We start from the raw sequence: 137,867 nt of genomic DNA, 5'->3' as shown, positions 1-137,867 counted from the left end.
AATTTAAATTAAAAAGCTTAGAGCTGCCTCCACCACAGGGGGGCTCGCTCGACCCACCAGCGGACAGGCACCAGTATTGGGAGAGGGGGGCTGGCCATCAGGGTTCACCGCGGCTCTGGCACAAACCCGGCGACACGGAGGTGGCACGGGCAGGAGCGGACTGGCCGTGTCGGCTTCTCACTTTTTGGATTTTAGAAGGGCATGACATGCCTATATCTGTGTCTCCCCCTCCTTTTACTCCTCCACCTCTTTTATTTTCACATGACTATATGTACTTGTCACTTTTCCATGTGTTAGTTGTGTCTTCTGAGCAGTTTGTCAGCTTTTGGACACCTTTGAAGGTGTTTTCTATGTGTTTCTATGTGTTTTTGTTTGCCTGCCATTGGTTTTAACGGTGTTCGAAGGTGTTCGACGAACAGTTCGACGAACAGTTCGGCGAACACACGGGTGTTCGACGAACCGAACCGAACTCGAACACTACGGGGGTGGCTCAACACTATTTATTACATCTCATAAACCGCTCATAACATAGTCCATCTCAGTGGCTCGCCGACATGTTACACATAATATCCCAAAGTCTTTCTAGTGACAGACATGCCCACTTGGCTCCAGATACAGCCTTCAGCAAGGTAACAATATCAATGTCCACATCAAGCAGCGTTTTTACCTTTGCCGGGTCGTAGCTGCTTCAGTCAGCTCGATTCTTTCACTACAGCCAACGTACCAGATGGAGACACAATCAGGAGTGTTCAAATTTTAAAAAAATTAAGGCCTAAGACCACCATTTCCATTGCCAACAGATTGGAGATGGTGGAATTCAACCTCTTATCTTTGTCATGTGTAGAGGAAACAATCTTTTACGTGACCTTAACTGGGGACCGAGGGCTGGCTGCAGTGCTGAGAGAGGGTGGAATACGGTGAACCGGACAAACTGCTGGATCGTGAGGGAGGTGCAAGCAGAGATGTTATGGTGGATTGAGAAAGATGTGGTGTGCTCGGTGAAACAAACACAGCAGGCATGTCCGCTTCCGTTAAAGCTGATGGGCTCTCACTCAGCCTAACTGAAGCGGGTATACAACCATAGGTTCTGCGGTCGGAGACCTGCGTGACAATACTTGGCACAGTAACAGAGGAGGAGGAAGAAGCAGCAGATGCGGTTGATGGGGCGGCTGATGGTTGTTGAGGTCCGCTGGTCCGCATTTCATCGCAGTGAGATTGCCAGTGTAGCGCATGTTGATTGCGCATGTGAAGGTTCTTGCATGTAGTAGTCAAATTATTGCACTTTTCCCCTCTACTGAGTTTTTTCTTGCAAAGTTTCCAGATAACATGGGTTGACTCATCCTTTGCAGTGTCAAAAAAGGCCCTGGCTAGACAACCCTTGCCTCCCCTGCGCTGCAGCCAACCCAGCAAATGAAGACCCAGTCAGGAGTCTTCATATTTCCAAAAATTTGTGAAAGACACTAGCGAAGAGGCATCAATTTCACTACAGTAGAAATAGCATAATTAGGATCGACACTTCCTTCAATACAGCCAACCCAGTAGATGGAGACCCAATCAGGAGTGTTCACATTTCCTAAATTAGCGCCAAACACCAACGAAGTGGCATCAATTTCACTAGAGTAGAAGTAGTATAATGGGTACTGACACCTCTTCAACTACAGCCAACCCAGCAAATGGAGACCCAATCAGGAGTCTCCACATTTACAAAAATTAGTGGCAGACACCAGCAAAGAGGCATCAATTTCACTACAATAGAAATAGCATAATTAGGACCGAAACCTCTTCCACTACAGGCCAACCCAGCAGATGGAGATCCCATCAGGAGCGTTCACATTTAAAAAAATTAGGGCCTAACACCAACGAAGTGGCATAATTTTCACTAGAGTAGAAGTAGTATAATGGGGACTGACACCTCTTCCACTGCAGCCGACCCAGCAGATGGAGACCCAGTCAGGAGTCTTCACATTTCCAAAAATTAGTGAAAGACACCAGCGAAGTGGCATCAATTTCACTACAGTAGAAATAGTATAATTATACCGACACCTCTTCCACTACAGCCAACCCAGTAGATGGAGACCCAATCAGGAGTGTTCACTTTTCCCTAAATTAGGGCCTAACACCAACAAAGTGGCATCAATTTCATTAGAGTAGAAGTAGTATAATGGGGACTGTCGTGGTAACCATTCCAAGAAGAGCTAATTTGGATTGAGATAAATTATCTCTAAATCTGTCTGCCATTTTTGGTTCTAATTAGATAAATAGAATCAATACGATGCATCGGAGAAAATAAAATAACACTCAGTCAGTGTCTAAGTGTACAATTCTTGTCTGCCCTCAGAACTCAAGCAACAAGTATTTTATTACACCCTGTAATGCAGCGGCTTGCGGCATTACTGGAATGTCCAGGGGGTGTTCTGGCTGACCATTTACCTCCCCCTCAGGTGACTGATCACGTGACTGTGACATCATCACAAGTGCTGTGTGCACAAAAGGATATATAAACCCTGGTAGTTTTGAAACAGGGAGAGAAAGAGTGGCCTGGTGAGGCCTAGAAAGAGAGGCCTGGTGAAGCCTGGAAGGCAGAGGCTGTATTCCCCTGTGTTTAGGATACCAGTAGCCTTGGAGGGCGAGAGGCCTGGTCCCTGTGTGGGACTCCATTAGCCTGGAAGGCAGAGGCTGGATCCCCCCCTGTGTTTGAAATACCAGTAGCCTCTGAAGGTACGTGGCCCTCAGGCCCCATCTGGGAAGCCTTAAAGCCACAGCTGAGCCGAGATCAAGGAGCTCAAGGAGACGCTCCAAGCCAATTTGAAGCAAGAGAAGCTTGAGAGAGTGTTAAAAGGAGATAAGTGTGAAAAGGAAGTGGTCAAGACGAGAATTCTTGAATTCATAGCTGTGAGTCATAGCATACAGGGTGAAGAAGCTGAAAGTCTGTTGTCCCTGAAACCTGAGCCAGATGATCATTTGGAGACCACTGGTGAGACAGAAATGTTTCGGTACAAATGTCTCATAGATGTACCCGAAGATTTGAGAGAAGAATGCACCAGAGAGTCAGTGCATGAAGAGTTTAAGAAGGCCGTGGGAGCCTGTAAGGTGTACTCGACCTTAGAAGCTAAACAGCTGGTGGTCCTGTCCACAACCGAAGTCACAGTGAAAGAGGGTGGCGATCCTAAGTGACATGCACTGGCGATGTATTCGCACGAAGCGGTTTGTCCGGTTGAAGATGGAACATGTTCAGGCAACCCATGTTGATATTGGGTCATGAGGTTATTCTTCTTCAGATACTCTAGTATAGCATCTCTTAGGAAACCCTCCAGGATTTTACCCACAGTAGAGGTTAAGCTTACTGGCCTATAATTTCCAGGTGCAGTTTTTGTCCCCTTTTTGAATATTGGCACCACATTTGCTATACGCCAGTCCTGTGGTATGGACCCTGTTATTATGGAATGCTTAAAGATTAAAAATAATGGTCTATCTATGACTATACTTAATTCCTGCAGTACTCACGGGTGTATCCCATTCGGGCTAGGGGATTTGTCAACTTTAGTGATTTTTAGACGCCGTCGTACTTCCTGCTGGGTTAACCCAAGTGACCCCCAACTCGTATATTTGATATGCAGTCTGGCCTGTTGGTTAATGTTAGGTCCAGCAGTGCCCCCCTTCTTGTTGGGACCTGAACCAGTTGTGAAAGGTAATTGTCTCTCATAGTTTTCAAAAACCTATTACCTGTGCTGGAACTACAGGTTTCTGTTCCCCAATGTATTTCAGGGTAGTTAAAGTCCCCCATAATAATAACTTTTCCTTGAGTCGCTGCTTCATCTATTTGCTTTATGAGGATATTCTCCGCTGCTTCCATTATTTTTGGAGACTTAAAACAAACCCCTATCAATAAATTATTATTTTTTCCCCCTCCCCTTATCTCCACCCACAGGGACTCTACATTTTCATTAGCTTCACATATATTCTCACACAAGATGGGTTTTAAGGATGATTTTACATGTAAACACCCCCCCCCTCACTTGTTTGTACGGTCATTTCTGAAAAGACTATAGCCCTGTAAATTAACTGCCCAGTCATGGCTCTCTTCCAGCCAAGTCTCAGATATCCCCACCATGTCATAATTATTTTCCAACAAAATGAATTCTAATTCCTCCATTTTGTTGGTGAGGCTTCTGGCATTAGTGTACATGCATTTTATGTATCTCTCTGTACCTTTATTCCTTCTTACTACAGTATATTGACTGTTCTAACCCCACCCCCAATTTCTTTATTTGTGCCCAGGTCACTATCTGCACTATCTTCACCATCTATAAAATGAATACCCTCCCCCAAATCCCTAGTTTAAACACTCCTCCAACCTTCTAGCCATTTTCTCACCATTTCCTTCCTATTGAGGTGCAGCCCGTCCCTAGCATAGAAACTGTACCCAACTGAGAAGGCGGCCCAGTTCTCCAGGAACCCAAACCCCTCCTTCCTACACCAATTTCTGAGCCTCTTATTTATTTCCCTAATCTCCCGTTGCCTCTCTGGCATGGCACGTGGTACAGTCAGTATTTCAGAGAATACCATCTTGGAGGTCCTTGCTTTAAGCTTGCAGCCTATTTCCCTGAAATCATCTTTTAGGACCTTCCACCTACCTCTAACTTTGTCATTTGTGCCAATGTGCACCATGACCACTGGGTCCTCACCAGCCCCTCCCAGTAATCTGTCAACCCGATCAGCGATGTGCCGGACTCGAGCGCTAGGTAGGCAGCACACTGTTCGATGATCCCTGTCTTTGTGACAGATTGCCCTATCTGTTCCCCTAATAATTGAGTCCCCCACTACCAGCACCTGCCTGGCCTGCCCTGCTCTCCTATTTCCCCCCTTAGTGGAGCTGACACTCCTCCGGCTTTCACAGGACCTGCCTTGCTGCAGCAGTGCTACCCCTGTATTGACACCCCCCCGATCTGCCAACTTTGCAAACTTATTGGGTTGTGCCAGATCAGGACTAGCCTCTCTGGCACTCTTCCCTCTACCCCCCCCTTCTAACTGTCACCCAGCTAGCTGCCTCACTGTCCTGCAGCTCTATACTACCACCTTCCCCCACATCTACCCCAGTGAGCAGACTCCTTTCCATATTGTCTACGGATCTCAGTGTTGCCAGCTGCTCATTTAGATCCAGTACCTGGGCTTCCAAACGCACAATGGGAACACATCTTGCACAGCAGTATGCACCTACGACTGGCTGTTCAAGGATTGCATACATGTGGCAATATGTACACTAGATAGCATTGTCAATAATGGAGCTCATTTCCTAATGGGGATTGCACTAGACAAAAATGTTAGGTAAAAAAGAAATGTAAAGAATTAATAAAATGCAGATAGCAATTCAGTCCAAATTCCTCCCTTCCAAACTCCCTGAATCCAAAGTCACTGAATCACAAGTCACACACTTACTTCCGGTTGCACTTACGCTCCGGTCACACTCAGCTCGTTCACACTCGCTAAGGAAGAAGATTTAAAGAGTTTTTTTCTCCCTTTAGCAGCAATCCAACCTACAGCTCAATACACTTCCAAATGACAGTTGTGGCTAAGGATGCAGTGCTCCTTGTGCTTGCATCACTCTGTGTCAGCACTTTTGGGGCGAAATGTAACCTCCTCGTCTTCATCCTCCTCCACCTCCTGAGATGTGTTACTCAGCTGTGTGCCTCTGGGTTCACACCAAGTGGGATCTACAACCTCGTCATGATCCAATGTGTTATCCCATTCCTTGCCCTGAGAGTCACCCTTCTCCTTTTCTTGCCCTGATAGCACCGTACAGTCCACATGAGCCTCAGGTATCTGAATCTCATCAGGATCACCCCACCCCCCACAGGGGTTAACGTCTGGTGACGAGGGTCAGGAAGCTGCTTGGACCCAATTTTTTTTTCTCCTGGAGAATATCAGCACCAAAGAATTAAAAGATGAAATGTAGCCTGCTTTATTTACCACGGTAGTAAGAAAACCAATTTCGATTTTATCACTATAAAATCGACCACTTTATTGTACCACTGTGAGAACAATATTTGCCCCAAAGAATTTTGAGCTGAGATGTGGCCAGCTTTATATACCAATTTTGAGTTTATCATGTCTGTGTACCCCTGTGTGGAGAATAGAGATGAGCGAATGTTTCAATATTCGGGTCGGATTACCATATCGGTATTTGCAATATTAGCCAATTTATTCATCGAATATTCGTCGAACGTTACCGAATGCCATAGGATTCAATGGTGGGCAAAAAACCCCGCATACACAACACCTTCAAATGAGCCGAAAAGCTGCCAAAACACATCAAATTAGGGGTAGACACATGGAAGGTGCCATCAATTGACCCAGAGTACAAGTACTATAATTATTATTACTATTACAGCCACATTTATTCTGTGAAAAGGGGATGGGTGAGGATACAGTAGGTCAGGGTACAACTAGTCGTGCATCGGTATGCTGGAGCGAGGGTTACTGCAGATTGTATGCTTGTCACAAGAATTGGGTCTTCAGCTTCCTTTTCAAGGTTTGCACGATAGGCGAGAGTCTGATGTGTTGGGGTACTGAGTTACTCAGTAGCGGAGATGCATGGGACAAATCATGTATGCGATTGTGACAAGAAGAGATAAGAGTGAAGTAGAGAAGGAGATCTTGGAAGGATGGGAGGTTGAGTGCAGGTAACAAGTACAGGGAGACTAGGTCACACATGTATGCAGGAGACAGGTTTTTGTTGGCTTGGTATGCAAAAGTTAGGTTTTTCAGCTGGAGTCCCTGGGCAACAGGGAGCCAGCGCAGGGATTGACAGAGGGGAGAAGTCTGGGAATAGTGGGGTGGCAGGTGGATTAATTGGCCAGCACAGTTTAGGATAGATTGGAGGGGTGCGAGAGTGGTAGAAGGGAGGAAACAGAGGAGGAGCTTGTAGTAGTCAAGGGGGGAGATGATGAGGGCATGCACTGGTCTTTTTCTAGAATCATGATCGAGGAATGTGCGGATCCCCGAGATACTTTAGAGTTGGAGTCAGCAGCAAGTGGAAAGGGCTTGGATCTTACTTTTGAAGGACAGATCAGAGTCAAGCTTGCGGGACTGGGGAGAGTGCACAGCCATTCACTTTGATGGATAGGTCAGTTGGGGGGGAGAGGTGAATGAGATGGTGGAAAGATGATGCATTCTATTTTATCTATGTTAATTTTTACAAATCTAGCAGAGAAAAACATGAAATACATGACACCTATTGTGGGATTCTGGTTAGTAAAGAGGTAATATCAGGTCTAGAGAGGCAGATCTGTGTGTCATCAGCATAGAGGTAATACTGAAAACCGTGAGACCGTGAGCTGTCCCAGGCCAAAGGTGTAGATGGTGAAGAGCCTGGGTCCTACAACTGAACCTTAGGGGACACCAACACATAGGGGGTGAGATGAGGAGGTGGCGTGTGAGTGGGAGACACTGAATGTCCTATCGGTTAGGTATGAAAAGATCCAAGACAGGGCCAAGTCTGTAATGCCGAGAGATGAGAGTCTGTAGCAAGAGGGTATGGTCTACTGTGTTGAAGGCAGATGAAAGATCTAGAAGGAGGAAGACAGAGTAGTCTGGCTTGGATTTGGCAGTTAGTAGGTCGTTGGTGACTTTAGACAGGGCAGTTTCAGTGGAATGGTAAGGTTGGAAGCCTGATTGTAAGTGATCAAAGAGAGAGCATGAGGAGAGGTGGTAGAACAGTTCAAAATAGACGTGTTTATCCAGTAGTTTGGAGGCATAGGGGAGAAGTAAGATGGGGCGATAGCTAAACATAGGATGGGTCAAGGGAGGGCTTTTGGAGGATGGGTGTGATCGAGGTATGTTTGAATCATTAGAGGAAGACGCAAGTTGTTAGTGACTGTGGTACGGTTTGGAATGAGGTGGGTGGGATGGTATTAGGTCAAGTTCACAGGTGGTGAGAAGCTGGTTTTGGAGGAGATTTGAGTCGTTATGAGAAGGGGCTGTTGGGACTTTAAGCAAAAGCTTTGCCCTATTTTGTCAATCTTCTGCTTGAAGAATGAGGCTAAGTCTTCAGCTGAGATGAGAGGAGAAGGAGGAGGAGCTGGCGGACAGAGAAGGGACTTGAAAGTACTGAATAGCTGTTTAGGGTTGTGAGACACGTATGATATGAGAGATGAGAAGTAGGTTTGTTTTGCTACAGTGAGCAATTGTGAAGCATTTTGAAAACTTCTGTTTATGGACTCCACTCCCTTTCTTTGGCAGTTGCACATCGGTACGCCTTGTAGATGAGGGGCAAGAAGAACATGTGCTCCAGTGCTCCAGTAAATGACAAGCTCTGCATCAAGTGGCCTCTGCTCCTCTTCCTCCACCTTAACATCACACACAGTACAGTCCTCAGAGGTGCCACCCCAATAACCCTTGTTTTCACCCACATCACAACTCTCCAACTGGCCAACTGGCTATAGGGAAGCAGAGATGGGCACGTCTGCAGAGCTCTTCACACATTCTATTCTGGGGCATCAGAGGTCTGATCCAAAGCTTCACAGACTCAAGAGGGGGAAAGCATATGTAGCGATGCCCAAAATTTTTTTCAGTTGATCCAGTCCCGAACGTAGTAGGGTCCGAGAAGAATCCAAACCCTCTTCACCAGACGTTAACCCCTGGGGGTGGGCATGGATGGGTTGGAGAATGAAATGAATACACACCAGAACATGGAGAACTAAACTAATAGAAAACATGGGTTGGAGAACTAAACTAATAAGATAACAGGGGTTGGAGAACTAAACTACTAAACAGTAGTGAGGAGCGAACGTGCTCGCCACTTCTCGGTACTCGCCCGAGCATCACTGTGCTCGACAAGTTCGGCGCTCGGCAAATATTTCCGGATTGCTCGGGCGGGAACTTGGATCCCCTCCCTGCATGTTTGGCGCTCTTTAGTGAGCCAATGAACATGCAGAGATTGCCTGCCATGCACTGTAATGCCATAGCCATGTTGGTTGTGGGCATTACAGTGATTGGCTGTCCGCACAGCATCATCAGGTCTATATAAGACCTGGCGCCGCCATGCTCTTCACAGTCTACCCCGGAATCAGGCAGGGTAGGGAGAGCTGCTGCTGGGTCAGGGAGAGATTTGCTTGTTTATAGTTAGTATAGGTATTCCACAGCATAAATCTATATCCATCTGAACGAACAGTCCTTCTGAGGACTAATCCAGCAGCATATATTCAGTGGTGATATCAGTGCTAGGCAGGCAGGCAGTGTATGTGGCAGACTGCAGTGTATGATAAAGCACAAGAGGGTCTATTGAACGTCCTGTCTGCTGCTGCAGTAATAATTACAAATATTTCTAGACATAGCCCCAGATATCAGGGGCCAGGGCAAATTTTATTTTATCTTAATCCTGGCTATTTGCTTAAAAAGCAATCCAGAGTACACCATTTTTCTGCACCAATTGCTTGTTCTCACTGCAGAATAAAGCCAGATCTGTTCCATAATTCAACGATAAAAATCCAGAAATTTGAACTGAACGTGGAAAATATTGGCCTCCTTTTCCATTCTGTTGAAGTGTGTCGGTGAATCTATTCACACTAGGTCTCTGTGTAGAATAATATTACTAAATTACAGGCTTGCTGCTTAAAACCATGGTTCTCTGTCAGACATATCACCTATAAGACTGTTCAAAAATGATACATTTCTTCCATTTTCATTCCGTTGCAGTGTGTCGGTGAAGCTATTCACACTGGGTCTCTGTGTAGAATAATTTTAGTAAATTACAGGCCTACTATTTAAAACCGTGGTTTTCTGTCAGACATATCACCTATAAGACTGTTCAAAAACCATACATTTCTTCCATTCTCATTCCGTTGTAGTGTGTCGGTGAAGCTATTCACACTAGGTCTCTGTGTAGAATAATATTAGTAAACTACAGGCCTGCTATTTAAAACCGTGGTTTTCTGTCAGACATATCACCTATAAGACTGTTCAAAAATCATACATTTCTTCCATTTTCATTCCGTTGCAGTGTGTCGGTGAAGCTAGTCACACTGGATCTCTGTGTAGAATAATTTTAGTAAATTAGAGGTCTACTATTTAAAACCATGGTTTTCTGTCAGACATATCACCTATAAGACTGTTAAAAAATCATACATTTCTTCCATGTTCATTCTGTTGCAGTGTGTCGGTGAAGCTATTCACACTAGGTCTCTGTGTAGAATAATATTAGCAAATTACAGGCCTGCTATTTAAAACCGTGGTTCTCTGTCAGACGTATCACATATAACTGCATTACAAAATCAGCCATTTCTCGTGAACGTGGAAAATATTGTCCTCCAGTTAAAATGGGCAAGGTGCATGGCAAGGGACGGGGAAGTGGACGTGATGGTGATAGTGTATGGAGAGGCCGAGGATGTGGCCGTGGGCAAGGTGAAATTGTGCCACAACAAATACCCACATCCTGTCTCTCAACCTTCCTGTCGCAATTACTAGGGGACCGCAGAACACCACTATTGAATACAGAGCAGTGTCAAAAGGTTGTTGGTTGGATATCAGTAGCAGATAATGCTTCCAGTCACTTTGCCACCACCACCTCCACCCTGTCTTTCACACGGTCAAGTCTCAGTAGCCGTGATTATGGACCGCATATTCCTCACCCTGATACTCCTTCCTCCCACCATGCCGAGTGCCCGGAGACAACTGATCCCACACGTGGACACTCTGAAGAGCTGTCCACTTTTCCATTTGTAGATTCGGGCCTCTTGCGCGGTCAGCTTCAAGCGAGTCAAGAGGAGAACACGTGTAGCGATGCTCAAATATTGGAGCAGCCACGGTCACACGAAGGCCATGGTGGTAAAGTGAAATTACTGTCGCGAGAGCTGGATGATGATGAGACACAATTGCCAGAAAGTCAGGAGGAGGACCAGGGTGCGGAAGAGGAAGACAAGGTGGTGGATGATATAGTAACTGATCCAACCTGGCAGGGGGACATACAAAGCGAAGAGAGTAGCACACAGGGGGAGGGAGACATAGCACCACAACTGGCAGGAAGAAGCAGTGTGGTTGCCACAGACATAAGGAGGGGAAAGCGTTCCTCGTAACGCAAACACAACGGAAGTTGCCAGTACAACTGTTAGGTGTTCCCGAGTTTGGTTATCTTTTAAAGAGAAATGACCTGGCACTCAGGAGACTAATGAAATCTTTTTTATATTTTTAATAAAGTGCAAAAAATTAACAGACGTTTGGGTCATATTAGACCCTCATCGGTGTACAGGTTGTGAGAAGGGATGTAAACTAAGTATGAGCCTATATAGCACCTCCTGACAAACGGTGGACACCGTGTCCAGCTATCACACTGCTACGGAACCTAATAGGCTCATACTTAGTTTACATACCTTCTCACAACCTGTACACCGATGAAGGTCTAATATGACCGAAACGTCTGTTAATTTTTTGCACTTTATTAAAAATATAAAAAAGATTTCATGAGTCTCCTGAGTGCTAGGTCATTTCTTTATATGCCTACGGGCTTGTAACCCTACCTGAGCACTACCTCTACTCCAGGAAGTGCGGTAGTTCCTATCTACTTGGTTATCTTTTAAAGACTCTGCAGATAACCCCAAAAAGGCCATTTGCACCACCTGCTAGGCCAGCATCAGCAGGGATAGTAAAACTAGCAGCCTGACCACCACCAACATGATCAGGCACATGTCAGCAAAGCAAGTGGGCAGAACCCCAGGGTCCAGGAACAATGTCTGCGGGTGACACTACTGCTTCTTCTGCTGTTGTGCGTGCATGCCAATTCCCTGTCCATGGCGCATGCCAAGATGCCTTCCGCCCTGCATCTGTCGCTGCACACTCTCAAGTAGCACCATCAGCAAGCACGTCCACCTCCTTGTCCCAGCGCAGCGTTCAGGTGTCCCTACCACACTCCTTGGAAAGCAATCGCAAATATGCAGCCAACGCCCCACAGGCCATACTACTAAATTCACACATTTCGCAAATGCTTGCGCTTGAAATGTTGCCTTTTAGGCTCGTGGAGATGGAAGCTTTCCGCAACCTGATGGCAGGGGCCGTCCCTCGATACTCAGTCCCCAGTCACCACTATTTCTACTGGTGTGCTGTCCCAGCATTACACGAGAACGTGTCCCTCAATATTAGACGTGCCCTCAACAAAGCAGTTACTGGGAAAGTCCACCTAACCACGGACACGTGTACAAGTGCTTGTGGGCAGGGACAGTACATCTCGCTGACAGCACACTGGGTTAATATAGTGGAAGCCGGGACCCAGGCGGACTTTGGGCCGAAACACGTCCTCCCGACACCAAGGTTTGCGAACTCTGGGTCAAACAGGGTTGCCCCCACATTATACAGCTCCTGCACCTCCTCCTTCTTTTCTGCATCCATCTCCAAAATGACCACATCAGTTGCAAGCTGGAATCACTGCAGCACTGCCTCGGCCAAGTGGCAACAGGCTGTGCTGAAGCTAATATGCTTAGGTGACAAACCACACAACGCTGAAGAGTTGTGGACAGCTCTGAAAGAGCAGGCAGATCTGTGGCTGACATTACTGACCCTTCAGCCAGGCATGGTTGTGTGTGTCAATGGGTTTAACCTGGTGGCGGAGAAATGACAGCTGGAGTAGATACGGTTTACCTCTATACCAGTCCTTTCACCGAGCTAAAGAATATGGCTGTGGTGAAATACAACTCTCACTGAGAAGCAGTTTCAGACAAACATTGGGCCCACCAGAGGATTTGATTCTGAGGGAACCTTTCTCCTCCACTCAAGAGCCCCATAGCAGCTGTAAAGTTTGCACTATCATGAACTCTCCTGATGGAGAAGCCAGGGTCCACACGAGGATTCTCTGGTGGGACCGTCCAACCCTGCCAAGAAGCAGTCCTGACTAAGAAAATTGTTTGGGAAGGTTCCCGGACACTCTATGGCTGCTTTTTTACTGAGTTGGAAACCCACGCAAACACGGAGAGAACATACAAAATCCTTGCATATGTTTTCCTTGCTGGGATTTGAACCGAAGCAAGGCTTCAGTGCTAACCACTGAGCCAATGTGCTGCTGTTCACCCTCTGATATCTAACAGGCTGGAGAAACTTTCACCTACTGCCACTCTATCTTCAGCTCCTTTGTGAGAAACTAATGTATTTGGGCAGCCACTCAGTCTACCAAATAAAATTCCTGAGAAGGAAATTGGGGATGGCTTTGCTACTGGTACCGGAGGCAGTCATACCATAGTTTACTGGAAATATTCCAGGCTAGTAGGAGTCAAGCAGATTCCCACAGAAAAGTACCAGCTGTAATGTTTAGGGACCCATGCTTGTGGAAGGCGGAGACGACACCAGGAGAAATAGTGGTGGCTGGGGACCGAGTATGGACACCCGGCAGACCCATAGATTTGAATGGGTCTGCGTATGTCAGTGTCTCCGGGATGTAGAAAGAGAAACTACCGCACTCCTGGAGTGAGGAAGGTGCCCAGGTAGGGTTTCAAGCCCGTAGTAATACCAATAAACAACCTGGCACTCAATTGACTCGTTGATTCTTTTTATGAATTATATGTAATAATTTTATAGTACAATAAGCAGACGGTTCGGTCGCAAAGGACCTTCATCAGTGTACTACAGAAATGACAAATGAACAAAAATAAGTATCACGTAGATCGCTGCATATACAAGATACAGTAAGAGTAAAAAGAGATCAAAATTAAACTAAATCGTCATGAAAATAAACATTGTATGTACAACATGGGAAATGAATGGGAAGGAGGTAAAAGCGGTTGGTAAGGGAAATACAAAAGGTGGAATCGGCGATCTCTTCACAGGACCTGACGATCATCACTATGACGCCACTTCCGGTCGCGCAGGTCCTACGCCACTAGTTCTACTGCTCTCTTTCACTCCACTGCCACCAATGATTGGCCAACCTGTTAATACAACATCCACCCACCACCTACTTATACCTTCACCGTCCCACCCTCTCTCAGACTACCTTGAACAAATGGTGGAAACATTTGGCCTCTATAGCTTACAGGTATATATCTCCACTCCTACTTGGATCCTCTGGCACCTTCTAGGAAGTTCACACTTACACTTTCCATTTTTCCTACAGCTACCACATCAACCAGGCTTTTGCCTTATACATACCTCCATCTAGAATCTGGTAGGTTCCACCTTTTGTACTTCCCTAACCAACCCCTTTTTCCTCCTTCCCATTCATTTCCCATGTTGTACATACAATGTTTATTTTCATGACGATTTGGTTTAATTTTGATCTCGTTTTACTGTATCTTGTATATGCAGTGATCTACGTGATACTTATTTTTGTTTATTTGTCATTTCTGTAGTACACCGATGAAGGTCCTTTGCAACCGAAATGTCTGCTTATTGTACTATAAAATTATTAAATATAATTCATGAAAAGAATCAACGGGTCAATTGAGTGCCAGGTTATTTATTAGTGTCTCCGATATGTACTGATGTGTGAAAGAGCCCTTATACAACCGGACACCTTTTTAACGCTATTTATCTGCAGAAGAACCCTACATCTGCAGATTATATCATTATACGACCTGACAGGTTCCTTTTAAATTTTTATCACATAAAAAAATAGTTACAGACTTTCAGTTCCGGTGCATGCATGGAATGAGGCGAGTGAAGGCAACTCTGTACACCACCTTCTCCCCACGGGGTTCCCGGGACCATAAAACCCTCACAACAAGGCAAAACACACACCAGTGAGACCTAAAACAAGTCTCCACCGCTGCATGGAGAAATTCCTAACCAGGAAAGGGTCCCTGAGAAGATACTCACCGCAATTGCAGGAGGACACATGTGGCAAGATGGCGCCGGACACGCTGAAAGCAAAGAAAGGTAGTAAATCTTCCACGCTGGTAGCATCGCCGCAACAAGTGATAGAAGAGGGAGAGGAGGAAAACCTGACGGAACTTAATTTACCATATAAAGTGCAGGCTGCAGAGGTGGCTAAAATCCTAGCGCCAGCGATAAATAAATCACTGGAACAGACTATATCTAAATCATTGCAGCAAACACAGACACCCATCTCACAGCAGTCAAACAGGTTGGACGCTGCGGAAAACAGGATTACCACTACAGAAGATATGGTGGGGAATATGCAGTCAATATTGAGAAGAACAATAAAACTAAATCAACAGCTCTCTGATAAAGTATAGTGGTGGCCAAAAGTATTGGCACCCCTGCAATTCTGTCAGATAATACTCAGTTTCTTCCTGAAAATTATTGCAATCACAAATTCTTTGGTATTATTCTCTTCATTTAATTTGTCTTCAAGGAAAAAAAATCAAAAAGAATTGTCCTAAAGCCAAATTGGATACAATTCCACACCAAACCTAAAAAAGGGGGTGGACAAAAGTATTGGCACTGTTTGAAAAATCATGTGATGCTTCTCTAATTCGTGTAATTAACAGCACCTGTAACTTACCTGTGGCACCTAACAGGTGTTGGCAATAACGAAATCACACTTGCAGCCAGTTAACATGGATTAAAGTTGACTCAACCTCTGTCCTGTGTCCTTGTGTGTACCACATTAAGCATGGAGAAAAGAAAGAAGACCAAAGAACTGTCTGAGGACTTGAGAAACCAAATTGTGAGGAAGCATGAGCAATCTCAAGGCTACAAGTCCATCTCCAAAGACCTGAATGTTCCTGTGTCTTCCGAGCGCAGTGTCATCAAGAAGTTTAAAGCCCATGGCACTGTGGCTAACCTCCCTAGATGTGGACGGAAAAGAAAAATTGACGAGAGATTTCAACGCAAGATTGTGCGGATGGTGGATAAAGAACCTCGACTAACATCCAAACAAGTTCAAGCTGCCCTGCAGTCCGAGGGTACAACAGTGTCAACCTGTACTATCTGTCGGCGTCTGAATGAAAAGGGACTGTATGGTAGGATACCCAGGAAGACCCCACTTCTTACCCTGAGACATAAAAAAACCAGGCTGGAGTTTGCCAAAACTTACCTGAGAAAGCCTAAAACGTTTTGGAAGAATGTTCTCTGGTCGGATGAGACAAACGTAAAGCTTTTTGGGAAAAAGCATCAACATAGAGTGTACAGGAAAAAAAAGAGGCATTAAAAGAAAAGAACACGCTCCCTACAGTCAAACATGGCGCAGGTTCCCTGATGTTTTGGGGTTGCTTTGCTGCCTCTGGCACTGGACTGCTTGACCGTGTGCATGGCATTATGAAGTCTGAAGACTACCAACAAATTTTGCAGCATAATGTAGGGCCCAGTGTGAGAAAGCTGGGTCTCCCTCAGAGGTCATGGGTCTTCCAGCAGGACAAGGACCCAAAATACACTTCCAAAAGCACTATAAAATGGTTTCAGAGAAAGCACTGGAGACTTCTAAGGTGGCTAGCATTGAGTCCAGACCTGAATCCCATAGAACACCTGTGGAGAGATCTCAAAATGGCAGTTTGGAGAAGGCACCCTTCAAATATCAAGGACCTGGAGCAGTTTGCCAAAGAAGAATGGTCTACAATTCCAGCAGGGCATTGTAAGAAACTCATTGATGGTTACCGGAAGCGGTTGTTCGCAGTTATTTTGGCTAAAGGTTGTGCAACCAAGTATTAGGCTGAGAGTGCCAATACTTTTGTCTGGCCCATTTTTGGAGTTTTGTGTGAAATGATCAATGATTTGATTTTTGCTTCATTCTCTTTTGTGTTTTTTCCTTGCAAGCAAATTAAATGAAGATAATAATACCAAAGAATTTGTGATTGCAATCATTTTCAGGAAGAAACTGAGTATTATCTGACAGAATTGCAGGGGTGCCAATACTTTTGACCACCACTGTAGATGATCTAGAGAACAGATCTAGGAGGAATGATTTAAGAATAATGGGATTGCCTTAATCTATTTCACCCAATCAATTAATGGGGATATGTAGAGAGGAATTACCTACGGCCTTAGGTATCAAAGGCAACTTAAAGGTGGAAAGGGCTCACAGAGTTAGTTGGCCCTCCAATACAACAGGGCCAAGGTAACACTACTAACAGACCAAGACCTGTAATTGTTAAATATTTGGATTTTGTGGACAAAACAAACATATTACAACAATACAGGAAGAAAACCTCCTCTACTATGATCAGAGGCAACAAAGTTCTACTATTCAGTGACTACTCAATAGAGGTCACAAAAAAAGAGAAGGGCCTTCAGTGATATATGCACAGAACTGATCAGAAAGAAAATCAGATTTGCCCTACAATTTCCTGTGATTCTAAAGATATTCCCCCTAATGGTGGCACAGAATCTATTTTATGGGAATACAGAGTTTCCATTATTACATGCGAGGAAAAAAATGAAGTCTAAAAGAGGGGAATGTAAAATCTCTGTTAAAGGTTAAAGCGCACAAAGAGAGACTTAATAGGTGACGAGTTGTTGGGTTAATAATTTAGTAAGTTTAAAAGTTGGGGAGCGGGAGGGATTGTTAACTACGTTGATAGTATTGATATAAGAGTATTATAACTTTGTTACTGTAACAAAATCAAAATATTAACAAGGAATGTAAAAGGTCTTCAGCCACCACACAAAAGAATGATGATACTTAGTCACCTTAAAAAAATCAAAGCAGATATCGCTTTATTACAAGAGGCGCATCTAAAAGAACAAGATTTTAGTAGAATGAATAAGTTATGGGTAGGTGAAGACTATGGGTCCCTGGCGATAAACAAAAAAGCAGCAGTATTGATATTAAAAATAAACATGCAAACTGCAACGTAATTACACATGATAGGGACAATGAAGGGAGGTTAATTAGCCTATTAATAGATAGCCCAATAGGGAGATTTAGGTTATATAATGTATATGCCCCAAATGATAATAACAATCCCTTTTTCAAAGAACTAGAGAAGCTTATTCTAGAAGATGGAGAAAGACGAGTGATTCTAGGAGGAGATCTAAATACAGTTCTGAATGTGATGGAGGATAGATCAGGTTCAAAAAAGAAAAATAGTAGAGAGACAACACATGACAAAATATTACTCCCTTTCATAGAGTCTACCAATCAATTGGATACATGGCGAAATGCACACCCATTAGATAGAGAATTCACTCATTTTTCACACGAACACAACACTTGGTCAATAATAGACTGTCTCTTAGTTTCACACAAGTTGCTGAATAGAGTTGAGAAAGCAATGATTCATGACCTAATCATATCAGATCATGCGCCGGTCTCTCTTTCTCTTCATGATAATTACCCAAAAGGAACAGACATTTTGTGGAGATTTCCAAACTATCTAGCCAGTGATAAAAATTTTCAGAAAATCATAAAGGAATGGTGGTTGAATTTAGCATTGATAACAAGCAACATGAAGAATCAGAACATCAATATTGAGATACCACAAAGGTAGTATTACGGGGAAGTATCATAGGTTATGTATGGTCATTAAAGAAGAAAACATTAATAGCATATAACGAAGCAAGTAAAACCACGAGAAATAATTATATCAATTATTTGAAATGTCCGAATGTAGACAATAGGGAGAGGTGGCTGAAAGCCAAATCTGATTTTGACCTCTGGTTGGACAGGGTGGAAAGATTAAAAGGCCAAAAAAGTGCAGCGGAATTCTTCAGATATGGGAACAAATCAGGCTCACTCTTGGCAAAAATGGCAAGAGGGAAAAGACCCATGACATTCATAAACAATTTAAAAGATTCGTATGGTCATTTACAAAATAACCCAAAAATAATAAATTAAATATTGGGAAAATATTACACGGCTTTATATGAGCAGGGAATGTCAGATGATGAGGAAGGAGTACGTTTCCTCAACTTTGTAAAGCTTCCCAGGATAAGTGACTCAGACGGATTCATTAAATGGCCCAATTAGAGAAGAAGAAATCATCAAAACAATAAAAGGTTTAAAGAATAATAAAGCCCCTGGACCGGATGGTATGATAGGAGAATTTTATAAGATATTAACTCTCAATTGTTGAGGTGGGGTTTGCCACACCCCAGGAAATTTTTGCTCGGCTGCCATTCTTTGAAAAATGCTGGTATGAGGATACGTGTCTGACTAGCTTCCATCCATTTGTGGGTGTCAAAAATTTGTTATACTCATGTGTAATCAATCGCCAATAAGAAAACGATTAAAACAAACGTGATCTTTGCATTTTCTGTAACAATAAGAGATTTCTAAACACTGGGGTATAGGAAACCCCACATCATCAGTTGCGTGACAAAAAAAACACCTCACCAGTTGAGGGTTAAGCAGTGAAATTTCCCCAACACTAGCAAAAGTATTTAATCTCACATTGCAAAATAAAATACTCTTAAAGTCAGGAGATATGGCTTATATTAAACTTCTTCATAAACAAGGGAAAGATGAAAAAGACCCAGGTTCTTACAGGCCCATATCTTTAATAAATCAAGACATAAACATTATGTCAAAAATACTCGCAGATCGATTAGCAGAAATTCTAACCAATATTATAGGGAATCATCAGGTAGGATTTATAAAAAATAGAGCAGCAGTCTTTAATATCAGGACAGTCCTGTCACTACAAGATGGACTGAGAAGGGGTGGATGCGTAAGTGGACAACCAGCCCTATTGGCATTGGATGTAGAGAAGGCTTTCGACAATATACAGTGGAAATGGTTGGAAAATGTATTAGACAAATTCGGAATAAGAGGCACGTTTAGGAATTATTTAAAGGCATTATATGCTAATCCACAAGCTAAAATCTTTCCACCTCGCTTTTTATCAGATAGAATAAAGTTACAAAAAGGGACAAGACAAGGTGGCCCACTCTCGCCTTTATTGTTCGATCTGGCTATAGAACCCCTGGCCCAATATTTGATAAAATCAGAATGTTTCACAGGCATCAAAGTAGGAGATAAGGAGGTAAAATTAATCTGCTTCACTGATGATTTGTTACTCTTCTTGTCCAATTCAGAGGAGCATTTACAACAAATAATGGATAAACTACATTATTTCAAACCTTTCTTGGGATACAAAATTAATGGCAGTAAATGCCAACTCCTATACTTGACCGGATCAGGCAACAGATCAAATAGAAATATTAATGTATCAATAGCCTCACAATACATAACCTATTTAGGCACTAAAATAGGCAGAGATTCTGGATCCCTTTACAGACTAAATTACCTTCCCCTAATAGAGACATTAGGAAACTACAGTCAGCATTTGTGAAATTCATCTGGCAGGGAAAGAGACCAAGAATATCTTATAATAAATTAGCTTCAAGAAAAGAAGGAGGAACCCAGGCACCCCTAATCACAATATACAATTTGGCAGCTCTAATCAGACATATAAAAGACTGGATACACGGGACATCACATTTTTCTAATATAAAACTGGAGAGAGAATTAGCAAGCCCGTTAGATCTTAGAGCAATTTTACACATGAACTGGGGAAGTCTGCCGCCATAAATTAAAGCGAGCAGCCTATTGAGAGACACGGTGGGAGCCTGGAGAGTAATAAGAAGATTATATAAACTACCATTTAAAATATCTAAATATACTCAGGGAAAACGAAACAAATAATTTGGAAAATGGAGGGAGAAAGAAATTAACTATCTGGGAGATATATTAAAGATAGAAGAAGGGAGATTCTTACGTTGGTCGGAATTGTCATCCAAATACAATTTGGAAAGTAAACAATATTTGCAATTCCTCCAATCATTAAAATTTGTGTATAACAAATCTGGGGAAAGTGGAAAAGACAAATAATTTTGACAAATTGATAGGGGACAAAACAAGCCATGGAGAAAAAATAATAATTTTAACCCTGACATAGTACATCTGATTTTGTTGGTAAAAAAAAAAATGCATTCTTAGACATTGGTTGGAAAAACAAACTCCTAGAATAACAGAAATAACTGATACATTGAAATCACTATTATTGTTTGATAAAATAGACACAGAAAGACAAAAAGAAAAAAACACAGGAATTTTTTTTAATAAAATGGAGAACATTTATTGAGAACAATTACACCCAATCAGAAATATCAAAACTGATGGTTACGTTTAAGGGCACATCATGGTACAATTTTGAAGCCTTGGGAGGAAATTTGGGAAAACTGAAAGTTCAATGTTAATACTCTAAGATCGGTTATTGGAGAATTGTGAAATATTTATTGCAAGTTTATCTAATTAAGGTATTGTTGAGATATTCTAAATATTGTAAAACTGATGAGACAAAAATGATAATGCTTCTTTACCTTTGAAATGTATGTTTTTGATTTTCTCATCAAATAAAAAATTGGTTAAAAAAATAAAAAAATAGTTACAGCACTAGTTAGTTGGTTAGTTTTAAACGTCAGGTTTTCTTACATCTCCTTTAGGCTATGTGCCCACGATGCAGAAATCGTCCGGATTTTTCCTGAGCGTTTCTGCATCTCCCTGGCCAAAAAAATACATGCGGATTGTACATGCGGATTGTACATGCGGATTGTACATGCGGATTGTACATGCGGATTGTACATGCAGATTGTACATGTGGATTGTACATGCGGATTGTACATGCGGATTGTACATGCGTTTTCCTGCCAGGGACATGCGGATGTGAAGCGTTCTTCATATGCATTTCCGCATATGAATCCATGCAAACGGCATGAATTTATATACTATGACCTTAAAGAATGGTAAAAAATAAAAAAAATAAATCTATACTTACCTTCCGATGGCCCCGCAGTCTGGCTTCGCTCCGTCCTGACTTGCCAGCAGCTCGCGGTACACTACACTGAAGGACCTGCCGTCACATGACTGTGATGTCAGCGCAGGTCCTTCAGTCCACCGCGATCTGCCGGCAAGCGAAGATAAGGAGACCGGGGGCCATCAGAAGGTAAGTATAATATTTATATTTTATTTTATTCTTTTTTTTACAGGTACTATGGTATCCGGGTCCGGAGGAGAGTCTCCTGTCCTCTGGACCCGGGTACCATCCGCACATTGAAACGCATGGAATCCGCCTGTACAGATCCAGTGATGCGGATGACATGCGTTCCAATGCAAGTCAATGGCGGCGAAAATGCAGCACTTCCGCAAAATAATTGGTAGTGCTGCGTTTTTTTCCGCAATGATAACCTGCACAGCACATGCGGATTATCATTGGGGAACATGGCAGATCTTCTACCAAGCATTTTTTAAGCGTTTCTGTAGCGGAATTGCCGCTGCAGAAACGCTTAAAAAACGCATCGTGGGCACACAGCCTTACTCCTGTCTCGTCTGTTTTCTTCTTTTTCTTGTTGCCACCCTACCTCTCCTTTTCTCCTTTGAAGTTCCCTCTTTCCTTCTCACCCGCTGCTTTTCATCCACTTTATAATTGTCCCCTCCTCCCCTCTTCTATTCTCTTTCTCTTATTTCTCTAGGTGCATCCCTCTTACATACAGTAGACTATATGACTCCTATATATTGAAGTATTAGTGACTGCATTGCTTGCAGTCAGTAATAGAGGATATGCACATATTTCATTCTTTTCACTTATGTTACCCATTTTTCTCAACTAGATGACTTGCTTGCTTGTCCTGGTCTGCTATATGTTTTGGCTAGCAGAGATTCCTGAGCTGGCTTTCAGCAGAGCTGTTGGTAAACCACATTTGCTTCTAGGGATGAGTTGGCAGAAAATAGATATGCAGCATTCTCCTTTTACGCTTCTTTTGGAAAGCCTAAATAAGTTGAAGCTATAAAAGAGTTTCTATCACTGGCTGAGTGCAAGTGCCACAAGGTCAAGTAACATAAGGAAGGACATGGGATTATAGGTAGTGTTGAGCGAATTTGTTCGGCATTTCAAATTCGGGTTCGTGTTCGGGGTTCCGGCTTTTTCACACCAAAAAATCGGCTCCGCCCATAAACACCCCTGATTTGCCACGCTGTCACGCAGATAACACGAATCCAAATTTGAAATGCCGAACAAATTCTCTCAGCACTAATTATAGGTACTCCAGGTGGTCCAAGGGAAATACAAACTGGATCTCAGCAGTGCATAGTGTTCTTGTTCCGCATGAGCTAAGAAGGAAGGAGAATGAGGTCTGGGAATCTGTGGATAGCACTTGTATTGCCATCTGCTTATGCTCACATCGGAAGAACCGACGTACAGAGCTAATTAGGTGGCATGAGGAGAACCTACACAATATTAGGAAGCTGGTTTTCACATTATGGGTGATTGGAGTTGACACTTCTTGCTATAAATTTCCATGACATAACCAGAGATCACAAATGACACATGGTAAGATTTAATTATAGATACAGAAACATTTAGCCATTGGTAATATGAGGTAATAAAACTATGATAGCAGAAGAGTAAAGGTTCTGAGTTATACAATCATACAAAAGTCTAAAGGTTTACTGCACCGTGAGTACTTCTACGTCTTAAGAATTACATGTTATCTTTTATATTATAAATGTGTATATATATATATATATATATATATATATATATATATATACTTTTGAGGATGTTTTATTTCCTAGTATTGGTATATTATTATTATTCTTCATGTTGTCTAATTAGAATGTCTGCAGAAATGTGGTTACAAGGAGTACAAATGGAAGTTAAGTTAATTTTCAGACTGTTATTTTTCTGAGTATTTGTCCCAAGTATTGTTTTCTTTGATGTGAATGTAGAGATGCATTTTGTTTCTCGTGTTCATATAGCTAAAAGTCAAGAAGTCAGTATGGGCATGATACATTGCATTGATCTGTGTAGAGGAACAGATTCCTCATAGGCTGCCGTGTGTATATGTGAAGAAATATTCCCTTCTCCAGCCATTGATTTGGAGTTATGGCCAGGCATTTGGGATTGCTTGAGTGTTACTTTAAGTTATTGTAAGACTGACATAGTGTATAGCCAAATGTAAGGCACAGTGGGGGAATTGCAGCATTCTGATGATGCTGCATTATAATACACAACACATTGCTTATGGTTTGCCTTTAAACAATAAAAAAGAGGACTTATTAATCCAGAGAAAGGTTAAAAGAAGCCCCTTGAAGCATGAGCTGATCTACCATAAAGGGAACCTGTTATTAAATTCAGCATGAATTAGAGCCTGGTTGCATGATTGCAGCCAGGTATGTTTAACTCTGAAATGCTGCAAGCATTGTTTGCCACTGTGGTGTTTCAGAGAAAATATAAATTGAAAAGTCAGCTGGGGACTATAGGGAGGGTCCTGACTAGTGATGAGCGAGCACTAAGATGCTCGGGTACTCGTTGTTCGAGTCGAGCAATTTGGAATGCTCGAGTGCTTGGTCCGAGTAACGAGCCCAATGTAAGTCTATGGGAAACTCAAGCATTTTTTCGGCGCCCCCCCAGCCCCCGGAGTTCTGCGGAGGGCCTAAAAATTGCCCAAATCGAAGGGAACAGTGCTCAAATGACATGGGAGCAGCATCGGGAAGACCCCTGGAAGCATTTCTGACTCCCAAGTCAATGCTGTCAATAATGTTGTCAGGTGTACTACACCACTTTTACGTACTCACAATAAAACATACAAAAACAAAACCAATATGGATTTTCCTGGGAAATATGTTAAGGAACATCTTTTCCAGGGTAATGACTTGTATATAAGGCAAAATAAATATACAAAAACAAAAATGATCCTTCACACCTTGGGCTATGTTCACACGTAGCGTTTTTGATGCGTTTTTGCACTTTTACAGTGCTTTCAACCAAGACAAATGCATTCACCAGGAAATGTCATTTTAACATTTTACAACCTTATCTGGCCATGTGGTGTGTGACACATCATCAGACACATCCTGTTTCATTTATGATGGAGGGACTCTGAAAGTCACAAAGCCAATTTTTATAGGGCCATCAGGTGGCCCTTACTATTCTTAAAGGGCCAGCAGTTGGCCCTCACTATTGTTAGAGAGCCATCAGCCAGCTATGCTTTGTTGTTCCCATTATTAACGAGTGGATCTCGTATACTGTTATTGCGGATGCAGTGACTGCAAGGGCTGCCAAAAATTTGGACGCAACCCAATACCCCTTTGAAGAGACATAGAGGAGGGTTTCAGTAAAAAAAAATGTTCCCATTATAATGGAGCGGGTCTCCTTTAGTGGTAATGCCCATGCTGTGACTGCAAGGGCTGCCAAAATTTGGGAAAAGCCCCACTAACAATTTAAAGACACATAGAGCTGGGCAACAGTAATGACATATTCCCATTAGAAAGGAGAGGGTCTGCTATACAGTAATATGGTATGCAGTGAGTGGAACAGCTGCCAAAATTCAGGAAAAAAAACACTAACAATTTAAAGACAGATAGAGCAGGGCCAGAGTAACGAGTACGAAATGTTCCCATTAGAAAGGAGAGAGTCTGCTATTCAGTTATAGGGTATGCAGTGAGTCCAACGGCTGCTAAAATTTAGGAAAAACTCCACTAACAATTTAAAGACACATAGAGCTGGGCCACAGTAACGACAAATTCCCATTAGAAAGGAGAGGGTCTGCTATACAGTTATAGGGTATGCAGTGAGTCCAACGGCTGCTAAAATTTAGGAAAAACTCCACTAACAATTTAAAGACACATAGAGTTGGGCCACAGTAAGGCTATGTGCCCACGTTGCGGAAATGGAGCATATTTTTTACGCTTCTCTCTGTCAGGAAAATGCATGCGGATTTTACATGCATTTTTCCCGCCAGGTAGAAGCGTTTGTGAAGTGTCTTTGCATGCATTTCCACATGCGGATTGACAATCGCTTTCCAGGCGATTTTAGCATCACTCGGAAAGTGCTTGTCAACCAGGTGACACTTTATAAATCCATGCAAACGGCATGGATTTATATAGTGTGACCGAAAGATTGTTTAAAAATAAAAAAATAAACCTTTACTTACCCTCCGATGGCCCGGCTTGTGTTGCTGCTCTCGTTCCTGGCTGCCAGCTGATCGTGGGACACTGCACTGAAGGGCCTGCGGTCACATGACTGTGACGTCAGCGCAGGTCCTTCAGTCCTGCCTGCAAGCACAGAGGAGGAGACCGGGGGCCGTCGGAAGGTGAATATAATATTTTTTTTTTATTTTAATCTTTTTTTAACAGGTACAATGGTACCCAGGTCTGGATGAGAGTCTCCTCTCCTCCAGAACTGGGTACCATCCGCACATTGAAATGCATGTAATCCGTAAGTACAAATGTACTGACACGGATTATATGCGTCTCAATGAAAGTCAATAGCGGCGATTACGCCGCGCTTCCGCAAAATTAATGGACATGCTGCGGATTTTTGAGCGCAGCATAAACGCTGCGTAAAAATCCGCAGCATGGGCATAGAACTTGCAGAATCCCCTTGGGGACCATGGGGGGCGGATTACCTAGCGTTTCACAAGCATTTACGCTGCGGAAATTCCGCAGCATATATGCTTGAAAAACGCTACGTGGGCACATAGCCTAACGAGGACATGTTCCCATTAAAAAGTTGAGGGTCTGCTTTTCAGTTATAGGGTATGCAGTGAGTCCAACGGCTGCCAAAATTTAGGAAAAACCCCACTAACAATTTAAAGACACATAGAGGTGGGCCACAGTAATGAGTACGAAATGTTCCCATTAGAAAGGAGAGGGTCTGCTATTCAGTTATAGGGTATGCAGTGAGTCCAACGGCTGCCAAAATTTAGGAAAAACCCCACTAGCAATTTAAAGAAACATAGAGGTGGGCCTCAGTAATGACATATTCCCATTAGAAAGGAGAGGGTCTAACATACTATTTGCCTATGCAGTGACTGCAATGGCTGTCAAAAATTTGGAGGCACTCCAATGCCCCTTGCAAGAGACTTAGAGGTCAGAGGGCCTGCTGAAAACAATGTTCCAATTATTAGGAAGTGGGTGTCCCATACTGTTTGCATATGCAGTGAAGCAATGGCTGAGAAAAATTTGGAGGAACTCCAATGTCCCTTGCAAGAGACATAGATATGTTAATATAGTACATATGGTGGTGATATGGCGGTGGAGGATGAGGATGCAGAGAAGGAGCAGGACAAGAGCAAATAGACAAAATCAGCCCTTGTTCATTTTTATAAGAGTCAGCCTGTCAGCATTTTCAGTTAACAGGCGGATGCGCCTATCGGTTATAATTCCACCAGCAGCACTAAAAGCCCGCTCTGACAAAACGCTAGCGGCAGGGCAGGCCAGGACCTCCAAGGCATAGAGAGTCAGTCCATGCCATGTGTCCAGCTTGGATACTCAATAATTATAAGGCACAGAGGAATCACGGAGGATGTTGGTAAGCTCGGCAAGGTACTTTCTCACAATCTACCGAAACTTTTCCCTCCTATGGAGAGTACCCCGTGCCTCAGGGCCTGAGCGATTTGAGGGTCTGAGAAAACTGTCCCAGAACTTTAAGAGTGTTCCCCTGCCTCTGCTGGATTGCATTTGTGTCTCTCTCGCCTGTACTCCTTGGTTGTCCAACGAACTGTGACCTCTGCCGCCAGCATTTTCAGATGGGAATTTTTTTAATAATTCCACAACAAGGGCATTCTGGTACTGCCCCATTTTATTAGGCCTGCCCAGCATGGGAAAAATAAATAGTACGTTTTCCTTGTAGCGTGGGTCTAGAAGTGTGACCAACCAGTAATGACTGTCACCCAAAATTTGGACAACGCGAGGGTCACGGGAAAGGCAGCGTAACATAAACTCAGTCATGTGTGCCAAACTGCAAAGAGGCAAGACTTCTGTGTCCTCACCAAGAGGACGACTGACCATGCTCTCCTCCTCATTCTCCTCCTCTTCCTCCTCCTCCCTGTCCTCAGGCCATCCACGCTGAACAGACGGTATGACAGTTATGCAGGTAGTACCGTCTATAGCGCAGGAAACTAGCTCCTGTTCTTCCTCTTCCTCCTCCTCCTCTGGCTCATTGTCACCCAATCCACATTGGGATGAGATGAGGCTGGGCTGTGTGGAATCACCCTGTATGTTTCCTTGCTCCATCTCATCGTGTTCTGCCTGCAATGCATCCTTTTTATTTGTGAGCAGAGAGCTTTTCAGAAGACAGAAAAGTGGGATGGTGACGCTAATTATGGCGTCATCGCCGCTCACCATCATGGTGGAGTCCTCAAAGTTTTGGAGGATGGTACATATGTCTGACATCCATGTCCACTCCTGAGGTCTTATGTGTGGAGTCTGAACTGAATACCGACGGCCTTGTTGATGCTGGTAGTCAACAACTGCCCTCTTCTGCTCACAAATCCTTCTCAACATCTGCAATGTAGAGTTCCAATGCATGGGGACATCGCAGATCAGTCGGCGAGCTGGAAGCTGCAAATGCTGCAGAAGCATGGCAAGGGCGGCGGAAGCTGTAGCTGTCTTTCTAAAATGGGCACACAGGCGGCGTACTTTGACAAGCAAATCTGGCAGATCCGGGTAGGGTTTCAAAAACCTCTGAACCATGAGGTTAAGCACATGGGCCAGGCATGGTACGCGTGTGAGCTCGCCTCGCCTCAGAGCTGCCACCAGGTTCCAGCCATTGTCACACATGACCATGCATGGCTGTAAGGCCAGCGGTGTCAGCTCAGATCTGCCTGCTCTTCCAGAGCTGTCCACAACTCTTCAGCGTTGTGCGATTTGTCACCTAAGCATATTAGATTCAGCACAGCCTGTTGCCGCTTGGCCGAGGCAGTGCTGCAGTGCTTCCAGCTTGCGACTGATGTGGTCATTTCGGAGATGGAGGCTGAAGAGGAGGAGGTGCAGGAGCTGTAGAATGTGGGGGCAACCCATATTGACCCAGGGCCCGCAATCCTCGGCGTCGGGAGGACGTGTTCCGTCCCAAGGTCCGACTGGATCCTGGCTTCCACTATATTAACCCAGTGTACCATCAGCGAGATGTACCATCCCTGCCCAAAAGCACTTGTCCACGTGTCCTTGGTTAGGTGGACTTTCCCAGTAACTGCGTTGTTGAGGGCACGTCTAATGTTGTGGGACGCATGTTCGTGTAATGCTGGGATGGCACACCGGGAGAAATAGTGGCGGCTGGGGACCGAGTACCGAAGGACGGCCGCCGCCATCAGGTTGTGGAAAGCTTTCATCTCCACGAGCCTAAAAGGCAACATTTCGAGCGCAAGCATTCGTGAAATGTGTGAATTTAGTAGTATGGCCTGTGGAGCATTGTCTGCGTATTTGCGCTTGCGTTTCAAGGACAGGCGTAAGGACAACTGAACGCTGCGCTGAGACAAGGACATGGATGTGCTTGCTGATGGTGCTAGTTGAACCCCAACGACAGGTGCAGGGCAGGAGGCATCTTGGCATGCGCCATGGACACGGGATTGTTGTGCACGCACAACAGGGGAACAAGCAGTGGTGTCACCCGCAGACACTGTTGCTGGACCCTGGGGTTCGGCCTACTTAGTCGGGTGCTTTGCTGCCATGTGCCTGATCATGCTGGTGGTGGTCAGGCAGCTAGTTTTACTACCCCTGCTGATGCTGGCCTGGCAGGTGGTGCAAATGGCCTTTTTGGGGTTATCTGCAGAGTCTTTAAAAAATAACCAGACTTGGGAAGACCTAACAGTTGTACTGGCAACTTCCGTCGTGTTGGCATTATGGAGAATGCTTTCCTGCCTTTTGTCTGCGGCCACCACACTGCTTCTTCCTGCCTGTTGTGGTGCTACGCTTCCCTCACCCTGTGTGCTGCTGTCCATGCTCTGTATGTCCCCCTGCCAGTTTGGGTCAGTTACTATATCATCCACATCCTCATCTTCCACTTCCGCACCCTGGTCCTCCTCCTGTCTTTCTGGCAATTGTGTCTTATCATAGTCATCATCATCATCCACCTCTTGGGACAGTAATTGCACTTTCCCATGGCCGCCTTCGTGTGACCATGGCTGCTCCAATATTTGGGCATCGCTACACGCGTTCTACTCTTGACTCGCTTGAATCTGGTCTGGCGAGAGGCCAGAATCTACAAATGGAAAAGTGAACAGCTCTTCTGAGTGTCCAAGTGTGGGATCAGTTGTCTCCGGTCACTCAGCATGGTGAGAGGAAGGAGGATCAGGGTGAGAAATATGCGGTCCAGACTCATAGCTACTGAGACTTGACCGTGTGGCAGACAGGGTGGTAGTGGCAAAGTGACTGCAAGCATTATCTGCTATCCAACCAACAACCTTTTGACATTGCTCTGCGTTCAATAGTGGTGTGATGGGTCCCCTAGCAATTGGGACAGGAAAGTCGGGCGACAAGATGTGGGTGTTTATTGTGGCACAATTTCATCTTGCCCATGGCCACGGCCTCGGCCTCTGCATGCACCATCACCATCAAGTCCACTTCCCCGTCCCTTGCCGCGCACCTTGCCCATTTTAAATGGAGGACATTATGTTCCACGTTCACTCGAAATGTCTGATTTTGGAACACAGTTATATGTGATATGTCTGACAGAGAACCACGGTTTTAAATAGCAGGCCTGTAATTTACTAATATTATTCTACACAGAGACCTAGTATGAATAGCTTGACCAACACACTGTGACGGAATGGAAATGGAAGAAATGTCTGATTTTGGAACAGTCTTATAGGTGATATGTCGGACAGAGAACCACGGTTTAAAATAGCAGGCCTGTAATTTACTAATACTATTCTTCACAGACACCTAGTATGAATAACTTGACCGACACACTGCAATGAAATGGAAGGCAGAAATGGCTGATTTTGGAACACTGTTATATGTGATATGTCTGACAGAGAACCATGGTTTTAAATAGCAGGACTGTAATTTACTAATACTATTCTTTACAGACAACTAGTGTGAATAGCTTGACCGACACACTGCAACGGAATGAAAATGGAAGAAATGTCTGATTTTGGAACAGTCTTATATGTAATATGTCTGACAGAGAACCACGGTTTTAAATAGCAGGCCTGTAATTTACTAATACTATTCCTCAAAGACACCTAGTGTGAATAGCTTGACCGACAAACTGCAACAGAATGGAAAAGGAGGCCAATATTTTCCACGCTCAGTTCAAATTTCTGGATTTTTATCACTGAAATATGGAATAGATCTGTCTTTATTGTGCAGTGAGAACAAGCAAATGGGGCAGAAAATGGCATACTCTGGATTGCTTTTTAAGCAAATAAACAGGATTAAGAACAAAAAAAATTTGCCCTGAACCCTGATATCTGGGGCTATGTCTACAAATACCTGTAATTATTACAGCAGCAGCAGACAGGACGTTCAATTGACCCTCTTGTGCCTCATCATACACTGCTGTATGCCACATACACTGCCTGCCTAGCACTGATTATAGGCATCTGGATTAGTCCTCAGAAAGACTGTTAGTTCAGATGTATATATAGAGTATAGACCAAAAATTTGGACACACCTTATCATTTAAAGATTTTTCTGTATTTTCATGACTATGAAAATTGTACATTCACACTGAAGGCATCAAAACTATGAATTAACACATGTGGAATTATATACTTAACAAAAAAGTGTGAAACAACTGAAAATATGTCTTATATTCTAGGTTCTTCAAAGTAGCCACCTTTTGCTTTGATGAATGCTTTGCACACTCTTGGCATTCTCTTGATGAGCTTCAAGAGGTAGTCACTGGAAATGGTCTTCCAACAATCTTGAAGGAGTTCCCAGAGATGCTTAGCACTTGTTGGCCCTTTTGTCTTCACTCTGCGGTCAAGTTCACCCAAACCATCTCGATTGGGTTCAGGTATGGTGACTGTGGAGGCCAGGTCATCTGGCGTAGCACCCCATCACTCTCCTTCTTGGTCAAATAGCCCTTACACAGCCTGGAGGTGTGTTTGGGGTCATTGTCCTGTTGAAAAATAAATGATGGTCAAACTAAACGCAAACCGGATGGAATAGCATGCCTCTGCAAGATGCTGTGGTAGCCATGCTGGTTCAGTATGCCTTCAATTTTGAATAAATCCCCAACAGTGTCACCAGCAAAGCACCCCCACACCATCACACCTCCTCATCCATGCTTCACAGTGGGAACCAGGCATGTAGAGTCCATCCGTTCACCTTTTCTGCTTCGCACAAAGACACGGTGGTTGGAACCAAAGTTCTCAAATTTGGACTCATCAGACCAAAGCACAGATTTCCACTGGTCTAATGTCTATTCCTTGTGTTCTTTAGCCCAAACAAGTCTCTTCTGCTTGTTGCCTGTCCTTAGCAGTGGTTTCCTAGCAGCTATTTTACCATGAAGGCCTGCTGCACAAAGTCTCCTCTTAACAGTTGTTGAAGAGATGTGTCTGCTGCTAGAACTCTGTGTGGCTCTAATCTGAGCTGCTGTTAACCTGCGATTTCTGAGGCTGGTGACTCGGATAAACTTATCCTCAGAAGCAGAGGTGACTCTTGGTCTTCCTTTCCTGGGGTGGTCCTCATGTGAGCCAGTTTCTTTGTAGCGCTTGATGGTTTTTGCAACTGCACTTGGGGACACTTTCAAAGTTTGCCCAATTTTTCAGACTGACTGACCTTCATTTCTTAAAGTAATGATGGCCACTCGTTTTTCTTTACTTAGCTGCTTTTTTCTTGCCATAATACAAATTCTAACAGTCTATTCAGTAGGACTATCAGCTGTGTATCCACCTGATTTCTGCACAACACAACTGATGGTCCCAACCCCATTTATAAGGCAAGAAATCCCACTTATTAAACCTGACAGGGCACACCTGTGAAGTGAAAACCATTTCCAGTGACTACCTCTTGAAGCTCATCAAGAGAATGCCAAGAGTGTGCAAAGCAGTCATCAAAGCAAAAGGTGGCTACTTTGAAGAACCTAGAATATAAGACATATTTTCAGTTATTTCACACTTTTTTGTTAAGTACATAATTCTACATGTGTTAATTCATAGTTTTGATGCCTTCAGTGTGAATGTACAATTTTCATAGTCATGAAAATACATAAAAATCTTTAAATGAGAAGGTGTGTCCAAACTTTTGGTCTGTACTGTTTATATGTTGTGGAATACCTATACTAACTATAAACAAGCAAGTCTCTCCCTGACACAGCAGCACCTTTCTCTACTCTGCCTGATTCCGGGGTAGACTGTGACGAGCATGGCGGCGCCCGGTCTTATATTGACCTGATGATGCTGTGCAGCCAGCCAATCACTGTAATGCCCACAACCAACATGGCTACGGCATTACAATGCGTGGCAGGCAATCCCTGCTTATTCATTGGCTCTCTAAAGAGCGTCAAACATGCAAGGAGGGGACCTGAGTTCCCACCCGAGCAACCCGGAAATACTCTCAGAGCGCCGAGCTTGTCGAGCACAGTGATGCTCGGGCGAGTACCGAGCAGTGGCGAGCACGTTCGCTCATCACTAGTTCTGACTAATCTGATGCTGAACCTGGACAGCTTCTTTCTGCCCACTCCAATTCATTGACAGGTCTCCTTCAATGTACACATAAGGGCCAAGCTTGATTTGACAGATGTCTCCCAATAATCCCCAGCCGACATTTCAAACAATGTTGTCTCTGAAACACGACAACATTTCAGAGTAAAGAATACCTTGTTGTAATTGCAGAACAAGACTCTGATTCATGCTGCCTGTGGTTCGGGAAGCATGAATCTAGTCAGAGGTTCTCCTTAAAAAAGTAAAAATTCACTGATTACAAAGTGTCGATCAGACTACATGATCATTAGAAAATTTGAATAGGCGTTGGAGCTTTGATTCATACTTTTTTAAACATTCATTTAAGCCAACTGACGTAACCAGCTCTTGAGGTAGATTGACCCAAAATAGGCACAGTTACTATGATAAAGAAGGCTTGTTGCCACCTTTGTCAATTAAACCAATCACCCTTGCCTTTTCAAGAGCTTTTACATGGAGTAACTTTGCACCATAGTTTTTGTAAGGGCCATTTATACACTTGGACAAATAAATTATTTCTCCAATTTTATCTCAATTTATTTATGTTTCTAGTCTTTTCTCATAAGTAGTGTTGAGCATTCCGATACTGAAATATCGGGTATCGGCCGATATTCGCGGTATCGGAATTCCGATACTTAATTCCGATACTATTGCAATATCGTATACCGGAATCGGAAGTTCCCATAATGCAATGAGACATTTTCATTTTATTCAGCCAATGAGGATCCTAAGAAGTGTGGGCACATCCTGTTAGGCATGTAGGCATCTTAACTAATGGCATGGCTGTGATTGGCTGCTGAAATGATGTCATGATGCACTATAAAAGCCACCGCCGCCATTTTGAGCTCACTCTGCTGTGAATTCAGTTAGGGATAGGACGCTGTTGTTCTGAGGGACAGTTTTAGCTACCTATTTGCTCTATACTGCTTTACCCAAGCTACTTTCTAAATCACTGTGCCTTGCAGTGCTAGTGCACAGTTCCCTGTGCTGTTCACCGCTATCTGCAAGGTCTGTGTGTGTGAGTGCAGCTCACCCTGTAGTGTGTGCTTCAGCCAAGTCTGGTTGTAGTGCACTCAGTGTGTGTCACTGCCTCATACATTGTCCTTTTTTGCCAATTCATAATTTTTCCTGATATCTCCTATTAGTGTGGTGGTTCCATCTGTATTCAGCTAAATTGGTTCCAAACACACTATATAGGAGTAGATAGAGAAATTTTTTTCCGTCTTGCAGCACTAGTGCACAGTGCTCTGCATCTGTACTGTTCACCGCTGTCTGCAAGGTCTGGTGTGTGAGTGCAGCTCACCCTGTAGTGTGTGCTTCAACCCCGTCTGGTTGTAGTGCACTCAGTGTGTGTCACTGCCTCATACATTGTCCTTTATTGCCAATTCATAATTTTTCCTGATATCTCCTATTAGTGTGGTGGTTCCATCTGTATTCAGCTAAATTGGTTCCAAACACACTATATAGGAGTAGATAGAGAAATTTTTTTCCGTCTTGCAGCACTAGTGCACAGTGCTCTGCATCTGTACTGTTCACCGCTGTCTGCAAGGTCTGGTGTGTGAGTGCAGCTCACCCTGTAGTGTGTGCTTCAACCCCGTCTGGTTGTAGTGCACTCAGTGTGTGTCACTGCCTCATACATTGTCCTTTATTGCCAATTCATAATTTTTCCTGATATCTCCTATTAGTGTGGTGGTTCCATCTGTATTCAGCTAAATTGGTTCCAAACACACTATATAGGAGTAGATAGAGAATTTTTTTTCCGTCTTGCAGCACTAGTGCACAGTGCTCTGCATCTGTACTGTTCACCGCTGTCTGCAAGGTCTGGTGTGTGAGTGCAGCTCACCCTGTAGTGTGTGCTTCAACCCCGTCTGGTTGTAGTGCACTCAGTGTGTGTCACTGCCTCATACATTGTCCTTTATTGCCAATTCATAATTTTTCCTGATATCTCCTATTAGTGTGGTGGTTCCATCCATATTCAGCTAAATTGATTCCAAACACACTATATAGGAGTAGATAGAGGAGCCTTTCTGCAGCATTGGGCCCTGCAGCCCCAGCCAGATTAGTATTAGCCTATTTTTTGCAGCCTCATCTATTGCATTGTAGGTTACCTTCCTACATTGTAATAGCTACAAAAAGTTTGTGATACTATCGTTATTACATCTTTAGGCACATCCAGTGTCTTTTTGTGACAAAAAAAACCTAAATAAAGTTCACCAAACACTCCACTTTACAGTTGTGTAGGCCACATTAGCTCATATTAAAGTCTAGTCCACACTTTATAAAATTAGTGTTTCTTATACCTGTTAGCAGCTGTTCAGGAATAAGCACACTAAGCCCTTAGTACTTTTCTGCCTATCTTTATCAGTCTACCAAGATGAAGAAGGCAGGGAGTAAGGCATGTGGTCGTGGTCGTGGGCGTGGGCGTGGAGTTTCTGCAGGGAGAGGACGTGAGGATTCTGTGCCTGCAGGGAGAGGACGTGGGGATTCTGTGCCTGCTGCGGGCACCAGTGACTCAGCATCCCCCAGTTTTACCAGGGAACAGTCCTTTATGCGCAGCTTTGTAGGAGCTAGCCGTACCCCACTGCTGCGCGAGGACCAAATTGAAGCCGTTGTCGGATGGATGGCAGCTAACGCATCGACTTCAATTAGTTCCAGATCCTCTCAGGTCCTGAGCACTGAAGAGCACCCATCTGTCTCTTCACCACCTGCCAAATTGCCCAGGCAGTCAGAGAGCCCTGGACAGGAGCCATCTCTACTTCTGTTCTCTGAATCTCTTGGCTTGGAAAGAGGGGGCCAGCCAAGCAGAATTCGAGAATTTGAAGAAGAGGTAGTATGCAGTGATGCGCAACCGTTTTGTCTCTCTGAATCTGAAGAGGCGGGTGGGCCAGTGCCTATGGTCAGCAGCACACCTCAGTACGCATCTGATGATGAGACTCAGGTGCCACTTTCTGGTGCGTACTGTGCTGTCGAGACTACCCAGGAGAAGCAGTTGTTTGAAGAGGGTGGTGTAGATGATGAGGTCCTTGACCCATCATGGCGTGAGGGACAGGAAGGTGGTGGGAGCAGCTCTGAGGAAGAGATTCCCCGAACGGCCCAAAAAGGAGGGAGAGGGAGGGGGCAGACTTGGTTGCCTGTAGCCTCCACTTCGGCACCCATTAGGAGCATGGCTCTTCCAAAATCCAAAGCGGGCGCTCCCAAGACTTGCAGTGCCTGGTCCTTTTTTGACACAGTTGCAGATGACATTTGCTTTGTCAAATGCAAGCTGTGTAATCAGAAGGTGAAAAGAGGGAAAAGTGTCAGCAACCTCAATACCACAAATATGTGGAAACATGTGCGGACCAAGCACATGGTGGAGTTACACAAACACACTGAAGACCTAGGCCAACCTACAGCGCCACCTACCACCTCTTCAGCTCGTGTTGTAGCCTCTTCCTCCAGCTCACACACAGCTGGTTCGGCTTCCTCACAGGATCGCCATGGAAGAATCTCTGGCACTGTTGTACAGAGACACAGTGTAATTCCACCCACAGCACCACTTTCCCAGTCATCCTCACACTCCCAGGCCAGTCTACAGCCATCGTTAGCACAGGCATGGGAGAAAAGGCGCCCATACTCGGCAAACCACCCCCGAGCACAGGCTCTGAATGCTGGCATTGCTAAACTACTGGCCCTTGAAATGCTATCATTCAGGCTGGTGGAGACTGACACATTCCGTAACTTTATGGCATTGGCAGTCCCACAATACAACGTGCCCAGCCGCTTTTATTTCAGCAGGCAAGCCGTCCCTGCCCTGCAACATCATGTGGAGGGAAAAATTAAACATGCGCTACAAAACGCCGTCAGTAGCAAGGTCCACCTGACCACTGATGCGTGGACCAGTAAGCATGGACAGGGACGATACCTTTCCCTCACTGCCCATTGGGTAAATGTTGTGGAGCCGGGTACAGATCTTGAGAGTGGCGCTGTACGTGTTCTGCCAACTCCAAGGATTGCAGGAATCCAGTCTGTACACATTGACTCCTCCTCATACTCCAGTTCCTCTGAATCAGCGCTGCAGGAGCCGTCACGGTCTACCTCCACATCGACCCGTGAACGGTTACCTGTTATGATGACCGATATGAGCACAGCCGTGGCCAAACGTCAACAGGCCGTATTAAAATTAATTTCTTTGGGGAATCGAAGCCACACAGCGCAGGAGCTCTGGAATGCCATCAAGCAGCAGAGTGACGTGTGGTTTGTGCCAGCGAATCTCCAGCCAGGCATGGTAGTGTGTGACAATGGCCGAAATCTGGTGGCAGCTCTGGGCCTAGGCAACCTCACTCACATCCCATGTCTGGCACATGTGCTCAACTTGGTCGTGCAGAGTTTTTTGAGGGACTATCCGGATCTTGATGCACTGCTTCACAAGGTCCGCATAGAGTGCGCTCACTTGCGGCGTTCCAGCAATGCAAGATCACGCATTGCAGCTCTGCAGCGCCGATTATGTCTTCCGGAACATCGCATCATATGTGACCTACCCACCAGGTGGAATTCAACGTTACATATGTTGGAGAGGTTGTGTGAGCAGCAGGCAGCAGTAATGGAGTACCAGCTGCAGCAGGCGCAAACAAGTCGCAGTGCGCGCCGTTCACACTTCACCACCACTGAGTGGGCCTCTATGAAGGACATTTGCCACGTTTTGCGTGCCTTCGATTATTCCACGCGGATGGCGAGTGCAGATGATGCACTAGTCAGCATGACTATCCCCCTTATCTGCCTGCTTGAAAAAACACTGCAAGCACTAAGGGACGAGGTTTTGGAAGAGGTGGAGGATGAGGAGTCACAAATGCCATCTGCTTCTCTACAGTCTGCGCAACGTGGTTCCTCACAAAGGCCTAGGCAGGGGACACTTTGTGAGGAGGATGAGGAGGAGTCAATGGATGAGGAAGACATCTGTCCAGAGGAGGGAGGTACACAATGCTCTAGTAGTCAGTATCTAGAGCGAGGGTGGGGTGATGCAGAGCAGGCAGAGATCACGCCTCAAGCAGGGGACAGCGTTTCTTGGCCAGTTGGCAGTCTGCAGCACATGGTTGATTTCATGCTGCAGTGCCTCAGAAACGACCGCCGCATCGCCCACATTCTCAACACGGCTGATTATTGGGTGTCCACCCTCCTAGATCCTCGCTACCGGGACAACTTACAAAGCCTCATAACACCATTGAACCGGGAGCGTAAAATGCGGGAGTACCAAGACGCACTGGTGCATTCCATCATGTTCTCCATTCCAACCGAGAGCAGTGCTGCTAGTGCTTTACAAAGCAGCTCAGTGCGTCGAGGCAGTGGAGGAAGCTCTGCACAAAGAGGGAGCAGAAGCAGCGCCTCAGCACAAGGCAAGACCAGTATGGCCGAAATGTGGCAAAGTTTTGTGTCCCCGCCGCCACAAATGTCTACACCATCACAGACAGCTCCAGTCAGCAGGAGGCAACGTTTCCGTCAGATGGTGACAGACTACATGTCTTGCCCTCTTAGTGTACTCCCAGACGGCTCTTCTCCCTTCAAGTTTTGGGTCTGTAAGCTGGATACATGGCCAGAGCTTAGTCAGTATGCACTGGAGGTGCTAGCTTGCCCTGCTGCTAGTGTATTATCGGAACGCGTCTTTAGTGCCGCAGGTGGTGTACTAACAGACCGTCGCATGCGACTATCCTCCGATAACGTTGACCGGCTTACTTTTCTCAAAATGAACAAGGCCTGGATCTCTCATGAATTTGCCAGTCCTCTTCCAGAATAAATAATTGGTTGGCAACAGTATCCAGGTCTCCTGTTCTGTTCATGTTTCTACCACCTGAACTGTAATCCCTGAGCTCCAACACCGCCAGTTGGCGCTCGGAAGTGCCGTCTGCACAGTCAACACTTGCTGCCGTGTTATTGGGGTTCAGTAACGTCAGCTGTTCTCCTGCTGTGCGGACGGCAATTTCTCCTGATTTGTCCACATCCACTGTACTACACATTTTAAAGTTGCTCCAATTACTCCTCTGGCTCCTCTGTTTTCATTCTTATCCCTGGGCTCCAGCACCGCCAGTTGGCGCTCGGAAGTGCTGTCTGCACAGTCAACACTTGCTACCATGTTATTGGGGTTCAGTAACGTCAGCTGTTCCCCTGCTGTGCGGACGGCAATTTCTCCTGCTCTGTCCACATTCTCACTACTACAGATTTTAAAGTTGCTCCAATTACACCTCTGGCTCCTCTGTTTTCAGTATTATCCCTGAGCTCCAACACCGCCAGTTGGCGCACGGAAGTGCCGTCTGCACAGTCAACACTTGCTGCCGTGTTATTGGGGTTCAGTAACGTCAGCTGTTCTCCTGCTGTGCGGACGGCAATTTCTCCTGCTTTGTCCAAATCCACTGTACTACACATTTTAAAGTTGCTCGAATTACACCTCTGGCTCCTCTGTTTTCATTCTTATCCCTGGGCTCCAGCACCGCCAGTTGGCGCTCGGAAGTGCCGTCTGCACAGTCAACACTTGCTGCCGTGTTATTGGGGTTCAGTAACGTCAGCTGTTCTCCTGCTGTGCGGACGGCAATTTCTCCTGCTTTGTCCACATCCACTGTACTACACATTTTAAAGTTGCTCGAATTACACCTCTGGCTCCTCTGTTTTCATTCTTATCCCTGGGCTCCAGCACCGCCAGTTGGCGCTCGGAAGTGCCGTCTGCACAGTCAACACTTGCTACCATGTTATTGGGGTTCAGTAACGTCAGCTGTTCCCCTGCTGTGTTCACGGCAATTTCTCCTGCTCTGTCCATATTCACTGTGCTACTTATTTAAAACTTGCTCCAATTACACCTCTGGCTCCTCCGTTTTTAGTATTTACCCTGGGCTCCAACACCGCCAGTTGGCGCTCGGAAGTGCTGTCTGCACAGTCAACACTTGCTGCCGTGTTATTGGGGTTCAGTAACGTCAGCTGTTCCCCTGCTGTGCGGACGGCAATTTCTCCTGCTCTGTCCACATTCTCACTACTACAGATTTTAAAGTTGCTCCAATTACACCTCTGGCTCCTCTGTTTTCATTCTTATCCCTGGGCTCCAGCACCGCCAGTTGGCGCTCGGAAGTGCTGTCTGCACAGTCAACACTTGCTACCATGTTATTGGGGTTCAGTAACGTCAGCTGTTCCCCTGCTGTGCGGACGGCAATTTCTCCTGCTCTGTCCACATTCTCACTACTACAGATTTTAAAGTTGCTCCAATTACACCTCTGGCTCCTCTGTTTTCATTCTTATCCCTGGGCTCCAGCACCGCCAGTTGGCGCTCGGAAGTGCCGTCTGCACAGTCAACACTTGCTGCCGTGTTATTGGGGTTCAGTAACGTCAGCTGTTCTCCTGCTGTGCGGACGGCAATTTCTCCTGATTTGTCCACATCCACTGTACTACACATTTTAAAGTTGCTCCAATTACTCCTCTGGCTCCTCTGTTTTCATTCTTATCCCTGGGCTCCAGCACCGCCAGTTGGCGCTCGGAAGTGCTGTCTGCACAGTCAACACTTGCTACCATGTTATTGGGGTTCAGTAACGTCAGCTGTTCCCCTGCTGTGCGGACGGCAATTTCTCCTGCTCTGTCCACATTCTCACTACTACAGATTTTAAAGTTGCTCCAATTACACCTCTGGCTCCTCTGTTTTCAGTATTATCCCTGAGCTCCAACACCGCCAGTTGGCGCACGGAAGTGCCGTCTGCACAGTCAACACTTGCTGCCGTGTTATTGGGGTTCAGTAACGTCAGCTGTTCTCCTGCTGTGCGGACGGCAATTTCTCCTGCTTTGTCCAAATCCACTGTACTACACATTTTAAAGTTGCTCGAATTACACCTCTGGCTCCTCTGTTTTCATTCTTATCCCTGGGCTCCAGCACCGCCAGTTGGCGCTCGGAAGTGCCGTCTGCACAGTCAACACTTGCTACCATGTTATTGGGGTTCAGTAACGTCAGCTGTTCCCCTGCTGTGTTCACGGCAATTTCTCCTGCTCTGTCCATATTCACTGTGCTACTTATTTAAAACTTGCTCCAATTACACCTCTGGCTCCTCCGTTTTTAGTATTTACCCTGGGCTCCAACACCGCCAGTTGGCGCTCGGAAGTGCTGTCTGCACAGTCAACACTTGCTGCCGTGTTATTGGGGTTCAGTAACGTCAGCTGTTCCCCTGCTGTGCGGACGGCAATTTCTCCTGCTCTGTCCACATTCTCACTACTACAGATTTTAAAGTTGCTCGAATTACACCTCTGGCTCCTCTGTTTTCATTCTTATCCCTGGGCTCCAGCACCGCCAGTTGGCGCTCGGAAGTGCTGTCTGCACAGTCAACACTTGCTACCATGTTATTGGGGTTCAGTAACGTCAGCTGTTCCCCTGCTGTGCGGACGGCAATTTCTCCTGCTCTGTCCACATTCTCACTACTACAGATTTTAAAGTTGCTCCAATTACACCTCTGGCTCCTCTGTTTTCATTCTTATCCCTGGGCTCCAGCACCGCCAGTTGGCGCTCGGAAGTGCCGTCTGCACAGTCAACACTTGCTGCGGTGTTATTGGGGTTCGGTAACGTCAGCTGTTCCCCTGCTGTGTTCACGGCAATTTCTCCTGCTCTGTCCATATTCACTGTGCTACTTATTTAAAACTTGCTCCAATTACACCTCTGGCTCCTCCGTTTTTAGTATTTACCCTGGGCTCCAATACCGCTAGTTGCTGCTCAGAAGTGCCGTCTGCACAGTCAACGCTTGCTCCAGTGTTATTGGGATTCAGTAACGTCAGCTGATCCCCAGCTGTGTGTCCGGCAAATTCTCCTGCTTTGTCCACATCCACTGTAGTACGGATTTAAAACCTCCTCCAAATACACCTCTGGCTCTTCTGTTTTTAGTATTTACCCTGGGCTCCAGCACCGCCAGCTGGTTCTCGGCAGTTCCATTGGCTCTTGTACCTTCTGCTACCCATCCGGGTTCCAGTACCGTCAGCTGGTTCTCGGCAGTGTCTTTGGCACGGGTACTCCCTCCTGCCCAGCCTGGTTCCAGCACGCCAGCTGTTTCCGGGTAGTGTCAACGTCACTTTGCCTCCAATGCGTTGTCCTGTCGTGTTGCGGTCGGGTTAGCCGACTCTATGGTGCCTGCAGTTTAGGTGACTCCTATGTGGGCTGCGGGATCTGGCAATGAAGGCTGGTTCCATAGTGCCAATAGGACAAGCACCCTCTGTAGGACTGTGGGTTTTGGTAACTGCGGCCGGCTCGCGGCCTTGAACTTTTTTTTTACATGGGTACCTTCTGCTACCCAACCGGGTTCCAGTACCGTCAGCTGGTTCTCGGCAGTGCCTTTGGATTAGGTGCCTCCTTCTCGGTATCCAAGTTCCACCAACGTCTGCTGGTCCTTGGTAGTGCTTTCTGGCACAGGTACCTCCTGCTTAGTAACCGAGTTCCAGTAACATCAGCTGGTCCTCGGTAGTTCCATTGGCTCTTGTACCTTCTGCTACCCATCCGGGTTCCAGTACCGTCAGCTGGTCCTCGGTAGTTCCATTTGCTCTTGTATCTTCTGCTACCCATCCGGGTTCCAGTACCGTCAGCTGGTTCTCGGCAGTGTCTTTGGCACGGGTACTCCCTCCTGCCCAGCCTGGTTCCAGCACGCCAGCTGTTTCCGGGTAGTGTCAACGTCACTTTGCCTCCAATGCGTTGTCCTGTCGTGTTGCGGTCGGGTTAGCCGACTCTATGGTGCCTGCAGTTTAGGTGACTCCTATGTGGGCTGCGGGATCTGGCAATGAAGGCTGGTTCCATAGTGCCAATAGGACAAGCACCCTCTGTAGGACTGTGGGTTTTGGTAACTGCGGCCGGCTCGCGGCCTTGAACTTTTTTTTTACATGGGTACCTTCTGCTACCCATCCGGGTTCCAGTACCGTCAGCTGGTTCTCGGCAGTGCCTTTGGATTAGGTGCCTCCTTCTCGGTATCCAAGTTCCACCAACGTCTGCTGGTCCTTGGTAGTGCTTTCTGGCACAGGTACCTCCTGCTTAGTAACCGAGTTCCAGTAACATCAGCTGGTCCTCGGTAGTTCCATTGGCTCTTGTACCTTCTGCTACCCATCCGGGTTCCAGTACCGTCAGCTGGTCCTCGGTAGTTCCATTTGCTCTTGTATCTTCTGCTACCCATCCGGGTTCCAGTACCGTCAGCTGGTTCTCGGCAGTGTCTTTGGCACGGGTACTCCCTCCTGCCCAGCCTGGTTCCAGCACGCCAGCTGTTTCCGGGTAGTGTCAACGTCACTTTGCCTCCAATGCGTTGTCCTGTCGTGTTGCGGTCGGGTTAGCCGACTCTATGGTGCCTGCAGTTTAGGTGACTCCTATGTGGGCTGCGGGATCTGGCAATGAAGGCTGGTTCCATAGTGCCAATAGGACAAGCACCCTCTGTAGGACTGTGGGTTTTGGTAACTGCGGCCGGCTCGCGGCCTTGAACTTTTTTTTTACATGGGTACCTTCTGCTACCCATCCGGGTTCCAGTACCGTCAGCTGGTTCTCGGCAGTGCCTTTGGATTAGGTGCCTCCTTCTCGGTATCCAAGTTCCACCAACGTCTGCTGGTCCTTGGTAGTGCTTTCTGGCACAGGTACCTCCTGCTTAGTAACCGAGTTCCAGTAACATCAGCTGGTCCTCGGTAGTTCCATTGGCTCTTGTACCTTCTGCTATCCATCCGGGTTCCAGTACCGTCAGCTGGTCCTCGGTAGTTCCTCAGCTTTCTTGTACCTTCTGCTACATTTCCAAGTTCAAGCTTTTTGAAATGGTTCTTGGTAATCACTCTGGATCTCCCTGACGAGGACCCTGAAGACGAGGACCCTGAAGACCAACCCTAAGAAGACGAGGACCCCGAAGACAATGACCCTGAAGACGAGGACCCTGAAGACCACCCCGAAGAAGACGAGGACCCTGAAGACCACCCCGAAGAAGACGAGGACCCTGAAGACCACCCCGAAGAAGACGAGGACCCCGAAGACGAGGACCCAGAAGACCAACCCGAAGAAGACGAGGACCCCGAAGACGAGGACCCCCGAAGACGACGACCCTGAAGACCACCCCGAAGAAGACCAAGAAGATGACCCTGAAGAAGTTGACCAAGAAGACAAAGAAGAGAAGACAAGCACCAAGATACAGAAAAACAAGAGACAGAAAACCAAGAAGCAGAAATACAAGAAGCTGCAGAACAAAAAGCGGAAGAACATTAAGCATAAGACTAAAAATCAGAGCAAAAGATAATATCTAAATTATAAGCAGAAGATGACTAAGCAGTGTATGGGGGTGAGTCCGTTCCTCCTCGTGGTGCCCCTGGAAAAGACCTGCTGCTGCAGGCCAAACTGAACGCGGACAAATCCTGTTGTAAATCTTTTGTGACGGGCAGAACGAAAGGTGTAATGTCCAACCTTTTATAGATAACAACTACAGGAATGCCTGTCACAAATAAGAATATGATGAAGAAGAAGAATATGAAGAAGATGAAGAAGTAGAATATGAAGAATGTAAAAAAAAGAATAATACGAAGAAGGTGAAGAAGAAGAAGGTGAAGAAGAAGTGGATGAAAAAGATGCTGAGGATGATGAAGGAGAAAGTGTGGGAGAAGTAAAAAAGAAGGTGAAGAGCATGGAAGTAGTGAAACATAAATATCTGACAAAATATAAAAATACTTAACATAGTTAATATTTCCGTAACTCAGAACATAATAAAAAAATATTAATTCCTGCTATTCCATTTGACTGGGCTAAACCTCTATGCCTTTATTGTCTCCCCCACCTCCCCCAATACATTCTACATTATTCTTAGTTGTTTTCCTTCATGTAGAAATAACCTACAAGGAAAGAAAGGGTTTATTTTAATTCCGATATTTATGTCCCATTGACTTGCATTGGTTTCCGGTATCGGAATCGGCGATATCCGATACTTTTTCGGTATCGGTCCGATCCAATCCGATCCGATATTTCCCGATATCGGAAGGTATCGCTCAACACTACTCATAAGTAATATCTTTATGCTCATTATTAGTGAAGCAGTTCTACGTTGTTCAGTACTTTGTCCAACTCCAGGACTTCCATATTCCATAAACAGGTTCCCAGAACTGAAGTGCATATTGCAGGTGAGGTCACATTAGTGCTTTGTGAAACAGGATTATCATATCCATGTCCTCTAAGGTATTGCCTCTTTTACTACATGCATATTGTTACGGATCCGGGTGGTGGAACCTCTGTGCTGCGGTGCAAGGAGGGACCCAGAGGGGCGTAACTAAGTATCAACTCGGACCGACCTAGGTCGTACGGCAGCTAACGACTCCGTGACCAGGGAGGGACCGAGCAGAGGGACCAGGTGCTATTCTGGGGATGATCTTGTAAGAGAGCAGGTGACTCCCACGGGTCAGATGGCTGAGACTGACCGATACTGCAGATGGGCACAGCAGGCAGGCTGACGAGGGATCCGGGTAGATGAACGGGCAGAGACAGCAGGAGACAGGCGGGAGCCTCTAGGTAGGCTGTCAGGTGGTCACGGCAAGTGACGGGAGGGAGCCTCCAGGTAGATTGACAGGTGGTCACGGCAAGTGACAGGCAGGAGCCTCTAGGTAGGCTGTCAGGGGGTCATGGCAAGTGACAGGCGGGAGCCTCTAGGTAGGCTGTCAGGTGCTCTCGGCAAGTGACAGGCGGAAGCCTCTAGGTAGGCTGTCAGGTGGTCATGACAAGTGACGGGCAGGAGCCTCCAGGTAGGCAGACAGGTGGTCACGGCAAGTGACGGGCAGGAGCCTCCAGGTAGGCTGACAGGTAACAGGCAGGTGCTTCCAGGTAAGCAGGCGGGCAAAGCCCATAGACAGACTGGCGGACTGAATGGAGAACAGACTGTCGGGCTGGGGAGTAGTCAGGCTGGCGGACTGGACTGATAGTCAGGCTGGCGGGCAGGACTAGTAGTCAGGCTAGCAGCGGGACCTGAGGGCTGAAGCAGAGGTAAGTACAACGTGCATCAACTATTGCTCGGGCACCTCCATATTGAAGGAGGTGCTTTATATATGGAAGGACCTCTGTCAATTGGCCGGGGACTCCTTAGGGCGGCGCGCGCGGCCCCTTTAAGAGGGGGGGAGCGCGCGCCCTAAGCACAGTGCCCGGGAAGCTGCGCGCGCCGGCAGAAGCAGGAAGAGGAGTGCTGGAGGACGCCGGGCAGGGAGAGCAGCGGTGAGAGGGACGGCGTCTCTGCCTGGCAGGGGGCAGAGACGCCGATGCTACAGTACCCCCCCACCTTTACGCCCCCTCTTTTTTAGGCCAGAAATAAATTTTTCAAGGAGAAGCGGGGCATGAATGTTCTCCCTGGTTTCCCAAGTTCTCTCCTCTGGGCCAAACCCCTTCCAATCCACCAGAAAAAAGGTTTTTCCTCTTACCCTTTTGGTGGCCAGAATGTTCTCTACCTCAAAAACGTCCTCAGTGGAAACCGGAGCAGGGGGAGTACCTGGATTGCTGGAAAAATAATTAAACACAACTGGTTTGAGGAGAGATACGTGGAAGGAGTTGGGAATCCGTAAGGTGGCCAGGAGTTTTAACTTGTAGGTCACCGGGTTGATTTGTTTGAGGACTTCAAATGGACCAATGAACCGAGGACCCAACTTGTAGGAGGGTATTTTGAGCCGAACATGTTTGGAGGAGAGCCAAACCTTGTCTCCCGGATGGAATTGAGGCGGATCCAGACGTCTCTTGTCAGCATATCTCTTCATCCGCTCGGAGCACTGAAGAAGTGCGGACCTAGTTTTTTCCCAAATGGTGGAAAATTCGCTGACCAGAGACTCCACGGCAGGGTTGTCCACAGAAGCGGAGACGGGAAATGGAATCCGGGGATGTTGACCATAGACTACAAAGAACGGGGACTTGGAAGTCGATTCGCTCTCATGGCTGTTGTAGGAGAATTCGGCCCATGGTAGGAGGTCCACCCAATCGGTATGGTGAGCATTAACAAAGTGCCAGAGGTTACTGGTAAGGATCTGGTTGATACGCTCCACTTGGCCATTGGACTGTGGATGGTAAGCGGAGGAGAAATCCAGGGTGACATCCAGCAGCTTACACGTAGCTCTCCAGAAGCGTGAGGTGAACTGAACCTCTCGATCCGACACAATGTGGAGGGGTAGGCCATGGAGACGGAAAATGTGAAGGAAGAAGTCCTTAGCCAGCTCAGATGCAGACCAGGCAGAGGGATGAAGTGGGCCATTTTAGAAAAGTGGTCGAAGACCACCCAAATGACTGTACAGCCGGCAGAAACAGGGAGATCTGTAATAAAGTCCATAGCAATGTGTTGCCAAGGGACAGCAGGTATGGGAAGAGGCAGGAGGTGACCGGCTGGAAGATGTCTGGGAACTTTGTTGCGGGCACAAGACGAACAGGCCGAGATGAAGTCTATCACATCCTTGAGCAGGGTGGGCCACCAGTAATGCCGGGTAATGAGCAGGAAGGTTTTCTTCTGACCGGCAAGTTTAGATGAATGACCCCAGTGAAGAATCTTCTCCCGATCTGGAACTGCTACAAACATCTTACCGGGTGGGAGACGAGTCAGATCTAAGGGGGCCATACTCATCACTTTGGAAGGGTCAATGATGTGCATAGGCTCCTCTAGATCGGAGTACAGGAAGGATCGGGACAAGGCGTCAGCTTTAACATTCTTGTCCTCCGGACAGAAATGTAAGATAAAGTCAAAGCGAGCGAAGAACAAAGACCACCGGGCCTGACGCGGATTGAGTCTTTGGGCATTCTGGAGATATGCCAGGTTTTTGTGATCAGTATAGATGATCACTGGGTATAGAGTCCCTTCAAGCAGGTAACGCCACTCCTCCAGTGCCAATTTGATGGCTAGCAGTTCCCGGTCTCCTATGGAGTAGTTGCGCTCCGACGAGGAGAAGAGTTTGGAGAAGAAGCCGAAGGTTACCATTCTCCCAGATGAAGATTTTTGGGTGAGCACTGCTCTGTCTCCGGATGAGGAAGCATCAACCTCCAGGAAGAACTGTTTGTTGCAGTCCGGACGGCGCAGCACTGGGGCAGAGGAGAAGGCTTGCTTTAAGGAAAGGAGGGCCTTCTCAGCTTCGGGCGGCAATACCTTGGGATTTGCTCCCTTACGGGTGAGCGCAGAGATGGGAGAAGTCCGGGAAGAGAAGTGCGGGATGAAGAGACGGTAGTAGTTGGCGAAGCCCAGGAATCGCTGAATCGCCTTCAACCCCTCTGGACGGGGCCATTTTAAGATGGCAGAGAGCTTCTCGGGGTCCATTCGTAGACCTGTCTGGGAGATAATATAGCCCAGGAACGGAAGGGAGGTCTGCTCGAAGAGGCACTTCTCAAATTTGGCATAGAGGTGATTCTGCCTGAGCCTAAGCAGGACCTGACGAACATCCCTCCGGTGTGTGGGAAGGTCTGGAGAAAAGACCAAGATGTCGTCCAGGTACACCACCACGCAGGAATATAGAAGATCACAGAATATGTCATTGACTAATTCTTGGAAGACGGCGGGAGCATTGCAGAGACCGAAGTGCATTACACGGTATTCATAGTGACCGTCCCGGGTATTGAATGCCATCTTCCACTCGTCTCCTTGACGGATCCGGACCAGGTTATACGCCCCACGTAGATCCAGCTTGGAAAAGATCCTAGCGCCCTTAAGGCGGTCAAACAACTCAGAGATGAGTGGCAGGGGGTATTTGTTTTTGACCGTGATTTGGTTGATTCCTCGATAGTCTATACAGGGGCGTAGTGAACCATCCTTCTTCTTGATGAAGAAGAATCTGGCTCCAGCCGTGGAGGTAGATTTCCGGATGAATCCCCTAGCCAGATTCTCCTTAATGTTTTCCGACATGGCCTGGGTTTCGGCCGACGACAATGGGTAAATACGCCCACTTGGTGGAGTGACACCGGGTACCAGGTCGATCGGGCAATCATATGGCCTATGAGGTGGCAGTGTCTCTGCTTCCTTTTTGTCGAAGACATCTGCATAGGACCAGTAAAGTACCGGTAAACCGGGTAGATTAGCCGGGGTGAGGGGCGGAAGAACCGGGCGGACCGGGACCAGGCAGGTCCTATGGCAATCCTGCCCCCAATGGAGAACTTCACTGGATTGCCAGTTCAGCACGGGTTCATGTCTCTGAAGCCAGGGTAGACCTAGCAATAGGGAGTGAGAGAGACCGGAAAGCACATGGAAGGAGATCCTCTCAGAGTGCAGCATTCCCACCTGCAGGGTTATAGGTTCTGTGACGAGCAGGATGGTCACCGGAAGGAGTCTTCCATCCACGGAGGCGACTGCCAATGGTTCAGCCAGAGGATTGGTGGGAATGTGATATTTCTCTACCAGGAACTGGGAAATGAGGTTCCCAGCAGCTCCGGAATCTAGGTGTGCAATTTCAAAGTAGCAGTTCTCTCCCCAGGAGATGGAGACAGACAAAGTCAGGGAAGGAGAGGGTTTACTTTTGCCTAGGACGACCTCTCCGAGCGGTCCTAGATACTGGCGTTTACCGGCTTCACCGGGCAGGAACGGATGAAGTGTTCCTTACTGCCACAATAGAAACAGCTCCCCTTGGCTCGGTGTGACTCTTGGCGAGATTTGACCATCTTGTTCTGGTCGACCTGCATAGGTTCGGGCGAGCGTGCCCGAGCAGTTGCTAATTGAGAGATAGGTCTCTGGAAAGTAGGAGCAAGATGAGGAAATCTTCGCTCCCGGGTAGTCTCTTTAGCACGTTCCAGGAAACGGATGTCGATCCGGGTAGCTAGCAATACCAGGTCATCCAGGGTGGTAGGAATGTCCCGGCCGGTTAACTCATCCTCAATCCGGCCGGAAAGGCCCTCCCAGAAGATGGACACCAGGGCCTCGTTGTCCCAGGCAACCTCAGAAGCGAGGGTACGGAACCATAAGGCATATTGGCCCACGGTGAGACTCCCTTGGCGGATACGAAGCAGAGAGGAGGCAGTAGAGGATTTTTGACCTGGTTCATCGAAGACTTTCTGGAAAGCAGCGAGGAAAGACGATAGATCGGACACCAGGGGATCCCCTCTCTCCCAGAGGGGATTTAGCCATGCCAGTGCTTCCCCAGTGAGGTGAGACATGATGAATGCTACCTTGGCCCGGTCAGAGGGAAACTGATGTGCCAAAAGTTTAAAGTGCAGGGTGCACTGGTTTACGAATCCCCGAGCTAGAGCGGGGTCGCCTCCAAAATGAGGAGGTGCAGAAAGCCGGGGACCTGGGTTGGATGCCGTGGTATTGGTGGGCAGCGGCGCTGCCGGAGCGGGAGTCGCACGACTCCAGGCGGACACAGGTGGAACAGTCAGTGAGTCCAGGCGGGAGTTGACACTCCGCAGAAAGTTCAGGATGGTTTTCTGTTGGGATCTCTGACGAGAAACCTCCTGGTACAAGTCAGAGAGCGAGGGAGCTTGGGGGTCACCGGGTTCCATGGCCCGAGCAAACTTTTACGGATCCGGGTGGTGGAACCTCTGTGCTCCGGTGCAAGGAGGGACCCAGAGGGGCATAACTAAGTATCAACTCGGATCGACCTAGGGGAGTAGTCAGGCTGGCGGACTGGACTGATAGTCAGGCTGGCGGGCAGGACTAGTAGTCAGGCTAGCAGCGGGACCTGAGGGCTGAAGCAGAGGTAAGTACAACGTGCATCAACTATTGCTCGGGCACCTCCATATTGGAGGAGGTGCTTTATATATGGAAGGACCACCGGCAATTGGCCGGGGACTCGTTAGGGCAGGAGCGCAGAAGGGCAGAAGCAGGAAGAGGAGCGCTGGAGGACGCCGGGCAGGGAGCGCGGCGGTGAGAGGGACGGCGTCTCTGCCTGGCAGGGGGCAGAGACGCCGATGCTACACATATTGTGTTATTGAGACATAGCTATAGTGTTGATGAGAGATAAGTGCCTTACTCTACCCTGCACCCATAACATATAGTGAAAGACATATGGTAGGTAGATGGCTGTGGTGTAAATTTTTGTATTAGATCTTTGTAGATGAGGGACAATCATGTCTGTGTAAGGAGAGACACTCTATCTTTGATACAAATTTGCATATACTGTGGATTTTTGTCAGTGTTGCTTTGTAATCAAGAGGACTCCTGATCTGTTTCACTACCATTCTCCTTCCTCTCCTCCTTAAAATTTAAAGAGCCTGCATCTGGGGTGACCTGCTCAAGAATGGGCTCTGACGCAAGACACAAAGAGCAAAATTGTTGTAACTTATCAAACTAAATTTCTTGGAATTCTGTAAATGAAATTTGCCTCATAGAAATTCTCATAGTTAATTTCCCACAGTAGCATCGCATGGCTTATAAGCCTCTTTACACTGGCATGCCAGGCATGTTACTATCCACAAGGAGGAACGTTACCACTTAGACCTAAATTTTTATCAAAATTGTTAATGATTTTTTTTGGGGAAAGTTGAATTAGAATATTTCAAGGATAATCTTACTTGCTCGATTAATCTGTCGAAGAGCTGGTGACTGCCAAACACATGTTTGACCATAAGAAGCTTCTCTGCTCCCTGTCAAGTCCACATTTCTGTATGTTTGTGTGTGGCCCCTGTGCAAAGCAGGGGCACAATGGGCAAAACTGTTATATCAAACCAAAATTCTTGGAAATCTGTAATGTAATTTTCTGTAAAAAAATTTACATTTTTCAAAAATATTAATTATTTTTTGGCGTGGTACTAGTGATGAGTGAGAATGCTCGCCACTATTCATTACTCATCCAAGTATCACAATGCTCGAGATGCTCGTTACTCGGCACTTAATTTTGAAATGCTCGGGCGGGAGCTCGAGTCCCTACCCCGCATGTTGGATGCGTTTTAGGCAGCCAATTACTATGCAGGGATTGCGTGACAGTTATTGTAATGCTGCAGCCATGTTGGTTGTGGCATTACAGTGATTAACTGGCCGCATAGCGTCATCATGTCTATATAAGACCCGGGATCCTATGTTTGTCTCAGTCTACCGGTCAAACAATCAGAGTAGGGAGAGCTGCAGCTGAGCGAGGGAGAGAAATGGTGGTTATTTTAAACAGAGATTCAATACTACTATTAGAAATCTACTGTAACAGTACTTATTAGGGCTCATTTTGAAGAAAATATTAATCCTACTGATAGCACTAGTTAGGCAGAGTTTGTGGAGAGCTAGTATAGTACAGAATAGGGTCCACTGCACGTTCTTTCTGCTGCTGGGACTCCTATTAATAGCCCTAGATATCAGGGTTGATAATAATCTTTTTGCTCTTAATCTTGCTAATTTTGGTTAAAAGCAATATAATACACCATTTTTACTGCTCCATTTGCTTGATAGCAGGATACTGCCAGATTTGGTTGATTTGAAAAGCATTGCTGTAATGTGGAAGCAGAGAAACATCATCTCAGGTGGTCAAATATTACTGCAGTATTAATCCTGCTTTTTTTTTGCAATCTGCAAAAGATTATACTCCATTTAAAGTTTACTACTTGTGTGTCAAAAATATATTCACACTTGTTTGTATACCAATAGCATTGGTATACCTTCACTGAGCAAAAGAATTGGTCATAAGACGTGATCAAATACTGCGGTATTAATCATGATTTTTTTTTGCAAGCTGCAAAAGATTATGCTCCATTTAAAATGGGCAAGGCTCGTGGTAAGGGAAGGGGAAGTGGACGTGATGCTGATGGCGCATGCAGAGGCCGAGGCTATGGGCAAGATGAAACTGTGCCTGCTGAGGGAGCACAACAAACACCCAGATCATGTCAACCTACCTTCCTGTCCCAATTTCTAGGGGTCTGCAGAACACCACTCTTGAAGCCAGAACAATGTGAAAAGGTTGTTATTTGGATAGCAGATAATGCTGCCAGTAAGTTTGCCACCACCACCACCCTGTCATCTACATGGTCCAGTCTCAGTAGTTGTGAGCCTGGACCACATATTCCTTACCCCAATCCTCCCATTATGCTGAGTGCCTGGAGACAAGTGATCCCACACTTGGACACTCTGAAGAGCTGTTCACATTTCCATTTATAGATTCTGGCCTCTCGATCGGTCCGCTTCTATCGGGGGAAACGGGAGATCACATGCAGCGATGCCCAAATATTTGAGCAGCCGTGGTCACAACAAGGGAACGGTGCAAAAGTGCAATTAATGTTGCAAGAGGTGAATGATGATGATTAGACACAATTGCCAGCAAGTCAGGAGGAGGCCCAGTGTGCTTACGTGGAAGACGAGGTGGTGGACGATGAAGTCATTGACCCAACCTGCCAAGGTGACATGCATAGCGAAGACAGCAGCACACAGGGGGAGGGAGGCACAGCACCACAACAGGCAGCAAAAAGCAGTGGGGTGGCCACAGACACAAGGCGCGCAACTGTTCTCCAAAACACCAATACCAGGGAAGTTGCCAGTCCAACTGTTAGTTTTTCTGGAGTCTGCCTCTTTTTTAAAGACTGTCCAGTTAACCCAATAAGGGCCATTTGCAACATGTGCCATGCCAGCATCAGCAGGGACAGCAAAACTACCAGCCTGACCACCACCGGCATGCTCAGGCACATGACAGCAAAGCACTCGACTAGCTGGGCCGAATGCCAGGGTCCAGAAACAGTGTCTGCGGGTGACACCACTGCCTCTTCCCCTGTTGTACGCACATGCCAAGCCTCCTTCCATGATGCAGGCGAAGATGCCTCCCACCCTGCACCTGTCGTTGCACACTTGCAACCATTACCATCAGCAACCATGTCCACATCCTTGTCCCAGTGTAGCGTTCAGTTGTCCCTACCCCAGTCCTTTGAACGCAAGCGCAAACATGCATCCAACCACACACAGTGCACAACATTAAACTGCTGTTTCTACTAACTGCTTGCACTGCAAATGTTGCCTTTTAGGCTCGTAGAGGCGCAAGCTTTCCGCAACCTCATATCAGCGGCCGTCTCTTGGTACTCAGTCCCCAGCCGCCACTATTTCTCCCAGTGTGCGTCCCCGCCTTACACAAGCACATGTCCCAGAACATTACCCGTGACCTCAGTAACGCAGTTACTGGGAAGGTCCACCTAATCACAGACACGTGGACCAGTGCTTATGGCCAGGAATGGTACATCTCACTGACGGCACACTAGGTTAATATTGTGGAAGCCGGGACCCAGCCGGACCCTGGGACAGAACACGTCCTCCCGACGCCAAGGATTGCGGGCCCTAGGTCAATCAGGGTTGCCCCCACATTCTACAGCTCCTGCACATATTCCTCATCTTCAGCCTCCATTTCTAAAATGACCACATCAGTCGGAAGCTGGAAGCACTGCAGCAGTGCCTCGGCCAAGCGGCAACAGGTTGTGCTGAAGCTAATATGCTTAGGTGACAAACCACACACCGCTGCAGAGTTGTAAGCTGTAACAGAGCAGGCAGATCTGTGGCTCTCACCGCTGAACCTACAGCCAGGCATGGTCATATGTGACAATGACCGGAACCTGGTGGCGGCTCTGAAGCTTGGCAACCTTGCACATGTACCATGCCTGGCTCATGTGCTCAACCTAGTGGTTCAGTGGTTTCTCAAAACCTACCCGGATCTGCCTGAGCTGCTTGTGAAAGTACGCAGCATGTGTGCCCATTTCAGAATGTCAGCTACAGCTTCCGTCTTCCTCACCGTGTTTCAGCAGCATTTGCAGCTTTCAGTTCACAACTGGTGTGCGATGTCACCATGCGTTGGAACTCAATGTTGCATATGTCAGGAAGGATTTGTGATCAGCAGAGGGCAGTTGTTGAGTACCAGCTTCAACATGCCCGTTGGTATACAGATCAGCCTCTGCACATAAGCTATGATGAGTGGGCATGGATGTCTGACATCTGTGCCGTCCTCCAAAACTTTGAGGACTCCACTAGGATGGTGAGCGGCGATGACGCCATAATTAGCGTCACCATCCCACTTCTCTGTCTACTGAAACACTCGCTGCTCATAATTAAAGAGGAGGCCTTGCAGGCAGAGCACGATGAGATGGAGCATGGAAACATACAGAGTGATTCCACAGAGCCCAGCCTCATCTCATTCCAACGTGGATTGGGTGACAATGAGCAAGAGGAGGAGGAGGAGGAAGAACATGAGCTAGTGTCCTGCGTTATAGACAGTACTACCTGCACAACTGTCATATCGTCTGTTCAGTATGGATAGCCTGAGGGGAGGGAGAATGAGGAGGAAGACCAGAAGAAGTATGAGGAGGAGAACATGGACAGTTGTCCTCTTGGTTGGGACAGGAAAGCCTTGGCTATTGGCAGTTTGGCACACATGGTTGACTTTATGTTCCGCTGCCTTTCCCGTGACTCTCGCGTTGCACGCATTTTGGGTGACAGTAATTACTGGTTGGTCACACTTCTAGTGTTAGAACCCTCCTGTTTGTCTTTTCCATCTTGTGTTTTGCGGTCACGTGACCATCTGCCTATATATTCCAGCTCCGCCCTTTTGGCTATGCTGGTCTTCAGTATTGACTGTTTTGCTAGCTAGGTGCTCCTGTGCCTATCTCTGTAAGTTTGCTTGGTCCTTCTGGGACCTCTAGTACCTTTTTGTCAGTTTATCTTTTTGTGTTCTACAACAACCTTCTCTGTTCAGGAGGTGTCCCATTTTTGTTCCAGTCCTTAGTTCTTTTAGGGACCTCTTCCTTTATGCTATAGGTATTCGTTCAGACTAGCCGTGGACTAAGGCAGGTCTGTTCGCAAGGAACAGGCTGCCCGCTACATCGTAGGGATTCAGCTTAGTCTTACTGTAGGGATGTCTTACCCCTTTCTTTCCTTAGTACTTGTTGCAAATCATAACAGTAAGTCCAGCCCAAAAACTAAAAGGAAAGAAATTCGGGGATCAATGTGGCTTCCATCCAGGATTTGACTCAACGCTTACAGGGATTGTCTCTGGAGGTGGCTTTAGCTCCAGCAACACGTGAGTAGCTGTTCTAGAGAGCATTTTGTGGAACCCAAGGTACGACTGCTTGATGTTTATTATGGTAAACAACAAGATTTTTTTTCCATTAAAAATGCTTGTTTGTTATATTTTCGTTTGAGACCAAGGTCCTCTGGGAATGAATCACAGCACATTGGTTTTATTATGTCACTTTTGCGCAATGAACCACAAGGGTGGACCTTTTCTCTCCAACCTAATGATCCATGCTTAAGGTCGGTAGAAGAATTTTGTTCTGCTATGGGTCTATTATATGACGATCCTGATCGAATCTCATCTGCTGAGGCAAAACTCAGGTGTTTGAATCAGGGGTCAGGTGATGTTGAAAATTATTGCACACACTTTAGAAGATGGGCGTCAGAAGTCAAATGGAATGATCTTGCTCTGAAATGTCTATTTCTTGGTCGTCTGAGTGAAAGGGTTAAGGATTTGCTAATTGCATTCCCTGAACCTGAGGCTCTGCAGGATGCCATGCAATTAGCTGTTTATGTGGATAGGAGGCTGAGATCTAGGCAGAATGAGGTAAAGACTCTTGTAATGCTAGGTCCTAGTCCCCAGAAAATCTTCTCAGACGGTGGAGAACCAATGGAAGTTGGGGCGATGTTGGTCCGCTCTCAGGAAAGAGATCGGAGGTTCGCCGAGGGATTGTGTATTTATTGTGGTAAAGCTAACCATTTGATTAAGTTTTGTGAGCTTCATTTAAGTAAAGAAAAAAAAAAGTTCAGGTACATCCGCATAGCTTGTTTACGCTCTGCAGGAGTATTTCTTTCAGGGAGTACTACTTTGCAGGAAAATTTGATTTCATTTCAGGTATTTGTGGATTGTGGTTCAACACTAGTGTTGAGCATTCCGATACTGAAATATCGGGTATCGACCGATATTCGCTGTATCAGAGTTCCGAAACTTTTACAATATTGAATACCGGAATCGGAAGTTCACATAATGCCTGCGCTCTGCAGTGTCTCTGAAGGATGACAAGCTGGATGGCAGTGCTCAGCTCCGATCCAGCCTGTCATCAGAATGTCATCCCAGCGTGGGAGAATTCTCCTGCTCAAGCGCTGACATTACATTATCTCCCTTACATTACAATTAAATGGAATAGCAGGAATTAATATTTTTTTTAGACGTTAATGCCACAGCCATGGTGGTTGTGGCATTACAGTGGTTGCCCAAATCGATGGGAACAGTGCTCACAGTGAAACATGAAAAGCCGGCAATTCATCAGCGTCATATACCGGTACCCGACAATTTAGAACAGAAAGAATAGAGCTTCACACATATATTAGATAGATAGAAACATGTCAGTCACATATATATGAAGTACAGTGACAGTGTTGGTTACTGTACTTGTCATTTAGTGTTAAAGGATTTATTTAAAAAAATAATAGTGTTTTCATGCACTGTCTCTTTAAAAAAGCCGGCCGGCAATTCAGCATCGGTACCCGACAATTTAGAACAGAAAGATAGAGCATCACACATAGATTAGATAGATAGAAACATGTCAGTCACATATATAATAAGTACAGTGACAGTGTTGGTTACTGTACTTGTCATTTAGTGTTAAAATAAAGGATTTATTAAAAAAAAAATTGGCGTGGGGTTCCCCGTAATTTTAGTCTCTAGCGGAGGTTAAGCAGATGGCTGGGGCAGATGTTTGAAGCCTGGGAAGGGGGTAATACCCACGGAGCTTCCCAGGCTACTAATATCAGCCCCCAGCTGAATACCTAGCCTTTACTAGCTATTAAAATTGTGGACCCCCAAAAAAATGACGTAGGGTCCCCCCTATTTTAATAGCTAGCAAAGGCTAGGCAGACAGCTGGGAGCTGATATTAATAGCCCAGGAAGGGTGCCATGAATATTGGCCCCCTCCCAGGCTAGAAACACCAGCCGTCAGCCACCCCAGAAATGGCGCCAATTCTGGCACTTAGCCTCGCTCTTCCCACTGCCCTGTAGCGGTGGCAGTGGGGTAATAGGGCTGGGGTTGATGTCAGCTTATAATGCCAGCTGACATCAAGCCCAGGATGCCGTCACAGCCTGACACTGAGGAGCGAAAGCATGCCTGCGCTTCCCAGTGTCTGCGGGATGACAGGCTGGATGGCAGCTTTCTGCTGCAGTCCAGCCTGTCATCTCAATGTAGCAGAGCTGGAGCTGTCCTGGGAACCATCGAAAGGTAAGGATGATGTTGGTTTATTATTTTTCTTTTATTGCAGGAGATCGTTGGCTTCAGCTGGAATGGGCGTGATGGTAGGTATGGTTTAATTTAGAACAATAAAGAATTGTGTGTTTGTTTCAATTAAAGGACTTTATTCTGGGTGTTGTGTTTTTTTTAAATACTTTACTAGAAATTCATGGTGGTCATGTCTAATATTGGCGTGACCCCATGAATTTCGGGCTTAGGGCTAGCTGATAATACCAAGCTGGCCCTAACCCCTTTATTACCCAGTGAGCCACCGCACCAGGGCCCTGGATGAGTTGGGTATAGCACCAGAAGATGGCGCTTCTATGAACGCGCCATTTTCCGGGGTGGCTGCGGACTGCAATTTGCAGAGGGGGGGCCCAGAAAGCTTGGGCCTCCCTGCGCTGCAGATTCCAGCCACCAGCTGCCTAGTTGTACCTGGCTGGACACAAAAATAGGGCGAAGCCCCCCTTTTTTTTTTAATTATTTCATGAAATTCATGAAATAATTAAGAAAAAAAGGGCTTCCCTATATTGTTGTGTCCATCCAGGTGCAAATTGGCACCTGGTGGTTGGGGGCAGCCCGTTCCTGCCTGTTGTACCTGGCTGGACACAAATATAGTGCGAAGCCCCACGTCAATTTTTTTAAAATTATTTCAGGAAATTCATGAAATAATTAAAAAAAAATTGACGTGGAGCTTCGCACAATATTTGTGTCCAGCCAGGTACAGCAGGCAGGAACGGGGTGCCCCCAACCACCAGCTGCCTATTTGTGCCTGGCCGGACACAACAATATAGGGAAGCCCTTTTTTTCATAATTATTTCATGAATTTCATGAAATAATTTAAAAAAAAAAAGTACGTGGGGCTTTGCACTATTTTTGTGTCCAGCCAGGTACAACTAGGCAGCTGGGGGCTGGAATCCGCAGCGCAGGGAGGCCCAAGCTTTCTGGGCCCCCCCTCTGCAAATTGCAGTCCGCAGCCACCCCGGAAAATGGCGCGTTCGTAGAAGCGCCATCTTCTGGCGCTGTACCCAACTCATCCAGGGCCCTGGTTCGGTGGCTCACTGGGTAATAAAGGGGTTAGGGCCAGCTTGGTATTATCAGCTGGCCCTAAGCCCGAAATTCATGGGGTCACGCCAATATTAGACATGATCGCGATGAATTTCTAGTAAAGTATTTAAAAAAAAACACAACACCCAGAATAAAGTCCTTTAATTGAAATAAGCACACAATTCTTTATTGTTCTAAATTAAACCATACTTACTATCACGCCCATTCCAGCTGAAGCCAATGTCTTCTGCAATAAAAGAAAAATAATAAACCAACATCATCCTTACCTTTCGATGGTTCCCAGGACGGCTCCAGCTCTGCTACATCGAGATGACAGGCTGGATCGCAGCAGAAAGCTGCCATCCAGCCTGTCATCCCACAGACACTGAGAAGCGCAGGCATGCTTGCGCTGCTCAGTGTCAGGCTGTGACGACATCCAGATGAGCCGTGTCTCTCACGCTCACCGCATGCGCAGGAGAATTCTCCCATGCTGTCAGTGACGTGCATGAGGTGAGCTGAGTTCATTGTCTGCTCATCTGGATGCTGTCACGGCCTGACACTGAGGAGCACAAGCATGCCTGCGCTTCTCAGTGTCTGCGGGATGACAGGCTGGATGGCAGCTTTCTGCTGCGGTCCAGCCTGTCATCTCGATGTAGCAGAACTGGAGCAGTCGTGGGAACCATGGAAAGATAAGGATGATGTTGCTTTATTATTTTACTTTTATTGCAGGAGATCGTTGGCTTCAGCTGGAATGGACGTGACGGTAATTATGGTTTAATTTAGAACAATAAAGAATTGTGTGTTTATTTCAATTAAAGGACTTTATTCTGGATGTTTGTGTTTTTTTTAACTTTGACTATGGAGTGTAACGGGTCTGGGAGGTGGAACCTCAGAGCAACTATACAAGGGGCAGTCCTTGTAAGGAAGCGGGTGGCTCCCAGGGAAGGCGGGCAGGTAGTCACGGCAAGTGACAGGGACAGTCTCTGGGTAGAAGGGCAGGAGGTCACGGCAAGTGAAGGGGACAGTCTCTTGACAGGCGGATGGTCACGGCAAGTGACAGCAGGGTAAGAGTCTCTAGACAGGCAGGTGGTCACGGCAAGTGACAGCAGGGTAAGAGTCTCTAGACAGGCAGGTGGTCACGGCAAGTGACAGCAGGATAAGAGCCTCTAGACAGGCAGGTGGTCACAGCAAGTGACAGCAGGGAAAGAGTCTCTAGATAGGCTAGCAGGCAGGTAGCAGGTGAGCGCTCCCAGGTGAGAGGGCAAGAGTCTCTGGACAGGCAGGTGGTCACGGCAAGTGACGGCAGAGCCTCCAGGTAGGCTAGCAGGCAGGTAGCAGATGAGCGCTCCCAGGTGAGCGGGCAGGAGTCTCTGGACAGGCAGGTGGTCACGGCAAGTGACGGCAGAGCCTCCAGGTAGGCTAGCAGGCAGGTAGCAGATGAGCGCTCCCAGGTGAGCAGGCAGGAGTCTCTGGACAGGCAGGTGGTCACGGCAAGTGACGGCAGAGCCTCCAGGTAGGCTAGCAGGCAGGTAGCAGGTGAGCGCTCCCAGGTGGGCGGACGGGCAGATCCATAGACAGACTGACAGGTGTTGGAAGGCAGACTGTTGGACCGCAGGAATGCAAGCAGATAGACAGGAATCAGGTAGGTATCAAGCAGAGATCTGGCAGGTAACTGGCAGGTATCTGGTAACGGGACCTGAGGGCTGAAGCAGAGTTGAAAGGCTTTGCAACAACATCGCCCGGGCAACTCCATCTCGGAGGAGGTGCCCCACACATGGTGAGGTCCTCCGGCCACTGGCCGGGGACTCCCCAGGATGGCGCCCGCGGCCCCCCCAAGAGAGGGGGAGCGCGCGCGCCCCAAGCACAGAGGTCGGGAAGCAGCGCGCGCCGCCAGCAGAGCGGGAGGAAGCTGCCAGGCACGGAGCGGAGAGGCGAGGGGAACGGCGTCCCCGCCTAGCTGGAGGCAGGGACGCCGACGCTACATGGGGTTAGTAATGGGGGTGTCTTATAGGCGCCTCTCCATTACTAACCTGGGCTTGATGTCAGCTGGCATTATAAGCTGACATCAACCCCAGCCCTATTACCCCACTGCCACTGCTACAGGGCAGTGGGAAGAGCGAGGCTAAGTGCTGGTGTAAGGGACGGCTGACGGCTGGTGTTTCTAGCCTGGGAGGGGGCCAGTATTCATGGCACCCTTCCTGGGCTATTAATATCAGTCCCCAGCTGCCTGCCTAGCCTTTGCTAGCTATTAAAATAGGGGGGACCCTACGTCATTTTTTTGGGGGGTCCCCCATTTTAATAGCTAGTAAAGGCTAGGTATTCAGCTGGGGGGTGATATTAGTAGCCTGGGAAGCTCCGTGGGTATTACCCCCTTCCCAGGCTTCAAACATCTGCCCCAGCCATCTGCTTAACCTCCGCTAGAGACTAAAATTACGGGGAACCTCACGCCAATTTTTTTTTTTTATAAATCCTTTATTTTAACACTAAATGACAAGTACAGTAACCAACACTGTCACTGTCTTTATTATATATGTGACTGACATGTTTCTATGTATCTAATCTATGTGTGATGCTCTATCTTTCTGTTCTAAATTGTCGGGTGCCGCTGCTGAATTGCCGGCCGGCTTTTTTAAAGAGACGGTGCATGAAAACACTGTTATTTTTTTAAATAAATCCTTTACACTAAATGACAAGTACAGTAAGCAACACTGTCACTGTACTTCATATATATGTGACTGACATGTTTCTATCTATCTAATATATGTGTGAAGCTCTATTCTTTCTGTTCTAAATTGTCGGGTACCGGTGTATGCCGTTGCTGAATTGCCGGCTTTTCATGTTTCACTGTGAGCACTCTTCCCATCTATTTGGGAAACCACCTCCCCCAATACATTCTACATTATTGTTAGTTGTTTTCCTTCATGTAGAATTAACCTACAAGGAAAGAAAGGGTTTATTTTCATTCCGATATTTGTGTCCCATTGACTTGCATTGGTTTCCGGTATCGGAATCGGCGATATCCGATACTTTTTGGGTATCGGTCCGATCCGATATTTCCTGATATCGGAAGGTATCGCTCAACACTATTCAACACTTAATGTGATTGATAAAGTGTATTTGGAAAAACTTAAATTGAAATCCAAACCTTTGTCATCACCTATTTCTGTGATTGCAATTGATAACACTCCCTTGAAATGTATTACTCACAAGGTTGCTGCATTTCCCCTCACTATCAATGGACTTCACCAAGAAATTTTGGACTTGGTTGTATTAAATAATTTACCCTCTCCGGTCGTTCTAGGATTGCCTTGGTTAAAACTGCACAATCCTTTGCTGGACTGGTTTACTAATATGATAAAGTCTTGGAGTCCGAAGTGCTATGATAAATGTTGTAATGGTCACATTGCGGCTGTGGAAAAAGGGGAATTACCTGTACCTATTCAAGATTTTTGGAGGGTTTTTTCAGAGGAGGAGTCACAAGTTTTACCTCCTCATAGGGATTATGATTGCGCCATTGAGTTTGTTCCGGGAGCTACTCTTCCCAAGAGTCGCTTGTTTAATCTGACTATCCCAGAAAGAAAGGCCTTGGAGGAGTACATACAGACAGGCTGCTGGTCACATAAGACCTTCTAAGTCGCCTGTGGCAGTTGGATTTTTTTTTGTTAAAAAAAAGGACGAGGGTTTATGTCCATGTCTGGATTTTCGTGAAATTAATAAGATTACCGTACGCAAGTCCTACCCATTGCCGTTAATTCCTGACTTGTTTAACCAGTTAGTGGGGGCCAAGTGGTTCTCTAAGATTGATCTCTGGGGGGCATACAATTTGTTACAAGTGAAGGAGGGTGATGAATGGAAAACTGCTTTTAACACTCCGGTAGGTCATTTTGAGAATCTGGTGATGCCTTTTGGTCTTACCAATGCATCTGCATTTTTACAGAACCTTATTAATGACACCCTGAGACCTTTGATTGGTAAGAATGTGGTTGTGTATTTAGATGACATTTTGATTTATTCGCTAGATCTGTAGTCCCATTGACAGAGTGTACGTGAAGTTTTGCAGTTATTGAGTGATAATTCACTCTTTGCTAAGCTGGAGAAATGTGAGTTTGCTGTGCAGAAAATTCATTTTTTTAGCTACATTGTCTCCAGTGAGGGCTTTGAGATGGACCCGATGAAGGTTCAGGCTGTGCAGGAATGGCCTAGACCTATTGGTTTGAAATCTATACAGAGATTTTTGGGTTTTGCCAATTATTACAGGAAATTCATTAAGAATTTTTCTGTAATTGTTAAGCCTCTAACCGATCTCACCAGGAAAGGTGCGAATTCGGTCCAGTGGACTACTGAGGCCAGTGAAGCGTTTAAGTATCTCAAAGAGAGGTTCAGTTCTGCCCCTATCCTTATGCAGCCTGATGAGACCAAGCATTTTTTGGTAGACATCGATGCTTCATCGGTGGGGGTTGGAGCAGTTTTGTCTCAGGAGAACAGGGGTGGAGTACATCCTTGTGCCTTCTTTTCGAAAAAAAATTCAGAAACCGAACTGAATTATGATGTTGGAAATCATGAGTTGCTGGTTACTAAACTCGCGTTTGAACATTTTTTGGAAGGCGCTAGATTTCCTATTCAGGTTTTCACAGATCATAAGAATTTGATCTATCTGGATGCTGCCAAGCGCTTGAATGCCCATCAAGCTAGGTGGGACATTTTTTTTTCTCGGTTTCATTTTTCTGTTACCTATATCCCTGGTACTAAGAATGTTAAAGCCGATGCTTTATCTCGCAGAATTTGCTCTTAACAATCATACAAACTCCTCAGCTGGGTGTTCTCCTTTTTTTTTTGTTGTACTGAGAGACATACGTCTTTTGGTTCGTTCTCCAAATTGGGGTCGGCGGTGCCGGAGGAGGAGAATTTTTCCGGTGATTTGGAGAAAGTTTGGACTAATGTACAGTACAGACCAAAAGTTTGGACACACCTTCCCATTTAAAGATTTTTCTGTATTTTCGTGACTTTGAAAATTGTACATTCACACTGAAGGCATCAAAACTATGAATTAACACATGTAGATTATATACTTAACAAAAAAGTGTGAAACAACTGAAAATATGTCTTATATTCTAGGTTCTTCAAAGTAGCCAACTTTTGCTTTGATGACTGCTTTGCACACTCTTGGCATTCTCTTGATGAGCTTCAAGAGGTATTCATCATTTCCTACGACTTTTATCAGGCAGGTCTGTGCTCTTAAATAGATAAGTTGGGAGTAAAGACTAATTGTAATTGCAGTCCTTTTCAGGGCTAGGTTACATCAGTTCCTATCACTTTTATCAGGCAGGTCTGTGCTCTTAAATAGATAGGTTGGGAGTAAAGACTAATTGTAATTGCAGTCCTTTTCAGGGCTAGGTTACATCAGTTCCTATCACTTTTTGCCAGGCAGGTCTGTGCCAGTGCTGTGCAAGTTTTTTTCACAACATTTGGCTAAATCTAGCAAAGAAAATCCTTTTTGTCCTCTTGCAGTGTGTGTTAGTCAGTGGAGAAGCATATCTGTGTTGCAAGCTACACCACCTGTGTATAGAATACAAATTTTTTTACTGCACCTAGTGAAGTAAAACCTTTTGGGCATAGCATCATTCTATTAGTCCATCTATACTAACCTCCACCAGGTTGCAAATTCAATATAATTTTTTTCTGCATCTAGCTCTGAAAAAATATTTTGGCTTGTAGCAGTGTGTGGGACTTGTTCTATTAGTCCATCTATACTAACCTCCACCAGGTTGCAAATTCAATATAATTTTTATCTGCATCTAGCTCTGAAAAAATATTTCGGCTTGTAGCAGTGTGTGGGACTTATTCTATTAGTCCATTTATACTGACCTCCACCAGGTTGCAAATTCAATATAATTTTTTTCTGCATCTAGCTCTGAAAAAATATTTCGACTTGTAGCAGTGTGTGGGACTTGTTCTATTAGTCCATCTATACTAACCTCCACCAGGTTGCAAATTCAATATAATTTTTTCTGCATCTAGCTCTGAAAAAATATTTCGGCTTGTAGCAGTGTTGTGGGACTTGTTCTATTAGTCCATCTATACTAACCTCCACCAGGTTGCAAATTCAATATAATTTTTATCTGCATCTCACCCAGCCAATACTTTTGGGCTAATACCACAGTTTGGCCACTCAGCTCTGCTCGGTTCCCATCCTTTGTTTTTTGTGCAAACAACTCCAGAGTTGTGAATTAGTTAACCACCAAAATAAGTGGAAAAAGGCCTGCTGCTGGTGGAAAGGGGAATAGGCGTGTTCGAAAGGGAAAAAAAGGTTGTGTCCGTGGGGTAGGCGTTTAAGCAACAGTAACATCTGCAGAAGAAAGACCATCTTCCAGCCAAACTAAGATGTCTACTTCTTTTAGCGGACAATGTGATAAGATCCCTTTCTTACGGCCACGCCAATCGCTACAAATTCCAGATGAGGCACAAAAACAGCAGGTGCTTCAACGGATATCAAGTGCTCCTTTAAGTGGGCTCTCCTCCACCTCAACTTCAACATCACAAATACTCCAGTCCTCAGAGGTGTCACCCCAATCGCACTTGCTTCCTCACAGCTCCCAAGTCTCCAGCTGCCCGTCTGAGTATGGGGTAGAACAGATGGTTGAGTCTGCAGAGCTGTTTACTCATACTATAGCCTGGAAATCAGAGGTCGGCTCCAGAGCTTCTGTGAATCCAGACAAGGAAATGATCTGCACTGATGCCCAGAATCTTTATGAGTCGGATCCAGAACCAGGCGCAGAAGGTTCTGACCATAATGTAGATCCTCATTCCCAAACTGTAACTCCTGTTGGTGGAGACAATGAGGAAGACGATGATGAGACTCAAATACCTGATTGGAGCGACAACTTTAGTTTTTTGTCAGGGCAGGAAGAGGTTGGCTCTGAGGACGACGGGTGTGATAGCACACAGGGTGATGATGACGAGGTTGGAGATCCCACTTACTGTCAACCCACAGTCAGCCAAGAGATGAGGTCAGCAGAGGAGGTGGAGGAGGATGCTAGCGATGACGAGGTCAGGTTGCGCCTTCCTGGACAGAGACGTAGTATTGGAAGCACGTCAACAACTGCATCCTCAAACACAACTCTGCCTCTGACCACAAGTCGTGGTGGCTCTTCAGGGCGCATGGGTGCTAAGCCTTGCATAGCCTGGGCATTTTTTCAGATCGATAAAGATGACCCAACTCGTGTTATCTGTAACATTTGTCAGCAAAAGCTAAGTAGAGGCCAAAAAATACATAGTTTGAGTACTTCATGCATGAACCGGCACATGGATATGAAGCATAAGTTGCAGTGGGAAGCTCACGGTGCTACAATGCGGCCTAGCCGGCCGGGCCAGCCACCGTCTGCCACATCTTGTGCATCTGCGGCCTCTTCATCCTCTGTGACTGGGGGGACAGCAGTCACACCTGTTTTGGGACGCAGACCTGCCACCTCTTTACCCGCAACAGCCAGCGTGATTGGCAGGTCATCATTTTCTTTGGAGGTGGAAACACCAGCTGGTGTTCAGCGCTGTCCAACATCGAGAGCACCACCTTTGGATCAAGGCAACCTAACATGTCCACTTGCATCTTCCTCACAGACCGGCAGTTTGCCGGGGACACCCTTCTCAACCCCGTCTAAGCACAACAGCCAGCCCTCGGTCCCTCAGATGTGGACAAGTAAAAGACCATTTCCTCCTAGCCATGAGAAAGCTAAGAGGTTGAATTTCACCATCTGAAAGCTCTTGGATACAGAAACACTGCCTTTCCGCCTGGTGGACACAGAGGATTTTCGAGACCTTATGTCCGTCGCAGTGCCCCAGTACCAGATGCCCAGTCGGCACTACTTCTCAAAGAAAGGTGTGCCTGCGCTCCACCAGCATGTCGCACACAACATCACTGCTTCTTTGAGAAACTCTGTGTGTGACAGGGTGCATTTCACCACAGACACTTGGACGAGTAGGCATGGACAGGGGCGTTACATGTCGCTGACTGGGCACTGGGTAACTATGGTGACAGCAGGACAAGGGGCTGCTGTCCAAGTCTTGCCGTCCCCACGAGTTGTGCGTCAATCCTCTTTATCTCAAAGTTCCTCCACTGCTCCTCCTCCTCAACCTCCTCTCGGTCCTCCACCTGCACCCAAAGCCTGTCTGGTCATGCCACAAGCTTTCTAACTGCGCAGAAGGGATCCTGCACACCTCCTTACTATTCTGGCAGCAGGGCTCAATGTCATTAGGCGGTTTTTACTTTGAAATGTCTGGGAAATATGAGTCACACAGGTGAGGAGTTGTGGTCAGCTCTGGAGAACCAGTTTCATGAATGGTTGTCTCCACTGGACCTGAAACCAGGGAAGGCCGTGTGCGACAATGCTGCAAACCTCGGTGGGGCCCTTCGCCGGGGCAATGTCACACACATGCCTTGTATGGCTCACGTGTTGAACCTGGTTGTCCAGCAATTTTTAGACCACTATCCCAGACTAGATGGCCTTCTGCAGAGGGCACGGTCGCTGTGTGCTCACTTCCCCCGTTCGCATCCCACAGCTCAGCGACTTACATCTCTACAGAAGTCGTTGGGCCTGCCACTTCACCGGCTAAAATGCGATGTGCCTACCCGGTGGAATTCAACTCTGCACATGTTGCAGCGACTGTGGCAGCACGACAAGCCCTGGTGCAATATGTTCTGATGTATAGCCTGGGCCAACGAGATCCAGAGGTGGGGCAAATCATGCTGGAGGAGTGGTCTCAGATCAGGGACCTATGCATCCTTCTGCACAGTTTTGAAATGGTGACGAAGATGTTTAGTGCTGACAATGCCATTATCAGCATGACTATTCCGGTGATTTACATGCTGGAGCACATGTTAAACAGATTTCGGAGTCAGGTGGTGGCACAAGAGGAGGTGGAGGAAGTAGAGAAGGAGGAGTTGTATGCGGAAGGGCTAACATCTCCAAGGTCCAGACGGTCGGCAGCACCAAGGCGGCAGGCATGTGAGGGTGGGGGAGATGGTTTTACCAGGGTGCATGGTAGCAGCCAAACTAGTGAGTAAGGTGCAGGAGCCCAGGAAGAAGTGGAGGACGAACTGATGGAAGACTCATCAGATGAGGGAGACCTTGATCACATTTCTGTTGTGAGAGGTTGGGGGGAGAGGGCAGAGGAAGGAAGCATGATTGTTACCTCGCCACCAACACAACAGGGACTTGGTGCTCCTGGATGAGCAAGACACATGAGTGCCTTCTTGATGCACTACCTGCAACATGATCCTCGAATTGTGAGAATTAGAAATAATCCTGACTACTGGGTTGCCACACTGTTAAATCCCCGGTACAAAAGTAAATTTGCAGAAATTATTCCTGCCATAGAAAGAGATGCACGCATGCAGGAGTATCAGCAGAGACTGTTGCAGAATCTTACATGTGCTTTTCCCCAAAACACTAGTGGTGCACGTAGTGAATCTCACAGTTCCAACTTGCCAACCGTGGGACCGTCGAGTGTTCAGCACTCAAAACGTAACAGAAACACAGTATCTGCTGGTAACATCAATTTTGCGGAATCATTTCACCACTTTTTAAGCCCATGCTTTGCAAGGCCACAGGGGACAAGAAGTCTGACACATAGTCAACGCCTAGAGACGATGGTACAGGAGTATCTCCAAGTAAATATTGAAGCCATGACTGTGTCACTGGACCCTTGCTCTTTTGGGGCTTCCAATCTGGATAAATGGCCGGAGCTCGCCACTTACGCCTTGGAGATCTTGTCATGCCCCGCAGCCAGCGTTCTGTCTGAACGTGTGTTCAGCGCTGCTGGTGGTGTGCTGACAGATAAGCGCACGCGGCTCTCCACTGATAATGTAGACAGACTCACGTTCATAAAGATGAACAAATCATGGATCCGAAACGACTTTTCTACGCCTGTGTCATCCTGGGGAGAGTAAAAGCTTGATGATTTGTTAAAATCACCTCACCAACCGTTTTAAGCTTTCAAATTACTAATCATGTTTATCTGTATCTTGGCTGTAAAATAATTTGGGCCTTGTAGCAGTGTGCAGTACTGATTCTATTAGGCCATCTATACTAAACTCCACCAGATTTAAAATTACTAATCATGTTTATCTGTATCTTGGCTGGAAAATAATTTGGACCTTGTAGCAGTGTGCAGTACTGATACTATTTGGCCATCTATACTAAACTCCACCAGATTTAAAATTACTAATCATGTTTATCTGTATCTTGGCTGGAAAATAATTTGGGCTTTGTAGTAGTTTGCAGTACTGATTCTATTAGGCCATCTATACTAAGCTCCACCAGCTTGCAAATTAATAATAAATTTTAGCTGCATCGAGGCTGGAAAATAATTTTGGGGCTCCTGGATGCGCAAGACACATGAGTGCCTTCTTGCTGCACTACCTGCAACATGACCCTCAGATTGTCAGAATTCGAAATAATCCTGACTACTGGGTTGCCACACTCTTAGATCCCCCACACTCTTCGATCAACCTTTTCATTTTAATAAAGAACAAAAAAATGGTCATTTTTGAAATTATAAGCATTAGCAGGTTATTAGAAACTGAAATCAAACAGTTTTCAACTCAAAACTTTATTCTAGGTGATGTTATATTTGCACTTAGGACCCCTTGTTCGAAAGGAGCTTCTGAACTCTCTCGTCCATTGAATTTGTCAGGTTTTGGATGGTTTCTGCTTCAATTGTTTTGCATGAGGACAGAATACCCTCCCAGAGCTGTTGCTTAGATGTGAACTGCCTCCCACCATCATAGACACTCCTTTTGATGATGCTCCAGAGATTCTCAATGGGGTTGAGGTCAGAGGAGCATGCGGGTCACACCATAAGTTTGTCCCCTTTTATGCCCATATCAGCCAGAGATGCAGATGTGTTATGTGCAGCATGAGACGGTGCATTATCATGCATGAAAATGATCTTGCTGCGGAATACACGGTTCTTCTTCTTGAACCATGGCAGGAAGTGCTGTTTGAGAAACTCCACATACATTATGGAGTTCATCTTTACTCCTTCAGGGATACTAAAGGGGTCGACAATCTCTCTCCCCATGAATCCAACCCAAAACATTACTCCACCTCCTCCTTGTTGGCGCCGTAGCCGTGTTTGCATGGGGTGTCAATCAACCAGCCATCCTCCACTCCATCCATCTGGACCATCGAGCATTGCACGGCACTCATCGGTGAACAAAACAGTTTTGAAGTCAGTCTTCATGTATTGTTTGGCCCACTGTAGCCGTTTCTGCTTGTGTACAGTGGATAGAGGAGGTCGACAGGATGGCTTACGCACAGCTGCAAACCTCTGAAGGACCCTGCATCTTGTTGTTCGGGGGACGTTGGAGGCACCAGCAGCTTCAAAAACTTGTCTGCTGCTATGACAAGGCTTTTTTGCCGCTGCTCTTTTAACCTGACGTAATTGCCTGTAGGAAAGAGTCCTCAATTTTCCCTTATAGCACGCACACGTGTGTACTGTGAATCAGCTACATACTTCTTGATTGTGCGATGAGAAGGATGAAGTGTCTTGGCAATGTTGATTGTAGTCATGCCTTGACCTAAACACTCCACAATTTGTTGCTTCTCAGCAGCCGACACATCCTTTTTCTTTCCCAATTTGGCAGAAAATGTAGGCTGCTTAATAATGTGGGACAGCCTTCTTAAGTAGTCTTGCCTTTGATTGGACACACCTGCCAAGCTAATTAGCACAGGTGTCTGCAATTGCTTACAGTGATATAAAGAGCCCTGACACACATCACCATCAATGAGTTTAACAGACAAACAAAAAAATTCTTACCTTATCACTCCTAAACACTTTTTGCATAATAATTTGGAACACAGTGTACATGTGCTTTTCCACAAAACACCAGTGGTTCACGTAGTGAATCTTACAGTTCTAACTTGCCAACCGTGGTCTGTATGGAGTTATTCAATAAAGGGCCCAAAATTAAGATAACATAGACGGGAGAGGTCTCTATGAATACAAATTCCTAAGTATTCGATACCCTGTGAGGGCCAGGCAAAGGGAAAGTTGGACTGGGTGGAATCCTGCATGGATTTGGGGAGGGAGACATTGAGGGCCTCAGACTTCGCTGCATTGATTTTAAAATTTGACCATGTAACAAAGTGATCTATTTCAGCCATAACAGCAGGGATGGATATATGTGATTGAGTGATATATACTAGGACATCATCAGCAAATGCAGAGCACTTGTACTCGGTGCCTCCCACCTCAATCCACCTAATATTGGGGTTATGGCGAATTGATGAGAGCAGGTGCTCCGTCACTAGGATGTATAAGAGAGGGGACAGAGGACATCCCTGCCTTGTCCCATTGGTGATTATGAAAGGTGATGAAAATGTTCCATTTATCTTCAGCCTAGGTGACGTATTGCGATACAGGGCCGTGATTTTGGCTATAAAAGGGTCCCCTAGACCCATACCCCAAGCTTTTTAAGAGAATAATATATGGCATGCCAGGAGACTCTATGGAATGCTTTCTCAGCATCCAACGAGAGTATCTAATTACAAATTTTTAACTGCATCTAGCCCAGGAAATACTTTGTGCCTAGTAGTACACCACCTGTAGTTTGGACACTTAATTTTTTCAAAGGAAATGCTTCAGGCCCCCGGGACACTCATTGAAGATCATCGGGAGGCACCCCAAGGCACAGGGGCTGGGACTGCGGTAGGACGCCTTGCGGTTGACCGCCAAGCTCGATCCTTATAAAAGCTTTTTAACTGCAACAGCTTTAGTGGACGCTACTGGAGCTGGAATTCCCGAATCTGCTGGCATCAGACTTGCCCTCCAATAGATCCTTGTAAAAGGATTTAAAGTGTACTCATTCAAATTAGACAATTTAAATTAAAAACCTTAGACCTGCCTCCACCGCAGGGGGACTCACTCGACCCACCAGCGGCAGGCACCAGTATTGGGAGAGGGGGCTGGCCGTCAGGGTCCACCGCAGCTCTGGCACAAACCCGGCAACACGGAGGTCGCACGGGCTGGAACGGACTGGCCGTGTCGGCTTCGCACTTTTTTGGTTTTAGAAGGGCATGACATGCCTATATCTGTGTCTCCCCCTCCTTTTACTCCTCCACCTCTTTTCTTTTCGCATGACTATATGTACTTGTCACTTTTCCATGTGTTAGTTGTGTCTTCTGAGCAGTTTGTCAGCTTTTGTTCACCTTTGAAGGTGTTTTCTATGTGTTTCTATGTGTTTTTGTTTGCCTGCCATTGATTTTAACAGTGTTCGAAGGTGTTCGACGAACAGTTCGACGAACAGTTCGGCGAACATACGGGTGTTCGACGAACCGAACCGAACTCGAACACTATGGGGGTGGCTTAACACTATTTGTAATTAGAAAATGATGAAAGCAGACAGGGTTGCTTGCATTAATTCACAGTTTAGTGGTGCAATGTACCAAAAAAACCTCTTCAGAGTTGGTTAAATTCTATTTTCCATTGTACTATATTACCTCTCTTATCTGAGATTCGTGTACAGGTGACCTATAGCAGTTGGGATACTGTCTTACAGGAATCTAGTCAGGGATTATTGTATTATACTCCATACTGGAAAAAAAATTCCCTATTGATAACTCTGGATTGATGGTATTATCAGCTTGAAATGAGTGTTCTTTCTGGTCACATACATCCCTGCAACAATCCATAACTTGATAGATTTTTCCATGCACTCGAATGAGTCATAATTTTTAATGTTGATCTGTAATTAAAAAATGATGAAAGCAGACAGGGTTGCTTGCGTTCCTTCACCGGTTTTCGTGGTGCAACGTACCAAAAAAACCTCTTCGGAGCCAGTTAAATTTTATTTTCTATTGTACTGTATTACCTCTCTTATCTCACATTCGTGTACGGGTGACCTATAGCAGTTGGGATAGCATCTTAGAGGCATCTAGTCAGGGATTATTGCATTAGTATTGATAGTCCTTAAACACAAATAATTTTTGCTCTGCTTCGTATGAAAAAGATACAACTTCCTCCATTTGTACTACCTGTGTATAAACACTAGCAAAGCAAGCATTTGCCCCAAAGAACGGATAATTTTTGGACAATTTTTATGATTTAAACAGCCTAAAAGTCTGATACTGCAGTGTGTTGTTAAAAAGGCTGTTTGTTACCATTGGTTAGCAGCCATTTTTTTTATCCAGATAGAATGAGGTCACTTGGATATTAATAGGGCTGTGTTTGTATTAAACAGCTGAGGAGACATCAGAATGCTATATATATATATATATATATATATATATTCGAGGCAATTAGTCTTTTTAGTAATGTGATTTAAAAAATTTAATTTAACACATTCACTGCAAATTAAATTTTTGGGGTAAATTCAGCAAAGTTGGTGAATTTCAAACGATTGCTGATCTCTATTTAGAACAGTTTCTCATAATCTGTTTATTCTTCCACAGTAACTCTTGGTGATGTCCATACAAATGAATGATGTCACCATGCAGAACCAAGATTTTGTCCATTATCCACCACCACAATATGATGATATTCCTGCAATACTAATGGGGAATGTAAGCGCAATTCCAGCTCCTCAACATTTATTGAACGAATGCACCCAACCTCCTGCATATGATACTCTTTCCGAACTACCAATATGGATTATACCTCTGCCGGATTCAGACAGGTCATTTAATGTTGAGCACTGGAACACAGACTCTCAGATTCCGCTGCATAGTATGAGCTTATCTCCTCAATACCAGAGATCTAATGCTGTAACGTCACAAACATCTGAAACACCACTATTTTACTATAAATTTTGGAAAAGTCCACCAGCAATTGTGGGGGTGAGTGAAGACCACAAGTCTAGAATACTGATAACTTTTGATAAATAAACCATTCTAAATTTGGTGATTGTGGATGAGAAGGCAACATGTATATTCTCTGCTTAAACACCTATATTGTATTGGTCTGGATGTGGAACGAGATCTGTTTTAGGCACCTGATTGATAGTTGGAGATTTTCTCCCAAAAGCATTGTCCTAAAAACACATTCTAAAAAGTAACTGCTATTTCATAAAATAATTGACATGTCATAATAATATGTCAAGAGTTGTAATGGGTGGAGGTCCTGGTACTGAGCTCTCCAGTGACAGCTAATATTGGATTACAGTAGCGATCAGCCGAGTGCTGTGTGCCTTCAACTTTATTTAGATCTGCTAAGATTTTCTTGGGTAGATAGTATTTTACTAGAGAGTCCTTATTCAGTGAATACTGCCTATCAGTGTGGATCGAAGAAGAGTCTAATATAGTTGAAGTACTGTAGGTCAGTACTTAGCATATCTACACCTTTGTTTCAGCAATCAATGGCAGTCTAGACATCCAGTCCTCAGCCAATTCCTATGAAATCTCAAATGTTTTCTGAAACAGCAGTTACTGTAACAATTTTTTTTTATTGGAATCATTTAAAAAATTCTCCAGTGTCTACATATTGCATTAATATATTTGTTATGGTGCCTTTTAGTGTTTTGATATTCCTTTTCAGAATGTCCACTATTGGGATCTAGAGTTGAGAAAAAGATTCGCAGGACCCTGGTTTGACATGCACATTGGCACTTCTTTACTGCGGGACCAGGGCAATGTGACCTTCCTCAGCTAGCACTAGCAAGCCGGCATCCTAAGAGCCTTTTGAATGCTACACACTGTTTATTGTGTGACACACATCAGGATGTCACATGTGACCTACTGATTCCCGGACCAAGGTCCTGCAAATCCTTTTCTTCAACTCTACTTGGATTCCCTTGTACATGTGTGGAAGAGTAATTCTTGCTAGTGTACAAGCCAGCCTAGGAAAACTGGTGTACTAAGTGTTTTTTTCTTATCAACATGGTTATTGAAGTCATTTTGGCAAACCTTCTGAAAGAAGATCAAAATAACAAGAGGCCATCCTAACATGTACAAATGTACCTATAGATAGGAAGGATAATTTAGTTTTTATACTACAAATTGAAAATTTGGAAATTGAAAATTACTTTTTTATAATGCTATACTCATCCTGGTGGATCATACAAAATATATTATTTAGCATAGAGTAACTCTTCATGTGTGCTCCTCCTAGAGTAGAAATACATGACCCATTCTCATGCATGAGGAAAGGGCAGGTAATAGCTACTGGAGTATTAGAATATTTGACTATATATAATGCATTCCGAGTCTCTTTATAAAATGTATGCTTACACTCCTCAACAATAAAATTGCAACAACAACAACAAGGAAAGTAATGAAAATGTGAAAAATCACAGGGTCAATAGACATGTTACATAGTTCCATTATTGCATAGGTTCAAAATAGACCTAGGTCCATCAAGTTCAACCTTCCTCCACCAATTGTACATTTTGTCACTAATTTAACTATAACCCATGTGTATTGAGAAAATCATCCAGCCCTTTTTTAAAACCTGTTATAATGTCTGCCATTACTACCTCTTGTTGTAGTGCATTCCACATTCTGACTGCTCTGACTGTAAAAAACCCTTTCCTATTTAGGTCCCGAAATCGCCTTTCTTCCACCCGTAATGAGTACTCCATGGTCCTTAGTATGGTCTTTGTAAGGAATAAGTCATGTGTCAGTTCCCTGTTCTGACCACACATATATTAATACATGTAAATGAGATCTCCTCTGAGGTGTCCTTTTTCTAAGCTAAACAAGCCCAACTTTTTCAACCTCTCATCATATGAGAGGCCTTCCATCCGTTGTAATAATCTAGTTTCCCACCTTTGAAATGACTCTAACTTCTGAATATTTTTTTTTAAAACGTGGAGCCCAAAACTGGATTCCATATTCTAGATGTGGCCTCACTAGTGATTTATAAAGGGGTAACAATTAGTGATGAGCGAGCACTAAAATGCTCGGGTACTCATTGCTCGGGTCGAGCACATTGGAATACTCGGGTGCTCGACCCGAGCAACGAGCCCAATGTAAGTCTATGGGAAACTCGAGCATTTTTCAGGCGGCTCCCCCTGGTAGTCTGCAGAGGGCCTAAAAATTGCCCAAATCGAAGGGAACAGTGCTCAAATGACATGGGAACAGCATGGGGAAGACCCCCTGGAAGCATCTCTGACTCCCAGATAACTGCTGTCAACAACGTTGTCTGAGTATTACGCTACTTTTACGGACTCACCATGAAACATACAAGAACGAAACCAAAATGGATTTTCCTGAGAAATATGTTAAGAAACATCCTTTCCAAGGTAATGACTTGTATATAAGGCAAAATAAATAACCAAAAACAAAAATACTCCTCCACACCTTGGGCTATGTTCACACGTAGCGTTTTTGATGCGTTTTTGCACTTTTGCATTGCTTTCAACCAAGACAAATTCATTCACCAGGAAATATCATTTGAACATTTTACAACCTTATCTGGCCATGTGGTGTGTGGCACATCATCATACACATGCATGTAGTGCTGAAAAGACATGGGAACAGCATGGGGAAGACCTCTGGAAGCATCTCTGACTCCCAGGTCACTGCCTAAATGTGTGCCTATCATAAGTGATCCTTGGCGCATGCGAAGATGCCTCCTGCCATGCACGTGTCATTGCAGACTTGCAACAATCACCATCCACGTCCTTGTCCCAGTGCAGCGTTCAGTTGTCCCTACCCCATTCCTTTGAATGCAAGCGCTAGTATGCAGGCAGCCACCCACCCACAGGCTGCAATACTATACTGCCAAAATTTTGACAGCTGCTTGCACTTGAAATGTGGCCTTTTAGGCTCGTGGAGGAGGAAGCTTTTCACAACCTCATGCCGGCGGTGACTGGGTGTCCATACTCGGTCCCCAGCCGCCACTATATTTCCCGGTATCGCCTCTGCCTTCCACAAGCACAGGTCCCACAACATTACCAGTGCCCTCCCCAGTGCACTTACTGGGAAGGACCGCCTAACCACAAACACTTGGACAGATAAATGTGGCCAGGGACAGTACAGAGCCAGTCCACAACTTTTTTTTGCTAAGAGTTGTATTTAGCTCAGTGAAAGGACTGGCATAGAGGTAAACCGTATCTACCCTGCGTGTCATTTCTCCCAGGAAGTCCTGTAATTGAGCTTGTTGCAGAAGCAATGGCAGCCCGTCCAACATCAACTCGCACTTGTCGGTGGTGCTTTGACACACACACATCTTTCTTTGCGCATTTAATTTCTTGAATACAGAGTTGGACAATGGCCTAATCTGTAATGCGTTTTGAGAAATAACATGCATAAGCATGGCCGATCTAAAAAAACAGCCTTAGAGTGTCCGGGAACCTTCCCCCACACTTTTCTTAGCCAGGGCTGCTTTTCGGCAGGGATGGACGGGCCCACCAGAGAACCGGAGACTCCTCCGGCGGGCCCTGGCTTCTCCTTCAGGAGAGTTCATAGTGCCGAGGTGAGGCCATGATGATGATAAAGGCCACTATCTGCTTAGTTTTCTGTTACTTGGAATGCAAGTGCAAGTATACAGCCAGCTACCCACTCACACACTCACCCACAGGCCGCAACACTAAACTGGCAGATTTCTGGGCAGCTCTTTCACAACCTCATGCCGGTGGTGGCAGGGTGTCTATACTCGGTCCCCTGCCGCCACTATATTTCCCGGTATCAACTCCGCCTTCCACAAGCACCGGTCCCACAACATTACCCTTGCCCTCCCCAGTGCACTTACTGTGAAGGACCGCCTAACCACAAACACGTGGACAGGTGAACGTGGCCAGGAACGATATGGAGCCAGTCCACAACTTTTTTAGCTAAGAGTTGTATTTAGCTCGGTGAAAGGACTGGCATAGAGGGAAACCATATCTACCCTGCGTGTCATTTCTCTCAGGAAGTCCTCTAAAGCTGCTTGCACTTGAAATGTGGCCTGAACATTACTGCTGGTACTTTTCTGTGGGAATTTGCTTGCCTCCTACCAGCCTGGAATATTTACAGCAAACTATGGTAAGACGCCATGGTATTAGTACTGCCCCCAGTACCAGTAGCGAAGCCATCCCCAATTTCCTTCTCAGGAATTTTATTTGGTAGACTGAGTGGCTGCCCAAATACATTTTCTCACAAAGGAGCTGAAGATAGAGTGGCAGTAGGTGCAAGTTTCTCCAGCCTGTTATATATTAGAGGGTGAACGGCAGCACATTGGATCAGTGGTTAGCACTGAAGCCTTGAAGCGCTGGGATCATGGGTTCAAATGTCAGCAAGGAAAACATCTGCAAGGACTTTGTATGTTCTCCCCGTATTTGCGTGTGTTTCCTCCTCAGTAAAAAAGCAGCCATAGAGTGTCCAGGAACTTTCCCACACACTTTTCTTAGCCAGGACTGCTTTTCGGCAGGGTTGGACGGTCCCACCAGAGAATCCTCTCGTGTGCCTTGGCTTCTACCTCAGGAGAGTTCATTATAGCACTAACTTTACAGCTGCTATGGGGCTCTTGTGCGAGGGAGAAAGGTTAGCCCTCAGAATCAAATCCTCTGGTGGGCACAATGTTTTTCAATCTGAAACAATTTCTCAGTGGGAGTTGTATTTCACCACAGCCATATTCTTTAGCTCAGTTAAAGGACTGGCATAGAGGGAAACTGTATCTTACCCGGCTGGTCATTTCTCCGTCACCAGGTTCCGCCCATTGTCACACATGACCATGCCTGGCTGTATGTTCAGCGGTGAGAGCCACAGATCATGCTGCTGTGTTACAGCTTTCAACAACTCCGCAGCGCTGGGCGGTTTGTCAATTAAGCATTAAGCATGTTATCTTCAGCACAGCCAGTTGCCGCTTGGCAAAGGCAGTGCTGCAGTGCTGTCAGCTTGTGACTGATGTGGTCATTTCGGAGATGGAGGAGGAGGTACATTAGCTGAACAATGTGATTACATTGAGGTTAAATTGGTGACGCTGTTTTTTATATTAAAGAAAGATCCTATTGTTTTTTTTTTTTTACGTTATTTTTTAAGACAAATGCATTCACCGGGAAATGTAATTTTAACATTTTACAACCTTATCTGGCAATGTGGTGTGTGACACATCATTAGACACATCCTTTTTTATTTATGATGGAGGGACTCTGAAAGTCATAAAGCCTATTTCTATAGTGACATCAGACGGCCCTTACTATTCTTAAAAGGCCAACAGTCGGCCCTAGCTATTGTTAGAGAGCCATCAGCCGGCTATGCTTTGTTGTTCCCATTATTAACAAGTGGGTCTCCTATACTGTTATTGCGTATCCAGTGACTGCAAGGGCTGGCAAAAATTTGGACACAACCCAATACCCCTTTGAAGAGACATAGAGGAGGGTCTCAGTAAAAAAAATGTTCACATTATAAAGGAGCGGGTCTCCTATAGTGGTAATGCCCATGCTTTGACTGCAAGGGCTGCCAAAATTTGGGAAAAACCCCACTAAGAATGTAAAGACACATAGAGCAGGGCCATAGTAACAAGGTACTACATGTTCCCATTAGAAAGGAGAGGGTATGCTATACAGTTATAGGGTATGCAGTGAGTCCAACGGCTGACCAATTTTAGGAAAAACCCCACTAAGAATTTAAAGACACATAGAGCAGGGCCACATTAACGACAAATTCCCATTAGAAAGGAGAAATTTTGAGAACACGAGGGTCATGGGAAAGGCAGTGTAACATAAACTCAGCCATGCGTGCCAGACTACTAACAGGCAAGACTTCTGTGTCCTCACATAGAGGATGACTGACCATGCTCTCCTCTTCCCCCTCTTCTCTGTCCTCTGGCCATCCACGCTGAACAGACGGTATGACAGCTGTGCAGGTAGTACCATCTATAGTGCATGAACTCGCTCCTGTCCTTCTTCCTCCTCCTCCTCCTCTTCCTCATTGTCACCCAATCCACGTTGGGATGAAATGAGGCTTGGCTGTGTGTAATCACCCTGTATGGTTCCTTACTCCATATCATCGTGCTCCGCCTGCAATGCATCCTCTTTGATTGTGAGCAGAGAGCGTTTCAGAAGACAGAGAAGTGGCATGGTGACGCTAATTATGGTGTCATCGCCGCTCACCATCTTGGTGGAGTCCTCAAAGTTTTGGAGGATTGTACATATGTCTGACATCCATGTCCACTCCTGAGGTCTTATGTGTGGAGTCTGAACTGAATACCGACGGAATTGTTGATGCTGGTACTCAACAACTGCCCTCTTCTGCTCACAAATTCTTCCCAACATCTGCAGTGTAGAGTTCCAATGCGTGGGGACATCACACAACAGTCTGTGAGCCGAAAGAAGCAAATGCTGCTGAAACACTGCAAGGGCGGCGGAAGCTGTAGCTGACTTTCTAAAATGGGCACACAGGCGGCGTACTTTAACAACCAGATCCGGCAGCTCCGGGTAGGATTTGAGAAACCGCTGAGCCACGAGGTTAAGCACATGGGCCAGGCATGGTACAGTACGTGTGTGAGCTCGCCTCGTCTCAGAGCCGCCACCAGGTTCCGGCCATTGTCACTCACGACCATGCCTGGCTGTAGGTTTAGCGGTGTGAGCCACAGATCTGCCTGCTCTTTCAGAACTGTCCACAACTCTTCAGCATTGTGCGGTTTTTCACTTAAGCATATTAGCTTCAGCACAGCCTGTTGCTGCTTGGCCGAGGCAGTGCTGCAGTGCTTCCAGCTTGTGACTGATGTGGTTATTTCGGTGATGGAGGCTGAAGAGGAGGAGGAAGCTGAGGAGGATGAGGTACAGGAGCTGTTGAACGTGGGGGCAAACCTGATTGATCTAGGGCCCGCAATCCTTGGCGTCAGGAGGACGTGTTCCGTCCAGTGGTCCGACTGTGTCCCGGCTTCCTCTATGTTAACCCAGTGTGCCGTCAGCGAGATGTGCCGTCCCTGCCCACAAGCACTTGTCCACGTGTCCGTGGTTAGGTGGACTTTACCGGTAACTGCGTTGTGGAGAGCATAGCTAATGTTTTGGGACACGTGCTTGTGTAATGCGGGGACGGTACACCGGGAGAAATAGTGGCGGCTGGGGACCGAGTACCAAGGGACGGCCGCCGCCATCAGGTTGCGGAATGCTACCATCTCCACGAGCCTAAAAGGCAACATTTCGAGCGCAAGTAGTCATGAAATGTGAGAATTTAGTAGTGTGGCCTGTGGGGCGTTGGCTGCATATTTGCGCTTGCGTTCCAAGGACTGGGGTATGGACATCTGAATACTGCGCTGGGACAAGGACATGGACGTGCTTCCTGATGCTGCTACTTGAGAGTGCAGGAGGCATCTTTGCATGCACCATGGACAGGGGATTGGCTTGCATGCACAACAGCAGAAGAAGCAATGGTGCCACCAGCAGATACTGTTCCTGGACCCTGGGGTTCGGCCCACAAAGTCGGGTGCTTTGCTGCCATGTGCCTGATTATGCTGGTGGTGGTCAGGCTGGTCGTTTTGCCACCCCTGCTGATGCTGGCCTGGCAGGTGGTGCAAATGGCCTTTTTTGGGTTATCGGCAGAGTCTTAAAAAAACAACCAGACTCGGGAAGACCTAACAGCTGTACTGGCAACTTCCGTCGTGTTGGTGTTACGGGGAACGGTTGCCTGCCTTCTGTCTGCAGCCACCACACTATTTCTTCCTGCCTGTTGGGGTGCTCTGCCTCTCTCCCCCTATGTGCTGCTGTACTTGCTCTGCATGTCCTCCTGCCAGGTTGGGTCAGTTACTATATCATCCACCACCTCGTCTTCCACTTCCGCACCCTGGTCCTCCTCCTGACTTTCTGGCAATTGTGTCTCATCATCGTCCACCTCTTGTGACACTTTCCCACCGTCGCCTTCGTGTGACTGTGGCTGCTCAAATATTTGGGCATCGCTACACGCGATCTCCTTTTGCCCCGCTTCAAGTGGACCGGGCGAGAGGCCCGAATCTATAAATGGAAAAGTGAACAACTCTTCAGAGTGTCCAAGTGTGGGATCAGTTGTCTCTGGGTACTCGGCAAGGTGGGAGGAAGGAGGATCAGGGTGAGGAATATGCGGTCCAGACTCACGGCTACTGAGACTTGACTGTGTGGAAGACAGGGTGGTGGTGGTTGTGGCTAAGTGACTGGAAGCATTATCCACTTCCTTTGACACTGCTCAGGGTTCAATAGTGGTGTGCTCCGGTGCCCTAGAAATTGGGACAGGAAGGTCAGGCGAGAAGATGTGGGTGTTTGTTGTGGCACGATTTCGGCTTGCCCACGGCCTTGTCCTCGGCCTCTGCATGCACCATTACCATCACGTCCAGTTCTCCGTCCCTTTCCACGTGCCTTGCCCATTTTAAATGGAGGACAGTATCTTCCATGCTCACTACAAATGACTGAGTTTGGAGCGAACTTATGTGTGATCCGTGTGATGGAGAAAACATAGTTTTAAATACCTGGCCTGTAGGTAAGAAGTTTGACCAGCAAACTGCTGTGAATTGCTTCACTGACACACTGAAAGAAATTTTAATGGAGGCCAGAAATGGCAGTATTTTCTGACAACGTATATGTGATCCGTGTGATGGAGAAAACAGAGTTTTAAATACCTGGCCTGTAGGTAAGTAGTTTGAACAGCAAACTGCTGTGAATTGCTTCACTGACACACTAAAGGAAATTTTTAATGGAGGCCAGATATGGCAGTATTTTCTGACAACATATATGTGATATGTTTGACGGAGAAAACACAGTTTTAAATAGCTGGATTTCTAGCGCTCTAATATGGAAAGGACCTGGCTGTATTCTGCAGTACCAACAAGCAAATGGCGCAGAAAAACTGTGTTCTCTGGATTGCTTTTTAAGCAAATAATGAGGATTAAGATCCAAAGAAAAGTATTCCTGGCCCCTGAGACCTGGGCCTTTGTATAGAAATATCTAACAGCAGCAGAAGGCAGAATTGGAATGGAGCCTCTTGTGCTATATGCACTGCAGTTTGCTATATACACTGCCTGCCTATACACCCAGCCTGCCTGATATCTCTGCAGATGGATTAGTCCTCAGAAGGACTGTTTGCTAAGATGGATATGTGTAATGTACGGTTTTTCTCCCTACACTACCTAATACACGATCAAATCTCTACCTGACACAGTAGCAGCTCTCCCTACACTGTCTGATCCGGAGTGACTGTGACGAGCATGGCGGAGCCAGGTCTGATATAGACCTGATGATGCTGTGTGGCCTGCCAATCACTGTAATGCCCACAACCAATATGGCTATGGCATTACCGTCAGTGGCAGGCAATCCTTGCATGTTCATTGGCTCTCTAAAGAGCACCAAACATGCAGGGATGGGACCCGATTTCCCGCCCGAGCACCCCGGAAATACTCGGCGAGCGCCGAGCATCTCAAGCAGTGAGATGCTCGGGCGAGCACCGAGCAGTAGCGAGCACAGAGCAGTAGCGAGCATGCTCGCTCATCACTAGTAACAATACTTTGGAATCACAGCATTTTATCTCTCTTTTTATGCACCCTAAAATCTTGTTCGCTTTTGCAGCTACTGCTTGATATTGAGTACTGCTGCTCAGCTTACTTGTAACCAGAATACCCAAGTCCTTCTCCTGTTCTGTAGTCCTGAGCATACTCCCATTTAATGTATATGTAGCCATAGGATTACTCCATCCTAGGTGCATTACTCTACATTTATCTACATTAAACCTCATTTGCCAAGAGTTTGCCCATTCAGACATCTTATCGAGATCCAGATAGTTTCTCATGTTATATTAATGCTATGTAAATGCTGAAAACATGAAAACAAAATTTTCAAAACATCTCAATTTATTCAGCATTAAGTATCAGTGCCACATGCAGAAATACGCGCACTTACATGTCATCATTGATGGTATCATAGGTTATCTGAGAAATGTTTTGCTACCGTGAAGGCACTTGGCCAAATCATCAAGGTCTGCTGCTGGTTGTCTCTTTGCATTTGCCGACCAATGACGGTCCCAGACGTGCTTGATGTAAATTAAAATAATGTATGAAAGACCATGGCACTCCTCAGTTGCAGTGACAAAACTTTTATTGATCTGCAGGAAAAATGGTCTGGGACTGCCCAGCAATGTAAGACAATGCGTCACATTCACCACAATGTCAAGATGCCAAAATTATGTTTCTCATATCTGTCATATCTATGACGTTCATAAAAACCTCAATATACATAACTGGGGTCTAACTTAAGCAGTCTGCTTGCCTTTCAGTTCACGCTGAGGCTAGAGGAGATAGGTTATCTCTACCGACCATAAATCTGTAGTCTCCCCCATTCTTCGGCAAGCTGTTGATGGAATTCATGTCTGCGATCTATCAAATGACCAACTTTACTAACCTGTTTGCAGGAGAAAGGAGGGTAGTGGTCCCAGTCAAAAATATGGGTCATCTGGAGGTCATAGCCTTGCTGTAATATTCACTATCAACTATGAAATTACACAGATTTTACAATTACATCTAAGACACAACCATTAATAACCTCATTGATAACATGCCTCGGAGTGTATTTCTGCGAGTGGCATTCACTCAATACTGAATAAATAAAGATGTTTTAAAAATGTTTTATAATTCCATGACTTTTTCTTCTTAGTGTTGCAATTTTAATGTTGAGGAGTGTAGAGATGATATCTTTATAATTTACTTTTTTTAATAGCAAATAATGAATGTTTTAAATTTTGTATGGTAATAAAAGGAAACCAATATATTAACTTGTTTGTGGGCAGTATGTGACTTAGCAATCTAAAAATAAACATGCTCAAACATTTGAGATAGGACATATTTAGCATGGGGACATGATATGACATTGTCACCAAAGGGTCTACATACACCAGCCCTGTGTGCCATGAATCTGAAATTACCATATTTTTCGGACTAGAAAATGCACTTTTTTCCCTCCAAAATTTTGGAGGAAAGTAGGGCGTGCATCTTATAGTCCAGATGTACCTTATAGTTGTGGCTGGAGGTGGAGCGGCAGTGGCAGAGGATCGGGTCAAAGGAGGCACTAGCCTGCTACAGCTAACACTGTGCCTGCTGTTAAAGAAAATGAATATTCACTGCTCCCCACGCCCATGTGAGTGGAGAACAATGAATATTCATTCTCTTTAATAGCGGGCACATTGGCAGCCGCGGCTCCTGCAGCTGCTCATTGATCAAGTGTGGTCACTATTAAAGAGAATGAATATTTATTGCTCTCTACTCCAATGGGTATGGAGAGCAGTGAGTATTCATCTTATTTAACATCTGCCACACATGCAGGAAGCCGGCGGCTGTGGCTAACAGTGTGCCGGCTATTAAAGAGAATGGGTGTGGAGAGCAGTGAATATTCTGGTAGCTGATCTCGGCGTGTGGGAGCACATGGCTGTACATCAAGGGCTGCTTACATCAATAGAGTAAAATCCCGGCACTCACATATGTTATCAATGCTTCTTTTAATGAACAACCACAACCCTCTGATTTTCCATGTGCACCACCTTTCCCAGAACGGAGTGCCGACCATTTGTACTGGTTATGGGCTGCTTACAAGCTGAGATCAGCTGCTGGCAGCAGAACAGGTCACAGCGCTGAATAGAATAGTTTATTTTTTATGTGTGCATCTTGATGGGGGCCATGCATACCAGGATGGGGATGAAGGGACCATGCGTACCAGGAAGTGGATGAGGGGGCCATGCATACCAGGATGAAGATGAGGGGGCCATGTATACCAAGATGCGGATGAGGGTCCATGCATAGCAGGATGGGGATATGGGGGCCATGCATACCAGGATGGGAATGAGAGGGCCATGCATACCAGGTTTGGGATGAGGGGGCCATGTAAACCAGGATTGGGATGAGGGGGCCATGAATACCAGGATGGGGATGAGGGGGTTATGCATACCAGGATGGGTATGGGGGCCATGCATACCAGAATGGAATTGAGAGGGCCATGCATACCAGGATGGGGATGATTGTGCTATGTATACCAGGATGGGGATGAGGGGGCCATGTATACCAGTATGAGGATAGGAGGTGCCATGTATACCAGGATGGGGATGGGGTGGAGGCCATGTATACCAGGATGGGGATAAGGTGCCATGTATACCTGGATGGGGAGGCGATGTATACCTGGATGAAGAGCCATGTATACCAGGATTGGGGCCATGTATACCTAGATTGGGGGCCACATATACCTGGATTGGGCACCATACATACCAGAATTGGGGCCACATATACCTAGTTTGGGGGCCATAAATACCTTGATTGGGGGCCATATATAACAGGATAGGGATCAAATATACCATGATGGGGACATATATATTTCAGGATGGGGGATCTTAGTACAGAATTGGGGGACATTACCAATATAAAAGTGTCAGCAGCAGACCCCCCCCCTCCCCCCGATAATAGTGCATCATGACCACATTTTATGCTTCAATTTTTTTATTATTTTTCTCCTCTAAAACCTAGCTACGTCTTATGTTCCAGTGCGTCTTATTGTCTGAAAAGTACAGTATATAATATGACCCCCATTTCCAAAAATGTTTTGACTCTGTAGCATTTAATGAAAACAAGAATTAAATAAAAATCTCTTATAGCCATATTTTATTCATAACAGAACTTAGAACACATATCATAAGTTGAAAATTAGTCATTTTTCCACTTCATTTGAAAAAAAATAACAAATTTAGAAATTGTTGGCAGCAACACATCTCAAAAAAGTTAACAAAAGGCTTGAACATTTAGTGATACTAATGAAAAACAGCTGGGGGTCAATTTTCAACTAAGCCAAATGACTGTGTATGTTAGAGAGGCAGAGTCTCTCAGAAGTATTGTCAGATATTCACTAATCTGTGCACAACTGATTTTAAAAATTGTTAAACAATTTCAGAAAAAATGTTCCTTGTAAAATTACAAACACCTTGAATATCTCACCATCTACAGTACATGATATCATCAAAAGAATCAGAGATTCTAGAGTAATCCATGTTTACAAGGGACAAGGCCGACACTCAATGTTAGATGATCACGATATATGGGCCCTCAGGTGGCACTGCATTAAACAACAGACTTGATTTGTTCATGCCAAACACTACATGGGCTCAGGAATATTTCCAGAAATTTATGTCTGTGAACACAGTTTTCCGGGGAATCTGCAAATGCAAGTTAAACCTCTATCATGCAAAGAAGCTACAAATCAGCACAATCCAGAAATGGAGCTATCTTATCTAGCACAAAGATAATTTAAAATGGAATGAGCCAAAATGGAAAACTGTTTTGTGATCAGATGAATCAAAATTTGAAATTGCTTATGGAAACCATGGACTCAAGTGGAGAGGGACCATCCCGCTTGTTATTAGCACACAGTTCAAAAGCCTGCATCTCTGATGGTGTGGGGCTGCATTAGTGCTTATGGCATTAGAAACTTACACACCTTGAAAGGCACGATCATTTATAAGCAATAAAGCACTTTTAGAACAACATATACTTCCATCCAGACGTTTATTTCAGGTGAGGCCTTTCAAATTCTAGAAAGACAATGCTAAATCACGTACTACATCCATTATAATAACATACAGTGCTGGCCAAAAGTATTGGCACCCCTGCAATTCTGTCAGATAATACTCAGTTTCTTCCTGAAAATGATTGCAATCACAAATTCTTTGGTATTATTCTCTTCATTTAATTTGTCTTCAATGAAAAAAACACAAAAAGAATTGTTCTAAAGCCAAATTGGATATAATTCCACACCAAACCTAAAAAAGGGGGTGGACAAAAGTATTGGCACTGTTTGAAAAATCATGTGATGCTTCTCTAATTCGTGTAATTAACAGCACCTGTAACTTACCTGTGGCACCTAACAGGTGTTGGCAATAACTAAATCACACTTGCAGCCAGTTAACATGGATTAAAGTTGACTCAACCTCTGTCCTGTGTCCTTGTGTGTACCACATTGAGCATGGAGAAAAGAAAGAAGACCAAAGAACTGTGTGAGGACTTGAGAAACCAAATTGTGAGGAAGCATGAGCAATCTCAAGGCTACAAGTCCACCTCCAAAGACCTGAATGTTCCTGTGTGTTTCGTGCGCAGTGTCATCAAGAAGTTTAAAGCTCACGGCACTGTGGCTAACCTCCCTAGATGTGGACGGAAAAAAAAAATTGACTAGAGATTTCAACGCAAGATTGTGCGGATGGTGGATAAGGAACCTTGACTAACATCCAAACAAGTTCAAGCTGCCCTGCAGTCCGAGGGTACAACAGTGTCAACCCGTACTATCCATCGGCGTCTGAATGAAAAGGGACTGTATGGTAGGATACCCAGGAAGACCCCACTTCTTACCCCGAGACATAAAAAAGCCAGGCTGGAGTTTGCCAAAACTTACCTAAGAAAGCCTAAAACATTTTGGAAGAATGTTCTCTGGTCAGATGAGACAAAAGTAGAGCTTTTTGGGAAAAAGCATCAACATAGAGTGTACAGGAAAAAAAAAGAGGCATTCAAAGAAAAGAACACGGTCCCTACAGTCAAACATGGCGCAGGTTCCCTGATGTTTTGGGGTTGCTTTGCTGCCTCTGGGACTGGACTGCTTGACTGTGTGCATGGCATTATGAAGTCTGAAGACTACCAACAAATTTTGCAGCATAATGTAGGGCCCAGTGTGAGAAAGCTGGGTCTCCCTCAGAGGTCATGGGTCTTCCAGTAGGACAATGACCCAAAACACACTTCCAAAAGCACTATAAAATGGTTTTAGAGAAAGCACTGGAGACTTCTAAGGTGGCCAGCAATGAGTCCAGACCTGAATCCCATAGAACACCTGTGGAGAGATCTCAAAATGGCAGTTTGGAGAAGGCACCCTTCAAATATCAAGGACCCGGAGCAGTTTGCCAAAGAAGAATGGTCTACAATTCCAGCAGAGCATTGTAAGAAACTCATTGATGGTTACCGGAAGCAGTTGTTCGCAGTTATTTTGGCTAAAGGTTGTGCAACCAAGTGTTAGGCTGAGGGTGCCAATACTTTTGTCCAGCCCTTTTTTGGAGTTTTGTGTGAAATGATCAATGATTAGATTTTTGCTTCATTCTCTTTTGTGTTTTTTCCTTGCAAGCAAATAAAATGAAGAGAATAATACCAAAGAATTTGTGATTGCAATCATTTTCAGGAAGAAATTGAGTATTATCTGACAGAATTGCAGGGGTGCCAATACTTTTGGCCAGCACTGTAGCTTTGCAGAAGAGTTTGGGTAATGAACTGGATACCTACACTCCAGACCTTTCGATAACAGAAAATTTTTGGCGCATTATAAAATGAAAAATCTGTCAAAGACCCTGGACAGTTGAGCAGCTACAATCCTGTATCAGACAAGAATGAGACAACATTCCTCTCCCAAACTTTCACCCTTCCCAGATATTTAAAGACAGTTGTAAAAAGAAGAGGGGATGCTACAGAAAAGTAGACATGACCCTGTCCTAACTTTTTTGAGTTGTGTGGCTGCCATCAATCTCTAAATGTGTTCTGTATTCAGCTGTGAATAAGATATATAACGATAAGATTTTCAAATCATTGCATTTTTCTTTTCTTTACATTTTACACATTGTACTGACTTTTTAGGAATTGGGGTTGGTTAAAAATATATTGTAAATTCATTAAATAATCTCAAACTGTATTTTTGTGTTCTTCTAGGTATTGATGTTAGTGGCGTCTTTTGTTCAGGTTTTCACAGGCACAGTATTAGCATCCAGTAATGTTGCCATATATTCCCAATCATTGACATATGGAATTCCTTTCTGGGCGCCAGTGTGTGTAAGTTAACCTTAAAGCCTTCTCTTGGTATACATAAAACATATAAAGTTTAAAAGTTTACTGTACTGTAATTAAAATGAATATTATAGTTACATAGTTTGAAAAAAGACATAGATGCATCAACTTCAAACTCCAATCAATCAAAATGTTTGAATCCCCAATGTAAATTATGTTTGCTAGCAAAATGTACAAATTTATAAAGCTGTTTACAATAAACCAATCAAACAAAAAAATTCAAGTAGCTCAACACTAGAGATGAGCGTTGTTCTACTCGAACTGTTCGCCAATCTCAAATTCGAGCTGTTTTGGGCGGTGTTCGAGCCGGTCGGCGAACACGAACAATTTGAGAAAAATTCGGCTGTTCGAGGTTATGTTCGATAACTGTTCGTGCACCAAAATCATAACTGGATTTTTTCTCAGTAATGATGAAAATTAATGTTAATACGCAGTTTGAGTGTACAGCGGGGCGGGGGGAGGGGCAGGGGATGGATCTCTGCAGGAACAATGAAGATCTCCATTTTTTTTTCTCTTTCCCGCATTTGCAGTGGGGAGGTGCAATCTGTCAGCCTATCAGCAGCGCACACACGGAGCGAAGTGCTTTTTTTCACACAAGCAAGGGCATGTGTGATTGGCAGTGTATGTCACATGTCCTTGCCCTATAAGACCAAGCCATTTTCCCCGTCGCCACCATTTTCTCACTGCTGCAGCTGCGTGTTAGACGGCACCGCTGTTGCTGTGTGCGCTATACCTTGTTAATTTCAAGCCAATTTTCGCACAAATATACAGATAGCTTGGGAGTAGGGAATAGTTGTGATTGCAGTCCTTTTAAGGACTAGGTTACAGCATTTCCTACGACTTTTATCAGGCAGGTCTGTGCTCTTAAATAGATAGATTGTGGGAGTAAAGACTAATTGTAATTGGAGTCCTTTTCAGGACTAGGTTACATCAGTTCCTATCAGTTTTTGCCAGGCAGGTCTGTGCCAGTGCTGTGCAAGTTTTTTTCACAGCATTTGGCTGAATCTAGCAAAGCTAATCCTTTTTGGCCTATTGCAGAGTGTGTTAGTCAGTGGAGTAGCCTATCTGTGTTGCAAGATATACCACCTGTGTATAGAATACCAATTTTTTTACTGCACCTAGTGAAGTAAAATCTTTTGGGCATAGCATCATTCTATTAGTCCATCTATACTGACCTCCATCAGGTTGCAAACTGAATATAATTTTTTTCTGCATCTAGCTCTGAAAAAATATTTGGGCTTCTAGCAGTGTGTGGGACTTGGTCTATTAGTCCATCTATACTGACCTCCATCAGGTTGCAAATTAAAAATAATTTTTTTCTTCATTTAGCTCTGAAAAAATATTTGGGCTTCTAGCAGTGTGTGGGACTTGTTCTATTAGTCCTTCTATACTGACCTCCAGCAGGTTGCAAATTGAATATAATTTTTTTCTGCATCTAGCTCTGAAAAAATATTTGGGCTTCTAGCGGTGTGTGGGACTTGGTCTATTAGTCCATCTATACTGACCTCCATCAGGTTGCAAATTAAAAATAATTTTTTTCTGCATCTAGCTCTGAAAAAATATTTGGGCTTCTAGCAGTGTGTGGGACTTGGTCTATTAGTCCATCTATACTGACCTCCATCAGGTTGCAAATTAAAAATAATTTTTTTCTTCATTTATCTCTGAAAAAATATTTGGGCTTCTAGCAGCGTGTGGGACTTGTTCTATTAGTCCATCTATACTGACCTCCATCAGGTTGCAAATTAAAAATAAGTTTTTCTGCATCTAGCTCTGAAAAAATATTTGGGCTTCTAGCAGTGTGCGGGACTTGGTCTATTAGTCCATCTATACTGACCTCCATCAGGTTGCAAATTAAAAATAATTTTTTTCTGCATCTAGCTCTGAAAAAATATTTGGGCTTCTAGCAGTGTGTGGGACTTGGTCTATTAGTCCATCTATACTGACCTCCATCAGGTTGCAAATTAAAAATAATTTTTTTCTTCATTTAGCTCTGAAAAAATATTTGGGCTTCTAGCAGTGTGTGGGACTTGTTCTATTAGTCCTTCTATACTGACCTCCAGCAGGTTGCAAATTGAATATAATTTTTTTCTGCATCTAGCTCTGAAAAAATATTTGGGCTTCTAGCGGTGTGTGGGACTTGGTCTATTAGTCCATCTATACTGACCTCCATCAGGTTGCAAATTAAAAATAATTTTTTTCTGCATCTAGCTCTGAAAAAATATTTGGGCTTCTAGCGGTGTGTGGGACTTGGTCTATTAGTCCATCTATACTGACCTCCATCAGGTTGCAAATTAAAAATAATTTTTTTCTGCATCTAGCTCTGAAAAAATATTTGGGCTTCTAGCAGTGTGTGGGACTTGGTCTATTAGTCCATCTATACTGACCTCCATCAGGTTGCAAATTGAATAAAAAAAATTTCTGCATCTAGCTCTGAAAAAATATTTGGGCTTCTAGCGGTGTGTGGGACTTGGTCTATTAGTCCATCTATACTGACCTCCATCAGGTTGCAAATTAAAAATAATTTTTTTCTGCATCTAACCCAGCCAATAGTTTTGGCCTAATACCACAGTTTGGCCACTCAGCTCTGCTCGGTTACCATCCATTGTTTTTTTGTGCAAACAACTCCAGAGTTGTGAATTAGTTAACCACCAAAATGAGTGGAAAAAGGCCTGCTGCTGGTGGAAAGGGGAATAGGCGTGTTGGGAAGGGGAAAAAAGGTTGTGTCCGTGGGGTAGGTGCAGAAGAAAGACCATCTTCCAGCCAAACTAAAATGTCTACTTCTTTTAGCGGACAATGTGATAAGATCCCTTTCTTACGGCCACGCCAATCGCTACAAATTCCAGATGAGGCACAAAAACAGCAGGTGCTTCAACGGATATCAAGTGCTCCTTTAAGTGGGCTCTCCTCCACATCAACTTCAACATCACAAATACTCCAGTCCTCAAAGGTGTCACCCAAATCGCACTTGCTTCCTCACAGCTCCCAAATCTCCAGCTGCCCGTCTGAGTATGAGGTAGAACAGATGGTTGAGTCTGCAGAGCTGTTTACTCATACTATAGCCTGGGAATCAGAGGTCGACTCCAGCGCTTCTGTGAATCCAGACGAGGAAATGATCTGCACTGATGCCCAGAATCTTTATGAGTCGGATCCAGGACCAGACGCAGAAGGTTCTGACCATAATGTAGACCCTCATTCACAAACTGTAACTCCTGTTGGTGGAGACAATGAGGAAGACGATGATAAGACTGAAATACCTGATTGGAGCGACAACTTTAGTTTTTTGTCAGGGCAGGAACAGGTTGGCTCTGAGGACGACGGGTGTGATAACGCACAGGGTGATGATGATGAGGTCGGAGATCCCACTTACTGTCAACCCACAGTCAGCCAAGAGATGAGGTCAGCAGAGGAGGTGGAGGAAGATGCTAGTGACGACGAGGTCAGGTTGCGCCTTCCTGGACAGAGACGTAGTACTGGAAGCACGTCAACAACTGCATCCTCAAACACAACTCTGCCTCTCACCACAAGTCGTGGTGGCTCTTCAGGTCGCATGGGTGCTAAGCCTTGCATAGCCTGGGCATTTTTTCAGATCGATAAAGATGACCCAACTCGTGTTATCTGTAACATTTGTCAGCAAAAGCTAAGTAGAGGCCAAAAAATACATAGTTTGAGTACTTCATGCATGAACCGGCACATGGACATGAAGCATAAGTTGCAGTGGGAAGCTCAGTGTGCTACAATGCGGTCTAGCCGGCCGGGCCAACCACCGTCTGCCATATCTTGTGCATCCGCGGCCTCTTCATCCTCTGTGACTGGGGGGACAGCAGTCACACCTGTTTTGGGGCGCAGACCTGCCACCTCTTTACCCGCAACAGCCAGCGTGATTGGCAGGTCATCATTTTCTTTGGAGGTGGTAACACCAGCTGGTCTTGAGCGCTGTCCGACATCGATAGCACCACCTTTGGATCAAGGCAACCTAACATGTCCGCCTGCATCTTCCTCACAGACCGGCAGTTTGCCGGGGACACCCTTATCAACCCCGTCTAAGCACAATAGCCAGCCCTCGGTCCCTCAGATGTGGACAAGTAAAAGACCATTTCCTCCTAGCCATGAGAAAGCTAAGAGGTTGAATTTCACCATCTGCAAGCTCTTGGCTACAGAAATGCTGCCTTTCCGCCTGGTGGACACAGAGGATTTTCGAGACCTTATGTCCGTCGCAGTGCCCCAGTACCAGATGCCCAGTCGGCACTACTTCTCAAAGAAAGGTGTGCCTGCGCTCCACCAGCATGTCGCACACAACATCACCGCTTCTTTGAGAAACTCTGTGTGTGACAGGGTGCATTTCACCACAGACACTTGGACGAGTAGGCATGGACAGGGGCGTTACATGTCGCTGACTGGGCACTGGGTAACTATGGTGACAGCAGGACAAGGGGCTGCTGTCCAAGTCTTGCCGTCCCCACGAGTTGTGCGTCAATCCTCTTTATGTCATTTTTCCTCCACTGCTTCTGCCTCCTCAACCTCCTCTCGGTCTTCCACCTGCACCCAAAGCCTGTCTGGTCATGCCACAAGCTTTCTAACTGCGCAGAAGGGATCCTGCACACCTCCTTACTATGCTGGCAGTAGGGCTCAACGTCATCAGGCGGTTTTTACATTGAAATGTCTGGGAAATGTGAGTCACACAGCTGAGGAGTTATGGTCAGCTCTGGAGAACCAATTTCATGAATGGTTGTCTCCACTGGACCTGAAACCAGGGAAGGCCGTGTGCGACAATGCTGCAAACCTGGGTGCGGCCCTTCGCCGGGGCAATCTCACACACGTGCCTTGTATGGCTCACGTGTTGAACCTGGTTGTCCAGCAATTTTTAGCCCACTATCCCAGACTAGATGGCCTTCTGCAGAGGGCACGGTCGCTGTGTGCTCACTTCCGCCGTTCGCATCCCGCAGCTCAGCGACTTACATCTCTACAGAAGTCGTTGGGCCTGCCACTTCACCGGCTAAAATGCGATGTGCCTACCCGGTGGAATTCAACTCTGCACATGTTGCAGCGACTGTGGCAGCACCGACAAGCCCTGGTGCAATACGTTCTGACGTATAGCCTGGGCCAACGAGATTCAGAGGTGGGGCAAATCACGCTGGAGGAGTGGTCTCAGATCAGGGACCTATGCACCCTTCTGCACAGTTTTGAAATGGCGACGAAGATGTTTAGTGCTGACGATGCCATTATCAGCATGACTATTCCGGTGATTTACATGCTGGAGCACATGTTAAACAGAATTCGGAGTCAGGTGGTGGCACAAGAGGAGGTGGAGGAAGTAGAGGAGGAGGAGTTGTATGCGGAAGGGCTAACATCTGCAAGGTCCAGACGGTCGGCAGCACCAGGGCGGCAGGCATGTGAGGGTGGGGGAGATGATTTTACCAGGGCGCATGGTAGCAGCCAAACTAGTGAGGAAGGTGCAGGAGCCCAGGAAGAAGTGGAGGACGAACTGATGGAAGACTCATCAGATGAGGGAGACCTTGATCACATTTCTGTTGTGCGAGGTTGGGGGGAGAGGACAGAGGAAGGAAGCATGATTGTTACCTCGCCACCAACACAACAGGGACTTGGTGCTCCTGGATGCGCAACACACATGAGTGCCTTCTTGCTGCACTACCTGCAACATGACCCTCGAATTGTGAGAATTAGAAATAATCCTGACTACTGGGTTGCCACACTGTTAGATCCCCGGTACAAAAGTAAATTTGCAGAAATTATTCCTGCCATAGAAAGGGATGCACGCATGCAGGAGTATCAGTAGAGACTGTTGCAGAATCTTACATGTGCTTTTCCACAAAATACCAGTGGTGCACGTAGTGAATCTCACAGTTCCAACTTGCCAACCGTGGGACCGTCAAGTGTTCAGCACTCAAACCGTAACAGAACCACAGTATCTGCTGGTAACATCAATTTTGCGGAATCATTTCACCACTTTTTTAGCCCATCCTTTGCAAGGCCACAGGAGACAAGAAGTCTGACACATAGTCAACGCCTAGAGACGATGGTACAGGAGTATCTCCAAGTAAACATTGAAGCCACGACTGTGTCACTGGACCCTTGCTCTTTTTGGGCTTCCAATCTGGATAAATGGCCGGAGCTAGCCACTTACGCCTTGGAGATCTTGTCATGCCCCGCAGCCAGCGTTCTGTCTGAACGTGTGTTCAGCGCTGCTGGTGGTGTGCTGACAGATAAGCGCACGCGGCTCTCCACTGATAATGTAGACAGACTCACGTTCATAAAGATGAACAAATCATGGATCCGAAACGACTTTTCTACCCCTGTGTCATCCTGGGGAGAGTAAAAGCTTGATGATTGGTTAAAATCACCCTACCAACCGTTTTACGCTTTCAAATTACTAATCATGTTTATCTGTATCTTGACTGGAAAATAATTTGGGCTTTGTAGCAGTGTGCAGCACTGATCCTATTAGGCCATCTATAATAAGCTTCACCAGATTTAAAATTAAAAATAATTTTTAGCTGCATCTAGCCCGGAAAATAATTTTGGGGCTCCGAGATGCGCAAGACACATAAGTGCCTTCTTGCTGCACTACCTGCAGCATGACCCTCATATTGTCAGAATTTGAAGTAATCATGACTACTGGGTTGCCACACTCTTAGATCCCCCAAACTTTTCGATCAACCTTTTCATTTTAATAAAGACCAAAAAAATGGTCATTTTTGAAATTATAAGCATTAGCAGGTTGTTAGAAACTGAAATCAAACAGTTTTCAACTCAAAACTTTATTCTAGGTGATGTTACATTTTCACATAGGACCCCTTGTTCGAAAGGAGCTTCTGAACTCTCTCGTCCATTGAATTTGTCAGGTTTTGGATGGTTTCTGCTTCAATTGTTTTGCATGAGGACAGAATACCCTCCCAGAGCTGTTGCTTAGATGTGAACTGCCTCCCGCCATCATAGACACTCCTTTTAATGATGCTCCAAAGGTTCTGAATGGGGTAGAGGTCAGGGGAGCATGGGGGTCACACCATAAGTTTGTCCCCTTTTATGCCCATATCAGCCAGAGATGCAGATGTTTTATGTGCAGCATGAGATGGTGCATTATCATGCAGAAAAATGATCTTGCTGTGAAATACACGGTTCTTCTTCTTGAACCATGGCAGGAAGTGCTGTTTGAGAAAATCCACATACATTATGGAGTTCATCTTTAGCGCCTTCAGGGATCCTAAAGGGGCCGACAATCTCTCTCCCCATGATTCCAGCCCAAAACATTACTCCACCTCCTCCTTGTTGGCGCTGTAGCTGTGTTTGCGTGGGGTGTCCATCAACCAGCCATCCTCCACTCCATTCATCTGGACCATCGAGCGCTGCACGGCACTCATCCGTGAACAAAACAGTTTTGAAATCAGTCTTCATGTAATGTTTGGCCCACTGGAGCCGTTTCTGCTTGTGTGAAGTGGATAGAGGAGGTCGACAGGATGGCGTATGCACAGCTGCAAACCTCTGAAGGACCCTGCATCTTGTTGTTCGGGGGACGTTGGAGGCACAAGCAGCTTCAAAAACTTGTCTGCTGCTATGACAAGGCTTTTTTGCCGCTGCTCTTTCAACCTGACGTAATTGCCTGTAGGAAAGAGTCCTCAATTTGCCCTTATCAGCACGCACACGTGTGTACTGTGAATCAGCTACATACTTCTTGATTGCCAAGACACTTCATCCTGATCATCGCACAATGTTGATTGTAGTCATGCCTTGACCTAAACACTCCACAATTTGTTGCTTCTCAGCAGCCGACACATCCTTTTTCTTTCCCATTTTGGCAGAAAATGTAGGCTGCTTAATAATGTGAGAGAGCCTTCTTAAGTAGTCTTGCCTTTCATTGGACACACCTGCCAAACTAATTAGCACAGGTGTCTGCAATTGCTTACAGTGATATAAAGAGCCCTGACACACATCACCATCAATGAGTTTAACTGACAAACAAACAAATTCTTCCCTTATCACTCCTAAACACTTTTTGCATAATAATTTGGAACGCGGTGTACATGTGCTTTTCCACAAAACACCAGTGGTTCACGTAGTGAATCTTACAGTTCTAACTTGCCAACCGTGGTCTGTATGGAATTGTTCAATAAAGGGCCCAAAATTAAGATAACATAGATGGGAGAGGTCTCTATGAATAGGAATTCCTAAGTATTTGATACCCTGTGAGGGCCAGGCAAAGGGAAAGTTGGACTGGATGGAATCCTATATGGATTTAGGGAGGGAGACATCGAGGGCCTCAGACTTCGCTGCATTGATTTTAAAATTTGACCATGTAACAAAGTGATCTATTTCAGCCATAACAGCAGGGATGGATATATGTGATTGAGTGATATATACTAGGACATCATCAGCAAATAGAGAGCACTTGTACTCGGTGCCTCCCACCTCAATCCACCTAATATTGGGGTTATGGCGAATTGATGAGAGCAGGTGCTCCGTCACTAGGATGTATAAGAGAGGGGACAGAGGACATCCCTGCCTTGTCCCATTGGTGATTGTGAAAGGTGATGAAAATGTTCTGACGCACCCCCTGGGCCTTGGGACACCCGGAGCCGGACCCTTTTTGGTGGATGCTGGTGGTTGTAGTCTTCGTGGCGGCGATCCGGTTCCGTGGCTCAGGGCGGTCAAACCAGTGGCGGAACTATTTATGTGGTTTTGATGTTTAAATGTCCGACTACGCCACCCGTGGATTGCGGTCAGAGTGAACCGCCGCTACAGGGCAGACCGCTAAGGCTGGTGTTGTGGGTGCAGCAGAGCGTAGCATAACTCCCCACGGGAGGAGTATAGCCTCAGGGCAGTGTATGCGGAGGATGGGGGTGATGGTGCAGGGCAGCAGCAGTAACGACACGGAGTCAGTGATGCAGTTCAGGGCCTTTACTCACAGTTCTTATTATCCAGACCACGTCTGCAGGTAACGGCTGCCCACGTCGTACTGTGCTCACCAGGTGAGGGGCTCAGACAACTCCCAGATAAGTTTGGAGCGCTTCACAGGACCCCCTTTGTGTGTCCTTTGTCTGGCCTTTCTTACCAACACTTCTGTCCGGCTGCCTCGGGCCTCCTCTTGGTAAACTTGGCGCCAGTTTCCCTGACCCTATGTGGTGCCTTCCTAGCGGGTGTAGCAAGGGGCTGCGCCACATAAAATGTCAGAGCCTCCGGTTTCTAGCTGAGGGTCGTTTCCTGCCTCCACTAGTTCGGGGACCGGTCTCCCCCTTTGGCCTGACCCCTCCACGCAGGTGGATTCGGGCGTGCGGTGGCGACTCGCCCGTCCGCACCCCTGGGATCCCTTCATTCCTCGTTCCTGGAGCCTTCTCCGCTCCTCTTCCTTCCTTCTCCCTCTTGCAGGCCTGGGCCTCTGTGACTAGGCCCGCCTCCGGAGCAGAGCTCATGCAGAGCCCCTTCTCCCTGCCACTTCTGCTCAGACTTCTCTGCACTGAACTAAGATGGTGCCCACCTTTTATACTCCCTTCTCAATGCACCCAGGAACTGCTTCCTCCCTGCTCCTGCACTGCAGGGTTCCCCTTCCTCAGTGTTCCCTCCCCCCACTCCAGCCAGGGACAGGGACTGTCGTGCCCATCTCAGGGGCATATTGGTCGCCCTGCCCCACGGCAATGTGGTGTAATGCATGCAGGTGTCGGGTCCTGATCCACACTCCATCCTTATCTGAGAGTGAGATATCACACCTCTGGGTGAGGTGCAATACGTCTGTAGCAACCGAGCCCTCGGTGCTACAGTTCCATTTATCTTCAGCCTAGGTGACGTATTGTGATACAGGGCCGTGATTTTGGCTATAAAAGGGTCCCCTAGACCCCTACCCCAAGCTTTTTAAGAGAATCATATATGGCGTGCCAGGAGACTCTATTGAATGCTTTCTCAGCATCCAACGAGAGTATCTACTTACAAATTTTTAACTGCATCTAGCCCAGGAAATACTTTGTGCCTAGTAGCAGTGTCTGCTAGTCAGCGGATTATCCCGGCTGTTAAGCAAGCTACACCACCTGTAGTTTGGACACTTAATTTTTTCAAAGGAAATGCTTCGGGACCACGGGATACTTAGTGAAGAGCATCAGGAGGCACCCCAAGGCATAGGGGCTGGGACTGGCACTAGGATGCCTTGCGGTGGACAGCCGAGCTCGATCCTTATAAAAGCTTTTTAACTGCAGCAGCTTTAGTGGACGCTACTGGAGCTGGAATTACGCGGCTGCTGGCATGAGACTTGCCCTCCAATAGATCCTTGTAAATGGATTTAAAGTGTATTCATTCAAATTAGAGGGACAATTTAAATTAAAAAGCTTAGAGCTGCCTCCACCACAGGGGGGCTCGCTCGACCCACCAGCGGACAGGCACCAGTATTGGGAGAGGGGGGCTGGCCGTCAGGGTTCACCGCGGCTCTGGCACAAACCCGGCGACACGGAGGTGGCACGGGCAGGAGCGGACTGGCCGTCTCGGCTTCTCACTTTTTGGATTTTAGAAGGGCATGACATGCCTATATCTGTGTCTCCCCCTCCTTTTACTCCTCCACCTCTTTTCTTTTCGCATGACTATATGTACTTGTCACTTTTCCATGTGTTAGTTGTGTCTTCTGAGCAGTTTGTCAGCTTTTGGACACCTTTGAAGGTGTTTTCTATGTGTTTCTATGTGTTTTTGTTTGCCTGCCATTGGTTTTAACGGTGTTCGAAGGTGTTCGACGAACAGTTCGACGAACAGTTCGGCGAACACACGGGTGTTCGACGAACCGAACCGAACTCGAACACTACGGGGGTGGCTCAACACTACTCAACACGACTAATATAAGTGGAATATGCCAATGGCTCCTTGATTCTCTACGACTGCTTGGTACTGGCTGCCAGCAGCAAGATGGATTCAATCAACTATCAGCAAATCCTAGGAGAAGACATCATGCCTTCTCTGAGGAAGCTGAAGCTTAAAGGGATTCTGTCACCCCCTGGGACTTTTCAGACCTCTAATATGGGCATAAAGGTGATAGAAATTTAAATCTATCCTTACCTGTGTGTACCATATTAGAGTTTTGCTTTCTTTGAAATTGCTTTTTATTAAATTAGTTTTGACATGCTTCCCATCCGGGGGATGCATAGAAATCTCCGCCTACTAACTTCATTTCCATATTCCCCCCTCCCTTGCAAGTCACAGTGCCCTGTGACGTGCAGTTCCCGTGGCCGGATCCCGCACCTGCGCAATTTACCTTGTACGCAAGGTGCAGTAATCCCTGCGGTCTGTGTAGCCTCGTGAAGCAGGAAACTTGTGCGCAGGCATCGATGAGTCACTCTGCCTTCCCGGCACCTGCGCACAAGTTTCCTGCTCCACAAGGCTACACAGACAGGCACTGAGACGTACAGGGGAGGGGAAAGAATCTGGCATTTTTTATGCGAAAAAGCCCCTTGGCTCATACTCGGGTATATACTTCTATATAGAGTATATACCGGTGGGGTGGGGGGTGTTGCGGCGGAGGAGCGAGCGCAAGCACAAGCCACTGCTGCAGCTACCATGTATGCCCGCTGATAAAGAAAATGAATATTCACCCCTCTCCATGCCCATGGGAGTAGATCTGATGCGCCCCCTGGGCCGTGGGGTACTCGGTAGCCGGGCCGTTCGTTGCTAGGGGAGATGTCACAGTGGCGGTGACCCGGTCCGTGACCCAGGGTGGTCAATAAAAGGGGAATTTGAGAAAGGGGATTACAGTTTTTATATAATGTTCGTGACGCCACCTGTGGTATGCGGCTATATGGAGCCACCGCTGCGTTGCAGAACCTCTGGAGCCGATGATGACGCAGCAGAGTTGGTTCAGCTCTCCATAGGCAGAGCTTAGCCCCAGGGCAGGAAGTGGTGATTTTATAGATGTTGCTGTGCGGTGTAGTGCAGAGGATGGTGCAGTTAATAATCAGCCCACAACTTAATGGCGGTTTCCTCTTATCTTTACTTACGGTGGTTAGGCAAACCGGAGCATGGGCACTAGCTTCTAGTAGAGATCCGGGCGGCCTGGAAGCAAGTTGAGAATCCGCCTCGCCTGGTGAAGTTGTAGGCCTTCCCTTTGCGTTAATCTCTTTGGCCCTGCTGCTTGTAGCTATGCTGTGGCCCTCGTCCCTGAGTAAAACGTCCTTGTGCTCACCCATATAGCAGGCAGATCGGGCCTTCCTGGAGTGTCGCTCCCAAATGGCAGTGCTGGACCCTATCGTGGTGCTGAGCCTCCGGGCATCTGATGGGGCCAGGAGACCTGCAGTCTCCTGCCCTAAGGTTTCTGCTGCTGGGCCTACAGTGCCCCACAACCTCGGACTCCGGTGTCCGGTTCTTCTGTGCTTCTCTCCTCTGGGGTGAACTGCCGTGCAGCTCCACTCCCTAGGTCTTTCCTCGTTGACATCTTGACTTCAACTTCTCTCTGTTCTCCTCACACTAACTAACCCCGCCACCATATCCCAGTTGCTAAGGGAAGGAGCTCCCCTTGCTGGTCTGGAGCCAAGAAAGTGTTGCAAGCTAGCAAAACCTGATTAGGGGACCCCTTCTTGCTTCCAGGCATGGCATCACCCCTTGTGAGGGAGGCAATGCCACTGTGGCAACCGGACTCCTGGGGTGCCACATTCCCCCCTAGTTAACTTCAGTACTCCCGCACTGAGGATACCTTTTTGAATCAACAATAACAATTCACATTACAAACAGTTTACAAAATCTCAAAAGGCAAAAACTACAAAAACCCAAGCAAAAACGTACAGCAGTCACAGCGGCGCTAAGTCTTTACACCACAATCCGGGGATTATCTTTTTCCGGATAGTTGAAATTTGGCTGGTGGGAACCGCATCAACTCACTTTGTGTATCGTCCCTGGGCGGGGCTTCAGTGCACTCTTTCAGTGGGCCTGGTCTTCAGCCACGCTGCGGTTTATTTTCAAGGCACCTTACTAACTATTTTCAATATTGTCCTGACCACATGTAGTCCTGTGGTCCAATTGTCCATAAATTTAACAAATATACAGAATATACAGTACATGTCATTAGTTTGGGGTATAAAATCCTAAAAACTCTACTAAAAAAACAAGAGAAAGTTTGTAATTATTACTAATAAACATAATTGGAAATAGGGAACAATAATTTTGATCGCAACTGTATATAATTAAAAAATAAATTAAATATACTCCCCAGATTAATTTGTTTTTTATATAAGCATCCAGCCCTTTCTAAAATTCAATCACAGTATCTTCTATTCGCCATTTATTGTGGCAGTGATAGCAAAAATATTTCAAAGTCTGCAGATCAGCTCTTACTTACTTGCATAGGGCAGCTAAGCTGCAGTTCTTGGCATCGACCAATGAACAGTGCAACCGAGATGTGTGGTTACATTCCGTACACAGTTTATATCCATCTGTGATAGAAGCTAATCTCTTGATTATGTATGTTATGTATGAAACCAAAACCAATCTGACATTGATCACTTACTCTCAGTATTGGATCACCCCATTAACAAATGAAATGCTCTAAATTATGTTTTACAGTTCTTAATTACTGGATGTCTGTCAATTATAGTTCATTTTAAACCACTAAGAATTCAGGTGAGTCGATTAACGAAAATTAGGTAGGATTAATGAATGTTCAAGGGTATTTTTATCACTTATTTCTTTCTATATGTCTTTGTTGGGCATATCGTGTCCATATAGGGAGGGAGGTTCTCTTAGCAAAAAAATCTGCAGCAGTATTTATGGATGTTATGGAAGGACCACAGCAGAAATGTCTGGAGTGTACATCTCCCAAGTATTCTATAGAGCCCTTTAATTTTGAAAATTAGTAACAATCCGAGGTCAAATATTCACTGATGTCTAGTATTAGAAGTTTATCATATTTACTATTCTCGTTTAAAATAAAATAAAAAGTGAAAACTGATGGTTAAAATTAGGGTCATACATAGAAATCATGGGTCCCCATAGCAGAAGTTCTAATTGATCCCCCAACCTCCAAACAAGAAAAAAAAATTATATTTGGCGGGGCCACAAAAGAGCATATGTCACAACTTTGCAGCCCTTACAAAGTCATTTTCCTCCTACTGACGCCCTAGATTCCACTTTCATTGCACCAATAAAGTATGATGCCAACAAAAGTGCAGCACAAACACAAAAGTCCTCTATTTAGTATAACACACTCCCCATAGTCCTCCATGTAGTATAATGCAGTACATAGTCCTCCATATAGTATAATTCACTCCCCATAGTCTGCCACATAGTTTAATGCACTCCCCATAGTCATCCATATGGTATAAATATAGATAGTTCTCGATATAGTAGAATGCACTCCCAGTAGTCCACCATATAGTATAATGCACACACCATAGTTCTCCATACAGTAAAATGCACTCCCCATAGTCCTCAATATAGTAAAATGCACTTCCCATAGTTTTCCATATAGTATAATGCAGTACATAGTCCTCCATATAGTATAATTCACTCCCCATAGTCCTCCATATAGTATAATGTAGTACATAGTCCTCCATATAGTATAATTCACTCCCCATAGTCTGCCACGTAGTTTAATGCACTCCCCATAATCATCCATATAGTATAAATATAGATAGTTCTCGATATAGTATAATGCACTCCCTGTAGTCCACCATATAGTATAATGCACACACCATAGTTCTCCATACAGTAAAATGCACTCCCCATAGTCCTCAATATAGTAAAATGCACTCCCCATAGTCCTCCATATAGTGAAATACACTCCCCATAGTTCTCCATATAGCATAATGCACTCGCCATAGTTCACCATATAGTATAAAGCACTCCCCATTGTCTTACATGTAGTATAATGCACCCCCATAGTCTTCCATATAGTATAATGCACTTCCTATAGTCCTTTATATAGTATAATGCACTCCATAGTCATCCATATAATATAATGAACTCCATAGAGTTAGCCATGTAGTATAATGCACTCCCCATAGTCTCCCATATAGTATAATGCACTCCCCATAATCCTTTATACAGTATAATGCACCCCGTTGTCCTCCTTATAGTATAATGCACCCCATAGTCCTCCATATAGTATAATGCACTTTCCATAGTCCTTCATAAAGTATAATGCACCCCATAGTCCTCCGTATAGTATAATTCACTCCCCATAGTTCTCCATATAGTATAATGCACTTCCCATAGTTCATCATATAGTATAATGCACCTCCATAGTTCTCTATATAATATAATGCACTCACCATAGTCTTCCATATAGTATAATGCACCTACCATAGTCCTCCATATAATATAATGCACTCCATAGTCCTCCATATAGTATAATGCACTCAATAGTTCTCCATATAGTATAATGCACTCTATAGTCCTCCATATACTATAATTCACTCCATAGTCCTCCATATAGTATAATGAACTACCCATAGTCTGCCACATAGTATAATGAACTACCCATAGTCCTCAATATAGTGTAACGCACTCCCCATAGTCCTCTATACAGTATAATGCACTCCCTAATAGTCCTCCATATACAGTGCTGTGCAAATTAATTGGGACAAAGCATTTTTTAAGTAAAATCGTAAGTTGGTTACCAGTCAGTGATTCAAACCAGTTTTAACTGCTTTGAACAGGTGTGAGTGTACAACCGTGAGTAACAAAATGTGGTTTGACTGGTTTTAGTCAGAAAATAACAGCTAGCTGCCCCCTCAGCTTCAGTTGAGAGCTTGTTTCTGTGAGGAGTGGTTTAGTGTACTTTTTCTCCATGCCACAACTCTAAGTGTGTGAAGAAATTCCTGGAAGAAAATAAAGTAAAAGTGCTGGACTGGCCTGGCAATTCACCAGACTTAAATCCTATAGAAAATTTGTGGAGCATTGTGAAGAGACGTCTTGGCAAAATGGACTGTACAACCAAAGAACGCATGATAAACAGTGCCATACAAGTGTGGTTCCATGATGAAGAATTGAAGAATTTATGCAAAAACTTGGTAGAATCAATGTCAAAACGCATTGAAAATCTTATATCTGCTAAAGGAGGACATATTTCTTACTAAAATTAGTATATAACAGTGCATTATAACATTTTATTATTAAATATTCAAAAATATGTTTTTTTTGGCTTTGTCCCAATTAATTTACACAGCACTGTAGTATACTGAACTCCTCATACTCCTCTATACAGTATACTGCACTTCCCATAGTCACCCATACAGTATTATGGCCACCACAATGTTCTCACTGATTAAAAAAAAATGCTCACTTCTCTTCCTCGTTCCCCTGCTGCTCCTGTCTCTGCAGGAAGCATTCTGAAGTGCTACACATCTCAGTGCAGCAGGCGCCATGTAGTGACATCATCGCGCCCGCTGCACCGAGAGGTCAGATACCGAGGAAGAAAGATGGAGGAGGGAGCATCAGCTGACACTCCCTCTCTCATCATTACTTTCATTACCACGCTGCCCAGTTGAACGTACGTTGACGGGCGGCGTGTGGGGCACCAGACTTACCCCGGCTCATGGGCCCCATAGCAGACGCATGGCCTGCTGCCATTGGCAGTATGCAACTGGATATCATATAATTATGTGACTTTGATTGAATAAGAAGATTGTTTCAAATTTGCAAAGACTTTCATGATCATCATAAATGTCTTTATTAGCCAGAAGAAATTCTAAGGATGGATTCATGGACAACAAATTTTGTAGCAGACATTTCTGACAGTCTCATTAATTTAAATGAAGCTTGCAGAAATCCATGGGCTTCCTGCCAAAACATTCAAATGATTTTCAGTCACAGTCACTTCTACAGCAAAATCTGCTGCATGTGAGTCCACTCTATGCATGTTAGTCAACTCTAAAGATGTATGTTCACACTGAGTCTTTTGGAGTGGAAGCTCATAGCTTTTGAGGAGTTTTGAGTTTTTGAGGAGTATTTTGAAGACTTTTAGCTCCAAACTCTCATTGTGAACACAGCCTAATGGGTATCTAACTGGATAAGCATGCAGAGATCATGTCTATGTCATCACTAACATATCTTACTCTACAGATCCGAAACTCATTGATTTTCAACATTTTAACAACCATTATCAGTCCTGTTGGGCTTGTGTATAATGTAATAGACCTGGAAAATCTGTGGACTTTTCAGTATCCTCAGAATTGGGTGAGTTTTCAAAGTTATATAATTTATTATATAAACACATATTTTTATATAAGCCGCAGACAGAATAAAAAAAATTAAACAAAACAACACCACAGCACCAATAAAAAAATGGAATGAGAACCAAATTTAAATATTTTGACATCTTATGATTTTACATTCCCTTTAAGATATTGATGGCATATCAGTGGGAGTTCAACCCCTTAAGGACGTAGCTAATTTTTATTTTTGAACTTTCACTTTTACCTACTTTTCTTCCAAGAGTCATAACTTTTTTTTTCATTTTTCTATTCTTTAAAAAATCAATACAACCAATGTTTTGGGGTTTCATTTTTACAGCATTGATTGTGTAGTAAAAAGCATCTGGCAATATGATTCTCCAGGTATGTACAATTACTGCAAAGCTAAACAATGTTTTCCTCAACCTAAAATTTTTGTGATTTGCTTTGTGCAAATTCAGCAAATTGGAAGCAGGCCAGCCTCCACTTTGCTGAATTGTAAAGGGCAGTAAAAAAAACCTCACCTCGTTGTTCACCTGTACCGCTGCTGCAGCCTGCCGTTCAGTGCGCTGTGGGTCCTCTTCAGTGCTTTTCTGTCTTGGGTCATCTTCATTCGGTACCGGGACTTCCAGTGCCAAGTAAGTCTCAGATGACATAACGCACATTGTTATCAATCAGGATGTCACAAAGCGTGTCACGTGAGGCCTAGTCAGCACCTTTGGTGACGCACGTTTTGACATCTTAAGTCACGTTGTGATGTTACGACAAGTGGCGCACTAGGTACTGATTATCTATCGGTCAACTTGCCTTGTGTCATCTAAGGCTTACGATCACTGAAGAGGACTTACAGAACCCCGGATGGTGGGCTGTAGTGGTAAGGCAGATGAGCAGCCAGGTATTTTTTGTTTTATCCCACTCCACTTCAGATCCCAGAGCATAATAAAGGACATTCGATTCGCATCAAAGAACTTCGGTGCAATTTGAATTTCTTGTCCATATTCAAGAGGACTGTCCGATTCGTATTTTGGCAGATTCGCTCATCACTGCAAATGTATAAGGTGTTTTTACTAATGTAGAGGCTTAAAAATTTTCTAAACTTTGGAAAAGAAAAATTTGGTTTGTGTCACAATTTTCCAATTCCCATAAACTTTTTAATTTTTAAATTGTTTGAGTCATGTTACTTCTTGTGTGTATTTTTTTGTGTGTCTGCCAACTAACAGCTTGGGAGCAAAAGGGTAAGGTTTCTCCTTGTGGAGAGTGACATGCCAGGTCTGGCACGCCAGTATGAGGAGATTTAAACGCCTTTTTAATGGTACTTATTTTGGAGTAAATAAGATGTTTCAATTACCATATCATTGCATTTTTTGTGGGATGTGTGATGAACAAAAAAACTCCACAATTTTGGCATTTTCTTTGTTTTTCTTTATGACATTTATTGTATGAAATAAATTATTTTAATTTAATAAATCGGACTTGTATGGGTGCGGCAATACCAAATATGTTTATTAATTTTTAAAAAAAATTTCAATATTTTAAACTGGGGATTAGTAAGATTCTAATTTTTAGCATTTATGATGTACACAGCAAAATGATAATGAATGCAGGTTTATGTATGTACTGTGTATATTGTGTTTAAAACATAATTTATTTAGTGATATCAGTAGCAGGGGACCGACTGTGACATCCGTTATTTTTATCAAGTGATGTGTATCTGATGACTCCCACTTAGGCTAGGGCTACACGGCGACAATGAGAATCAAAGTGTCACATTGCGACATCACTTCTTGATTTTTAAATGGTGTCACATTGGTGTCACATTATGGCCCGCGATCTCTTGCGACTATAACACAAAGTCAAAATATTTCAAATGTGTTGGATTCTTTCCCTCTGGTCACAAGTTGCACATGACTCACTTGCAATAGGCGTCAATGCAAGTCACGTGCGACTTGTGTTAGACCTGCATGAGATTTGGCCATTATTTTACAGCAAAATCAAAGCTCTAAAACAGTCACGCAGCAGCAATGGATAGGTTACACAGTTTTTCATTGTGCGACAAGTGGAACATGTTGCCTTGTAGTATTAGATTTAAAGCTGCTGCACCAGTAAAGCCAGAATTATATAGCCAAGTAGTCACACACTTTAGGGGCAGTCACTGTGTAAGAACATTTATATTAAGATAATAAATTTGATATTTTGTATTTGATTTGCAGATAAGTGAATCTAAATTTTATTATATCCTAATCAGTACAAATGTGGCTCTACTGTGTTTATCCATTCCTGCTGGTATCTTTGGATCATGTGCACTGTGCCATTCATCAAGAAAAGATCCTCAGGTAAGTCAACTCTGAACAATACACCTACTTATGATGGTCCCTGCTGTTTAATTCTTTATTATAGGAACTGTTTTCGCTGGCTAACCCCTTCCCCTATGTTCTGTGCAGATAATAAAGCAGAATCCTGTCTATTAGGCTTCATTCACACATCTGTGTAAATGTTACCATCCGTGAGAAACTGCATCTGCATCAGCATTGCCTCTGTGTTTACATTTGTTTTTTGTTTTTGTTCAGGATGAGGTGTCTTTGTTCCTAATATGAGGGGTACAGGGTGGTGGTTGTGGCGAGGGGCTGCTGCTGTGCTCCCACACCCTGACTCTCCACAAAGAATAAATAGTGTTCAGTCTTTCTTATAGTTTATGTCTACTGAATAACACTCATGGTTTTCCTTAAGAGTCCCATCTGCTCCAGAGTTCCAACTTTAGCTGCAGGCAGACAATTAAGCACAGACTCTAGTCCCTTTTTCAACAGAACAACTTTACTTAACTCTTCCAGTTCCGTTTTGGTCACAGCACATTGTGATACAGCAGTCACAGTTTCAATAGCAGATACAGTACAGCACACGCTACTTCTTTCACTCTATTCCCCCATCTGACTAAACCAGGAAGTACTCCTTCTATTCAGAACTTCACTCCCCCTCCCAAATGGGAAAACCCCTGGACCCAACAACTACAACTTCTATCTATTCCTCACACTACAGTACCCCCCTGTCTTCTACTGTACCCCTGGTACCTAGCTAACCTTATCCTATTCCTATGCTTACACCCTATTCTTCCCCTATATATTACTTCATTACAGTACATTAACACTCATTTACATTATTTTATCACAAGGCATATACCATATTTTACTCTGCACCTGTTTTATCAAGGAGCAATGCAGAGTGTGCGCAGGAGTTCACACACCATTACATGCCTCCCTCCTAAAACATGCATGCGGTACAGGTAGGATGCTATACCTATAAACACACATCCAAGAGACACCATTAAAACATTCTTATAAAATCCACATTATCAACATTAGTTACATATGTTACACTTTGATAGTTAGGTATGACTTTAATTTATTGACTGATGCAAAATATACAGTACAGACCAAAAGTTTGGACACACCTTCTCATTTAAAGATTTTTCTGTATTTTCATGACTTTGAAAATTGTGCATTCACACTGAAGGCATCAAAACTATGAATTAACACATGTGGAATTATATACTTAACAAAAAAGTGTGAAACAACTGAAAATATGTCTTATATTCTAGGTTCTTCAAAGTAGCCAAATGTGCTGCTCATTACGGTAAAAGCAAGGGCTGTTAGTGGTTAAAAAGGGCACAGTCCATAGAGCAGCTGCACACTAGCCGTTATCAAGGGGTATTTAACACTATCAGGGTTTTAGTCCCGTAATCCAGCATAGGAATGTGCAAGAAGCGTAAATAGGTGGAAAACAAACACACCCAAAAACGTCCGGCCCAGTTGGCCAGCACCGATTCCTCTCAGCGCATGCATGGCTCCTTGCCCTTTAAGAGAACAGTCTCTTTATCTTTGGCACTCTTTCACTGTGGCTGCATTTGCCAATAACGGATACTTCCAGCTTCCATTCAGGGCTCCTGCCCTCAGGGACGCGAAACAGTCACAACATTAGCAACTGGAATGCAACTCGCACTCTTGCACACGGCCAGTCATTCAACTTCTGGCTACCATTTTTAACCTTCTACCTCTGCCATATTACACCTAAATTTCATGGGTTATTCTCTTGCCCACGTAGGTGGCTGACCTAGTGCCCTGACACACATACTCAGTGGTGCCCGTCACCTCCATCTGGCTTGGACCCCTTGCTGCCGGTGGCCGAAGAGGTACTGGTGCTGCTTTCTCCACTACCCCTGTGGGTTCTCCCCTCCTGTTCTTCATGCTTGCTGGGCAGTTTCTTGGGGGAGGCTGTAGTAGACTCACTAACTGAATCACGATATCTTGCCTCAGCCGCAAACTGCCGTCGCTGGGCTGCAACTGCTGATATCCATCCGCTTTTGCATGTTCCTACAGCTGAACTTCTGGAAGCCAGGGACATCTGTCTCGGGGCCCCTGACTGGAACTTCATCAACTGTTGGGGCTTTTGCTGTACAGAGGATCACTGGCCGCATCTCTTCCTACGCCTTCGCCAGCCATTTTTTCCGCTCAGCCAATTCTGGCCCACCGCAGAGGGCGATTCCATAGCGTCGACTGTCACATTCCACTGGAAACAGGTACCTTTCCACCTGGACGTCTGGTTGTTCTCTCACTCGCATTTGCTGCACACCTGGCTCCGGCCTGGTCCTCTCAGGGGGTCTTTCTCCTTCACCTCGCTTGTCCCTTGCTGGGGTCACTTCCGGCAGCTCCACCCGTTCAGCTTCAATCTACTGCTGCAGCTTAGGGAACATTATTAACGGGCAGGGTTTCTTCATCCTTTGCCGTGCCCATGATGGGCGGGCACTGATCACAGGGGTCTGCAACCTGGGCTTTGGCTAGCACCCATGCCTGACGGATTTTCGCGCCATTTTACTTACAGGATGCCCATGATGGGCGGAGCTTTCTCCAACCTCTGCGCCATCATCCACCATTTTTGTGTCTCTAACGGCCACAATCTTTGCCGTTTTGGGGGCTCCTCTGCTTTCTGAGCATGAGGAATCATCATCCTGCCAACTACGCCAATTTTATGAGGGTTACAGGGTGGTAGTTGTGGCGAGAAGCTGCTGCTGTGCTCCCTCACCCTGACTCCCCACAAAAAATAAATAGTGCTCTGTTAGGAGGGCGGTTGCAGACAACTTTATTAAAATAGAACACAACCGACCCCGGGGTCCGCGATGCAGCCTGGAGGACTGCTGCCGAACACTTCCTGGGTGGAAAGTAAAGTAATAAACTTAAATATTAAACCCCTCCGTGTTACTGCACACAGGAAGGGTATAGCGGTTCACTCTATCTCCGTTAACTGCTTAACTGCACGGGAGAAGGAGCGACCCGGATAGCACCTACTTAACTGAAAAACCACTCCGTGTTAAAGCACACGGAGCGGGCTTCAGCGGTTCGCACAATCTCCAAGAACCGCAGGGAGACGTGCGACCGAGGGAGAAGCAATAGCCCTGTCTTTGACACAGGCGCTACGCAGTAGGGAATGGCGCTAAGATGCGTGTGACTCACGCCGATGGGTACGTACCCTCTGCCGGCGTGCTACCGGACAGAGGAGTGTGTCTCCACGTGGTCCACAGGAGTCTGCAGGCTGCTCGGGGTGTAAGGCGACCCCCACAGACAGAGCCAGACTGCAAGGAGAACCTACCTGCCTAATTTCGCTAGCCTACTACACGTGGAGCACGGACGTCCACACACCAGCATCATGCTCAAAGATCAGAGTGCGCTGCCATGTTTGTGGGCGGGCCTTTTAAAGACTAAGCCCGGCCCACCGTCGCACCATTGGTGACACCACCCGTGGATCAATCAGGCGGTGCCAGGTCACCGGGTCAGGTGGTTGCCAAACCACCCATCATGGTGCGCCAGGTCACGGGCATGCTCAGTGCGGCGCCTCTCAGACTTAGACTGCAGTAGCCTAGTCCCTCTCTGCAACCTGTGCTTCATGTTGCTAGGCACAAATACACGAGATACCACTTGTACATCTCGTGCATTGGCTAGGTGTTGGGACAGATGGTGATGCTGTGCAGCTTCAGCCATGGCTGGACCAGAATGGGAGACCACAGAATACACTGATGACTCAGAACCCATTTCTGATCCAGCAAACACCCGGCGCCAAACAATTCAGTCTGTCTTATAGTTTCTGTGTACTGAATAACACTCATGGTTTTACTTGAGGGTCCCATCTGCTCCAGGGTTCCGACTTCAGCTGCAGGCAGACAATTAAGCACAGAATCTTCTTCCTTTTTCAACAGAACAACTTTACTTAACTCTTCCAGTTAAGTTTTGGTCACAGCACATTGTGATACAGCAGTCTCAATAGCAGATACAGTACAGCATATGTTCTGTTGTTCATCCTGAGCTCTTCCTGCATTCTCTGTTACCTCAGGTTCTGTAATGCCTTCCTCTTCCATTACAGTTTTCATGCTCCCTGGCCCACTATTCTGCTGTTTCAGAACAAAGTGGCGGACGTCCGCATACTGTATATCCTACCCTTTAGTGTGCTCCTCGTACTTTCTCAGGCTCCTGGCCTAATCTTCTTCTACTCAGTTCTCTCTTCTCTCTGCATTAATGTTGACCTTCAGCCATAAGGCCCTGAACTTAACTTCTCCTCTTCCTCAATTATACCTCCTGCACAAGCTTGAACGTTACAACTTCTTCTACTCTATACCCCTATCTGACTAAACCAAGAAGTACTCCTTCTATTTATAACTTCACTCCCCCTCTCACCTGGGAAAACCCCGTAACAACTACAATTTCTACCTATTCCTCACACTACAGTGCCCCCCTGCTTATATGGAACTCCTGGTACCTAGCTAACCTTATCCTATTCCTATGCTTATACCCTATTCTTTCCCAATATTACTTCATTACAGTACATTAACACACATTAACATTATTCTATCACAAGGTATATACCATATTTTACTCTGCACCTGTTTTTATCAAGGATCAATTCACAGTGTGCGCAGGCGTTCACACACCTTACACTAAGCCAATAAAACTACCACTGTAAAGTCACGTCTTTAATCCAATGTATCACTAAGCAGTAGATCTGTGATACACGGATGCAAAAAAGAGAAGCAAATCCGTGTTTGTGTGATCCTCATAGAATTAAATGGCCACTTCTGATTGGCAAAAAAAGTATCAGTATAGGACCTGCTCTGAATCTCACACATTTCACACATGGATACATTTTTTTCACAAATTTGTATACAGATCCATGAAACTCTGTGGGCCTATGTGCTGCTGAGAAAAAAAAGGACAGCACACAGACATGGCACACGGATGTATGAATGTAGCCTAAGGCACAATTGTAATCTAGTGGTAAGCCAATGGTGAGAAATCTGACGCGCCCCCCAGGGCAATGGGGTACTCGGCAGCCGGACCTATGGATGCAGGTGGGGATATATCACAGTGGCTGGCCCGGTCCGTGGCCCAGGGAGGTTAACCAAAAAGGGAATTTGAGCTTGGATAGAAAATAAAAATAAAATAAATAGTTTGTGACGCCACTTGTGGTACCTGGTAAGGTTTACCAGCGCTGCTGCAGACCTCCGGGGAGGGTGATGGGATGGCAGCTGAGGGGTTTCTGCTCCCCACAGGTGGAGTGGGCCCCCGGGGCAGTGTGGAGTTTGGTAGGTGGTGATGCTGGGGCTTGTAGTGCAGGTGGGGTGGCGCAGCAGGAGTAACTGACAGAGACAGGGGATTCGCTTCAATACCTTTACTGGTGCGAATGTCAGGTACGGTCGAGGGTACTCAGTAGGGTGGGTGCACTTCAGGACTTCTCCCCAGTGAGCGGGTATAAGGCCTCCTGGTCCGTGTCTGCCTCTCTGTTTGCTCCTGGCCAGCCTGCAACTGGGCCTAGCTTATGTGTCGTGCTGTTCCTTCACCTGTCGCTTGGTAGTAGGACCTTCTGCTGGCAACCACTATCCCTGGTAATGCTGGAGCCTTCGTGGTTCCTGGTCCTGTTAAGGGTTTAGCTTCAGGTCGGCCAGGGACTTGTAGTCCTCCTGGTATGCCGGTGATCCCTACTAGGGATAAAGGACCCTGTAGGCGCAGACCCGGTGTCCGGTTTGTATATTCGGGGTGAGCCTATGATGCTCCTCTGCCCCCTCAACTCCTGTCTTCTTCTTCCTCATCTTCGACCACACTCGGGGCCCTCAGAACACAGCAGTAGACATGCTGCGTCTTTCCTGCTCTCAGCGTCAGCATGCTCTCCGACTCTCTGACTCTGTCTGACTGACTGACTGAACTGCTTGGCTCCACCCTCCATATATATATCCCTAACGGGCTCCCTCTGGTGGTATGAGGTGGAAGGGTGGAGGTGTTTCTATGTAATGAGGGCCTCTTGTGGAGAAGTCCATCCATGCCCCCTGGGTCCTGTGGTACCTGTGCGCAGCAGGGTGCCACAAATCCCTGAAGCTAGGAGAAATGATCTGCCTCACCTTCCAGAAACCTCTAGTTTTACTTCTGAATGCAGTCTATCTCTAATTAATATTAGGCTAGTCACCAAAAAAATTGGGATGTAAAGGAAAGGGATGTGATGAATGAAAACAGGAGGAGGGTCATTTGTATGCAGAAAAACTCACAGGCACATTGTAGCTAAAACTCTAAATAGATAGCACTAGGGAAAATATAGATAGGGATGCAGCCGTAGTTTCTCTTTTTCTATTAGTAAGACTTAAAGGGGTATTAAAGTAGGTAAACGTTATAACCTATCTATAGCATAGGTGATAACTGTTAGATTGGTTCGGCTGCTGGGACGCCCTCAAATCTGCTTAACAGAGAACTTGTGCCCCTCTTATAATGGAGCGACAAAAGCACACACACTTCCTTTTCTGCGTAAATTCCCAAGAGAATGAATGAAAAATGGGTGCGCATGCACACTGCTGCTCCATTCTAACTCAGAAAAATAATGACATTTCTTGTGATCTTGTGATCTTTTGGAATCCTATTGTATTTAAAGTACACTTCCAAATGATTATATTACAGGAGTGTGCATAATAATACTTTATCTACATAACATGCATGGAAGATTCTGCCCCTAAATAGCAGCACGAGCCTCCATGCTCCATACTGAGACAAAGCATCTTGTTCTGCCTTGTAGACTTTCCAGATGTCAGGTCTGTTGCTCCAATTCTGAAGAAGGAAGTCTATGAGACAGAGTACGATGCTGTGTCTCCCAGTGAATATAGAAAAGCAGACTGGTGTGTGCTCCACAGATAAAATCTACTATGCAGAGGCATTGCTATTGTCTTAAAAGATCAGGAGACCAAGCCACAAAGTTCATGTGTCACCTAACGATCTTCGCCCACCTCCCTTCACTTAAAAGAGGATCCAAACATACATAATTATAATACACCACCATTGCTAACCCTAAAACATTATATAAAAAACATTATTACCAAAATTACTACTATGCAAAGCCAAAATAATATGGCTACACAATGTCCACTACCATTACCACTACATAGTGAGTACATGATATTATAATATGACCATTAATTCTATAAAATAATATACACTATACAAAGACTAATAATGACAATAATACCCCCATCCACCTTCTATTACATAACGACTGAATTAGATTAAACTGTTGCTAAATAAAAAAGCATAAAAAACACTATCAAAAAGACCAATCTTGCTACCATTGACCATTTAATAATAGATGAGAAGTGAAGGAGAATGGGAATCCAGCACAAACAAATAAATCAGGTAAATTAAAACTTCACATTTATTAGAAAAGCATTTAAAATTAGAAGGTATGTAAAATCATTATAGTATTGATAAAGACACCGGGTGACTATGATGATTTTACATACATCCTAGTTTTAAATCATTTTCTAATAAATGTGAAGTTTTAATTTGTAATGTATACACAAAATATCATTAGGTGCTCCTGTCTCAATGTCCAATTGCAGCACGATATCACAGTAGACCACCAAAATGTGAATGTGTATATAAAACCGTTATGATTCAATAATAACTATCAGCACATATGGATTTTTTAGAAATGTAAGACCAGTTACCGACATTGTTCCTTCTTGAAGTTTCATATCAGGAAATAGGCTCTGTAAGATACTGGTCCGATGTATATCCACAGGGCACAATAAGATCCTGGGTTTGGGTGGAGGTAACTTCCATTCGATATGTGCCAATTAGAAAGATTGGCAGTGCAACGCATCACGGCCGGAGGTGCTCTTTAAACACTACTTCAATCTCGAATCCTGTTTTGAGTTACGTCAATGTGACAGAAAAGTGTAAAGCCTAAATCAAGATCCTACATGTTACAGAAAAATCGTTTTCCTTCCTCAGGGATACCATTGGTCCTCATTGCTTGTCCCTTTATACAGAGAGTCCAATTTCCTATCATTTTCTTCTAATGAAAGGCAGTTAATTCAATTTCGCTTTCAGTCCTTTAGGCATCAGCATATCAAGGTATTAGTCCTTTGAGTGCATTATTTGGCGCAAATGTACAGAATTGGAAGCATATGGATTTTTGTCCTTGATATGCTCATTCCTAAAGGACTGAACAGCTTTTACTTACCTGATTTTTAGTGGATGCTGAATTGCCCGTGTCTGTCACTTCTCAAATTACCCAGGAACCGGACTAGAGTTTCCGTGCACCACACCTACAAAAGAATTCCTCCTACACCAATGTGCTGATGCTTTTGTTTTTCTTTCCTCACCATAGAAAAGATACCAGTCCTGCAGAACATATACTATAAGTGATTATGGTTCAAGAGTACATACAATATAGTCAAATGAGGTAACCATGGCATTTCATCCACCCAGGTGCCCAAGTAGGATCCAGTCCTGTTAAAGATAAATTTCAAAGACTTGAAACTCAAGTGAATTGGAGATGAATAATTGTAATTTTTAATAGCTATCTAAAAAATGCACAAACATTTCAGTCTGTATTAGACCTTCATCAGTGTGTGGACTGCTCAGACTCAAAGGTTTAAGACATGAATTCAGGCAAGCACCATTACCTGCAACCAGCAGTTGATACCATGGTTGTTACTATTTCTGATTTTCTGTCTTAAACTTTGAGTCTAAGCTTATACAATCTATGAGGTCTCACAGTCCCATATATAAATTATGATATCTCTATAGCTCCATATATACAATATGATGCCCCCATAGCTCCAATATACAATATAATATGCCAACAGCTTCCTAAATATAGTATGAGGCCCCCACAGAACCCATATATACAACATGATAGCCCTCACTGACCCCTATTTATAGTGTAATGTCCCCCAGCCTCCCTATAATGAAGTATAAAGTCCCCATAACCACCATATATAGTATGATGCCCTCACAGCCTCCTTTATATAGTATGATGTCCCCTACAGCCCCCCTTTTATTGTAGTATAAAGTCCACACAACTTCCCTATATATAGTATGATGTCCCCACAGTCTCCCTTATATGTAGCATGATGTCTCCACAGCCTCCTTTATGTGTAGTATAATGTCTCCACAGCATACATATAAAGTATGATAAAAAGGAGGAACAAGGAGCAAAATGGTAAAGAGCATTAGAAATATTAATTTTAATTATAGTGGTAAAGTACAATAAATAAGCATCACATAGATAATATAGTCATAGCATGGAACGACAGAAAAGTGCATACTATACGGAGCACCCAGTACTCATAGGCTCATACCTCCAAGCCATTGCAGTAAGTAAAGGCAAGGAAAAAGGGGAGCGAGCACGGTAGGCAAAAGGGAAAGTAAACCAGGAGTGTATACAATGACCGTTTGAGGCAGAAGTCTGCCATAATAACATGTAACCCTGGTCAGTAAATAACAATTGCCTTACCAAGGAGTGAGTGGAGAGCACTGGGAAGATGGTGAACCGTGGTACAGAAGAGCCCCAGGGTTACATGTTATTATGGCAGACTTCTGCCTCAAACGGTCATTGTATACACTCCTGGTTTACTTTCCCTTTTGCCTACCGTGCTCGTTCTCCTTTTTCCTTGCCTTTACTTACTGCAATGGCTTGGGGGTATGAGCCTATGAGTACTGGGTGCTCCGTATAGTATGCACTTTTCTGTCGTTCCATGCTATGACTATATTATCTATGTGATGCTTATTTATTGTACTTTACCACTATAATTAAAATTAAAATTTCTAATGCTCTTTACCATTTTGCTCCTTGTTCCTCCTTTTTATCATGTTCTTCGGAGTTGGTATATTTAGGCTGATTCTGGTACGTTCCAATGGTATCAGCCATGTCTTTTTCTGCCTTTCTTACACATAGGGCCGTTTTGTATGTTCTATACATATACAGTATGTAGTATAATGATCCTCACAGCCTTCTTTATATGCAGTATAAGAGGCCTCCAAAGCTTCCCTTATATGCTGTATGAGAGGCTGCCACAGCTTCCTTTGTATGCAGTATAACATAAATAACAATAAAGTTTATTATCACATAAAACTGATTCCCCGCAAAGCAGCCTCCCTGTCCTCCTTTGACTTCGATAGCAGGCATGCAGACACAGTGCACACTGCAGGCCTACTCAGCTAATCCTGATACCTGGCAATGCAACTTCCATCTCTTCTTCTGAATTCTATAGCGGGCCTGCAGAGGCAATGCAAAGACATCATTGCATTGCATTGCATGGATATGCTAATGTTTCATAAGTTGAAAACCTACAAATGTCGGCGGCTTATCAGACGGACACTTTTGGCACCCTGCTCTAGATCTCGCCAGAGATCTTGGGCCCTGTGGAGAAAGATTGCAGCCAGAGCTCCAGATCTTTGATGCTAGTGACACTTCTGCTACTACGTAATCTAATTTCTGCACTATAAAATTATTTCTCGGTATAATTGAAGTACAATGTTATCTCTACCTTTTTTTGGTGGAATAACCCTTTCAAGCACCGCTTCAGGGCTTTTTTTTATTTCAGAGCTGGAGGGGTGCCACTAACATAAGTTCCCTGACCCTAGTCTTATACTTACCAGGTGCCATCTTCAGCTCTTCCCGGAGCTGCTCCAGTTTGGATCTGCCATCTTGTGACCGCAACTTCTGACTGACCGAAAGTCAGAGGTAACTGTCAAAAACTTTCAATGTAAATCTATGCGAGTCTGGCTTGTTCTGTCTTTCATAGACTTAAATTAAAGTGCTACTCCGGAAGATAAAAATTATTCCAATGACCATACTGTCATAAACTATTAGGATAACAGGAATAGTGCTGCGTCCCATCACCACAGTACCTTTAATTTTGTGTAATGCTGGAGCTGCTCCTTGGTTCTCCCCCTCCCTTCTGGGACATTACATCACACATCGGGGTATAGCCATTAGAATATATTTTTATTTCCCCGAAGTACCCCTGTAAGTAGTGACTTCCAGCAAACACTGGAGCTACCTAGCTGGTCAAAATCTGCAGGAGACAACCAAAGTGGCACAAATAGCAAAAGAAAACGGCGGCTTGTGGGTATAATACTAGGCGCAGGGAACTTCAATTAGTGGTTGGAGTGGTGCTTTAACTACCCAAATAATTCATGCATAAAATTATATTTTTAAAGGTTTATTCTCAAATTGACCCTTGAATATCTCAGAGCTATGCAGTCTCCTTACAGTTTCCTCATTTTTTGGATTCTGGTAAGGTGGGCATGTGGGCACTTCTCCTTGACTGACAGTTCTGGAGGAACTATATAATAGAACTCTGAAGCTCAACAGAAGTTCTGCTATAACACATCCAGCTATGAGTGGTTTGCTATGAGTCTACACTGTTCTAACTATATGTACACATAGAGATAATATGACATTTAAATAAGCATACTGCTACTGACAGTGAGAGCCATGATTAGGAAAACTGCTGTAGGAGCTGTGGATGGTGGGGGCTGGTGATTTTGCAAGATTGATAACAACAGCAGGAGCTGAGAGAGAAGGGGAGAGGTAACTACTGTGCACTCTTAACTAGGATCTGGTGGCCAAGATCCATGAAACCAGCTGTACAATTTGAAAGACAAAACACTTTAAATGCAGGAGAATAGCAGCAAATAGAAAAAGCAAGACAATTACAAACTTGCATATCTTATTTTCTTGCTGTCTGACTAATTAAAGCAATTTAAGAACTTGAGAATACCCTTTTAAGCTCCATTTTCATTTATGCTAGATGTACAGATCACAAAAATGTCTACACTGTCAGATATATTTATAGATTTATTTGTTTGCTCGCTATTGTACCTTATTAAACTCTTTATCATTTCTTTAGGAATCTGTGATAGAGAATGGTTTTATCTCTCCAACACTTCCTTCAGATTTACCTCAATCACAATTACATTCTCCGCCGCCTTATACACCCCGAGGGATAACTACACAATGAAGAGAATTTCTCCAAAAATGTGCATTCATGTGTTTTTTTTTCCTTCTTCATTTTATTAATTTTGTTAACATTGAAATATTGCTGCTGGTTTTCTAAAAGTAAATGTCCAACTTTTAAGTTCATGTAATTTTTCTGTTTAGTCCATAAAATTAAACAATAAGGTTTTGTCTTGCTGCAAACACCACTAGGGGGAGCTTAAGAGCACACTACAGATTGATTATACATCAGTCTCATGAATAAAACAGTTTGCAGTAAGCTCCTGAGCTCCCCCTAGAGGTTTCCACAAAAGCAAACAAAATGGGATCATTTTCCGACGCATAATATTTAAAGTTCTGTATCAGACAAATAGCAATTATTCTTTCAATTATTTCTGTAAAATGTTTCAAATAATGGTAAGCGCATTGTTATACAATTTATTATCATATTTTATTTGTACTGCCAGGCACAGAAGTTAACGTAGGCACACAATGCAATTTAATGAATGACTTAATATCGCTTATATTAACTGACTTCCAAAAATATCCAGCAGCTAACTAGACAAACTGTCTCATCCTACTATAAACATAAAGGCCCCAATTCATCTAAGTATTTATGCTGGAAATCTAGAGTAAAACAATTTGAAAAGTCACAAAATTTTTCTGCATCAAGAAGTTGTGAAAAAAATTCTCTCTCACCACTTTAGGGAAGTTCTGCCAAAGTGGGCAGAACTGGGGAGAAGCCATGTTGAGTATAGCATGGCAACACTCACCTGAAAAGTGACGGGGTACATTACACCTGAAATGTTTTTCCAGTTACTGATACACAAATGTGCACGCCACTGAGAAAATGGACTGAATTCATTAAGTGTCGTATACCTCTTAATGAATTTAGCACATCTTGTTCCTGCATGCCCATCATCTATAATTTAACGCTGCAAGCGTGTCTCTGTCTGAAGCCTCGATAGACTGAATATGCGCAACGCGCAGTCTGGCTCCAGACAGAAACACGCATGGAGCCATTACAGGTAAGAGGAGTTTGTGGCACCGGAGATCACGGTATGCGTAGACACTGAACGCATACCGCGATCTCCGGCGCCATACTTACATACTTACCTGACCGGGAGGAGCGTTGCCATGGCGCATCGGATCGGAGCATGCGCATAGCGCTATCCGGCACCATTTAACTGAAGACACATTTGCAGTGTGTCTTCAGCAAAATGGGGCAGGACAGCACGGTGCTCCGGCACCGCACTCCTTCCCCGGCCTCCGGCAGAACAGGACGCAGCAGAACTGGAGCACAGAGAAGAAAGGTGAGTATAACTGTTTATTTTTTTTTGTATGTGTGTACAGTGAGGGATGAGGGGGCCACACATACCAGGATTGGGGGATGAGGGGGCCACACATACCAGGATTGTGGGGTGAGGGGACCATGCATACCAGGATTGTGGGGTGAGGGGATCATGCATACCAGGATTTGGGGATGAGGGGACCATGCATACCAGGATTGAGGGGTACCATACATACCAGGATTGGGGGGTGAGGGGACCACGCATACCAGGATTGGGGGGTGAGGGGTACCACACATACCAGGATTGGGGGGTGATGGGACCATGCATACCAGGATTGGGGGGTGAGGGGATCATGCATACCAGGATTGGGGGGCGAGGGGACCATGCATACCAGGATTGTGGGGTGAGGGGACCATGTATACCAGGATTGTGGGGTGAGGGGACCATGCATACCAGGATTGGCGGATGAGGGGTGCCATGCATACCAGGATTGGGGGTGAAGGGACAATGCATACCAGGATTGGGGAGTGAGGGGTACCACACATACCAGGATTGTGGCATGAGGGGACCATGCACACCAGGATTGTGGGGTGAGGGGATCATGCATACCAGGATTGGGGGATGAGGGGTACCACACATACCAGGATTGGGGGGTAAGGGGACCATGCATACCAGGATTGCGGGGAGAGGGGTACCACACATACCAGGATTGGGGGGTGAGGGGACCACGCATACCAGGATTGTGGGGTGAGGGGACCATGCATACCAGAATTGGGGGGTGAGGGGTACCACACATACTAGGATTGCGGGGTGAGGGGTACCACACATACCAGGATTGGGGGGTGAGGGGACCATGCATACCAGGATTGGGGGGTGAGGGGACCATGCATACCAGGATAGGGGGATGAGGTGGCCACACATACCAGGATTGTGGGGTGAGGGGACCATGCATACCAGGATTGTGGGGTGAGGGGATCATGCATACCAGGATTGGGGGGTGAGGGGTACCACACATACCAGGATTGGGGGGTGAGGGGACCATGCATACCAGGATTGTGGGGTGAGGGATACCACACATACCAGGATTGGGGGGTGAGGGGACAGCACATACCAGGATTGGGGGGTGAGGGGACCATGCATACCAGGATTGGGGGGTAAGGGGTACCACACATACCAGGATTGGGGGGTGAGGGGTACCACACATACCAGGATTGGGGGGTGAGGGGACCATGCATACCAGGATTGTGGGGTGAGGGGATCATGCATACCAGGATTGGGGGGTGAGGGGTACCACACATACCAGGATTGGGGGGTGAGGGGACCATGCATACCAGGATTGTGGGGTGAGGGATACCACACATACCAGGATTGGGGGGTGAGGGGACAGCACATACCAGGATTGGGGGGTGAGGGGACCATGCATACCAGGATTGGGGGGTAAGGGGTACCACACATACCAGGATTGGGGGGTGAGGGGTACCACACATACCAGGATTGGGGGGTGAGGGGATCATGCATACCAGGATGAGGGGTACCACACATACCATTATTGTATACCAGAATAGGTATGAGGTGTACCATACATACCAGGATAGGAATGCGGTGTACCATGCATACCAGGATGAGGGGTACCATGCATACCAAGATAGGGATGAGGGGTACCATGTATGCCAGGATAGGGATGAGGGTTACCTATATACCAGGATTGGGGATGAGGGGCCCAAGCATACCAGGATAGGGATGAGGGGTGCCATGCATACCAGGATGTGGGTGAGGGGCCCATGCATACCAGGATGAGGGATACCATACATACCAGGATAGGAATGTGGTGTACCATGCCTACCAGGATGAGGGGTACCATACATACCAAGATAGGGATGAGGGGTACCATGTATGTCAGGATAGGGATGAGGGGTACCATGTATACCAGGATTGGGGATGAGGGGCCCATGCATACCAGGATAGGGATGAGGGGTGCCATGCATACCAGGATGTGGGTGAGGGGCCCATGCATACCAGGATGAGGGATACCATACATACCAGGATAGGGATGAGGTATGGGGTACCACACATACCAGGATTGGGGATGAGGGGTGCCACGCATACCAGGATTGGGGGTGAGAGGGGCCATGCATACCAGGATTTGGGGTGAGGGGTGCCATGCATACCAGGATTGGGGGTGAGACGGGCCATGCATACCAGGATTGGGGGTGAGGGGTGCCATGCATACCAGGATAGGATGGTGGGGACAGGATGGGGGCAGCACAAATACCAGGAGGGGGGCAGCACATACCAGCATGGGAGACCATATACCAATAAAAATGCTCGCCACCCAGACGTAGAACGGGTTCAATAGCTAGTTAATGCATAATGGCATATGAAACACCAGTCTTAATGAATCGAGGCCATACTCTTTATTGAATATACATAAAAAAATTATATAAACCCTTAAGTCAGTATCCAAAAAAACATTAAAAAATAACTATGGAAGACCAACGGATACATCAAAACACACTGTTAGAAGGGTACACACTAGAATTGCATATGAGAAACTGAGTCAAATGTATTCACCTTATCCACCCCTGGAGAGACTCAACTATATAAATAGGCAAAAAAAAACACAACAGTGATGAGCAACGAAACAATAAATGTCCTTGTTTAACTCTACACAAAACCCTTGCTTGCCACTGAGGTTGGCACCCTAGATATATAAAAAATATGGCGCCCCTCTGTGATTATCCACATGTTAATACAGTGCTTATTTTCAGCACTTGGTTACTGGTCATTTTCACATTTCCCCTGATAAGCCTTCTTATTGAGATGGGAAACACGTGTTGTGCTTTCACATTGCACTTTTCTTAATGATCGTGGGTCCCATCAGGGCTTGAGTCTGAACCCCCCTGCAAAATGGGATTTGGATGTATGCGCCGACAGGGCCATAGACTACACTGGTGCCAACAGAGCGAACGTGCGCTGTTTCATGCATCATTTTCGGGCTTATACACATACTGGTGGTGGACACCCAGATGCAGTCTACTACACAATAACACACAGAGCATCCAGCTCTCAAGTTTTGCCAATGTTTTCAAATGTGTCTATATCTTGAGGATATGGATAAAGTTGAAAGTGTCTCTTGGTCTAAGATGATAGTTGGTTGATAGCTGGTTGATTTGCTAACCTCATCATTATTTAAGTAGTCTCACTGTGTAAAGTATTGATGAGCTGTGTATATAGGAGTTACTGTACACGTGACATAACAAAGATGTAAATTGTTCTTATGTACAGCACCATGGAGTCAAAGGCGCTATATATATAAATAATAATAATATTTATGCTTGAAAAGCTCAATAAAATAATAATATGTGAAAAGCTTGTAATAAGTTCAGTAGTAGAACATTATGGAGTTTCAAACATAAATTGTTGGGATATTCTAATGCTCGTAGAATTCGAAGACCATCTAATGTGTAGAGCAGCCTATCTACTTTCACTCATATACTGTATGTGAGAAGAGAATTGGGTAGTATGAATGTAAACACTCGATTCTTTTGTTCTTGGAGTCTGGCAGGAGCTTACTTCCTTCTTCCCAATGAGAGTGAAAGGGCACATTTAGTCTTTTTACTATAATGTTTTTTTATCACTAATTCAATTTTACAATAATGTCAGTATTGCTCTTTTGCGCTACTGACATTTTTTATCAAATATTTATTCGATCACTGACCATTAGCATAACCAAAACACTCTCAGCAAAACTGATTCACTATGCTATGTTTTGGTACCTGCCCTTTAAATTTGGCCCAGGAGAAGTGTGTCTTATAAAAAAAGGTTTGAGATCTATTTAAAAAAACAAACAAAAAAAAAACAAGTTGCCTTGTTCTTGTCTGATGGGCACAAATTAGCCAAATTGTGCTCTAAGCACCATACATTAGCAATTATGACAACATACTTAAACCATCCCAATTGTTTAAGTAATATTATCATGCTCAAAAAATTCTATCGCTTACTGCTTGTCAGTCACGAACACTGCCCACTTGCTGCACACGTGACTCAGGTGACACTATGAAAGTGAACTCCACTTCTTACCCTCACTTGTCCAGGCACCTAGCGCAATAGACTAACAATGGGCTAAGTGAACTGCACAGCCTATCCACACATCCACATCACACTTCTTGCTGCCATCACTTGCCATTTTGTTAGGCCAGCGAGAGGCCTACTCTGGATAACACATGTACACCCACACATCCATCTTTCCAGCATCAAACAAGTACAGTTCTAACACTCTGGCACACACAGGGTAACACAGCTCAGCTATACTTTCCTTCTTCAAGGTTGTGGGTACATTTAGATTTGAAAGGAACAAACTTATTACATTAAGTTTAATATACAAAAGGTACACTACTTACAAGAGCAACAAAAACATAAAATAACAAAAAGATATGCACTCAAAGCTAAACAGTAAAAGAATAAAAGGGATACATAAAGATAGTTCTTATGGATTAGATCAGTGAGCGATCCTTGTGGAGGAGACACAGCAGCAATTTGGACACATCTACAATCCTCATTGTTTCTCCTGAGTCTGACACTGTGTATCCGCATGAGAAACTCTAAAAGGTATCATCCAGGCCCCTCAACCATCTTCCTGGTCAGGTGAGAGAGGAGAATGGCTAATTATTAGTGATGAGTGAGTGCTAAAATGCTCGGGTGCTCGTTGCTCGAGTCGAGCAAATCGTAATGCTCGGGTGCTCGACTCGAGCAATGAGCTCAGTGTAAGTAAATGGGAAACTCGAGCATTTTTCCAGCGGCTACCCCCTGAGGTCTGGAGGGGGCCTAAAATTGACCAAATCAATGGGAACAGTGCTCAAATGATATGGCAACAGCATGGGGGAGACCCCTGGAAGCATCTCTGACTCCCAGGTCACTGTTGTCAACAACGTTGTCAGAGTATTACGCCACTTTTACAGACTGACAATTAAACATACAAAAACGAAGCCAAAATGGATTCTCCTGGAAAAAATGTTAAGGGACATTCTTTGCAGGGTAATGACTTGGATATAAGGCAAAATAACCAAAAACAAAAATGCTCCTCCACACCTTGGGCTATGTTCACATGTAGCGTTTTTGATGTGTTTTTGCACTTTTGCATTGCTTTCAACAGTGAAAAATACATTAACCAGTAAATGTAATTTTAACATTTTACTACCTTATCTGGCTATGTGCTGTGTGACACATGCATACAGTGCTGAAATGACATGAGAACAGCATGGGGAAGACCCCTGGAAGCATCCTTGCATCCCAGGTCATTGTCTAAAACCGTGGTCCTCAGACGTTATCCTATATTGCTATGGTAATAATACAAACATTTTTGGCAATGTGACAAATATTAAACTCCATTGGCAAGGGATGGTGAAGTGGACGTAATGGTGATGGTGTAAGTGATGCGCCCCCTGGACCGTGGGGTACTCGGCAGCCGGGCCTCTAGCTGCTGGGGAATATCACAGTAGCTGGCCCGGTCCATGAGTCAGGGCGGTCAGTAAAAGGGGGAATATTAAGGGGATTTGGAAAGTTTGTGATGCCACCTGTGGATTGCGGCTAAAGAGTGCCGCCGCTGCAGAGCAGTTCTCTGGAGCTGGTGTTACGGCAGCAGGGATGGAGTGGCTCTCCACAGGTAGAGCTAGCTCCAGGGCAGCGTGGGGATGGTGTGAAGGGATGCAGGAGAGATGGGACCCAGCCAGGTCAAAGGAAGAACAGACACACACACCGGGGCTAGTTTCAGTACCTTTACTGCAGATGGTAGTCAGGTACAGTCCAGGGCACTTGTAGGTGGTGTGCACTTCTGGTCTTGCTCCCCAGTGAGCGGGTGTAAGGCCTCCTTCCTGTATCTTCCTGTCTCTCTCCCTGGAGCTTCTGACCTGCCTGGAACAGGGTCTAGCTCCCTTGATGTTTCTCTCACCCGTCTTGCTTGGCTGCGAGGGCTTTCCCACTGGTTACCACGATCCCTGGATGCTGGGGCCTTCGTGGTACCTAGTCCTCTGAATGTGCGGTATTCACGGGTGGACTGAGGGATATGAAATCCTCCTCAGTATGCCGGATTCCCTACTGGGCATAGAGATCCCAATAGGCTCGGGCCCGGTGCCCGGCTTACAACAGGGGATGAACCCTCTGTGGTTCCTCTGTCCCTCATGGCTCTTCTCTGCTCCTTGCCTTCTAGCCCACTCTAGGCTCTCACTGGCCAGACTAGCCCGCAGCTTGGGCCTAGCCTGGCTTTCAGCCACACAGACTTCAGCTTCTCTGGTGCTGCAGCATCGTGTTACACTCACTGCTTCCCACTGACTGACTTCCTGAACTCCACTCCCCAGTATATATATACCTGACAGGGCTCCATCTCGTGGACTTGGGTGGAGGTGTCTGCATGTATTGAGGCCACTGTGGAGAATCCCATCTGTGCAACACCAAGGAGTTCTGTGACAGCCTGCAGCTGCAGGGCATCACATACGCAGAGGCCAAGGCCATGGGAAAGATGCAACTGTGCCTTCTGAGGGAGCACAACAAGCACCCACATCATGGGAGGATGCTTCCTGTCTCACTTTCTAGGGGGCCGTGGAATACCACTCTTGAAGCCAGAGCAGTGTAAGAAGGTTGTTGGTTGGATAGCAGATAAATATATAATGCTTCCAGTCAGTTTGCCACCACCAGTCTCAGTAGCCATGTGTCTGGACCACACTATTATTATTATTATATATTATTATAGCGCCTTACATGTGAAAAAGGGGTATACATAGCAAAAACAATTACAATGATCTTGAACAAAAACGTGAGGAGAGAGGACCCTGCCCGCGAGGGTTCAGTCTACAAGGGATGGGTGAGGATGCAGTAGGTGAGGGTAGAGCGGGTCGTGTAGTGGTATGGTGGAGGGGTGGTTACTGCAGGTTGTAGGCTTGTCGGAAGAGGTAGGTCTTCAGGTTCCTTTTGAAGGTTTCCACGGTAGGCAAGAACCTGATATGTTGGGTTATAGAGTTCCAGAGTAGGGCGGATGTACGGGAGAAATCTTGTATGCGATTGTGGGAAGAGGAGATAAAAGGGGAGTAGAGAAGACGATCTTGTGAGGATGTGAGGTTGTGTGCAGGTAAGTACCGGGAGACTAGGTCACAGATGTATGGAGGAGACTGGTTGTGGATGGCTTTGCATACCAAGGTTAGGGTTTTGAACTGGAGTCTCTGGGCAATGAGGAGTCAGTGAAGGGCTGACAGAGAGGAGAGGCCAGAGACTAGTGGGGGGACAGGTGAATTAGTCGGGCAGCAGAGTTTAGGATAGATTGGAGGGGTGCGAGAGTGATAGAAGGGAGGCCACAGAGCAGGAGGTTGAAGTAGTCGAGGCGGGAGATGATAAGGGCATGCACAATTGTTTTTGCAAATTCTTTTTTGAGGAATGTGCGGATCCCGGAGATATATTTTACTTGGAATCGGCATATTCCTCACCCTATTCCTCCTTCCTCCCACCATGCAGAGTGCCCGGAGACAAATGATCCCACACTTGGACACTCTGAAGAGCTGTTCTGTTCATCTTTTCATTTATAGATTCTAGCCTCTCGCTCAGTATGCTTCAACAGGGGCAACAGGAGATCGCATGTAGCGATGCCCAAATATTACAGCAGCCATGGTCACATGAAGGTGATTGTGGGAAAGTGCAAATACTGATGCAAGAGGAGGATGATGATGAGACACAATTGACACAAAGTTAGGAGGAGAACCAGGGTGCGAAAGTGTAAGATGAGGTGGTGGACGATGAAGTCACTGTCCCAACCTGGTAAGGATGAAGGACACACCGAAACGTGCGTCAGGGTGAGCGCCACACCAGGAGTAGGACCATTGAGCCCAGAGCTATTGCTATACATGCATGTCCCATATATCAGGTATGAATCATTTGAACACAACACATATACAGTATGGTGGACATGTAGTATAATCTGCTAATTATTATTGATGTCATTTGGGAATTAATTAGTTTTGACACAAATTATCCCTTGATATGTGTATATATTGAAGGCTATTATCCTGGGTACAACTATACTGGCTTTAATAGTCTAGGGTTGAATCCTTTTACTGTGTGACCTGGGATATACCATTGACATTCACAAACATAGTTGTAGTTACTGCTATCTAGCACTGGTGTCTCTTATATATAAAATATTTAATATTTTCTTATTACAATATGGTATCACTATGTGTGTGTGTGCTCTCTTTTTCTTTGCCGCCATGTACCCAAATTGTCACAATAAAGGTCTTTTTTAACTAAATATCATTGACCTCTTTGTCGGATATTTATATATTGGTTGTTGTTTGTTTCCAATTGGTCTATCCAATTTAGTCAGCAGATATACATCCCTGTATTATGTGGATTAATTGGGTCATTAAGAAGAATATATATAAGTACAAATGTATATCATCTGCTTGTCCTTTGCAATTTTTTCCTGGTAAGGTGACATGCAGAGCAAGGACAGCAGCGCAGAGGGGGAGGGAGGCGTAGCACCACAACAGGCAGGAAGAAGCAGTAGGGTGGCCACAGACACAAGGCGGGCAACTGTTCCCCAAGACACCAATACCAGGGAAGTAGCCAGTTCAACTGCTAGGTCTTCCCGAGTCTGGCTCTTTTTTAAAGACTGTTCAGTAAATCCCAAAAGGGCCATTTGCAACATCTGCCATGCCAGCATCAGTCGGGGCAGCAAAACTACCAGCCATACCACCATTAGCATGCTCAGGCACATGACAGCAAAGCACCCGACTATTTGAGCAGAACAACAGGGTCCAGAAACATTGTCTGTGGATGATACCACTGCCTCTTACCCTGTTGTACGTGCACGCCAAGCCTCCATCCATGATGCAAGTGAAGATGCCTCTAACCCTGCACCTGTCGTTGCACACTTGCAACCATCACCGTCAGCAACCACATCCATGTCAAAGCGCAACGTTCAGTTATCCCTACCCCAGTCCTTGGAATGGAAGCACAAATACGCAGCCACCGACCCACCTACAGGCCACAATACTAAACTGTCACATTTCTCAACTGCTTGCACAGTAAATTTTGCCTTTTAGGCTCGTGGAGGTGGAAGCTTTCCGCAACTTCATGGTGATGGCTGCCCCTCGGTACTCAGTCCCCAGCCACCACTATTTCTCCTGGTGTGCCATCACCGCTTTATATAAGTACGGGTCCTACAACATTACCCGTACCTTCACCAATGCAGTTACTGGGAAGGACCACCTAACCACGGACATATGAACAAGTGCTTGTGGTCAGGGACGGTACATCTCACTAACAGCACACTGGGATAATATTGTGGAAGCCTTGACCCAGATGGACCCTGGGACAGAACACGTCCTCCCGACGCAGAAGATTGCGGGCCCCGGGTCAATCAGGGCTTCCCCCACATTCTACAGCTCCTGCACCTCCTCCTCTTTGGCTGGAAGGACTGCAGCACTGCCTTGGCCAAGTGGCAACAGGCTGTGCTGAAGATCATATGCTTAGGTGACAAACCGAACACCGCTGCAGAGTTGTTGAAAGCTGTAACAGAGCGGGCAAATCTGTGGCTCTCACCGCTGATCCTACCAAAACCTGGTGGTGGCTCTGAGGCTTGGCAACCTCGCACACGTACAATGCCTGGCCCATGTGCTCAACTTGGATTCAGTGGCTTCTCAAAACCTACCCAGATCTGCCTGAGTTGCTTGTGAAAGTACGCTGCGTATGTGCACATTTCAGAAAGTAAGCTACAGCTTTCGCTGCTTCAGCAGATTTGCAGCTTCCAGCTCACCGACTGGTGTGTGATGTGAGCACACATTGGAAATCAACGTTGCAGTTGTTGGGAAGGATTTGTGAGCAGCAGAGGGCAGTTATTGAGTTCCAGCTTCCACACACCAGTCGGAATGCAGGTGAGCCTGCACACAAAAGAGATGATGAGTGGGCATGGATGTCCTCCAAAACTATGAAGACTCCACCAAGATGGTCAGGGGCGATGACACCATAATTAGCATCACTATTAGTGTTGAGCGAGCACTAAAATGCTCGGGTGCTCGAAGCTCGGGCCGAGCTCACCGTGTTACTCGGGTGCTCGACCTGAGCAACGAGCCCAATGTTAGTCTATGGGAGACCCGAGCATTTTTGCGGCGGCACCCCCGGCAGTCTGTAGAAAGCCTAAAAAGTGCCCAAAACGATAGTGACAGTGCTCAAATTATATGGGGAAGGCATGGGGATCGCCCCAGGAAGCATTTCTGACCCCCAGGTCACTGCTGTCAACAACGTGGTCAGAGGTATTAAGCTACTTTTAGGGGCTCACAATAAAATGTTCAAAAACGAAACTGAAAGTGCATTCCTGTGAAATATGTTAAGGAACATCCTTTCCAGGGTAAAGACTTGTGTATAAGCTAAAATAAATAACCAAAAACAAAAATACTCCTCCACACCTTGGGCTATGTTCACAAGTAGCTTTTTTTATGCGTTTTTGCACTTTTGTATTGCTTTCAACTGTGACAAATGCATTCACCTGGAAATGTCATTTTAACATTTTACAACCTTATCTGCCCATGTGCTGTGTGACACATGCATACAGTGCTGAAAAGACATGGAAACAGCATGGGGAAGACCCCTGGAAGCATCTCTGACACCCAGCTCACTGCCTAAAAGTGTGCCCATCAGAACTGATTCTTGCCGCATCAGACTTGCAAGTCCTTGTCCCAGGGCAGTGTTCAATTGTACCTGCCCCATTCCTTGCAATGCAAGCGCAAGTATGCAGCCTGCCACGCACCCACCCCCAGGCTGCAATACCATACTGCTTGCTTGCTTGCACTTGAAATTGGGCCTTTTAGGCATGTGGAGGCGGAATCTGGCCACCACGTCATGGCTGCGTCGGCAGCCTGGTATCCATACTCAGTCCCCAGCCGCCCGGCAGCCGGGTGTCCACGCTTGGTCTCCAGCCGCCAGGGGGCGGCCGGGTGTCCATAAACAGTCCCCAGCCACCCCTATTTGTCCCGGGAATCTGCCGCACACTTTTCTTAGCCTGGCCTGCTATAGGGAAGCATTGACCGAGCCCACCAGACAACCAGACTCCTCCGGTGGGCCCTGGCTTTTCCATCAGGGGATTTGAGAGTGCCAAGGTGAGGAGCATGATGATGATGATAGAAGTTAGCATCTGCTTTGTTTTCTTGGAATGCAACCATAAGTGTGCAGCCTGCCACGCACCCACCCCCAGACTGCAATACCCTACTGCTAGCTTGCTTGCACTTGAAATTGGGCCTTTTAGGCATGTGGAGGTGGAATCAGGCCACCACGTCATGGCTGCATCGGCGGCCTGGTATCCATAATCAGTCCTCAGCCGCCAGATGGCCGGGTGTCCACGCTTGGTTCCCAGCCGCCAGGGGGCGGCCGGGTGTCCATGCTCGGTTCCCAGCCGCCCCGTGGCCAGGTGTCCACACTCGGTCACCAGCCGCCAAGGGGCCAGGTGTCCACGCTTGGTCCCCAGCCGCCAGGGGGGGCCAGGTGTCCATAAACGGTCCCCAGCTGCCCCTATTTGTCCCGGTAACCTTCCCCACACTTTTCTTAGCCTGGCCTGCTTTAGGGCAGCATTGGCCGAGCCCACCAGACAAACAGACTCCTCCGGTGGGCCCTGGCTTATCCATCAGGGGAGTTGAGAGTGCCAAGGTGAGGAGCAAGATCATGATAGAAGTTAGCATCTGCTTTGTTTTCTTGGAATGCAAGCATAAGTGTGCAGCCTGCCACGCACCCACCCCCAGGCTGCAATACCATACTGCTAGCTTGCTCTTGAAATTGGGCCATTTAGGCATGTGGAGGAGGAATCTGGCCACCACGTCAGGGCTGCGTCGGCGGCCTGGTATCCATACTCAGTCCCAGCCGCCCGGCGTCCGGGTGTCCACGCTTGGTCCCCAGCCGCCAGGGGGCGACCGTGTGTCCATACTCGGTCCCCAGCCGCCCCGTGACTGGGTGTCCACATTTGGTCCCCAGCCACCAGGGGGCCGGGTGTCCACGCTTGGTCCCCAGCTGCCAGGGGGCGGCCGTGTGTCCATAAACGGTCCCCAGCCACCCCTATTTGAAGGACAGCCTAACCACAAACACGTGGACAAGTGAATGTGGCCAGGGATGGTCCATCTCACTGACGCTTTCACACTGGGTTAATATTGTGGAAGCCGGGACACAGTTGGACACTGGGATGCAACACATCCTCCAGACATAGAGGATTGCGGGTCCTGGGTCAATCAGGCTTCAACACAAAGTTCAGAAGGTAGACAACAGCAGTGGTCGGCCTCCTACACAACAAGTAAATTATTCATGATCATGAGACCATCCATCTCCTTAGCTTTCTGTTCCTTGGAATGCAAGCGCAGGTATGTAGTAGTGGCTAGGCCTGAGGTGGTCAGCGTTTTGGCGCATATCCTACCTCCTCCGAGGATTGCTGGATGTTTTTCTGCTACTATCCCAGTTCTATGAATCCCGTTAAAACAAAGCTTCAGGTGATGAATGATGGATGAGGTGGTGGCAAAGGAGAAAGAGCAGGAGGAACAGGGACCCTTCACATCAATATCAGGCCAGTCAACCACACATGTCTTGTAGGATATGTTTGTGTACCAAAAGGAGTGGTTTGGCTACACAGTTATAGGGCATACAGTGAGTGCAATTGTGGAACCCCAGGGGTCTGGTTACCACAGTAATAGCAATATTACGTCTGAGAGCAGGTGGGAGGTCTCCTGGTCAGGTACCCTAAGCATGCCACACCTCCTGCCCAGTCCTGGGAGGGGAAGAACTTCCCCTATAAAAACTGGGGGCTGAGGCAGGGTTAAAGGAGAAGAAGAGGAGTCCCAGACAGAGACACAGTCTGGTCTGGAGTGGAGCAGAAACAGGGAAAGAAAGATCAGGAGCTCTGTGGGAGCAGTGATAAAAGAGGTCAGAGACTGGAAGCTGTAGAGCTCATCCTGACTGAAGAGTTCTCACCGGACACGGAGTCCGAGGCTGTGGGGACTGATCCATACCCAGCAGCAGAAACCAACCGGCAGGGGATTTCAGGTCCTCTGGCCAAGAAACCCGAAGGCACGATCACACGCAAGGGACCAGCACCGCCGGCGTGGAGCGGAGGCTACCAGAAGGCCCCGAGTCAACGGCCATACGGGTGAGCACCACACGGTACACTCAGGGACGTGGGCTACTTCTACCCGCTTCTAGCAAGGTAGCCAGGAAGAGTACAATAGTTGGGGAGGCCTACAACTCCGCCTGGCCAGGGGAGATCCTATCTGCTCACAGACTGACCAGGCCCCGATCGCTAGCCAGTACTCCCGGGAGGGTCTACCTTTGCCACCAGTAAAGACCCTGAATTACACCGCACCGTCTCTGAGTGGTTCCTGGTGCCCGCGTGCAATTCTGCTATCCCTATCATCCACGTCTGCTGCCCTGAGGCCATACCCCTCCCGTTGGGGGTTATACCATCCACGCTGCACAACCGTACCACCGGCCTCAGCGGTCTGCCCTGCAGCGGCGGTCTCATAACCGCATCCAACGGGTTGGCGTAGTCGAACTCTATACATCTTACTCAAAGTTCTGCCACTTGGTTTGACACCCTGGGCACGGACCGGATCACCGCCACAAGGACTACTACCCCTATCAGATCCGGCTCCGGGTATTCCCCGCATGCGCAACGCTGCACAACATGGCCCAGGGGGTGCGTTACAATGCCTGCCAAAAATTTCGAGGCACTCCAATGCCCCTCGGAAATGACATGGAGGTCAGAGGACCTTAACTAAACCGTTTTTTCCATTAAGAGCAAATGAGTCTCCTGTACACTGTTGGCCTAAGCAGTGAAAGCAATGCTTTCCAAAAATTATGAGGAACTGCAATGCCCCTTGAAACAGACGTGGATTACAGCGTACTAAAAACCTTCTACCCATTATTGGGGAGTGGGTCTCCCTTTGTGTTCCCCTATGCATTGAAAAGCAAAAGCTGACTAAAATTAGAAGGAAAAGCAATGCCCGTTGGAAGAGTCGTGGAGGTTAGAGTTAATTAAAAACAACATTTCAATGCCCGTTGGAAGAGCTGTGGAGTTCAGAGTGGTTTAACAAGACGGTTTTAATACAACTTGTAAGAGCGGTGGAGGTCGCAGTAGCTTAACAAGACAGTTTTAATGCCCCTTGGAAAAGTGGTAGAGGTCGCAGTAGCTTAACAAGACGGTTATAATGAGCCTTGGAAAAGTGGTGGAGGTCGCAGTAGCTTAACAAGATGGTTTTAATGCCCCTGGTAAGAGCGGTGGAGGTCGCAGCAGGTTAACAATATGGTTTTAACCCCTTAACAACATCTGACGTACTAATATGCGTCTGTGCCCTGGTACTTAAGAGCCAGACCCGTATTAGTACGTCATGGCGATCGCGCGCGCACACAGGCTGTGCGGGCGGGATCGCCACCGGGTGTCAGCTGATTGTCACAGCTGACACCCGATACTATGTGCAGGGAGCGGTCCTGCACCGCTCCCAGCACATTAACCACCGCGATGCTGCGATCGAAGTCGATCGAAGTCGATCGCAGCATTGCGGGGGCAAGGGGAGGTGATCGCAGATACTCACCTCCTCTTCCGGCTTCCAGCGCTGTCTGCAAAGGCTTCCCGGGTGTTGCCATGACGACCTGATGTCGTCATGACAACATCCGGGTCACCAGACAGCAGGAAGATTGTTTAGACATGCGCAGTGCATCTCCAAACAATCTTCTCCCTGTCCAGCGCTGACAGCCTGCATGACACAGGGATGGTGCTGCATTCCTGTGCCATGCAGGCGATCAGAGGAAAAAAAGTGAAAGTAACAGAGAGGGACAAAGTAATAAAGTATATAAACTTTCAGAAAGTGGAAAAAAAAAAAAAAAAATTAAAAAAAAATAAAAAAATATAATGTACCCATCAATAAATATTATTATAAAAAAAAAAAAAAAAACTATAAAAGTACACATATTTAGTATCGCCGCGTCCGG

The 137,867-nt window shown here is 45.7% G+C and overlaps 1 protein-coding gene across 2 annotated transcripts; it reads left to right on the top strand.

The window, feature by feature from the left end:
• The first annotated feature begins 23,245 nt into the window (after positions 1–23,245).
• Positions 23,246–121,717, top strand: LOC141273144 (high affinity immunoglobulin epsilon receptor subunit beta-like). 2 transcript variants are annotated; one of them, XM_073684583.1, is made up of 7 exons: positions 23,246–23,327; positions 73,861–74,244; positions 89,999–90,118; positions 103,667–103,723; positions 107,165–107,278; positions 109,485–109,607; positions 121,490–121,717. In XM_073684583.1, the coding sequence occupies exons 2-7, from the start codon at positions 73,873–73,875 to the stop codon at positions 121,598–121,600; spliced, it is 897 nt and encodes a 298-aa protein (XP_073540684.1). In that variant the 5' UTR covers positions 23,246–23,327; positions 73,861–73,872; the 3' UTR covers positions 121,601–121,717. The 2 variants fall into 2 exon arrangements, with proteins under 2 accessions (XP_073540684.1, XP_073540685.1); XM_073684584.1 differs by lacking the exon at positions 23,246–23,327 and adding an exon at positions 44,583–44,888.
• The last annotated feature ends 16,150 nt before the right edge of the window (positions 121,718–137,867 follow it).

The sequence above is a fragment of the Phyllobates terribilis genome, unplaced genomic scaffold (assembly GCF_046119375.1).
Source record: "Phyllobates terribilis strain yellow unplaced genomic scaffold, ASM4611937v1 Scaffold_5__5_contigs__length_657084704, whole genome shotgun sequence".
In the NCBI taxonomy this organism is placed as follows: domain Eukaryota; kingdom Metazoa; phylum Chordata; class Amphibia; order Anura; family Dendrobatidae; genus Phyllobates; species Phyllobates terribilis.
This window is presented reverse-complemented; position numbering and strand designations above follow the sequence as displayed.

Coding starts and splice junctions, on each gene's coding strand:
- LOC141273144 (XM_073684583.1), top strand. CDS start 73,873: ATGTCCATACAAATGAATGATGTCACCATGCAGAACCAAGATTTTGTC. Junction 103,724..107,164: donor TTAAACCACTAAGAATTCAG/GTGAGTCGATTA, acceptor CTTACTCTACAG/ATCCGAAACTCATTGATTTT. Junction 109,608..121,489: donor CATCAAGAAAAGATCCTCAG/GTAAGTCAACTC, acceptor TCATTTCTTTAG/GAATCTGTGATAGAGAATGG.